The sequence below is a fragment of the Pan troglodytes genome, chromosome 7 (genome assembly GCF_028858775.2).
Source record: "Pan troglodytes isolate AG18354 chromosome 7, NHGRI_mPanTro3-v2.0_pri, whole genome shotgun sequence".
In the NCBI taxonomy this organism is placed as follows: Eukaryota; Metazoa; Chordata; class Mammalia; order Primates; family Hominidae; genus Pan; species Pan troglodytes.
The window spans coordinates 49,519,277-49,662,833 of record NC_072405.2 but is presented as its reverse complement, the minus strand read 5'-3'; the positions used below and the strand labels follow the sequence as shown (position 1 = coordinate 49,662,833).

At 46.7% G+C, this 143,557-nt stretch overlaps 1 protein-coding gene, 1 non-coding gene and 1 pseudogene across 2 annotated transcripts; 1 reads left to right on the top strand and 2 right to left on the bottom strand.

Moving 5' to 3' along the window:
- Nucleotides 1-50,670: 50,670 nt before the first annotated feature.
- On the top strand, nucleotides 50,671-98,672 carry SFRP1 (secreted frizzled related protein 1). The gene is made up of 3 exons (XM_001138037.8): nucleotides 50,671-51,539; nucleotides 56,629-56,706; nucleotides 95,146-98,672. Exons 1-3 carry the CDS (start codon nucleotides 50,996-50,998, stop codon nucleotides 95,466-95,468), a joined length of 945 nt encoding a protein of 314 aa, XP_001138037.1. The 5' UTR covers nucleotides 50,671-50,995; the 3' UTR covers nucleotides 95,469-98,672.
- LOC112204242 (U6 spliceosomal RNA) lies at nucleotides 62,031-62,133 on the bottom strand. The gene has a single exon (XR_002937819.1). It is a non-coding gene; the product is annotated as a U6 spliceosomal RNA (small nuclear RNA).
- On the bottom strand, nucleotides 89,389-89,782 carry LOC454105 (metallothionein 1G pseudogene; annotated as a pseudogene).
- Nucleotides 98,673-143,557: the final 44,885 nt, after the last annotated feature.

Sequence of the window (143,557 nt, the reverse complement as noted above, 5' to 3'; positions counted from 1 at the left end):
CCAAACAAACAAACCAAATACCTGTACAAGGGTGAACACCAGGTAAGCCAGCTCACTTGTAAATCTAGAAAGTGATATTACATACATACATACATACATTAGACATTCACATCAGACCTGTGAGTAAGGCAATCCACTAGTTTTTATTTCCATATTCTATGAATTAATTATTATCTTTGGGCCAGGTGCAGTGGCTCATGCCTGTAATCCCAGCACTTTGGGAGGCCGACATGGGCAGATCACTTGAGGTCAGGAGTTTGAGACCAGCCTGGCCAACATGGTGAAACCCCATCTCTACTAAAACTATAAAAATTAGCCAGGCATGGTGGCATGCACCTGTAATCCCAGCTACTGGAGAGGCTGAAGCAGGAGAATCACTTGAACCTAGGAGACGGAGGTTGCTGTGAGCTGAGATCACACCACTGCACTCCAGCCTGGGTAACAACAAGATTCCATCTCAAAAAAAATTTATTGTATTTAATAACTTGTTATCATTACTAACTTGCCTAAAGACACTTAACTACTTGGAAGCAGACCTAGGACGAGAAGCCAGGCTTTGTGACCTCTGGCTTTTATACCTGGCTGTCCTTTTCTCTGCTCCTGGCTGGGTAACAACCTCCCCAAAAGCTGCACTCACTTTATATGATCATAGATCATTTTTATTTAGTTGGGATATTGATAATAAAAAGCAGATAATTAATTATAAAATGAGTTTTAAAATTCATTGAACTCAGGTAATTCTGACAAAGATTCTTTGGTTGGCCAAACTTTAGTCTGGCTTCGGAACCTTCTCATGGACCCATCTATGCACTTCCCTGTAAAATTCAGGTTTAGCAAAAGAACCCTGCTAAATCAGGTTAGCCAGCAGCCCCCACCCGCAATTTCGGATTAGGTTCCTGATCCCCCACTATCCCCCAGGTGATATCTTCAGCAGGAATCCTGCTAGGTTGGTTACCCAGAATCAGCTTTCTCCCTGTGTTTTTCCTCTTAGTAATTTTCCATCCACTGACCCCTACACTGCTCCTTGTCTATCAGTTCCCACTTGCCCATGCTGTATTGGGAATTGAGCTCCATCTCTGTCCCCCACTGCAAGATCCTATTTCAGTGTTCCCTATACCTATCACCATGGTCCAGAATAAAGTGTTCCTTACTGTACTTTAATAAGCATCATTGAATAATTTCTTCCTTAACAGCTATGGTGTCATAACTTGGATAAGATTAGATTCATTATTCGATGCTTGAACCTCTCACTGAGGACCCTAAGTGTGTGCCTTTGAAACCTTTGTCTTCACTCCTGACAGTACTCCTGGGAGTACAGGCATGTACCACCATGCCTGGCTAATTTTTATATTTTTTTGTAGAGATGGGGTCTCACTATGTTGCCTAGGCTGTTTCCAAGCTTTTGGTCTCAAATGATTTTCCCACTTTGGCCTTCTAAGGTGTTGGGATTCCAAGCATGAGCCACTGCACCAGGCCCCCAGGCTACTTTTGACAGCTACCTCCTGGGCTAGAAGGTCATCTTCCTAGTTCCTTGTTCTGAGGAGGGATTATTCTCTGACTCCCTGGGCTGGAAGTTCTTCCTGACTGTCTGTGAGGCCTCTCTGTTGTCCCTATTCTCTCTGTCGGTTCCTGCTTCTCCCATGGAAGCTTCTCTGCCACCTGAAAACCCTCTTCTTGAACCCCTGCTGCCTGTATGCTCTGCCAACTCTGTCCACACCCTGCCAGACCCTTTCCTTCCCCACTTCAGCCCCTCAGTCACTTGAACTTCAGGCCCCTCTACCCTCCACTGGGGGCTCTCAAGGGACTCGGAGGGCCACCAAAGCAAACACCTGAGGCTAAAAAGAAAAAAGGGAACTACTTGGAAGTTAGGCAAATGAAGAATTGAAGGAGTCTCCTCTACAAGTATTGGTTAAAAGCTTTAGCCCTTATTGAGTAGGTAACCTCAACTTGTCCTGTTTTCATTACAAACACAATTCGAATAAAAATATAAGTGGAGGAGGGAGGTTCCAAGATGGCCAAATAGGAACAGCTCCAGTCTGCAGCTTCCAGCATGAGTGACGCAGAAGACGGTGATTTCTGCATTTCCAACTGAGGTACTGGGTTCATCTCACTGGGGCTTGTCAGACAGTGGGTGCAGAGTGGGGCATTGCCTCACCAGGGAAGCACAGGGGGTCAGGGAATTCCCTTTCCTAGCAAGGGGAAGCCATGACAGATGGTACCTGGAAAATCAGGACACTCCCACCGTAATACTGCGCTTGGGCTTAGCAAATGGCACACCAGGAGATTATATCCCGCGCCTGGCTTGGAGGGTCCCAGGCCCACGGAGCCTTGCTCATTGCTAGCACAGCAGTCTGAGATTGAACTGCAAGGTGGCAGCAAGGCTGGGGGAGGGGTGTCTGCCATTGCTGAGGCTTGAGTAGGTAAACCAAGCGGCCTGGAAGCTTGAACTGGGTGGAGCCCACCACAGCTCAAGGAGGCCTGCCTGCCTCTGTAGACTCCACCTCTGGGGGCAGGGCATAGCTGAACAAAAGGCAGCAGAAACTTCTGCAGACTTAAACGTCCCTGTCTGACAGCTTTGAAGAGAGTAGTGCTTCTCCCAGCATGGAGTTTGAGATCTGAGAACAGACAAACTGCCTCCTCAAGTGGTGCCTGTCCCCCAAGTAGCCTAACTGGAATTCACCTCCCAGTAGGGGACAACTGACATCTCATACAGCCAGGTGCCCCTCTGAGATGAAGCTTCCTGAAGAAGGATCAGACAGCAACATTTGCTGTTCTACAATATTTGCTGTTCTGCAGCCTCTGCTGGTAATGCCCAGGCAAACAGTGTCTGGAGTGGACCTCCAGCAAACTCCAACAGACCTGCAGCTGAGAGAAGGAAAACTAACAAACAGAAAGGACATCCACACCAAAACCCCATCTGTACGTCACCATCATCAAAGACCAAGGGTGGATAAAACCACAAAGATGGGGAGAAACCAGAGCAGAAAAGCTGAAAATTCTAAAAATCAGAGTGCCTCTCCTCCTCCAAAGGAACGCAGCTCCTCGCCAGCAACGGAACAAAGCTGGATGGAGAATGACTTTGATGAGTTGAGAGAAAAAGGCTTCAGACAATAGGTAATAACAAACTTCTCCAAGCTAAAGGAGGATGTTCGAACCCATCGCAAAGAAGCTAAAAACCTTGAAAAAAGATTAGACGAATGGCTAACTAGAATAAACAGTGTAGAGAAGTCCTTAAATGACCTGATGGAGCTGAAAACCATGGCATGAGAACTACATGACGCATGCACGAGCTTCAGTAGCTGATTTGATCAAGTGGAAGAAAGAGTATCAGTGATTGAAGATCAAATGAATGAAATGAAGTGAGAAGAGAAGTTTAGAGAAAAAAGAGTAAAAAGAAATGAACAAAGCCTCCAAGAAATATGGGACTATGTGAAAAGACCAAATCTACATCTCATTGGTGTACCTGAAAGTGACGGGGAGAATGGAACCAAGTTGGAAAACACTCTTCAGGATATTATCCAGGAGAACTTCCACAAACTAGCGAGGCAGGCCAACATTCAAATTCAGGAAATACAGAGAACACCATAAAGATACTCCTCAAGAAGAGCAACTCCAAGACACATAATTGTCAGATTCACCAAAGTTGAAATGAAGGAAAAAATGTTAAGGGCAGCCAGAGAGAAAGGTCAGGTTACCCACAAAGGGAAGCCCATCAGACTAATAGCAGATCTCTCGGCAGAAACTCTACAAGCCAGAAGAGAGTGGGGGCCAATATTCAATATTCTTAAAGAAAAGAATTTTCAACCCGGAATTTCATATCCAGCCAAACTAAGCTTCATAAGTGAAGGAGAAATAAAATGATTTACAGACAAACAAATGCTGAGAGATTTTGTAACCACCAGGCCTGCCTTACAAGAGCTCCTGAAGGAAGCACTAAAAATGGAAAGGAACAATTGGTACCAGCCACTGCAAAAACATGCCAAATTGTAGAGGCCATCAATGCTAGGAAGAAACTGCATCAACTAACGAGCGAAACAACCAGCTAATATCATAATGACAGGATCAAATTCACACATAACAATATTAACCTTAAATGTAAATGGGCTAAATGCTCCAATTAAAAGACACAGACTGCCAAATTGGAAAAAGAGTCAAGACCCATCAGTGTGCTGTATTCAGGAAACCCATCTGACCTGCAGAGACGCACATAGGCTCAAAATAAAGGGATGGAGGAAAATCTACCAAGCAAATGGAAAACAAAAAAAAAGCAGGGGTTGCAATCCTAGTCTCTCATAAAACAGACTTTAAACCAACAATGATCGAAAGAGACAAGGCCATTACATAATGGTAAAGGGATCAATTCAACAAGAAGAGCTAACTATCCTAAATATATATGCACCCAATACAGGAGCACCCAGATTCATAAAGCAAGTCCTTAGAGACCTACAAAGAGACTTAGACTCCCACACAATAATAATGGGAAATTTTAATACCCCACTGTCAGCATTAGACAGATCAACGAGACAGAAAGTTAACAAGTGTATCCAGGAATTAAACTCAGCTCTGCAGCAAGCGGACCTAATAGACATCTACAGAGCTCTCCACCCCAAATCAACAGAATATACATTCTTTTCAGCACCACACCGCATCTATTCCAAAATTGACGACATAATTGGAAGTAAGGCACCCCTCAGCAAATGTAAAAGAACAGAAATTATAACAAACTGTCTCTCAGACCACAGTGCAATCAAACTAGAACTCAGGATTAAGAAACTCACTCAAAACTGCTCAACTACATGGAAACTGAACAACCTGCTCCTGTATGACTATTGGATACATAACGAAATGAAGGCAGAAATAAAGATATTCTTTGAAACCAATGAGAACAAAGACACAACATACCAGAATCTCTGTGGCACATTTAAAGCAGTGTGTAGAGGGAAATTTATAGCACTAAATGCCCACAAGAGAAAGCAGGAAAGAGCTAAAATTGACACCCTAACATCACAATGAAAAGAACTAGAGAAGAAAGAGCAAACACATTCAAAAGCTAGCAGAAGGCAAGAAATAACTAAGATCAGAGCAGAACTGAAAGAGATAGAGACACAAAAAACCCTTCAAAAAATCAATGAATCCAGGAGCTGGTTTTTTGAAAAGATCAACAAAATTGATAGACTGCTAGCAAGACTAATAAAGAAGAAAAGAGAGAAGAATTAAATAGACACAATAGAAAATGATAAAGGGGATATCACCACAGATCCCACAGAAATATAAACTACCATCAGAGAATACTATAAACATCTGTATGTAAATAAACTAGAAAATCAAGAAGAAATGGATAAATTCCTGGACACGTACACCCTCCCAAAACTAAACCAGGAAGAAGTTGAATCACTGGATAGACCAATAATAGGTTATGAAATTAAGGCAATAATTAATAGCCTACCAACCAAAAAAAGTCCAGGACCAGATGGATTCACAGCCGAATTCTACCAGAGGTACAGAGAAGAGCTGGTACCATTCCTTCTGAAACTATTCCAATCAATAGAGAAAGAGGGAATCCTCCCTAACTCATTTTATGAGGCCAACATCATCCTGATACCGAAGCCTGGCAGAGACACAACAAAAAAATAGAATTTTAGACCAATATCCCTGATGAACATCAATGCAAAAATCCTTAATAAAATACTTGCAAACCAAATCCAGCAGCACATCAAAAAGCTTATCCACCACGATCAAATTGGCTTCATCCCTGGGATGCAAGGCTGGTTCAACATAGGCAAATCAATAAACATAATCCATCATATAAACATATCCAAAGACAAAAACCACATGGTTATCTCAATAGATGCAGAAAAGGCCTTCAACAAAATTCAACAGCCCTTCATGCTAAAAACTCTCAATAAACTAGGTATTGATGGAAAGTATCCCAAAATAATAAGAGCGATTTATGACAGACCCACAGCCAATATCATACTGAATGGGCAAAAACTGAAAGCATTCCCTTTGAAAACTGGCACAAGACAGGGATGCCCTCTCTCACCACTCCTATTCAACATAGTGTTGGAAATTCTGGCCAGGGCAATCAGGCAGGAGAAAGAAATAAAGGGTATTCAATTAGGAAAAGAGGAAGTCAAATTGTCCCTGTTTGCAGATAACATGATTATGTATTTAGAAAACCCCATCATCTCAGCCCAAAATCTCCTTAAGCTGATGAGCAACTTTAGCAAAGTCTCAGGATACAAAATCAATGTGCAAAAATCACAAGCATTCCTATACCCCAATAACACACAGACAGCCAAATCATGAGTGAACTCCCATTCACAACTAATTCAAAGAGAATAAAATACCTAGGAATCCGACTTACAAGGGATGTGAAGGACCTCTTCAAGGAGAACTACAAACCACTGCTCAACGAAATAAAAGAGGACACAAATGGAAGAACATTCCATGCTCATGAATAGAAAGAATCAATATTGTGAAAATGGCCATACTGCCCAAGATAATTTATAGATTCAGTGCCATCCCCATCAAGCTACCAGTGACTTTCTTCACAGAATTGGAAAAAACTACTTTAAAGTTCATATGGAACCAAAAAAGAGCCCACATTGCCAAGACAATCCTAAGCCAAAAGAACAAAGCTGGAGGCATCACGCTACCTGACTTCAAACTATACTACAAGGCTACAGTAACCAAAACAGCATGGTACTGGTACCAAAACAGAGATATAGACCAATGGAACAGAATAGAGCCCCTGGAAATAATAGCACACTTCTACAACCATCTGATCTTTGACAAACCTGACAAAAACAAGAAATGAGGAAAGGATTCCCTATCTAATCAATGTTGCTGGGAAAACTGGCTAGCCGTATGTAAAAAGCTGAAACTGGATCCCTTCCTTACATCTTGTACAAAAATTAATTCAAGATGGATTAAAGACTTAAATGTTAGACCTAAAACCATAAAAACCCTAGAAGAAAACATAGGCAGTACCATTCAGGACATAGGCATGGGCAAGGACTTCATGACTAAAACAGCAAAAGCAACGGCGACAAAAGCCAAAATTTACAAATCGGGTCTAATTAAACTAAAGAGCTTCTGCACAGCAAAAGAAACTACCATCAGAGTGAACAGGCAACCTACAGAATGGGAGAAAATTTTCACAATCTACCCATCTGACAAAGGGCTAATATCCAGAATCTACAAAGAACTTAAACAAATTTACAAGAAAAAAATCAAACAACCCCATCAAAAAGTGGGTGAAGGATATGAACAGACACTTCTCAAAAGAAGACATTTATGCAGCCAACAGACACAGAAAAAAATGCTCATCATCACTGGCCATCAGAGAAATGCAAATAAAACCACAATGAGATACCATCTCACACCAGTTAGAATGGCGATCATTAAAAAGTCAGGAAACAACAGGTGCTGGAGAGGATGTGGAGAAATAGGAACACTTTTACACTGTTGGTGGGACTGTAAACCAGTTCAACCATTGTGGAAGACAGTGTGGCGACTCCTCAAGGATCTAGAGCTAGAAATACCATTTGACCCAGCCATCCCATTACTGGGCATATACCCAAAGGATTATAAATCATGCTACTATAAAGACACATGCACACGTATGTTTATTATGGCACTATTCACAATAGCAAAGGCTTGGAACCAACCCAAATGTCCATCAGTGATAGACTAGATTAAGCAAATGTGGCATATGTACACCATGGAATACTATGCAGCCATAAAAAAGGATGAGTTCATGTCCTTTGTAGGGACATGGATGAAGCTGGAAACCATTATTCTCAGCAAACTGTCACAAGGACAGAAAACCAAACACTGCATGTTCTCACTCATAGGTGGGAATTGAACAATTAGAGCACTTGGACACAGGGTGGGGAACGTCACACACCGGGGCCTGTCATAGGGTTGGGGGAAGGAGGAGGGATAGCATTAGGAGATATAGCTAATGTAAATGATGAGTTAACGGGAACAACACACCAACATGGCACATGTATACATATGTAACAAACCTGCACGTTGTGCACATGTACCCTAGAACTTAAAGTATAATAAAAAAAAAGTATAAGTGGCGATAAACCAGTGAGTTTTTATTACTCTGTTTTACTGCTTCATGATAAGAATTTTTAAATGAAAAACAATAGGATTTGGTTGCATCTGTCTGTATGTTTATGTTTGTGTACATGTATGTGTTTAGTTTCTATGTTATGTATACATGGTATTTTTCTACCACCAACTAAATGCCAACTAATTACCAACTAAAATGCCAAGTTGATTTAGGTATAAATGATGCTCAAATAAATTAAATAGTCATAAAAGTCTCAGAAAAATGGAAAGTGCCACCAAGTTTTAAAGTTAATATGATCTGAGATAATCTTTGGTAAATAAAAGTTAGTTTAAAAATTATTGGTAAAATAAAAGTAGGAAACCTGGTACAGTGGTCCAGTTACTTGGGAAGCTAAGGCAGGAGGATTGCTTGAGCCCAGAAGTTCAAGGCCATGGTCATGCCTGTGAATAGCCACTGCACTCCAGCCTGGACCTACTAGAGAAACTCCCATCTCTAAAAAAATTAATTAAATAATTAGTTAAAATAAGAATGTCTTTAGAATTGTCAGCATTAAATATAATACAGACATTCTTGCATGCTTATGCTGGTCAGACAGGTTTGTGTTGTCTCTGCTTAGATGTTTAAAATCATAGACACATTAAACACAATACACAGTACAAATGAGTTGCCTGATGCATGTTAGTTGCAAAAGTTAAAAAAAAGAGGTTGTTAAAGAGCTATGAAAATCTTGTGTAGTCAAAACTGCCAGATAGATTCATTTATAAGGTTTCATTAAAAATTTGTTTTAGTAGTGTACTGATGCAAAATAAACTTTGGTCTTCTCTATTAAAATGACAAAGTTTTTTTTGGAATATTGGTCTGAGAATGTGAAGGGTTTTCCTTATCTTTTATGTAACTGGCCTAGGAAACAAAGATTATGTGTTTTATCAAGATAATTTCTTGTGCTTAATGTTGTATTTTATTGGTTCTTTGATTACTTAAGAAAATTGGGTCTTCTCAATATTAAAAAAGCTAAATTTTTGTTCATAAGTATGTCACCTTCTGTATTTACATTTAAAATCTTTCATTATCAGTTCAATTAAATAGATAACTAATATTTAATCAAGTGTTTTATTTATTTATTTATATATTTTTTGAGACTGAGTCTTGGTCTATTACCCAGCCTTGAGTGCAGTGGTGCCATCTCGGCTCACTGCAACCTCCACCTTCCTGGTTTAAGCGATTCTCCTGCCTCAGCCTCCCCAGTAGCTGGGATTATAGGCACCCACCACCATGCCTGGATAATTTTTGTATTTTTAGTAGAGATGGGGTTTCACCATGTTGGCCAGGCTGTTCTGGAACTCCTGACCTCAGGTGATCCACCTGCCTTGGCTTCCTGAAGTGCTGGGATTACAGGTGCGAGCCACCATGCCTGGCCTAATCAAGTGTTTTAAACCTTTGATATTCTGGACAAACCCAAATCAAGTTCTAAATTAAGTCTTTTTGACTTTGAATTAACTTTGGGATTTTCCAGTTGGGCCTCAGGAAAGCCTTGAAGGATGTATCTTTCACTTTGGAAAATAGAGCTATTAAACTAATTAGGCTTATTTGATATGTTAAATTATATGGGAAGCATTGTCAAATAATAAGTGATGCTAAATGTTCTTTAAGTTATATTTATGGATGTGTTATTGATATGAGTGTTCAAAAATTGCATGAGATTCCTAGAAATCTAGTATTTCTAGGAAATACTAGAAACTCACAAATTCATTGTGAGTTGTGCCATTATTACACTGAACTCACATCAGAACTTTAATCATGGCCATTTGAAGTCTTGTTGTCCACAGTTAAGTGCTTTATTCTGAAAATTTTTTTCTTTGTAAGCAACTACAATCCTAAAATGCTGTATCTTCAAAGAGATTTATAAGAGAAACTCTGACAAATATAGGTTTCTGATAACTTTAAGATCATGCCATTGAACTGGATAAGAATTTCCAGAAATCTAATGAAACCAATGGGTTCATGAAACTGCTGTCCCAAGATCAAGCAGAACAAGAATTAATTACATGGGATTGAATGAACTGATGAGGATAATTTTTAAGTGACTTTTCATTGGAAATATTGTTGATTCTTCAAAAGTTTTGTTTTTCAGATTTAAGGAAGCTTTTAAAAGCTATTGATAGCTTACAGCAATTTGGTAAAGTATACTTTTGTGAACAAAAGTTGAAAGATTTATTTTTTCTCCATACCCAATCCTTCTAGAATTAGGAAACTATTTGTGAGTATTCTTATTTTTATGGCAATGTAGTAATTTGCATCATTTCAATAAGAATCTGTTCTTTTGTAACAGGACACAATTGGAAACACTGGTTATATTACCAAGGCTTTCACTGGAATGTCATATTTCAGCTATGACCAAAGAGCTTTAAGAAACTAAGCCTGACTTTATGGAGTCAATAAAGCTCTCTTTTTGAAAAACTGGCCTGAGAGTTCCTGGCCTTACAGGTGAGTCAGGAATGTCACTTCCTGGCTGGCATAAGAAACAGGATATTTTGGGGATCTTGAGAAGAAAGGAATTCATTCAAAACTATAGGTGTTACAGACATAGCCTTATGGCAAGTCCTTTGTTTGGCTTCCTGTCTTTGAGAGGCTTTTACAAGTCCAATCTGAGATTCCTCATCAAAAGTTCCATCAAAATTAACAGAAGCCAATATAGTCAATCATAATTCTTACACTTATGTATATATGTAAGAATAGTGATGCAGTTATGTAAATAATCAAGTTTAATGAGACCAAAGTTATTTTGCAAACAAATCAGTCTTATTTTGATCATCTTGTTAGAAATGGGGGTGACTGTTAAAAGAAAAATTATCTTTCAGAAGAAAACTATAGTGTACCCAACATTAGAGTCTAGCCCTCTTTATTTTCTCTGAAGTTTTATTATCTGCCTGTAATCTGGACTGCATCCTAAATTCTTCTAGTTTCCTCCAATGTCTAGCTACAATTCTCCAAATTAATATTTCTGATTTTCTCCCACCCTTCTGACTTGAAATCACTGAAGGTAAAACTGCTCTTTTTTGTAGTCCTGCAAGCTGAAGCTTGAGGTCTTGATATAAACTTGAAAGAGATCACCACAACTGTGTATGTACGGACAACCTTTGTGACACTCAAAACTGTAAACCAGGAAAATCTGTCATTTGCCACTTCCTGCCTCTGCCTTACTCCAACTGCAGATGCTTGAAGCCCAGCATCTAGAAATTTTCTTGATTGGCTGCTCTCTGAGTTTGTATAAACCTGAGTTTATAGTTTGTTCCAGGTAGTAATCTTTGTTTTTCTTTTATTTTCATGGAAATTAAGCTCCCCTGATTAAAGGCTCACACCATCCAGGAGATCTTCCTCACTACCAGATCCCAAGAAATGAGCCAGCTGGTCCTTCGTGAGCAAAAGGCAACCAAGAAGGAAAATAGCCTTATATTGATAGAGGAGGTAGAAAGAAGTTATTTAGGCAGACAGTGAGGGCAAAAGACTCCTGACAGAGCTTCTTCCCTCTAGCAAAAAGCATTCCCCAAAAGCATTTCTTTTCTAAAAAAGAGCAGCCTGAAAAATTGAGCTGCAGACATAGATAAGCAAGCTGGAAGCTTGCTTGGAGGAATGCCAGCAGCTGTGCCAATAGAAAAGTGATACCTGGGGGCCAGGCATGTCCACCATGGAGGCTCCATCTTCCCTTTTTTTTTATTACCAGGTGTACAGTAATAAGGAAATGGGCAACATGGGGAAGCTCAGGCAGAGAACCTGCCTGCATAATAAAAGATTGGGATGGGGGCAGCCAGAGATTCACACTCTATGCAAATGGAACACTGGGTCCAACCAGTTTTTCACACCCTATGTAAATCAGACACCATAACACCCCCCCCCCCCACACTCCCAGCATGGCTGCATTTCACTGCAGATCCAGCAACCCATTTTTCTGGGACCCCACTCTATAGCAGAGAGCTATTCTCTTTCTTTTGCCTATTAAGCTTCCACTCTCAACCTTACTCTTTGTGTGTCTGCGTCCTTGTTCTCTGTGGCTGTGAGACAATGAACCTCAGCTGTTATTCCAGACAATAAGGCTGCTTTAATATTATTCAATGAAAAGAAGAATGTTTCTTTTTTCCTTGAACAAGAGTGGGGACTGACAAAGTTTCTTTTGCTTGGCCAAACTTTAGTCCATCTTCTGAACCTCCTCCTAGGCCTGTAAGTGCACTTCCTTATAAAATCCAGCGTTGGCAGAAGAGCCCTGCCAAGTTAGTTTAGCCCAAACCCCCACCCTCAATATATGATCAGATTTCTCATCCTCCACCATCCCCAGGTGATGCCTGAACACCCCAGCCTGTCTTCAGCAAGAATCCTGTTAGGTCAGTGTACCAGGGTCCCTCTTACCTCTGAGTTTCCTCTTAGTAATTTTTCATCTCCTGAAGCCCACACTGCTCGTTGGCTAGCAATTGCCACTCGCCCATGATCTATCGGGAGTTGAACCCCATCTCCCTCCCCCACTGCAAGACCTCACTGCGGTGGTCTGTGTACCTATGGTGGTGGTCCTGAATAAAGTGTCTCACTGTGCTTTAACAAGTGTCACTGGATAATTTTTTCTTTTACCGTGCTTACTACCCTAGATGTAAAAATAGTTTGAAATGGTTTATACTGCCTGAGTTCAATGAAGCACGTATTTAAAAATTTCGCATTGTTGCCTGTCAAGTAATTTTGCTTCACAACCCAAGGAGCTTTATTCACTGTTTCTCAGGAGGGTGTTGGCAAAATTGCATTTGGACTGGTTTCAGCCAACATCTCTGGGTTTCTGGATAAATTGTATAAAAAATATTTACTCTGTGGAGTCACCCAAGAGAAATGGCACACATTCCAATTTTTGGACATTTCGTGATTAAAGCCAGAGAAAGCTAAGTGGAGTGGAGTCTAAGGAAAGAATTAAAACCTCGATTACTCAAATGAATGTAGCACAAAGGGATTTCAGGCTGGTCCCCAAGTCTCTGGGTGTCTCAGACACCAGGATGACCAGAGGAGCCATGGGACACTTGCTCAGAGCTTGAACTTTCTTCCTCTGGGTCCCCCTCTTCTTTTCCTGGAAGGATTTTCTTGACAGTCTGGCTGTGTTCCTTGAATTCACCACAGTAGGTTGTTACCACTCTCCCCAAATACATTTTCTTTTCTTTCTTTCTTTCTTTCTTTTTTTTTTTTTAAAGATGGAGTCTTGCACTGTCACCCAGGCTGGTATGCAGTGGCGCAATCTCGGCTCGCTGTAACCTCTGCCTCCCAGGTTCAAGCGATTCTCCTGCCTCAGCCTCCTGAGTAGCTAGGATTACAAGCACCCACCACCACACCCAGCTAATTTTTTGTATTTTTAATAGAGATGGGGTTTCACTATGTTGGCCAGGCTGGTCTCAAACTCTTGACCTTGTGATCCGCCCACTTTGGCCTCCCAAAGTGCTGGAATTACAGGCGTGAGCCCCCACACCTGGCCTATATTTTCTTCTTTCCTAGGCTTAGAGGTAGATCGGCTGTGTGGAGGAAAGTCGACTATCTAAGGGTAGGATGAGAAAATCAAAACGTCTGCTGGAAAGGCAGCGTTTGTGAGACAGGAAGAATCAGCTGTGGTCTCAAGGGCTCCTTGGGAAAGGCTTCTAAATTGTGCAGGGCTGGAGATGGGATTAGACACAGCTCCCGGCCTGTGTTGCTCATTCAGGCCAGTTCTCTTTCTGCCCCTTTTCTCTGGGGAGTGACCAGGAGACGGGGCAACCATGTCACTCTGTTTCCCAAAGAGCAAACAGTAGATGTCGCTGGAGGTGAAAGGTTAAAAACTGATGTCAACTAAATGAAGGGAATTTGCAGGGGAGGGGGAGTAGGTCAGCATGGAGGTTGGGGAAAGGTTGGTGGGGTGAGAGCCATAGTGTGCCTGTCCCAGAGTTGAGAGAAAACAGACTGACCCCCCTCCCCAGCTTTAGCCCTGATATTCATGTATTAATTTCGATCAGGTCTTTTGCTTCTCTCAGCTGTGGTGTTTGGCCTCTGTGTCAATGCTACAGCTACCTTCCCAGAAGATGCTTCAGTTATCCTGGTCCTGCCTAGACGTTGGCTCCGCTGGGCACATTCTGCCTTTGGAATTGTTTTCAGTATTGCAGTGTCGCTTTTCATGCTGCCCTGATGGTTGCTATGTTTCCTAAACTAAGGGCATGCTATATATATATATTTTTTTTCTATACTGATTTTCCTACACTAAGGGTAGGCTTGATTTTTGGAAAAATCCCCAAGTCAATAAGAATAAAATCTGAAAAAAGGCAGAGAATGATGCTGGAGCTCACGAAATGTGAACCCCTTCTTGAAAACATGGGGTTCTTAGAAAGTAATGTGTCTGATGTTTTTTGTGCTGCTCTTCTATATGTTTTAATTTCCAAAAACATTTCAAATAAGTGTGTGGCTTCTCAAAGTGAGTGCTCATTTTGTAGGGCCAGGTTAACTTTGAGATCATTTAGAAAGAAAGGTGATTTTCTTCCCCCATTGCCACATCCCCCCAGATGGACTCTTCCTTGAGAGCTGAAAAGAGGCTCCACTCACAGCTCAGGAGAAAAACACCCAGTTCCCTCTTGGACCACGTTCATGTTGGCTGCCAGGATGGCGTGTTAGAGGACTTCTGCCACCTAAGTCAAGTGGGGAAAAGCGCGCTCTGTTCTGAGGGTGAGATGGAGGCAGGAACACCCATTACAGGCCTGGCTGGGACTGGGTCTACCTGGTGGTTGCAGATTTCTTTCTTTATTGAGCAATGACTGAATTTAAGAGTCCACACTCCGGCTTATATTCTCTTACCTATAAAATAGGAAGAAAGAGACTGGGCACGGTGGCTCATGCCTGTAATCCCAGCACTTTGGGAGGCTGAAGCGGGCGGATAACCTGAGGTTAGGAGTTTGAGACCAGCCTGGCCAACATGGTGAAACCCCGTCTCTACTAATAGTACAAAAATTAGCCAGATGTGGTGGCACACACCTGTAATCCCAGCTACTTGGGAGGGTGAGGCAGGAGAATCGCTTGAACCCAGGAGGTGGAGGCTGCAGTGAACCAAGATTGTGCCATTGCACTCCAGCCTGGGTGACAAGAGGGAAACTCTGTCTCAAAAAAAAAAAAAAAAAAAAAAGGAAAAAAGAGGGTGGTTTCTCTCTTTGTACAATCCAACACTACAGGGATGGCTGTGAAATTCTTTGGACTCAAAAAGGAAAAAGACAGGAAGAGGCCAAAATCCTAAGGAAGGATAAATGAGGAAACAATATAGAGAAAAGTCTGGCAGGGAAAAGGCAGGAAAGGAAGCAGATGGAAAAAGAAGGAAAGAAAGGAGAAGAAGAGAGGAAGAAAGTGAGGCAGGGGAGAAAGCAGACAGAAAGGGCAGAGTCAAGAATGATTCTGGTGACACAGAGGCCAGGCTGTAGGATGGACACTCTCCAGTGCATCTGTGGACGAGAGAGATTTTGATTTGAACATTTTCAGGGACCTGTTTTCTCAGATGTCCTGGGGACACGATTCTAATACCTTGGAAAACATCAATGTGTGTTCTTTGGTGGTTCTGGGTCCTGGGACTGGAAGGAGGGAAAGGAAACCCTCCCAGAAGCAGGAAGTACTGGATCCCAGCTTTGGGCTTGTGTTGGATGGGGAGGAAACAGGCCCTCATAGAGAGGATCTGTAAATGTCTAAAGTGGGATAAAGCATTTAGCGTATATGAAGTCATGGATGTAAATTTTAAAACATTATAATTTTATTTGTTATAGGTCAATGTATTAAGAAAATCAGTATGGCGTCTGGGTGTAGTGGCTCACACCTGTAATGCCAGCACTGTGGGAAGCTGAGGTGGGAGGATTGCTTGAGGCTAGGAGTTCAAGACCAGTCTGGGCAACATGTTACGAACATAACGTTTGTGGAGACCCTGTCTCTACAAAATAAATGAATACATAAATACATTAAAAATTAAAAAAAATTGAGCTGGGTGTGGTGGTGCACACCTGTTGTCCCAGCTACTTGGCAGGCTGAGGTGGGAGGATTCAGCCCAGGAGTTTGAGGCTGTAGTGAGCTGCGATGGCGCCAATGCACTCCAGCCGGGGGACAGAGCAAGACCCTGTCTCTAAAAAAAACCCAGTTACTGTGGAAACAATTGAGCTATGAAATACCAAACCACTGCCTACCCCCATCTCCCACCTTCAAAGCACACCAGCATCTCTCTGTGCGAGGAGCCCTGTGAGCCGGGAGGGGTCCTCTGGCTTGGGTGCTGGCACCCGGTCTTAGAGCAGCTTCAAATTCTCAACCCCAAATGGAGACATGCAGCTTCGCACATGGTCTGACGGTGGGCTGGAGTATTTAAAGTTAGACCATTCTGGGAAATATCACTGATGTACAGACTTCCCAGGCAGGCCTCAATGATTCAGCCATGGACCTGCTTTGCCCTCACGGGGAGGGCTGTCAGGTCCATTTTCCCTGACAGCGTGGAGGTCCCTGTCCACCCACAGGGAGGAGGCCTCTGCGTCCTGGCAGGAAATAGCCTTAGGTCTGTGTCTAGGAGTGGAAGTCAGGCTCTGCCCAAGGGATGACCCATTTCCTTTTCCTTTATTTCTCCAAGTGGAGAATCCCCAGGACCCTGAAGGGGAGCGCCCTTCCGGAGGGAGCCACATGTCCCGCCTTCCCCTTGGCGGCGGGCATGGAGCTGCCTTCTTCCCACATGAGAGCAGGGAAGGAAAAGGAAAGCAGGGCCGCTGGCAGGGCTGAACTCAGGAACCGCTTGCCTCTCCCAGCCCGGCCCCCACTTCCCTATCCCTCACCACCCCCATCCGCTGGTAACGCAGGGTGTAATCTCGCTTCTAACACAGAATTACAGAAAACGAGGGGGAAATAGCCCCGAAAAGAATAATTAATTTCTGCTTCCTCATGCAAATCCTTCGGCCAGTCATCCGAAGTTCAGAGCAGGACCAATTCAGTTCCTTGTGCGAATTCCAAGCTGAAGGCATTTAGAAAAGGAGAGAGCGAGAGGAGAGAAATTGAATGGATTTACTTTTCTAAGAACCAGAATTAACAAAGGTTCCATTTTCCGTGGTTATGGGTCTGGCTAGACAGCCCTCACTGACAAGCTCTCCAAACACATGTGCTGGCCTGCTGAAAAGGCCTCAGTGTTGACTGACAGATAATTGAAGTGACAAATTGTTTCATTGTATTTGGCAGAGAGAGTGCTGTATTAGATAATTATGGGGAACAGAGGAGCTCTGGGGTCTCAGGTCACAAGACATGCCTGACCCTATTTTCTGAAAACTCTGAATGGAGTTCTGGGTCCCCGAGGACCTGAGTGTTAGGCTGGCTTTTTGTTGTTGTTGAGTTTTTTCTTCCCCTTTCCCTCCTCCTCTGCCTCCATTGCCTGCCCTTCCCCCCTTTTCCGATCTAATGATTAAGAGCTAAAGAATATAGAGACCTCCAGAGCCGAGGGAACGGGCCCTGCCCCCACCATGCCCGCCCCCACTCCAATTCCTCCCTTTTTAGGAAAACAACTTGTGAATTTTCTCCATGGTAGCCCGTTTGCAAACTCTTCTTCTTATCAGCTCCCCACAGTGGCCTGAAAGGAGGCAGCCGGGGACAAATGAGTGGCTTCAAAGGGTTGAGGGGTGAGGGTGTCCCCCTACCCCTCAGAGGGAGGGGAGCAGAGCTGCTTCTCCGCGTGGCCTGGTGAGGTGGGAAAATGGAAGACCCACAGTTAGTGGGTGGTGAAATAGGTCAGACCCCAGCTTGTGAAACTCTCCATCCAGGGCTCTTTTTCCCAAACCTGCTGGGATACAAATTTTTTAAGCTCAGGAGTGCAAAATGCAAATCACAATATCCCCCTCTCTCTTCCTGGCCCTCTTTACAGCTGTATAATCCTATAAGAAACTGGAAGCAGCTTCACACACACCGTCTTTAGCCTCATGCGTGATCGGGCCTGGGCACAGGGTAGGGGCAGATTTCCCTGTGCCACACAGCAAGGAAGGGGCCAGTCGCCGCCCCGCTGTGTCCTCCACCCATTTCCCAGATGCCCCCTACAGAGGTGGACAGGGATTCTTTAGGGGAGAGAGAGACCCTCAGAGCAGAGACATTCCCGGATGGTTCAGGAAGGAGCCCGCAACAGGCTGGAGGAAAACCTACTTACTCCTGCAGGGGACGAGTAGAATGGCTTGGTGCCTCTGCTCTTAGCACCAGTGGGGGAGGGGCAGTCTTCAGATTGGGGATTTAGGATCTTCACTATAAACCCCATTTGCTCTCTACAGGGCTTTGATGCTCTGGAAGATTTACTTTGCTTTCAAACAGAAAGGGTTTTGGAATTATTCAAACTCTCAATGTTCATTTTTTTTTTTTAAGTTGCGTTTTCACTTTTCCTCCATGCCTTTTTCTCCTTTCTTTTGGTTACCTTTTATTCTTAATTATAAGTCCAGAGAAGACCCCCCAGGAAGCAGTTTGATGTTTGGTTTCCAATTCTGTTATCTTAAAAAAAATAAAAATAAATAAAGCACACTGGGGGAGCACCGGGACGTTTCTGAGTATGTGACACAGCTGAGTTCCATAGATTTTCTGGGTTTTTTTTTTTTTTTTTTTTGAGACAGTCTTGCTCTTGTCACTGAGGCTGGAGTGCAGTGGCTTGATCTTGGCTCACCACAACCTCCCCCTCCCGGGCTTGAGCAATTCTCCTGCCTCAGCCTCCTGAGTAGCTGGGATTACAGGTGCCTGCCGCCATTCCTGGTTAATTTTTGTATTTTTTGTTTATTTATTTTTTATTTTTTAGTAGAGATGGGGTTTCACCATGTTGGCCAGGCTAGTCTCGAACTCCTGACCTCAGGTGATCAGCCTGCCTTGGCCTCCCAAAGTGCTGGGATTACAGGCATGAGCCACCCCCTCTTGGGATTTGGCCACCATCATGTGGGAAGTCCAGGCCATCTGGTGAAGCCACATGGAGGTGCTTTGGATAACAGCACAGCTGAGCTGCTGACAGTCAATGTCAACCATCAGCCATGTGCATGATTCATCTTGGAGGTCCAGTCACATTCAGACTCTAGGTGATCCATATCTGGGCTCCATTTATCTGAATATAGCCCATGAGAGACCCTAAACGAGAACTGCCTGGCTGACTTAGTCAACATATACATGAACCATAGTATATTGTTGTCTTAAACGACTTAAGTTTTGGAGTGGTTTGATACACAGCAATAGTTAACTAGAGCAAACCACCAGGACTTTATCCCTAGAGCCCTGTCCTTGGGATGGTGCTGAAAAGAAAAGGGGTTCTCCAGGAGAGGAAGGAGAAATTGGCACACAATCCACTCACAGCAGACAAAGCAAAGACCCAGGAGATGGTGCAGAAAGCCCTGGTGCAGGAAGTGCCACTGGGCCCCACGTGCTTTGAAGTACTAGGGAAAAAGCTTCATTTTTCTCTTCTTTTTACTAAAGGATGCTTTTCCTTATGAAATAGATCTGAAGTATTCACCATGGCAGGCACCCGTCATCCCTCCATCATTTGTGGAGTTGAGTATTAACAGATTTGAAGGTTAGGACAGTGGAGGCTGAGGATGTCTTTATGAACAGAGGACTCTGCTAGAAGGTTCACATCCAGAAGCTGGAAGGGCTGGTAGAAACCCAAGGTCACCAGGAAGACAAGCCGGGAACCCGGCTGACTCTGTCCTTGGGCTTTAGTACCTGGCCTGGCAGAGAGCTGGATGCAAGAGCAAGTGAAATCCAACAACATCAAAGGCCTTTGCCATGGGGTTTTAATTTTTCTGGCCCAATGGGCTTATTATTTTCTATTTTCTTTTCCTGCCACTCCACCCCATCACATCCTCCGGCCTGGGTCCTCCCTCATGATTTAATGACCTCTTTGGGTACTAGTGATCTCAGCTTTTTCTCATTTACTAAACCTCTTTTTTTGGAGTCAGCCTTCTATTTGGGCCCAGATACAATTCTGGCTAACAGGCCTGCCCTCCTGGGGCCTCAGTCCTGGCTTCTATGTCTGAGGAAGGAGATTCCACTGGCAATTGTCTTTTCTGAAAGAAGAACAAAGAAGAGAGAAAGTTTCCTGGAGCAAACCCAATGTGAAAGACTCAGATTGGACAGGTAGGTAAATTAGTGAGTTATTCATGTTTAGAAGATGTTTCTTTAAATGTCCACAAGTGCATTTAAATATAATTTGATTTTTTAAAAATAGCAAAAGTAGCACTTCTTCAGGCCATATTTATCACGTAAAGTGAGAGGGACAGTTGTTTATAAGACGGGAATCTAGCAGAACGTGCCTTAGTCTAAAGACAAAGAGAGCCCTTGATTGATTTCTCACAGGAGGAGACATTTTTCTACCTTCTGAAGTTAAAAACAAACAGCGAAAGAGGTGAACAAATCCAGACTTTCTGCATTCAATTCACTTCACCAAGTCTTTTTAAAGAACCCATGTGTGCCTGGTGGAACTGCCAATAAAGGTATCAGATTAGTAGAAAAGGCTATGGAAAATCCATTTTCAAAGCTGTAAGAGAGTGATACCAATATAAAAGAATGTACAATGAGAGAGCATCTTTCATTCTTTGTTTCACATCACTTCTAGAGTAACAGGCGGATAGTCTTAGGTCTCAGGAATGGAAAATTTTGCCAAATCATCTTGGGAGAAATGTCTAGATCTGGAAAGACCTTTGCATTCTAGGCCAAACTTCTGCCTCAAGCAAATCCGTTCTGAGAGTAAGTCAAAATCAAATCCAAACAACCAAAATAAACAAACTAACGAGAGAAAAAAACCAACAACAAAAACCCAACAACAATAAATGCAAAAGGAAAGAGAAGAAATTTTTTAAAAAAACCCCCAAAGCCTCTGTGGAAGGAAACCACAGTCAGAAGGGAGGGAGTAGGAGACCGATTCAACTTGATTCAAACCAATCCAATCCAACCCAATCCAATCAACATTTATTGAGCACCTACTATGTGCAGACAGAGTGTTAGGTTCCGAGGCTGTGGAGTTGAACAAAACACGGTCTCTGCTCCCAAGAAGCTACATTTGCAAGTCTGCACAGAATCAGATGTGTGTTTGTTCATACATCAGAAAAGGGCCCATGCTTCCCGGACCCTTGGGAAAACTCTGCCCTTTCTGACCTCCACTCTGTGCCGCCAAGTCCTCTTGGCTGCACGCAGGGGGATGCCATCACCCTGTGTGCGGGGTTGGGGGCACACGGGCAGGGGTGGCCAGGCAGGTAGGAACATCTTTCCCAGCACATCTGCGGGAGCCTGAATTTCATGAAGACCCCTTTTTTCTTTCTCCCCACTGTCAGTCTAGCACAAATAATCATTAAAGACCATTGCCCACGATGGAAATAAAATACAGCCTGAGAGCTACAGCACAGCCCCTCCATTGAGAGCCCGCGGAAGCTTGGTAAGGCCAATAATTCAAAACAGATGAACGGCCCGGCAAATACTATGGGCTCAGTATCCCAGCCTGACCCGACCTTTGAAACTTGCTGAAAGTTATCCTTGAAATTCCCCAGAACTCCTTGAAAAACTTCTGTAAAAGGCTTATTTATCACAAAGCCATAAATAATATTTGCTAGGTATTTGCTCCATCTATCTAGAAAATGAATTAGGCTAAAAGATGTAAACTCAATGGCTGAGCCTGGGCGGGGGCGGGGTGGCCAAGGTTGGGGGAGACCACTCAGTTTCAGGTAGGAATAAGGGAGAAGCTGAGAATAGGGGAGAAGCTGCTGTGTGCCATCCTCATGTATCTGGAGGGGGGCTGGGGGATGGGGTGAAGATGGGGCTGCTCAAGGAGTTAGGTTTAATGCAACAGATTTTAATTTCATTGCTTCTACAAAGAGGTGTCTGTAGATTGCTGTCAAGAGACATAGCTCTGGTAAATAATTCGCGTGATACTTTTACACAAAATTGCTTCTGGGCAAGCGTCCCGAGGTGCCTGCTCAGAGAGCTACACATACTCTGTGACTGCCTTCTGTGAAAGCTGGGGGCTTCATTCATTCACTCACTCACTCACTCATGCATTCATTCATTCATTCATTCATTCATTCATTCAACAAATCCATCCAAAGGCTTCATCCTAGTTCTGTGGAAGGTGTAATAATATAAAGGATGTAGTTACATCTCTCAAGGAATCTTTATCAGCAGGGAGAAAGGAAAACACACAGATTCCTAGCACACGATGTAGAAAGGGATACACAGCTTAGGACAGTACAGAGACAGAGCTATAGGAATGCAGAGGACAGTGAGATGACATCCAGCTCCTGGGAGAGGGTTGCTGGGAGGGGGCAAGGTAGGAGATGAGAGGATTCCTAGAGGGGCTGCACTGAGGGGAGGGAACCTTGGAGGCTGGGTCGGCCGTGGCAGGGCAGAGGTGAATCCTTCCAGGCCAAAGGGAGGGTAGGAGGATCAAATATAAGGATGTACAAGCCTTGGCCCCAAATAGGCTATTTATTTAAAAAGGGAGAGGAAATGGTGGAGAAACGAGGGCCCAAAGACTCTGAATGTAGTCCTGAGAAGGTGAAAGGAAAGGTGTTCATGGGTATGAAGAGAAGGAATGGTTCACAAGCTACCATGGAAGATGATAGATAGAAGCTGGCATATGGGGCCGGCAGAGTGGCTCACACCTGTAATCCCAGCACTTTGGGAGGCTGAGGCAGGAGGATTGCTTGAACCCAGGAGTTTGAGGTCAACCTGGGCAACATAGTGAGACCTGAGACCCCATCTCTAAAAATAAAAATAGCCATGCATGGTGGCACATGCCTGTGGCCCAGGTACTTGGGAGGATGAGGTAGGAGGATCGCTTGGTCCCAGGAGCTCAAGGCTGCAGTGATGATGCAGGTATGGCCATTGCACTCCAGCCTGGGCAACAGAGCAAGACCCAATCTCTTTAAAAAAAAAAAAAAAGAAGAAGAAGAAGCTGGCACCTGATTGTGTGGGGGGATGGGGAAGAGAGACGAAGGAATCCTCAAGCAACAATGCTTGAGGCTTTTATCATGGCACGTGATGCTATTAAAGATGAACCTCAGAGTCTGAGCCTGCATGGCTGGGAGTCAGGGAAGGGCAGGGAAGTTAGGAAAAAGTGCCTGCTTGGGAGAGAGTATGAGGAAGGAGAATCAACAGCATCTCATGCTATTGACAAATGGGGACAAGGGAGGGTGCTGGAATGTTTGTAGGCCAGCAGGGAGACAGACTGAAGATAGGGTAAGAAGACAACCCACTTGGATGAAGTGTAATAAAAGACCATATCCAAGCCTGTGGGAGGAAGGAAGGAGGTAAGGGTGAGCAGGTGCCCAGAAAAATTTAGGAGGGAGAGAGGGAAGTTGAGAGAGCGCCTGTCCTCATCCTGATGAAGTCAGTGGGCTGCAAGGGGCACGCCGAGATCTCAGGAGGTGCCTGATGTTTTGGATGTGTTTTTATTCTGCAATGAGGGCCCAGTGGCTCCACTGGGGGCTGCACCGGCCATTTGCTCCCTGAAGTATGGAGTTCTGAGTTAGGTGACTGAGTTGTTCGCCTTTACTCAGGAAGCTGGACTTTGTCATGAGAGGCTGGCAGGATAACAGATCAGGGAAGTTGGGTTTGTGTGTGGTCATGGAGCTTGGTTTGGGGGATGTTCTGAGGATCCTGTCTTGCTGTTCTGTTTTTCTTAGGGGCTTTCCTGTGTGGGCCATCAGTGGATGTCTGCTTTCCCCACAGTGCAGGATTACTGATTGTGACAGAAGGCATCACTCAGGGGCTTGTCATGGTTCCAGTTCTTATCCTAGAACATTAGAGCTAAAAGGGGTCTGAGAGTTCCCATTGGTCTGGGACGCCCTATCCTGTCAATCCAGAAAACCAGCTCTGGCCCCAGTCTCCCATTGCTCCCAGCCCCCAGCCTGAGAGGCCCTCGGGGTTTAGGGAGGGGGTGCAGCAGTGGCAATGCGAGTGGGCCTCTCCTCCTCCCAGTGCAGGTGGGAAGCATGCCTCAAAAGAGGTCTGGGACCCATTCATTTAGAACAGCTTCTAACTGGTAATGTCATGGGTTTAGGGGCCAGTGCCTGGCATGGAGTAGATACTCAATAAATACTTATTGAAACAGAAAAATGAGAAAATTAATGAATCATGTTAGGATTAGAGAAAGAACAAAGTTTGAGGACTTAGGGCTTTTGATTCTTTATTTATTTTGAGATGGAGTTTTGCTCTGTCACCCAGGTTGGAGTGCAGTGGCATGACCTTGGCTCATTGCAACCTCTGCCTCCTGGGTTCAAGCGATTCTCCTGCCTTAGCCTCCCAAGTAGCTGGGACCACAGGCATGCACCACCACGCCCAGCTAGTTTTTGTATTTTTAGTAGAGATGGGATTTTTCCATGTTGGCCAGGCTGGTCTCGAACTCCTGACCTCAAGTGATCCGCCCACCTCAGCCTCCCAAAGTGCTGGAATTACAGGTGTGAGCCACCACACCCGGCCAGGGCTTTTGATTCTTAGTTCAGTTTTTTCTCATTGTTCCCATAGTCTGTTCTCCCCAGACATTTTCTTTAATGCTTCTATATCTTAAAGAGTTGTGTGTTTCTACGTTTCTTCTCCAAATTCCGGAATCTTCCCCCAGGCCTGAGGACCTAAAAATAGACACCCTGAGTGTTAGGACAGTATTCACTCACTCTCTTACTGGCCTCTTGTTAATTCATTCCTTCCTGTCTTTCATGCATTGTGTATTTATTCATTTATGCAGCCCTTCAAATATCTATTGAGATCTATTTTGATAAGTCAGGCACAGTGGAGAAGAGCTGGTCTTGATGTTCTGGTAAGAGGAGTGCAAGAGTAAATGTCAGCCTACCTGCAGGTTCATTCAACCTTGGGATAGACCTCAAAGGTGGCTACAATTTGTCCCTCCTCGGCTTCACATCCTCTTGCTGTGACGTTGACTGCTCTCGCACTTTGAGATGGGGCTCTGTCAGGAGACTTGCTTAGGCTCCTGTGAAACAGGCAGAGGCTGACAAGCACCTGTGCTGTGGGGCCTGTCTGCTATTACTGCTTTGGGAACCCTGTGACTGCCACTACGTGCAGCAGCCCGGGCTGCTTCTGGTGATGAGGGGCCTCTGTCATCCCAGCCAATAACCTGCCACTCATGGACATGTGAGTAAAGCCATTAAGTTTTGGAGTTGTTTTACAGCAGTAGCTGACTGACACAGTACTCCTCATTGTCCTTGAGAGGCTATGAGAAGTGAGACTCTAATGTCTTTCCAACCAAAAATCTCCCTTGCACCATGATGCGCCTTAGTTAAAGCCCAAAAGTACTTCTGCAGAGACCAGCTGCAGATCCTGTATATCATGTACACACTTTCCTGGGAGCCATAAGCTCTCTTACAATCTCTGGGCATTAAATCAACAATAAATACCTATTGATTCCCAGTTGCAGATAAGACTGTCTGTAGGGTGTGGGCAGTCACCAGGTTTCCAGGTCTGATAGGAGCATAGGAGCGGGTCAGGCAGAAACACTAGAGGCATAAGTGAGTATCTGAGGTCAGCACTTCCAGAAGTACCCCCCACCACACACACATACTCAGGGAGCACAGGAGCGAGGATGCAGCCACCTGTGCTGGCCAGCTCAGGGCTCTCTAGTCATCTGCAACCCTGGAGGATCAACTGTCCTTCATGGGCCAGAGGTGGTTCTCCTGCTACAGGTCCCCAAGGGGTGACATCTCTGTTCACCCTCCAGGGATCTCCCTCGTAAGGGTAGGGTCTCAGATTCCAGGGCAGGAAGGTTCAGCCCAGGAGGCTTTGCTCTGTGTATGCTGTCAGGCTGGAGTCTGCAGTGTTCACTGTGACTCAGTGGTTGCTGCCTTAGTGAAGGAGAGAGTTAGAGTGATGCAGGACATGTGAGCCCAAACTGGGGCTTAGCCTGAGAGGGTGCCTGGCTTCGCCCAGGGAAAATTTCAAGGGTGAGCTGGTGGTAGAAGAAAATGGCTTTATGGAGGCGGCAGTGTTGCAGCTCTGTGCCTGCTCCTGCAGAGTGGGGCTGCCCCACAGGCATGTGCTGAGAGTAGCAGCTCAGGGCAGTGCTGCAGTCAGATTTATACTCACTTTTTATTACATGCAAATTAAAGTGCGAATTATGCCAATATTTCTAGAAGGGGTTGGAACTTCCGGGATGCCAGATTGTTGTCATGGAAAGGGGCAGTAATATCCAGGTGTTGCCATGGCAACGATAAACTGACATGGGACACTGGTGGGGGTGTCTTATGGAAAGGTGCTTCCACCCCATCCCTGTTTTAGCTAGTCCTCAATTTGGTTCAGTGTCTGAGCCCTGCCTCCAGGGTTGAGTCCCACCTCCTACCTGGAGGGGTAGGGAGGTACCAAATTGCACTGAGTACCATGGAGAGTACAGAGAAGATAAATGAGTGATGCTGATCAATCAATCAATTGATCAATTGATAACACATAATTATCTTAATACAATGCTAATAGCAGCTCTTGTTTATTGAGTGCCAGCTGTTTTGCAGTCACTGCATGGTAAACACTTCACGTATATTTCCACTCATGTTCCCTGCTCCCAGTGCTTGCCTTCTTGACGAGCAGGGCATCATAAGTGTCCTGCATGGGCAACAGTCCTAAGTGCTGCAGCTAGAACAGGGCAGTAACAGCTCTGCAGCATGAGTAACGGAGCTCGAGACATGCAAACCTGGGTCTGCACAGGAAAGCGTAGCATGCACATTCAGCTGCCTTCTCTCTGGGCTCTCCCACATCCATCCTTCAGGCTTCCCTCACCCCATTACCCTGACAGCTTCCTGAACATCCACTCCTCACCCCCCAGTCAAAGTGTCCCCATCCTCTGTCATAATCCATTTGGGCTCTGTTCTTTGCAACAGACAGTTAAGCCCAGATAAAGGCAGCTAATCTGTCTGTTAGCTCATGTGTTCCCGTGACAGATAACATAACTCATTACCACGGATACTTTGCAGGGCTCTTGAAGAAGGTCCTTGAACAGTAACTCTCAGGCTGGAATTTGGTTGGTACCATGGGAGTCATGGAGGAGTGCTTGGACAGATGGGGGTTCATCACCTCTCAAAACTGTCATGAAGGTGGCTGTGCCACCCTCCTAGGTGTGCCTGATGCCAACCTCTAGGAGCCAGGCATTCCGACTGGGCAGTGGAAAATGGAAGTCTCAGGCTTCAGGATCAGATGAATCTGAATTTGCCTCTTATAAACATGGTCATGTAACAGTTTTACTTAATATCTTGAGACCTTGGTATTTCTGATCTGCAAAAATGGGAAAATTATACCCATCATGCAGGCTCACTGTGAGGATTAGAAATAATATAATGGGCTGGACATGGTGACTTCCACCTGTGGCCCCAGCTACTTGGGAGGCTGAGGCAGGATGATCGCTTGAGATGAGGAATTCGAGGCCGCAGTGAGCTATGATCCCACCACTGCACTCCAGCCTGGGCAACACCCTATCTCAGAAAAAAATAAATAAACAAAAGGAAGAACATAGCCACCGTGGGTCCCTGACTCCTCTTGCCTGAAGCCTCTGGGTGTGGAGACACAGAGATCCCAAGGTTTAGGGGTGCAGGCCTTGACTCCAGAGCCAAGCCTCATGGGCTCAAATGCTGGTTCTGCTCCTTATTAGATATGTGACCTTGAGAGTTACTTTCCTGGGCCCCAGTTTCATTATCTGTCTGGGACAGTAACAGTTCCTACATCAGAGAGTTGTTATGAGGATTAAATGAGATAGTTCAGGTATGTGATGGAACTGGCACTGTGCCCAGGTAAAAAGTGGTCAGCGTGAACAGGCATTAGCGGGTGGGGGTGAGGACATCACTGGCTGAGTGTTAACTCCCTGGGGCAGCTCGGCCTTCCTAAGTTATTGCTGAGCTGCTGCTCTCAGCAAAAGCATGGAAGGAGTGTGTGTGCGGAGACCGAGTGGCTCAGTGAGGGCAGGAGCTTGCCTGGATCTTCTTCAGCTCCTGAGGGCAACATCTGGGGGGTGTCTCAGAGTCTGATGATTCCAAACAGCTCATCTCAGGAGCCAGAGCAAGCACCTGAGGCCTGGAGGGCTTCCAAGAGGAGGCTCCAGGAGTGATTGCCAAGGACCTGGGGTGGGCAAGAGTGGAAGGAGGAAGAGGAAACTCCATGTTTGTGTAGTTCCAACTGCATCCTGCAGCCTGCTCCAGGTACTTTCTTAGAGACCTCATCTCTATAAAAAATTTAAAAATTAGCTGGGCATGGTGGCGCACGCCTGTGGTCTCAGCTACTTGGGAGGCTGAGGCAAGAGGATCGCTTGAGATCAGAAGTTTGAGGCTACAGTGAGGTATGATCACACCACAGCACTCCAGACTTGGCGACAGACCCTGTCTTCCAAAAAGTAAATAAACGAAAGAAAGAACATAACCACTGTGGGTCCCTGACAGGGCGCTGGTGTGAAGTGCCCTCTTTGAGTCCTCAAGCAACCTGAGAGGGGTGTGGTATCATCCTCTCCACTTCACGGAGGGGACCCTGAGGCTGTGTCATTCAGGGACTTGCCAAGGTCCCAGGAGAGGAAATGCCTGTCTGCTGGACGCCAGTGCTCATGCTCAGTGTGCCGCAGTAGGCAAGCGATGACCAGCAGATGGCTTTAGGCACGACACTCTCCGCATTTTTCAGTTACCAGGAAAAGGAAAGTAAGCAACAGAAGACAGACCACCAGGGATTGTTTGGTGTGGGGTTAGGGAACTGGGTCAATCAATCCACAAACACAGGCAACCTCCAACTTGTAGACACAGGCTTAGGGCAGCCTGGACATGCAAATAGCTGTGTTCGCTAATTTGGGAGAGAATTACTTGTGCTGCTTTTGCTAAAATTGTCACCGAAACTCCAGATGCTAAAGGCTCCCCCAGTTTTTTTTTTTTTTTTTTTTCTTCTGGAACTCTTCTTGACTGCATTTTAATGTCAGCTTGTTTTCTGGATGGTTTCTCTTTTTCTTCCAGAGAGGGCACTGAGATGGAAAGCAGAACAAACAAAAACAAACAAAAACCTCAATGAAGTGAAGATTCCGTCGGCCGGAGTTCTGGTTAACTGAAGCCTCCTTGTTGAATGTGGCTTTTGTTCTTGTTTCCGGCATCGGCTTGCGGCTGGACATTTGTGTGTCTGTGCAGTATGGAGGATTTGTTGACGCTGGTGCTAACCAGAGACCCCCTGGCGGAGGGGATTGTGTGTGTCTCCTGCTGTGTGTGGTCGCAGTTAGCTTCCGGGGTGTTGGGGCCAGGGAATAAAGGGGCCCAGCAGGTTGGTCCTTTCCTCACTGATTTCCTCTGGGGACAGCGGCCCTTGAACAAGAGGATTTCACGGGGCAGGGCCACCCCTGCTCTGCCTTTGCATGTTTTTTCCTCAATGAGCACAGGCCTGTGTGACGAATGCTGCTGAAGGCAGGCCCCAGGGAAGGGAGCAGGGGAGGAGGAAGCCATTCAGAGATGGTGTGCGCTTTTATCACCTCGTCTCCAGGGAGCCTGGCCTCTCTGGCTACTCATGAGGAGCTGACAGAGCACCACAATCAGGGGCCTTCTGTTTTTTCGCTCATTTTTGTTTATTCCTTCATTTCTCCCTCTTCCTTTCCCTTTCTCCCTTCTTCCATCCATCCTTCTGTTCATCCATCCATCCATCCATCCATCCATCCATCCACCCATCCATCCATCCACCCACCCATCCACCCATCCATGCATCCATGCATCCATCCATCCATCCATCCATCCATCCATCCATCCATCCACCCATCCACCCATTCACCCATCCACCCATCCACCCATCCATCCATCCATCCACCTACCCATCAACCCATCCACGCATCCACCCATCCATCCATCCATCCATCCACCCACCCATCCACCCATCCACCCATCCATCCATCCATCCATCCATCCATCCATCCATCCATCCATCCATCTTTCCAATCAACCAGCACATTGTGCAAGTGCTGTGGGGGGAAATATACAAGACCAGCTCCTTGCTCTTTCAGAATTTCCAATCCAGGAAGGGAAAGAAGACAAATGCATGTATGAAACAAAGTAGAAAACCAGCAGGCCACACAACAGACCACACACAGTTATGGGTAGACAGAAGGGGTCCTGCCAATGTTGATCAGGCAGAGGGGGCCATTGATTTGAACCTGGAGGGACAAGCGAGGGGATTTCAAATGATGGAGGTGACAGGATTTGCCTTCCAAGAAAGAGAAACAGCAAGGGGAAAGGTGGGAAGGTGGGAAGTCTTGTGGCTGTTTAGGGCAAGGTGAGTTGTTTGATTTGGCCATGGAGCAGGAATGAGTGGGAAGGGAAGCTGGAGGGACCATTGGAGCCAAGCCGCAGAGGGCCCCGAAGTCAGGATGTGGTGCAGGAGGCATCAGGACCCACTCAAGCCTTCTGGGTAAGCATGTGGCACACCCAGAGCTGAGCTTTGGGATGGCTATGTTGGCAGAGACCACAGCATGGGACCTTCATGGCCTTATCAGATGCCCCATGGGGAATGTACACCCACTCTTGTCCCCGACCCAGGAACCTGGAGTCCTTGCTGGCCAGGCAGGGCCAGCCTCTCACTCCCCTTCCCGGTGGCACCCTCCCCTTTCTGCTATGTGCTTTTGACAGCGTGGCCTCCCAGTACCACACACATCAAGGTGTGAATCCAATGCTTGCAGCACCTGGCGTGGCCAGGTGACCCAGGGACATTGGGTTTTAAGCAAGAAAAACATTGGCCAGAAGAAAGTTCCAGAGCCTCTGGGAGGCAAAGTTGGAGATAATTAAACTTTGCCAGCGACACTGAGCGGCACAGCCTGGCAAATGTAAATGTCCCAGTCATGGCTGTCATGTGGGACCCCGGGCTAGCTTACTTCTAAGGGTACTTTCATGAGTACCAATAGGTATTTTTTCCACAATAATTATTCTACCCTACTCCCACTACCCCAATGCCTTAAATGGTCACTACGAAACATTCTTTTGGTTTAGATTACAAAGCCCCAGCATGCAAATGTATCAACGTTGGGAACTGTTGAGACCACAGTGTCTCAGTGCAAATGAATTCCTTAGGTTAGCAAACCCTGTTGCTGCCAGCTTTTGAGGGATTAGCACCCAGAACTGAATGGATATGGAGGACTTCTAACAAACAATTATCAAGCATCTGTGCAAAGGTCCAAGCTGCAGCTGGGGCTGCAGGAATAAAGGTAAACACACCTCAGTTACTGCAATCCAGCAAGAAGCGTTCTGCAATCCAGCAAGAAGAACAAGCACAGCTACCATTTTGCAGTTGAGGGGTATTGTTGTCAGGCGTCGTTATGTTTTTCAACGCATAATCTTATTTAAATGCATTAAAACCTACTTATATGTTACTAGGATTATTGCCATTTTAGGCTGTGGAAACCTGCTCTGAAACATATGTAAATAGTATTAAGAATCAAATGAAGGAGGATTTAGGGAGATGGGCAGGAATTGGAGAGGGGTTGAGTGCGGACTCAGCCAGCCTTCACTTTCCCTGTTGTGATTATGACAAGGTTATGAGGTGGAAATGACATTTATTTATTTATTTTTAATTAATTAATTTCTTTTTTTGAGACTGAGTCTCGCTCTGTCACCCAGACTGGAGTGCAGTGGCATGATCTCGGCTCACTACAACCTCTGCCTCCTGGGTTCAAGCGATTCTCCTGCCTCAGTCTCCCAAGTAGCTGGGACTATAGGTGTGTGCCACCATATCTGGCTAATTTTTGTAATTTTAGTAGAGATGGGGTTTCACCATGTTGGCCAGGCTGGTCTAGAACTCCTGGCCTCAGGTGACCTGCCCGCCTTGGCCTCCCAAAGTGCTGGGATTACAGGTGTGAGCCACTGTGCATGGCCGGAAATACCATTTAACATGCTACCCAAGTGGTGGGATTGGAGTGAAAAAAGCCAATCAGACCCGGAGGCGGGAGAGCAAAGTGGAGTGGCACCAGGAAAGGCTGTGAGCCCAGGCCAAGGTGGGGCAGCTGGCTGTAAAAGGAGCAGTGCCCCATCCACTGCTGCACCCATGCCCAGCGAGGTGCTTGGTGCAAGTCAGGCACACTGTACAAGGCTGTCAAATTCATTCTTCTTTCTCATCAGTAAATTTAGGGACTAGAACCAAAAGAAGTGCTGTGGAGGGCAACTACCTTTGTAGGGTTCACTCATTCACATTGTGCCCAGGTCTCCTCAAGATGAGACCTGCTGCCTCTCAGGTATAACAGAGGATCCATCTAATTTCTCCACATGGGTGCCATGGTAAATTTTGCTGTGGCCCTAAAACTGAATTGAGAATACAAGCCTCCCCTGGTGGGTCCCAGGAGGGGTGGGGGTGTGTGTGTGCACATGAGCACACGTGTGCATGTATGTGTGTGCCTGTGTGTCTGTGTGTCTGTGTGCCTGTGTGCATGTGTGTGTGCATGTGTGTGTATGTGTGTCTGTGCATGTCGGCGTGCATGTGTATGCATGCATGTGTATGTGTGTGTGTATATGTGTGCATGTGTGTGCATGTGTGTATCTGTATGCATATGCATGTGTGCATGTGTGTGTGCATGTGTGTGTATGTGTGTCTGTGTGCATGTGTGTGTATGTGTCTCTGTGTGCATATGTGTGTGTGTGCACATGCACGCTTGGGGTCAGCCACGCTTTCCCATCCCATGCAAACAAAGTTGGCTTTCGCTGCAAGGTCGGTGACAGCCCAGCCTCCCCTTCACAGGTTGGAGCAAGGCATTAATCTTCTTGACATGGCAGCAGTGGGGGAGGGGGATTTGGGGTGGAAATCCCTCAAACAGGGGCATCCCATGAGCAGAGAGGTCCTTGTCTCATCTGGCTGTATGAATAGGCTTTAGTTTACAAACCCAGGGCATAAAGTCAGGTTGGCTTCAAGAAGATCAAGTAGCATTATAGAAAGTATCTCTCTCTTTTCATTATGTTCATTTTTGGGGAAGCGGGGCAGGCAGAGGCAGATGAGACTCTGTGCCCGTTGAAGAACCTGGGAGTGTATTCTGGGAACAGGCACCCATCTTCTCTGCAAGAGGTGGCGGAGTGGGAGGGTGCGGGAGCCCATGCTGGAGAGAGGGCAGGCCTGGAGAAGTCTAAACTTGCAAACAGAACATGATTTATACAGCCAAAATCTTTCACAAACTACTGGCAAGTTGGTGGGGCCTCCACCCCTCTCTTAGGAAGTCCTCCTTTGTCTGATGTTCCTACCTATGTTACTTGTCTCTGTTAACCTGGGCTCTGTGGTTACAGGTTGGGACTGATTGAGAAAAGCCAGGATCCAGAGGCCAGACAGACCCACAAGGTGCCCTCATTTGAGAACTCTTCTCTGACTACCCCCTGCACCCCAGATTAGGTCCCATTTATCTGGAAAGAGAACTGTAGGATTGGGGTGAAAAGAGTTACTATAGTGCCTAGACACATCAGTTAGGGACTTAGGACAAAGAGGCAAAGAGTTGCTGGGCATGGTGGCTCAAACCTGTAATCTCAGTGCTTTGGGGGGCCAAGGTAGGAACATCATTTGAGTCCCAGAGTTGGAGACCAGCCTAGGCAACATGGTGAGACCTCGTCCCTACAAAAACCTTAAAAATTAGTTGGGCGTGTTGGTGTGCACCTGTAGTCCTAGCTACTCAGGAGGCTGAGGTGGGAGAATCACTTGAGTCCAGGAGTCCCAGGAGGTCGAGGCTCCAGTGAGCTATGATCATTCCACTGCACTCCAGTCTGGGCAACAGAGGAGATCTTGTCTCTTAAAAAAAAAAAGAAAGAAAAAAGAAAAAAAGAGGCAAGCAGTTGTCACATACTGTGCTGGGACCCTTGTCCTGGCTGTAGCCGTTGCCCCATAGGGAACACCCAGCAACCTTTTCTTTGACAAGCCAGATGTAACCCATCTTAGGTTCTGCCTTTTTCTGAAACTTCCAGCCAAGTCCAGCTATGCATCAGACCCACACAACTTAATGCCTACTCTTTCCCCAATTGTTCCCCTCAAGATATTCCAGCTCTCAAGGACTTTAGGCTCTCCTTGGGGAGCTGGAATTGTCTCAGACTCCTCCTTCAGGTCTCAAGCTAAATGTCACGTCTTCAGGGAGGCCATCCCTGATCTAAGCCCTCTAGGCGTAATCATGCTGTTTGACTTCTTTCCCGCTTTCTTAGAAATTCTTGTGTCCGTGTTTCTGTGTTTGTGTGTTTTTTCTTGTCTGACTGTATTGGAAAGTGAATGCCGAGAGAGAGCACACTTGCCCACCTTGCTCTCTGCTGCTGCCCCAGTGCCTGAAATGGCATCTGCCACATGGTAGACCCTCAAAAATATGTGTTGAATAAAGCAAATGAATGAATGAAGTCTCTTTTGCCCTAGCATGCAAACCAATGCACATGAGTGAATGGGTTGGCAAAGTAGCCACAGGAAAACACTTTAGTTGTGCTGCCTTTAGGCTGTGTTTGGAGGACAGTGAGAAGGGCAAAGGATGGAGCACTGGAGAGAGGGGCTGTGGGTAGACCCAGGACCAGGACCTGGGTTTCTTGACTCTATCCTGTGGGTGACCTTAGGCAGGTGCATCAGTCTCCTTCTGGTTGGATGACACAATCTCTGGTCACTTCTAGTCTTTCCTTCTGTGGCTCACTAGGTCTGCAGCTGAGAGCGCCGAGACTGTCTCCCTGGGCGGGATGCTCTGGCTGGGCCGGACCTGGCTTGGCAGCAGTGCCTGAGCAGCACAGAGGTGCTCTGCTTAGCTCGGGGGCTGCCGGGCTCTCTATGGAGCCTCTGGGGCAGGATTGTTAGCGAGGAGAGGAAAGAGGAACAAAGGGGCACCTTCCCAATTATTAATAAGGCAGCAACCCCATCCATCTTAATGAGACAGGGCGGAAAAACCAGTGGCCAGGCATCGAACACACAATAGGCTACAATAGAGACCTTGCTTTCTTTTTAAAGAGGGGGAATGAAAGACAGACAGAAAGGGAGGAGACTTGGAAAGTAGAAAGCAGTTCCCAAATGTCCTCTGTGCCCCTCATGCAGAGTCAGCCTGCTGTGTGGCCACAGCTGTTTAAAAAATGCAGAGGGCACCGTGGTCCTTTGCTGGGCCAGGGGATGGGATGGGGTGGGGTGGGGCGACTTTCCTGGCAGAGTGGTTGAGCGACACCCATCCTAACAAGAGCCTTTGTTTCCTGGGCATGGGGTGGTCCAGTGGGACTGTGAAGAGCTCCTGCCTGGTGACGCAGGACCTGGTACATTACATGGGGCTCAAAAAGCCCTGTCATCCTTTCGACCCAGCATCTCCCCTCCTCCACCCACCCCACCACTGCTACCATGTCCCATCAAAGGTCTTCTGAGTCCTGGCACTCGGTTTTTCTATTTCTTAGCCTTTGGGCAAATTGCTTAATGTCTTACCTTCAGTTTCTTTAGAACTGACTTCCCTGACAGACTTGCTGAGAAGATGACATTGTGCCAGTGTGTGTATAAACCGTGCCCGGGCATCTGACACAAAGCAGACATTCAACAAATCTTAATCGTCAGAATCGGATCTTGCTTCCACTTGAGGACAGCCCAGTGAGGTCTCCTCCAGGAGCTGGGGCTATCTTGAGAATGGATCTGTCTCTGTCTGCTTTGATTCCCTGGGGCCCAGCACTTAGGAGCTGAATGAGTGACTAAAAGGCTGGAAATGTAATAATTTTGTTAAGACAGCATGTTCTGCAAGGGTTGGCTGTCTCTGGGAGGTGGGGCATTGTGCTTCCTTTTGGGGAATGTTGCACCCTCCCCACAACTGTAGGTTCCCCTGCTGCTGGGCTCAGCTGGGAGCTCGGGGGCCGTGCTACTGTACTTCTGGTTAATATTCTCCTGCTCCCTGGGAAGTGTGGAGGGAGAGAGATGGGAAGCACCACGCATGGTTGGAGGGCTCCTCATCAGAACCCCAGGAGATGGGCTGCACAGAGATTCGCTGGTGTAAAGACCTGAAGCACACAGGTGGGGCTGCAAAGAAGGAAAGACACTGGTCTCTTCTGGCCATCTCTGCTTAGGCTGACGTTTCCTGGGGATGGTGCTGATGGGGACATCAAAAGGATTTTGACACAGGGGAAGAGGAAGGAAGAGGAGCTAGAAGCAGAACCACAGGGCCTGGGATGGGACAGAGAAGTCTCTGTGGAACTAGGCTCAACACTCGCATGATGATGCCCTCCTGGTGAGCTGAGGCTGCATTCGACTTGGAGCCAGGACTCCTGCTCCCAGTTGCTGCACTTCTGCCCTGTTAGCTTTGCAGAAAATCCAGCCCTGCTGGATCCTGCCTCATGTCCCCACACACTCCCCGATGTCTGAACCACCCAGCTCTCTGTCTCTCCTCTCTTATCAGGTGACACACAGCTTGACCAGCATTTCCTGAGAACAAACACCTCTAGGCATCTCCAGGGAGGAGGTCGGGTGCTATCTGCAGCACCCAAGGCAGCCCTCCACCTCCCTCCTGTCCTGGGACAGCGTCCAGTCCAAACGGGAAAGGTGTGTCTTGTGTGGCAAGTTATTGCAGGATGAATTCCTGCAGGCTGGAAGGAGCAGCTGCCAAGCACTCTCCCAGAATGACAGGTATATGAACTTCCAAGCTCTCCTCCCGGCCTGGCTGCCTCAGGCAGTGCTTGTTCTATGCTCAGGAGGGCCAGGAGGGTGGAGGAGCCCAGAGAGCCAGCTGGGAGGAGGTCTGGAGGCCTGGTGTCCACCTGTGACTTGCTGTAAGACCTGGGGCAGGCTGTTCAACCTCTCTATGCCAGTTTCAACCCTCCTATGCATCCCTGTCCAGAGGTAGGGCAGGTGGAAAAGGCTCTGATTCTCTTCTCTTTGGTGGGGCATGTGGTTCAATGAATAGATGCTCAGGGGGTGTGTGCAGGAGGCCCAGGGAAAGCTGACTGTGATGGTGAGAGGAAGATGGAGCATAGAGGAGGGCGTGTGTATGAGCCAGCTGGTGAGAGCGAGGGAGAGCAGGAGAGGACACGCTCTGAGCACAGAACCTTGCACATAGTAGGAGCTCATTAAACATTTACTGATTGATTGTTGGGCTGAAAGTTCTCACTCCCTTGTTGGTGTCTGTGTGGTCTGGAAGAAAGATAGAGAATATGACTCCACATGCATCACAAGCTGGACAATGGGGGCAATTATCCAGAAAATGTGAGCCATCCTGCACCCCCCACCCCAAGTCTTTTGCAATCATTACCTGACACATCAGATGAAGTAGGATTTTTAAGAACCTGCGTCACAGAGGTTAACACCAGAGACACACATTTTTTCTTCTACCCAAGAGAATACTGATGCTGTTCTATGTATCTGTCTCTTTTTCTTTAAAATTAATAATCTTTATTTCTTTGCAAAGGTGATATATGGTCATTGTGGAAATTTCTGAAAATGAAGAAAAGCAGAAAGAAGACAGTGTAAGGCACCTATAATCTCAAAACCCAGAGGTGGCTAACATTTCAGTGTACCTATTTCCAGGATTTTTAGCTTTTTTTCTTCTTTCCTTCCTTCCCTTCCTCCCTCCTTTCTCTTTCTTATCCTTCTGTTCTGTCTGCAAAATTGGATTCATACTATATATTTCTATCCCATATTCTCCATAAACATTCCCTCCTCTCTCTCTCCCCTCCCCTCCCCCTCCCTCCCTCCCTTCCTTCCTTCCTTCCTCCCTTCCTTCCTTCCTTCCAAAAGCCTTTATTTTTTGAATGCTTAGCAATGTACTATGAGACACATAGGAAGCATGGTCTGACTTTTCTTTTTACATAAAACATCAAAGTTACAAAGGACCTGAGCCTATCTAGCCCAATCCCTTCCCATGTTTAGGACCTGTGACTCAGAGAGGAGAAGAGATTGTGGAAGGCCACTGAGGCTAGAAAACCAGACTCCTAGCCCTGTGCTCTTTCCCTGATTGCAGGTGCCTCACATAGGTTGACATGAGCATCTTTCCCTTCCAGCAGCCAAGTTGGTTTTTCCTAAGTGAACCTCCAAATAATAAAGACTGTTCTGTAGTCAACCACTGCACCAAGGCTCTCTTGTATTGAAAACGAAGAGTGTGCTTCCCGTTTTCAGTGGCAGCTTCACCCCCACGCCCCGGGACAGATGGCCTGAGTGGCTGGTGTCAGCTTCAGGCCCTTTCCTGGGCACTGGGATGCTCTGGTTGCTGGTCCTGGGAAGTAGCCCAGTGCCCCAGTGCCGACCAGCCAGCCCCTCTTGAAGCCCTGAATATGGACTTTGTCTGGTGGGCTCCACTCTACTCCCAATGGACGGAAGCCAGTCATTTGGCAAAAATTAGCTCAGTTGCCACCATTGTTCTTAAAGAGGCAGGGCTGAATGGCTCTGGGGACTAATGTATTCTATTATGCCCTTTGGGCTGGCCCCTGAGTGTGGGCAGAGGTCTGCATTCCATAGACCACTGCGACCCCCGGCCCTGCCCCCGCCGCCCCACCAAGCCCTCTGCTCTCCAGCCCCACTGGTCCCCACCCCAGAGGGGAGAAGAGTTCCTGAAGCCAGCCATGGGAAGGCACCCCATCTGGCACCCGATGTGGATGGGAGAGGAGTTGAGGGTGACCAAGAGTCTGGGGAGAGGGCCAGCAGTGGAAATGGGGCATGAGGACCACAGTGACGAGGGCAGCCTGGAGGCTAGGGGAAGGCCAGAGGTGGTCGGTGACTTCTCTGTGACGGGGACCGCTGCCCCTGCCTCCTGCATTGATTGTGCCACATATGTCTGCAGCTCCTTCTCCTCTGCAGCCCCTTCCTGGCAGGAACAGTCTCCTCCAGAGGACGGAGAGTCATGGGGCTTGTTTTGAGCAGCCTGCAGATCTCTCATTCTAGGGTCAGTGATGCCCGAACCTTGAGAAATATGATGTGTGAGAGACAAGTGGGAGAGGGTCTTGCAGACAGAGAGGCTGCATGCAGGCATTCATTATCAGTGCCCTTTTAAGTAGGGAGCAGGGGTTTGTGTGAGTCTCTGGGTCCCTACTTCTCGCTCCTGTGTTTTGCAAAGCAAGGGCTGCATCCAGGACTGCCCTTCACCTTAGAAAGGCTGAAGGTGAGGAAGGAGGGAAGGCAGGGTGTAGCTGTCCTGGCTCAGGTGTCTTTTCTAACAAGACAGAGGTTTGCAAGTATGACTGCCCTGGTCACAGGCTGCGTGAGCTCATTCTTCAGAGTGCTCTCTCCTTTCTTGGGTGTTAGGGCTGCCTGGCTCCACCGCTTATTGATTACAAGTGTGCTTCCTCTCATTAACAACCCCCACCCAGACTTGGGGAGAAATATCAGAAGGCTCAAAGCCTGCTTGTTCAGAATAGTTTGTGGGGCATGAACAAAAATGATAGAGGTGGGGGAGGGGGGAGAAAAGGAGAGAGGAAGAGAGAGAGGGAGAGAGAGAGGAAGAGAGAAGGAGGTAAGAGGGAGGGGGAGAGAAGGAGATGGGGGAGAGAGGGAGAGAGAGAAAGAGAGGGAGGTGGGGGAGAGAGGAAGAGAGGGAGGTAGGGAAAAGAAGGAGGGAAAGAATGAGGGAGAGAAGGAGAGGGGGGTAGAAAGGGAGAGAACAAGGAGGGAGAGGGAGAGAACAAGGAGGGAGAGGAAGAGAAAGAAGGAGGGGGGGGGAAGAGAGAGGGAGGGAGGAAAGAGAGGGAGGAAGAGAAAGGGAGAGGGAGAGAGAGTGAGCGCTGTCACCCACTCTGTCCTGTGGGGTATGGGCATCATACTCCACAGAGGGATTGAGGTGGGGTCCTAGTGGGTTGGTTCTGGGGCCATGTCCCTCTCATGTCTGTTGGTTTCTCTGGGTTGCCAGACAAAGGGTGGGCAGATAGATCTACTAAGAAGAAGCATGCTGTCCTGACTGGCTGTGACATCCCCTCAGTCCAAACTCTTCCCACCTCCACTCTCCCCAGCCATGGGCTCTGTTATCTTCCCTGCTATCCTTTATGTTCTCTTTCCTTCCCACCTTTGTGCTTCTTGGGGTTGGGAATCTATCTTTGATGTCCTCTTTTCCTCACGTGACCCAGCACAGAACCTGCACACAGCAGTTGATTGATAGACACCTGTTGATTCATTGACTTCTGGAATTGGGAGAACACAGCTCAGACAGTGCCTGCCACCAGCCAAGGCTGTGTCAGCAGCAGAGAGAGGATGCAATTAAACTCCAATCTGAAATCCCCATTAATTGTGAAGAGTTGATTTCCTTGGGGTGGGGACAGAAATAAAACCAAAAAGAATCTGGATGAGTTAAAATGTGCAGGATGTAGAACATTTCATCTTCCAGAAAGAATATTTTATTCTCCTGTCAAGAGGCCAATGATAACGGCAATAAAAGAAAACATAAGTGATGGTGGTAAGGATTATGCAGCAATTTAGGAAGCAGCCGGTTATATATATTTATGGACCTAAATGGCTGGAAAACCCTTCACACCAGAGGACTTAATGCAGAACTTGGAAAGCACTCCGAGGCTAAGTGGATCTCCATGGGAAGTTGTTATTTATGGACCTTCTTACCGTGTATTAAGCAATTCAGTGGCCTAGACTGCTGTTAAAAAATAAAGAACAAATGGGTTCGATGGACAAATTGTGCTTTTCTGGGTGGGGGAGCCATGGCTGTCTTATAATGCTGTGTTAGAAGAATTTGATAAAAGGCAATGTTTTTATAGGGACAGATATTAAATATGATTGAATGAGAAACTGCTGGAAGATTACAGAAGCCTCCAGATATACAGCTGCTGGTGCCACCACGTGTGGGGAAGAAAGCAAAGTCTGTTCTGCTGCTGCCGTCAGCCTCTGAGGGGCCAAGAGGCAGCGCTTCCTCTCTGCCTGCACTTTTACTTTGTGACCTGCCCCCACCCTCCTGGCGCCTGTGTCCTTAAGAGAGTTGCTTTGTCCACTCTTTCTGCCTGAGAACTTTATTTCATTTGATTGTCTCAATGCTCTGTCCTTGGGGCATCTGAGGAACCTCTTTGTGACTTGGTCTCCTCTTCTGAAAAGTGGGGGCTTATAGGACCCTTCCAGTGGGAGGCTAAACAGAGGGCTACAGAGCAATGCAGGTTCATGGGTGAGACAGAACACAAATAGGGACAACAGAAAAAAGGGTGCTCCACAGCCATAGGAATCGGAACAGGAGGAAGATGTGCAAACTTCCAGGCTCATGGAGGAGTTTCTGAAGATGGGGTTTCTCAGTCTTAAACAGGCATCGGATTCACCTAGGAGTCTTGTTAAAATGCAAACACTAATTGTTATGCCTGGGGTGGGCGGCGGGTGGGCTGAGTGTCTGCATTTCTGTCAAGGTCCTAGAAGATGCTGATGCTGCTGGTCTGGGGAACACATTTTGAGTAGCAAAGTCTTAGGAGACAGTAAAAATTAGAACCTGCAGTCTTTGAGCTTCCTGCCTATTGTGAGAATTACATACCTGTGCCAGTGAGGTTTGGTTTTAGCTGCGTGAAAGAGAAAATCAAAATGACTTTGGATTTAAGCAAGTGAGGGAGACAGATTGTAGGTCTCCCCAGTGAGACTCCCCAGGTGGGCAGTGCAGGGCTGGTGCAGGGACTCCCTGAGGCCCAGGTTCTTTCCTTCTGCTCCACCATCCTGGTCTGCTGGCATTCATCCTCATGGTTGCCAGAGAGCTGCTGTACCTCAGGCATCACAGCTAAATTCCAGGTGGGAAGCAGAGGGAAGAGGCAAAATCTCTAAGGCTATCTGTCTTATGATGTGCTCCAGGGTGCCACACTTACCAACTTCCACCTCCTTCTCACTGGCCAGAGCTGGCTTGAGATTTGCATTTCTAACAAGTTCCCAGAAGATGCTTGTGCTGCTGGTCTGCGGACCACACTTGGAGGAGCAAAGTTGTAGGAGACAGTAAAAATTAGAATCATCTGTCATGGAGGTTCTAATTTTTAGTAGCCCCCCTCGGACCTACTCAATCATAATTTGCATTTTAACAAGATTCCTAGGTGAATCCGATGCCTATTTAAGACTGAGGAAACCCATCTTGAGCAACTCTTCCACATACCGGGAAGTTTGACACCTTCCTCCTGTTCCAGTTCCTAGGTTGCAGGACACCCTTTCTCCAGGAGGCCCCAGTTTGTCTCATCCATGCACCCACATTGCTCTGCATCCCTCTGTTTAGCCTCCTACTGGAAGGGTCCTATGAACCCCCACTTTTTCCATTTATTTTTATTTATTTAATTTTTGTTTTAGAAGGAGTCTTGCTCTGTTGCCCAGGCTGGAGTGCAGTGGTGCGATCTCGGCTCATTGCAACCTCTGTCTCCCAGGTTCAGGTGATTCTCCTGCCTCAGCCTCCCGAGTAGCCGGGATTACAGGCGCCTGCCACCACACCTGGATAATTTTTGTATTTTTAGTAGAGACGGGGTTTTGCCATGTTGCCCAGGCTGGTCTTGAACTCCTGACCTTGGGTGATCCACCTGCCTCAGCCTCCCAAAGTGCTGGGATTACAGGTGTGAGCCACCGCGCCTGGCAGAACCCCTACTTTTCAGAAGAGGAGACAAGTCACAGAGTGGTTCCTCAGGTGCCCTAAGTACAGAGTATTGAGACAATCAAATGAAAAAGATGAGTCTTGAGACGGTGATTTGCTCAGCAATCACATGACTACTGCACACCTACCATGTGGCAGGCACTAGAGATACAAATACAAAAAAGATACAGATTCTGTCTTCAAGAAGCTTCTAGAACTCCGGACATGCAAACATGCAAAACAAGAAGAGTGGTGCTCTGACAGCCATGATGTACAGGGAGACTGGGGAGAGACCAGGCAGATGAAGCCCATTAGCCAAACCTGAGATGTGTGCTGGGAAGACGGCCCAGCTTGTGGGGGCAGCGTGAGCTCTGCACAGAGGCTGGAGGCTATGAATTCCACCACACTGGGACCCCACTGGCATGCACCTGTCAGGCTGCAAAGGAGGTTTTTTTTGTCTGCATGTGATCTGATTGGTTGGTGCCATGCCATATTGGGTTTTCTATATACACATATATATTATGTTATAAATATATATAATATAAAATACATATATATTTTATATTAAACAATCTTTATTTGGAAAATAGTACCTTACAGTCCTAATGCTATCTATCAAACATCAATGACAGCAATTTCAGCAGGAACTAATGAACAGTAGCTAAACTAATGGGGGATCCATCAAAAGTGCTTTAAAGGGAGGAGCACCGGCTGACGTTGTGCCGAGTCTCTGGGCATTCAGGACTTGGTTACGGGAAAACAGAATCAAACTGGCAGGTGCTCTGGACCCAAACCCTGGCATTGTGACCCGCCTCCCTCCTGGGAGCCCTGAAGGCTCACAGTCCCCCTGGCACTTCCAGGCCCCTGTGGGCTGTGGGTGGAGCCCTAGGGGCCAAAGCACCACTCAGGAAAGGCTGAAACGGCCTTGGAGTCAGCCAGCTTCTGCCTGTTGTGGTCATTTTCTTTCTGGAGCACCTGCAGCGCTCTCTCAGTGGGCTCAGTGGCCATCCAGCCTTCCTGGGACATTTTCTTATAGAAAAGGATCTCTCTCTCTCTGAAAACTGAAAGTGTCTTTCTTCAATTCCTGGGCCACGTCTCAGGCTATCTTCTTGTAGCGGTCACGGGGTCTGACATGCGTGGCTCACGTTTTTGTGCACCTTGCACAGTCTCTGGTGGAGGTCCAGGAAGAGAGCCTGGTAAATGAATGGACAATCAGATGTTGCTGGCTGCAAGGGCTCTCCAGGTTTCTCTCCCCAGGGACTGGCCTTCAGCAAAGCCAGGTCTACTGCAAAGCCAGCAGGATTTGGAGTCCAAAGATCTATGCTTCCTGACCTGTGACTGGCCTCCACCACAGTGCTTTGGTGGCTGGACTGCTAGTCAGGGTCCCACTACCCTGAGCTTCTGTATCTTCTTCTGTCAAATGAAAGTAATGAACTTCTCAGACAGCTCAGAGGCTTTTGGTGAGGCCCAAATGCCATAATGCATGCAGAGAGCAAATCGGAAAAGACTGCAGCAAGGCATCTTACTATGCGACAGGGGATTCTGCCTTCGCCCAGGTGAGTAATGCCCCTTAAATGGCAGATGGCAGATGTGTTATTCAGGCTGAGAGAGACTGTGGGGAGGAGGCTTCCCTGGATGGAGACTTGGAGGCGAGGCTTCCCCAGCTGAGGTTACCAGTTCTTGGGAGCAGGGAAGGCTTTCCTGCCAGGCAGGAGTGTGATGATGGGCACTCCCCCGTTCCTCTCTCCAGCACCTCATTTATATCCGGCTTGCTCCAGGCTCAATCCCCCGACGAAGGCAATGCACCGTCTGGCTCCACTGCCTTGAAGGGTTAGGTAAATAAGCACATGGCTCCTTGGGGAATGTGTCCCGGCGCTGGGCCGTTGCCCTCCCCGCAGCCATCCCAGCAGATTTATGGGCTTCAGGTCACTGAAGCATGTGCCACTTCACTTTCACTTCCCTGGGATTCCCAGAGGGGCAGGGGTTTCCTAAAGACCTGTGTCTGGTGCTCTGTGATGTCCCAGCCAAGCCTTGAGCCCCGTCGCCAGGATCCAACTCCAGGTGTCACACTGTGGAGCCCCCTTCTACCTTCTCTTGCTCCCCAGTCCCCAACCCCACTTGGCATACAAGGCTCCCAGAAACTCTAGCCTCCCAGATGCCAGCTCCTGTTTTTATACAGCATTGTGTGAGGATTTGTGGGAATGGGCCACTGCATTGACCAACCCACCCTCCATGGAGCCACCTGCTCGGTGCAAGCCCTGGGGAGAGAGGAGTGAATCGGATGTGGCATCTGTCCACAGGGTCAGCTCTGGGATGGGAAGAGATCCAATAAAGAAGTCCCACACTCTGTTTGCTGTCCTTGTATAAGGCACTGATGATCAGTTCCCTTAGGATTCAGATCTAGAAAAGATTTTCCTTTTCCAAAGACAAAGAGAAATATGGGAGCTATTCATGCTGGCGTATTACCTTTGTTCTCAGAAAACACGGCACAAAATCAATGTGCAAGGGTAGCATCCCTAAGAACCTGGGTATTTCACATGTCTGTCTCTCCTTTATTTGTTTGTTGGGGTGGGGGTAATTATTGAGCACTCAGTATATGCATGGCATTGTACTAGATGCTGGAGATGTGGAATGGGTGAGACAAAATAAGACAAGGTCCTGGCCTCTAAGAGCTCACTGCACTGTACGATGTACATGGAAGGGACCAGTTATAAATGTAGACGGAGTGTCTGCAGGCACAGAGTGGGTGAATCTGACTAGGGATGGAGGAGGTCAGGCCTGGCTTCCTGGAGGAGACAACACTGTTAGGATAAGTGGGTGGATTTGCCAGATAAAATATATGATGCCCAGTAAACTGAATTTCAGTTCAACAATGAATAATTTATAGTATATGTATGTCTCAGGTAATATTTGAGACACACTTAATAAGTTTTTTCTTGTTGATCTGGAATTCAAATTTTACTGGATGTTCTATTTTTTAATATTTAAATTTAATTTTTATTTTTAAAGACAGGGTGCCATTCTGTCACCCAAGCTGGAGTGCAGTGGTGTGATCATAGCTCACTGCAGCCTCCAACTCCTGGGCTCAAGCGATCCTCCTGCCTCAGCCTCCTAAGTAGCTGGGACTACCAGCACGTACCACTGTGCCTGTAGCTAATTCTTAATCAGCTAATTCTTAAAATTCTTAAAATTGTGCCTAATCAGATAATTCTTAAAAATTATTATTATGTGTAGAAACAGGGTCTTGCTATGTTTCCCGGGCTGGTCTCAAACTCCTGGCCTCAAGCAATCCTCCTGCCTTACTTTCCCTAAGTGCTGGGATTACAGGTATGAGCCACTGTGCCTGGCCATGGGTGTCCTGTATTTTTATTTGTAAATCTGGAAACCCTATGAGTAGTAGTTTGTACAAAAGTAGTGAAAGGCATTACAGATAGAGAAAACAGCATGTGCACACAGCATGAGCCCAGGATGAGAGGCAAGCGAGAAGCCATTGGGTGGGAAAGTGCAAGTACTTCTGGAGACTGGAAACTAGGCTGGTGGGGGGTGCTGGGGAGGTGAAGCTGGAGAGGTCATGGGGGTCAGGGCTGGGTCTTGATACTATCCTGGAGGTTGGGCTTTTTCCTGTGGACAAAGAGTGTGTGAGAATTTTAATCAGAGAAATAGTCCATTTGATATTTTTATTTCTATTTAAAAAGTCACCTTAAAATATGCCTTTTATTTTTAGTTCTCTTCTTTCTAAGAGGTGGTATACAAGTCTTCATTTATTTATATAAAAATTATATTTATAGGCATGAATATATTTATAATATAAATTATAAATTAATTAATGTAGTAATAAATGAACAAAAATTGTCAAGCCCAGTTTGACAGAACCTCGCCTGGAGAGCGGGCAGGTGTGACTGTCTGAGTGGAGGGGTGGGGACGGTGACCTTGGCCTCCCAGTTTGGGGCTCCGCTGAGGGTGTCTTCCTGGCTGCTTACGATAGGAACTGATCCTAGGATGGCCTAGTAAGAAATTACAGGAAGCAGAGTTTCCCTTCAAGGAAGGAAGAACATTCTAGTGGATTGTCTGAACTTGGTGACTATATCCCAAACAAATAAAAGGGATGCTCCGTTAGCTTCTGTCAAGAATGGTGCGGAGGACCGGGTGTGGTGGCTCACCCCTGTAATCCCAACACTCTGGGAGGCTGAGGCAGGAGGATTTCTTGGGGCTAGGAGTTCAAAACCAGCCTGGATAACACAGCAAAATCCCATTGCTCCAAAAAAAAAAAAAAAAAAAAAAAAAAAAAAAAAGCTAGGTGTGGTGGCCTGCATCTGGAGTCGCAGCTACTTGGGAGGCTGAGGTGGCAGGATTGCCTGAGCCCAGGAGGTCAAGGCTGCAGTGAGCCAAGGTCCTGCCACTGCGCTCCAGCCTGGGGAACAGAGTGAGACTCTGTATCAAAAAAAAAAAAAAAGATGAAGAGGTAGGGGTGCTTACTCTAAGAAGAGATGAAGAGATGGGGCTGGAATTTGCCTTCAACTCCGAAGTTTTAAGATGCTTCCCAGACATTCCCAGACTTCAGTTAGCAGGTCAGGCCAGTTCTTTAAAGAGTTAGAAAGGATCAGGATTACACATCTACAGAGGCAGAATGCAGAAGAAGCTTGTCCAAGTAAGGGCATGACCAGGTTTCATGGCATCTGACAACGAATACCACTTTGGCCCTTTCAGACTTGCCTGAAAGTCTAAGGATGTGCCTCGAGTGACCCTACATGCTGAGAATTCACACTTATGAGCTAGCAGGGCAGCCGGGCAGGCATTAATAGCTCTGTTTCACAGATGAGAACACTAAGACCAGAGAGAGGAAGTGCGATTCCCATGAGTCGCCCAGCCAGTTAGGAGCAGAGCTGAGGCTGTAGCCTGTGTCCACTGACTGTGGGCCAGCATGCTTTCCTTGGCATTGCCCCTGACCCACAGACACCCAGCTTCAGGCGGGAGCTCCCTCCCTAGTGCTGCTGGCTGAGGGAGAGCGAGCTGAATGTATCTTTGGAGAGGATGGCAGACATCACTGATGATATGATAGTGGAACACAATGGGAGCTGTGGCTGGGAAGGCTCCCCTCCCAGTTTTTCCAGGAGAAGCCAGGAAAAAGCTCTGCGTGTGGGAAGAGGCCACCTGGGAGGCACCTGGGGGGGGGGGCCCTCTGTGACCCTCTGTGGAGGCTGAAGAACTGAGAATGCCTCCTCAAGCTGGTGTTTTGAAGCAACAGAGGACGAACTTTCAGGCTTCATGCATGGGCATCTAGCAGTGTGGGAAAAGCAGAACTTTTGGGAAATGAGAAACATAAGTTAAAGCTGCATTTTGCCTCTGTTTATTTAAGCCATTCAAAAAGGAGGGAGGATATGTCTCCTGGCCCACAGTTCTCATACTCAGGAACTCTCATATCTGGGAGCTCTGTCATGTCAGTTGCATGTTTAAAGGGCCTTTGTTCTAGAACCTTCTGCTGTACACACAGGAGTGCATGCACACACAAACACACACACACTTGCCATTCGGAAAAGGGGGACTGGATTTTGAAGTGCAAAGAGTTGACAATAAGTAAAAGGACAAAAGTACTGTATGTACCTCTGCAATACAAAGTCTTCAGGCTGTTCTGCCTGGTGCTGTTATGCAGCATGTGAATTGCCCGAGAGGACGGGGGGCGGGTGGTCCCTCTCCCACATCCCAGGAATGGATTAAAGTCTCTCGGTGGGACTGAGGTCTTAGGGTCCTTCCTTTCCAGCTGGGTCTGGGAGGAGTCAGGAGTGCACTGGATTTAGGATTTGGGGTCTTCTCCCATCACTCCCTGTTCCACCGAGAGACAACTGTGTTCCCAGCAGGGGTCAGTAAAGCAGTAGGACCACTAGGGGTGAGTGGGGGAAGTGGCGACTGGAGGTGATCAAAGTCTACTCGGAGTGACCAGACATAGGCGAGGTCTTCCCCTGAATGGATTTGTGAGATTTACTCCTGACTTGGGACTTCCAGGGCAGTCACCTGGACGAATTTCCAGCATTTAACCGTGGACAGAAACAAGTCCTCCTGCCATTCGGGAAAACTGAAAACGTGAGTGAGCGGTCAGCTAAGCCTGGGTTCAGAGGTGAGAGGATGTTATCTGCAAACATCCATCTTTGCAGTGAGCAAACAGACGCATTTGGCTTGAGGCAGAGGGCCTGGCCCTAGGAGACAAAAAGACCCCCTACCAAACAGCATTTTTCTCTAAATGCCCCTTGAATTGAGACACGGTTGCCGGGTATCCTGCGGTCTATTCTCTGTGAGGAATGTCTTCCTCAGCTCCACAGGCCGGCCTCACCAATTGTCTTGGGATTAACCCTTGGCCATCCCGATCTTGCTCTCTCTTCTCTGTGTTTTCCTTCCAGCCTCCATGTCACCTTTTGAGTGTCAAGGCATCTTCCATTGGCCACGAAATGACAGAGAAGTCATCCATCTGCAGAAGCCTCCTGTGTGCACCGTGGAATCACCGTGTCTGTACGGGCACGATTGCTTTAAGAAAACAGCCCTGCTTCTTCACAAAGTCTAGTCATTTCACTTGGAATCTGTCCATCAAGAAATTAGGTTTGCAGAGTCCAAAGCAAGCTCCCTAGAGCTTTACAAACAAGCTGGCGGGCAAGGCAGCGTGCCCTACAGTGTCTCTGTGGAGCGCTAAGATCTGTGACCCCTTTGCCACATGGGGTGTGCGCTCAGACTGGGCTATGAATATATCAGCCTCTCTCCACCCGCACTTAGGGACAGAAGATGTGGAGACTCCAGGAACTTCATGAACTATTTGCTGTGGTCTTCTGTCCCGGGATAGTCCGGGTCTCACTCCCAGCTCTCCAGAGCTTAACCCTCCCTCTCAGGGGAATGTTTGAAACCTACGAAGAATTCTCAGGAATTCGAGGTAGAAGGTGGCAGAGAGACTTCTGTTCCTGGGGGCCGAGCTGTTGTGCTGATACCGTCCTCTTGGCGTCTGCCCTAGTGGGGACCCTTGATTTTAACTTGAAGTTCCTGGACTGGGTCTGACCTTAGCATGTGTGCCTGAGTGATGGACTTGGTATTTACACCAGCCACGCTGATAAGTGCACATATGTTTTTAATGTTTTGGCTTTCCACACCACAAACACACAGATGTGCTGTCGCCCGGGCTAGGACTTGAGTAGGGTTTTTCTATTGAAATATATATTATATATTTTAAAAAGTGCTCTCCCAGAGCTAATACCGTTGCTAGCAGCTCTTCCTGCCGCCACACCGGGCAAAGTCCACCCACTGCCCCAGTGTTGAGGGCCACCACGGGCGGCCCCACCTGGAGAGGTGTTGCTCACAGCAAACAGCTCCAACTGCGCCTTCGCCTCGCCTTCCAGGGAGCCCAGCCAGGCCCACTAGGGATTTACAAGCAGACCTCCCTCGCTTCAGCCTTCCTGACCCCCTGTTAGTTGGGAAACCACCTGTCTGCACCGCAGCTAGAGAACCGAGGAGAGGAGCCGCTAGTCTAAAGGGCTGTTGGTTGAAATTAGGAAGCAGTGTAAAGAAAAAGAAAAAAAAAGTTTGGGAGGCCAAGGCAGGAGCATCACCTGAGGTCAGGAGTTCGAGACCAGCCTGGCTAACATGGTGAAACCCCGTCTCTACTAAAAATACAAAAAATTAGCGGGGGCGTGGTGGCACGCGGCTGTAATCCCAGCTACTCCGGAGGCTGAGGCAGGAGAATCGCTTGAACCCGGGAAGCGGAGGTTGCAGTGAGCGGAGATAGCGCCATTGCACTCCAGCTTAGGCAACAAGAGCGAAACTTTGTCTCAAAAAAAAAAAAAGTCTTCATAATTTCATGGGTTTGCAAGTATGATCCAGGCTCCCGCTTCTCTGCAAGCCAATGCGAGTTAATTACAGCGTCCGCCCTGGTCTCTCTCCACCCCACGCCGTGATCCATTCCCCTTCTTTTTTTCCCCTTGTCTCTTTCCTCCTCCCCCTTTTATTTATGTATTTTTGGTTTTGTTTTTTAAGGGGTGTTGAGCCGCGTCTGGTTCTAGTAAACCGAACCCGCTCGCGAGGGAGGCGATTGGCTCCCGCGCCGGTGACGGACGTGGTAACGAGTGCGGCTCGCCCCGCCGGGAGCTGATTGGCTGCGCGGGGCGGCTCCGAGGGCTCGGCCGTAGGAGCCCCGCGCACTCCAGCCCTGCAGCCTCCGGAGTCTGTGCCGCGCGCCCGCCGCCCCGCGCCTTCCTGCTCGCCGCACCTCCCGGAGCCGGGGCGCACCCAGCCCGCAGCGCCGGCTCCCCGCCCGCGCCGCCTCCGACCGCAGGCCGAGGGCCGCCACCGGCGGGGGGTACCGGGCAGCAGCTTGCGGCCGCGGAGCCGGGCAGCGCTGGGGACGGCGCCTTTTGTCCCCGGAGGTCCCTGGAAGTTTGCGGCAGGACGCGCGCGGGGAGGCGGCGGAGGCAGCCCCGACGTCGCGGTGAACAGGGCGCAGAGCGGGCATGGGCAGCGGGCGCAGCGTGGGGGGCCGCCGCGGGGCAGCCCTCGGCGTGCTGCTGGCGCTGGGCGCGGCGCTTCTGGCCGTGGGCTCGGCCAGCGAGTACGACTACGTGAGCTTCCAGTCGGACATCGGCCCGTACCAGAGCGGGCGCTTCTACACCAAGCCGCCGCAGTGCGTGGACATCCCCGCGGACCTGCGGCTGTGCCACAACGTGGGCTACAAGAAGATGGTGCTGCCCAACCTGCTGGAGCACGAGACCATGGCGGAGGTGAAGCAGCAGGCCAGCAGCTGGGTGCCCCTGCTCAACAAGAACTGCCACGCCGGCACCCAGGTCTTCCTCTGCTCGCTCTTCGCGCCCGTCTGCCTGGACCGGCCCATCTACCCGTGCCGCTGGCTCTGCGAGGCCGTGCGCGACTCGTGTGAGCCGGTCATGCAGTTCTTCGGCTTCTACTGGCCCGAGATGCTTAAGTGTGACAAGTTCCCCGAGGGGGACGTCTGCATCGCCATGACGCCGCCCAATGCCACCGAAGCCTCCAAGCCCCAAGGTAAGGCTGCCTCCTCCCACGTGCGCGAGCCGCCCCCTCCATCCCCCGGCCGGAGCTGCAGGAGAACCCGCGCCACCCTACGCCCGCCCGCCGCTGGGTCCCGCTGCTGGGGACTGAGGGCCGGAGGTTGCTCGCATGCTGTGCACGTGATTCCTAAGCGCGTCTGGTCTGTCCCAGGTATCGCTCAGCGCCCCTCGCGACCCAGGTGCACGGCGGGGCTGGCCCGGGAGCGGCAGCTCTGCGCCTCGGCCTCGCAGGGACTCGCTGTGGTCCCCGGAGCCGCTCTTCCTGGGATCCAACTTCGCCTTTCGCATACCTGAAACTAAGCCTTGCGCTTTAAATAACAGGGGAGCTTCCCTCTCCTCTAGGAGGACTCCGAGTCCCTATCGAAGTTTTTAACCTCTGAGACGGAAGGAAAAAAACAAAAACCCAAAGCGTAGAAAGTTCAGAAAGGCCGAGAGAATGCTTGGAGCAGCTTTTGTTTATTTTCATAGGTTCGACAAAGATTTAAAAAATAAAACCAAGCCCTTTCCTTCACTGGTCATTCAGTCAAGTAGCCTTGGGATTGCTGCAGAACTGGCTGAGAAAGTTTAGGAACCGTGGGGACTTCTGTTTCTCCACCCCTTCCAGGTACCAGCTCTGCCCTCGGAGGGCTGGGGGTGGAAAGTCTTTTCTCCCTCCCTCTAGCGTACCCCCTGCTTTTCTCATTTACACAAATCCTCAGCTCATTAGAAAGATAAAAATGTAATTAGCTCATTGTTCATCTCCTCCCGGGGAGAGCGGCTCTGCAAATTGGAGACTTTCCTAACAGCCTGAGGGACCGGCCCGAGGTTCCTCTCAAAACCCCCTTATGTTTAAAGAGCAATTCTTGAGGGGGAAGAAAAAAAAATCCTGGGAAGTCAAATAAAATGAAATAAATATAAAGATAAAATATACACATCACAGACCTGACTTCTGTAGAAGTAAATTCAACCCAGAATTCTTTAGAAGCGAAGTTTAGGCTCTGAGGTGTGGAGAGGGTCAGGGATTGGGGAGCTGTACCTCAGCTGCGCTTAGCACAGACGCAGGCTTCCTGAGGGCTTTTTGAGGAGGGCCTTTAGGGTGGGGGAGAAAGACTGCCTACACTTAGCTCACCTTAAAGTGTCTTTAACCTCTGTTATTGATGCTAAAAGAGGGGCTTGCAGTCACCTGGCTCCTCAGAGGGAGGATTCGGGCAGGTTGGGGAAAGGGATACCCCAAATTTTAGATGCTTTTGCTTATTCTAGGGAGGGTGGAGATGGGTCCACAGTGACTGACGTTGGATGGCTGGATGGGAATGGCACTGATTGCCCGCAGTGGCCAGGTCTGGGCCCCGCTGCTCTCAGGGTCAACTCTGGTGGTGGGAGTGGAGTGAGGGTAGCGGATGCAACTGCACTTTGCGAGCGAGAACTGAGCAGTTACCTGGAGCAAACAAAGCGCCTTGTGTTCTGTTGGCGTGCACCCATCCCCTTCAGCCTGCGGGAATTTCCTTCTCCCCTTCCTCAGCCAGCGGGGATTAGCCCGGCCCTGCCCTGAGAGGCTGTGCCCGGCCCTGCCCTGAGAGGCTGTGCCCGGCCCTGACCTGGAGTCCATTCCCAATGGCCTCCGATGGTCTCTTTCTGGGACCGTCTGCAGACATGAGTGGACACCTTAGGGGGCTCGGCTGCGGAAAAGGTGCTGCAGTCCACAGGGAACATGGGGGGATTGGACGGGTTGCCTGAAGAAGAGAGGAAAGAATCCCTCACCCCAGCCCCCAAAAGGCTGTGATGGGATGGGGAAACCCCATAATCGCTGTCTTCCGGACACCTTTTGCCCCTTGGCTGCAGTTCCACTGGTCGGCGCCCTTCTCAGCCTGGCTTGGAACCGTCCTGACTCACCTCCACTCCTCCCAGCAGCGCTCAGGTAGTCACCCTCCCAAGACAGGTCTTTGAGGAACAAAGAGAAAAGTGGGGAGAGGGCCGGTCGGGCGTGGAGCTTGGGACTGGTTTTCCCCTCAGTGGTTTTGGTGGGGGGCTCTGCCCTGAGATGGCACACCACCCTCCCCAGGACTGCAATCCCTGGTGTAAGGGAGCCCCACGTGATTTCCTGCGAGGTCCCTGTGGAGGGGAGGGTGGGGCGTGTGTGTGTGTGTAGGTGTGTAGAGGGCAGGTCAAGACAAACCAGACTACTGATCCCCATAACCTTATGGCTTGTGGCTGTGGGATAGTAACTGGCACTTTCCAATGAGAATAAGTATGCATGCACTACTCTTTTATTCGTTTATTCTTTATGCTTTTATTCTTTAAAATTAAAATGCATTTTCAAAGCAGTGTCATATCTTTGCATACTGGTTTCTGTTCACACACTTGGGCATATTCAGTTTTGGGTTATTGGCCAGCTGTCCGTGGTCATGTGTTATTAAGGAGAAACCTGATAATGAGAAATGACTTGACATTTTTCCCCTGCAAAGGCTGATACCCAAGCCATAGAAGCTCCTGTTAGGGAAGAGGCAATTGCTCTTTTTCTAGGGAAGTCATTTCTGAATTTGGCACTTCCATTAGAACTGTGAACTCCCAGGCTGATGCATTGTTGTTTCCCTCTCTGCCTGGTTTTACTGGTTGAAGTTGTATGAGCCAGCACATTGGGTTTGATTTTGTTGTTGCTTGGGCATGTTGTGCATTTAGTCAGCATGGCAGAGGCCACAGAGCCCTCTGTTCCCCAGAAAGCCTTCCTTAGGGCTCCCTTTTGGTCCCCGCAGGAACTGGCCAGGGAAGATTGTGGGGGCTGTGTGTGAGAAAGGGAAAGAGAGAAGAGAGAGAGAGACTGAGAAAGCACTTGTGTGTGTGTGGATTGATATATCACAAAAATCACTTAATCCTGATTCAGCTGTTGGGCTGTCTCCTCCACACACCCTTAAATATTAATAAACACAAAACCTTTGCTTTTTTTGTTCATTTGCTTTAAACATTATTTTAAATACAACTGAAAACAGCGATTTAGTTCCACCTCTCAGAAGGATGACTGGGTGGATTTCTCCTGCAGAGGCAGCCTGTAGAGCCCCAAGACGCACCAATGAGGCGCAGGTTAATACCGCATCACACATTTCTCTTTCTCTCTCTGGATCAGGCTGCTCCAGAGTCAGCCGTTAGAAAAGCTGAGATAGGGGAAAGCCGTGGTAAAAACACACAGAGCCCACCCCAACGAGCTCCTGCCACTCTGAGAGGCACTGAAGTCCAAATGTAATTGACGGGACTGAGGAAAATGTCCCTGAGAAGTGCAGAGCCCTCCTTGGCCGATTGGTTCAGGCAAACTTCAAGTGTCCAGAGGAGATGCAGTGAGTGTGTGGAGCGGGCAGAGATGTGCCCTTTATGTTTGGATCACCCTGACTTCACTATTTGGTCAAGATTGTATTCACAGAACGTTGCAATGTGTGTTTGTGTAACTCCCACTTTTCCTTTTTCAAAATAACCTAAACAAGGAAAACCCAAAAGCACAGTTCACTCTCCTTGTGCAAGTAACCTGGTCCTTTCCATATTGTCACACTTCCTTTTCCCCATGTGGAAGCAAAAACCATAATGCAAAATTTGTGGTAAGTTGTCTCCTTTGTGAGGATTACCACCTCTAGAACCCAGTCTCAAGTTCTGGGTGCAAAGCAAATTTCCAGCATCTGGGCTAAGGACAGTCATGCTATCGTCTGCTGGGAGCGTGGTTCTTAACTGCACTGAGAATCTGGAAGGTGTTTGCTCCTGGGTGCAGAGTAAAGGTGGGAGAGGAATGTGTCAATAAAAACTAAGGATGGGGTCTCTGCTGGGCCCTGCAGGGACCCTGCTTGGAAGTAGGGAGTGGTCTATGGGCCACTTGTGTCCTGAGGGCAGCCTTGATCTGGGGGTGCTCTGCAGGTCCCCTCTTCTCTTCCACTTAGGGAGCCTTTGCCTATTTCAATGTCTGAGCCATAAGGGGGGCTGATGGGGAGGGAGATGCTGCCACGGAAGCCATGGTGGAGGAGGATGAAGAGCAGTGGGCTTCAAGCACACCAAGCCCCACCTGCACTCCCTGAGTGCAGGGTCAGCGGTGACTTTCCTGTGCTCTTCAGCTCCAGCCTGGCTTGGCCTCCTGTGCTGTGCCCGGGGGTGGGGTGCCCCTAGAATGTGCTCGTGATGTTTTCCTAGACAGTCGATAAGCTCCAGGCTGCTTGATAGGTGAAGGTGATGACAATGATGATAAGCCACTTCAGCTCTTGGAGGAAAGCGCCGTCCCGCTCTCCCTCTGTCCTGGGAAGCCGGAGTCCTTTACCTCCACTGGATTTTCTGACTTCAGCAGTATATTGGCTTGGAGGAGGCTTCTGCCCTGGCCTCAGACATCTCCTCCCAGGCAGTGGAGCTGCCTTCCAGCGTTATGCACGTCTGCCCCCACACACCTCCTCTTCAAAGCACTTCACAGTTGCCCAGGAAAGAGCCTCTGAAGGACCCCTTCCTATCCAGCCCTGTCCTCCCATTTGGCAGCGCCTGTTAGTGCCCCACCCCGCCCGCCTGCCCTGGCCTCCTGCTGCGGTGGCCCTTTTGGAGAGGAGGTGTTCAGGGGCCGAGGGCTGGAGTTTGTGAGTCTGGCTGAGTTTCTTTCTCTCTTGACTCCTGGAGACCTGGTCAGAGGGATCAGCAGGCTAGCTGGGAGTGTGGAAATGGGAAGGGGGCAGGAATCGGAGGATGGTATTGAAAGGAGAAGGGAGAGGATGGGAAACAAACACCAGGAAGAGATCTCTGTGGGTTTGTAAGCCAGCTTTTCCCGGCACTCACAGCGCCCCACAAGTCATCATTCACGTGACCTGCACCCACCCAGCCTCAGGTTATGCTGGCTTAAATAACTGTGTCACATTTAGCAGCTCTGGGCCAAAATGTTTCAAGAAACCTGCGCCTGCTCTGGTTGTGGACCCTGGGCTCAAGGCTTCTTGTTTTCAATTCTCAGGTCCCCTTCAGAAGTTCCAGAAGACCTTTAGCCACTTTCAGCCTGGACCCAGGGCCTATCTTTTCCCCAGGGGCTGCTCCCTTCCTGCTCTGTAACTTACAGTTCCGTTTCTCCCTACTTCCTTTCCCAGGCACAACGGTGTGTCCTCCCTGTGACAACGAGTTGAAATCTGAGGCCATCATTGAACATCTCTGCGCCAGTGAGTTTGGTAAGAAAGCGTTTCTAGCTGCCTCTGGAAGGCTTGGAACCTCCTGGTCTGTGCCTCTGCCGGACGGAGGCCCTGCTGATGTATCTCGTTGCAGCTTTCCATATTCTCTACCTCATTCCTCTCCAAATGGCTGCTTTTCTCAGGCAGATGGGAGACTAGACAGGGTCCAGAACCGGCCAGTTTTGATGAAGGCCATACTTTGCCCTCCTTTGTGGGGGATCGCTGGACAGATTTTTGGGCATCTTCTCTAGGCATGCAGGGAGGCTGATTTGGGGACAGGTCGAGAGGAGCAGGGAAGGACAGCAGCTCCTTCTCAGAAGCTGCAGGGAGTACAAGTTGCCACCTGCTACTGTGTCTGGTTGGGCCCGGTTTTTTCCGGACTGGCTCTTTTTTTTTTTTTTTTTTTTTAACATCTACCCCTAGGTGTCAGCATGACTCTGTCCAGGATTTAAATGGCTGCCCTCTGGGTGCCTTCCCAGGGAGGGGAGATTTCAATGCTTAGGGGATTCAGAGTGGGGGTCCTCATCAGGTTCCGTGAGGCAAAGAAAAATGGACATCCCCACAGTAGTGTGGTTTTTCTCTCTTCTTCCCAAGTCACTCTCCATCAAAAGAGAATTCTGAACCAGCACTCGCAGCTCCAGGAGAAGGAGGAGCTGGTGGGGGCCAGGGGGAGGTGGGGGAGATGCCAGGGGCCTTGGGGCCTTTCAGGGATGGTCTGTTATAGTCTGACCTGCAGAATACCTGAATTCACCACACCCTGAGTCTCTCCTCTGAGAAAAGTAAATGTAAACGGCACCCCTTTGGAGGGCCAGCTCCCTCTCTCTCACCTCTATCTGACATGGATGCAGAGAAGTGGCTCCGGCCAAGCCACACTTTCAGAAGAATCAGTGTGATGCTGAACAATGTGTTTCTCATAATTCCTGCCTTGTGTCCCTGAGATCGGATTTCTTACAGAATTCTTATCTGGAAAAGCGTAAAGATAGGTGATGTGAGTCCATTCGGAGGCATCCCAGTCCATGTTTTCATTAATCGAACATGGTAAAGTACACGGAAGGGTCTTGTTCCTGCCCTGTCAAAGTAAGCTGCACACATGTGGGAGGACACATGCAAGTCGGAGGGAATCATGCCTCACGACAGGGTCATTCTCAGGGTATTGCAATTGTGGATGAAGATGGAAGCTGGATGTAGATGGCCACCAGAGCTAAACTGGAGAGCGCGTATCCTGTTTCCATGCATGGGGAAGATTAATGTGTTCTCTGTGATGCAGCAGTGAGAGTTACTTGTCTGTTTCTGCATTAACTCAAATTCATCAGTGAGGATTCCCTGTATACCTAGTGCTTTCTGAGTTCTATAGATACAGATTGAGGGTGGAACTCTTCCTCTAAATAAATGTAATACATGAGTATTATTTTTTAAAAAAGACAGAAGTTGGAGGATTCAGACCCTTTGCCACATAGGCTGAAGAGGCAAGCCTGGGAAAGAATTTGAATCTGGCAAGGTTCACCTTAAGGCGTAGGGCAGGGGTCTAGAGGGCACTCAGGTAACTCATCTGGGACGGACATCTTCTTCCCACGGCAGCAGGCACCTGCCAAATCAGCCAGCGTTCTGTACACAGAAGAGGACAGAGGATCTCATGTCGATAACCAGTCACGGTTTGTGGAATCTGAGTGATTAGCTGTTTGGGATTGGGTTCCTTTAGCCCTGACAATATTTTCCTCTTGGGTTCACAGAACTTTTGGGTTCCTCCTGGACCTCAGAGGTCATCTTATCCAGTCCTCTTATTTGATAAAGAAGGAATTTGACTTTCTCAACTGGAGTCCTTTTACACTCTGCCACCTGCCCTCCTCACTTAAGAGTCGATGCACAGCCGCTGGGCTCCGCCACGGAGGCGCTGACCTCCTTAGTGTGCATATGGTGTATGGCAGGCTTCTTTGAGCTGGTTGCAGGAGAAACCTTTTTGTTTTTTTGTCTGTAATGTTCTCATAAAACAATATATAGGGATTTTTTTTTCTCTCTCTCTGTAGGGGCTGAGCTTAGCTCTGCCCTTCTTAGCACCTTAGAGAATGCAGCCTTGTCGAGAAACGTGTTTCCTAGCTCAGCTCACTTCAAGTAAGTGAGGCAGTCAGCCACACTGATGGGATTCAGTTAGGAAACAAAGAAATTGAACAATGCAAGCTGACACACAGCAGAGAAGAAAGAGAATGCTTGACTCCCTCCTCCAGGGATCAAACTTTGCATTAAGTGGCCCTGACATCCCCAGTGGGAAGACATCAGGTTGCTGGAAGGCTCTCTGTGAGCTCCGGGAACAAGGGGTGCATTTCCCTGGGTAAGCAGCACCCTCGTCCCCCTGCCACTGCATCTGTGGTCTCCGGCAGCCTCTGTGGAGCTGGGCATGTCTGACCCCTGACCTTCTCGGCATGCAGTGTGCTTTAACCCCTTGGCAGATCTGCTTAGTCACTCATGTCTCCAGCCCTGCACTGTACCCGCTCAGTTCAGGGCACATTTTTTCCCCAACAGGAAAAAAACATGAGCAGAAAAGCTTGTGTGCTGATGCTCAGGAATGCAGCTGATCAGCCTGGATCAAGCACCAGATGTGGTAGCCAAGACTTAGATGGGGCAAAGTCACCGCATCGAACCTGGCGACCAGCCTGCCTGCTGGCTTCCATCAGCTTGCAGGGCTCTGCTTTTTGTTCTCTCTCTGCTTTTCCTGCTCTGTGACAACAGGGTGCCACTCTCGCCTCTTAAATAGCCCAATATAGTATTCGCGAGCCGCCACACTAATCATCCTGCTGTTAACAGCTCAGTACCCACAGCCGTCTTTCCTTTGGGTTGGTTTATCCCAGGGATATGAGGATCTGATTTATTTATAATTGTGGTGAGGTTAATTCCTGCCTCTGGCCACTTTCTCTAGCTTCTTCTGCAGTATCTGTAAACACCCGTAAGCTTTCCTGGGGGAAATTTGCATGGTGATATACTTCTGCTAGGAGAGTTCAGAGCTTCCACTTGTACTGCCTTCTTCAGTGTTTTGAGCTTGAGAGTTCAGGTGGCAATTTCTTCAGCCCAGTATTTTCTCCCTATGGAAAAGGATTTCTTTGCCCCTAGAAACTTTCCTTGCCTTCTGGAAGGATTCTTTTTTCCATTTATATATTTCCTCATAAAGAGAAGAGCTGTACTATGCAACACTAAGGTTAGTCAAATAGGAAGGAAAAGAACATCAGGTTTCACAGTTAGCATTAGGGAGTATTTCCTAGTAGAAATATTTTCAGTTTCCCGCACCTCCGTACCTCCACTAATCTGTTCTCACTCTGCCTCCAACTTCTTTCAGGGTGTCTTGGCTGTGCTGCTGTTTGGGGGACAGTGTTTTACTCTGACGGGCAGTTTGAGTTCTTGCAGAAAGTAGGCTCAGCCTTTCCAAACTAAACCTTGGGTTTCCTCCCAAAGATGAAGCAAGATGGCTGCTAGCACAGTCACTGCAGCACCTGCAGGCTGCCTGAGAGCAGGCTCTGTATCTAATGCCGTGTTTTACCTGGTGGGAGATGCCTGTTAATTGTGAGACACACTGTTCAGTTTGTACTACTGACAAAACAAAAAACAAAAAACAAAAAAACCATACTTCTTGCAGAAATGTGCAGAAAATCTGTGTCTTGGAATGAACAAAGTAAGGCCTATTTGCACTCAAATAGTCCCTGGCACAGTGTCTTATACATGGTAGGCATAAAATGAAAGTTTGTCAGCTGACTATATGAATGACAGGGGATGTGGGACGTGGATGTTGGATTTTTTTTTTTTTTTTGAGACTAAGTCTTGCTCTACCCGGGCTGGAGCACAGGGGCATGATCTCAGTTCACTGCAATCTCCGCCCCCCAGGCTCAAGCGATTCTTCTGCCTCAGCCTCCCAAGTAGCTGGGACTACAGGTGCCCACCACCACACCTGGCTAATTTTTGTATTTTTAGTAGAGATGGGGTTTCACCATGTTGGCCAGGCTGGTCTTGAACTCCTGACCTCAGGTGATCCCCCTACCTTGGCCTCCTAAAATGCTGGGATTGCAGGCATGATGGACTTCTTTTTTTTATTTTTATTTTTATTTTTATAAAGGAGAAGGCTCTTTTCAAGGTGGATGTTGGCAACTTGTGTATTAAGTTCAAGGAAAACTACATGCCCTGTTTTGGGTGACTTGAGCATATACATGTATACATGTTTAAAAGAAGCCCCAACATCCAGAATCTCATTCAGTCAAAGTAAAATTAGACATGGAAGGAATTGTTACCCTGGGGATGGAATTGATAGGTGGAAAACAACTGGGTTTTATTGTTGCTGAAGATACATATCCTATCCACAGATCTGTACAAAATGGAGCTAATTGTTAGGATATTTTATGTGCGTAAAAACCTGAGATTGGCCCATTGCTTAGTGCACTAGAGGTGTGAGTCCCAGCTGAGAGCCTGTGTCTCTTTCTGAGCAGCCTTCTTGTGCATGGGAGGTGGGGGGTTGGGGGGGTAGGCGGTGAAGAGATGGAGGCCGAGCCAGTGTTTGTCCTTTTGCATCTGGCTTATGTGTTATGCATCATGTCCTCATCTTTGGATATGACTATAGACTCTCATAAGAAGGGGAGTGGAGAGAAGGATTTGCCCTCAAGTTCACCTTTATTTTCTGAGGTTTTTCTGGAGGTGGGTAGAGAAAGAGGGAAAAGGGACGAGTGGGATGAGGGGCTGTTCACAGCTCATGTGAACTGCCCATGTCTTTGGGTGCTGCGTTGCTCACCTGTACCACTTACAATTTTTTTAATGGATACAAAATAGTTGCACATATTTATGGGGTATGTTTGATATTTTGATAAAAGCATCCAATGTGTAATGATCAAACTGGGTAATTGGGGCTGGGCATGCTGTCTCACATCTGTAATCTCAATGCTTTGGGAGGGTGGGGCAGGAGGATTACTTGAGGTCAGGAGTTTGAGACCAGCCTCAAGACCCCAGGCAACATAGTGAAACCCCATCCCCATTAAAAATTAAATATTAACTGGGCATGGTGTCATGCACCTGTAGTCCCAGCTACTTGGGAGGCTGTGGTGGGAGGATCGCTTGAACCCAGGAATTTGAGGCTACAGTGAGCCATGATCACACCACCGTACTCCACCCTGGGCAACAGAGCAAGACTGTCTCAAAAAAAAATTGTGTGTAATTGGGATATCTACCACCTGAAACACTGATCTTTGTGTTGGAAATGTTCCAAATCTACTCTTCTAGTTAATTTGAAATATACAAAAAATTATTGTTAACTATAATTGCCTAGCTGTGCTACTGAAGACTGTATCTTATTCTTTAAAAATATGGAACACTTCACGAACTCACGTGTTATCCTTGCATGGTGGCCATGTGAATCTTCTCTGTATTGTTCCAGTTTTACCATGTGTGCTACTGAAGCAAGCCCCTGTACCACTTTGCCATTGTAAAGCTGTGTTGAGTTGGATAGGACCTCAAAGATCAGCCAGTCCGTGCCCTCACGTTACTGACTGAAGGAAATAAGACAAAAAAATAAAGGAGTTAGGCATTCAGTGACCCAAGAGCACTCTACCTGGATCCCTGTTACTGCCCACCAGCACTTCCCTGGCATCCAGGCCAGATTGCACACCCTTGCTCCTTCCCATCCTCTCACACCCATCACGCAGGAAGGTAGTTGAGGAGCTTCCTGGGAAGGGGCATCGGGTGCTCCTTTACTCTTAGGGTTTGTAGAATTTAAATGGACTGATGTCTGTGCCCAGCACACAGAAGGAGCTCAGCAATCATTGGCTCCCTTCTTGGTGGGAAAGCCGGCAGTGTAGCAGAATGGAAAGAACACAGGCTCTGGGCGAGACAGACTTGGATTAAATCCCTACCCTATAAGCTAAGCGACCACCAGAAAGTCTCTTAACCTCCCTGAGCCTGGCTCCTCATCAGCAAACTATGGATGAGAATTCCTACATGACTGTGTTGGGAGAATTGGATTTAATCAAGCGTGGACAGTTCCTGGAATATGGTGGCTATTCAATCTGTAATAATTATTATGTCTTCTTATTGGAAAAAATTGTTTTAGGATGAAATTTAGCCTAGGAAGGAAAATTCTAGCACCAGTGAAATCAGCTTGTTGGGCGGAAAGTTTTTTAGGAAGAAGAATGGAATATGCTAGTTAATTCTCTGGTTAACGGAGGATTAAACTGAAGAAGTCTTTTAAAAACCCCATTCGGAAGACCTTTAAAAGCTTTAGGCTGCTGGGCACGGTGACTCACACCTGTAATCCCAGCACTTTGGGAGGCCGAGGTGGGTGGATCACCTGAGGTCAGAAGTTCAAGACCAGCCTGGCCAAAATGGCAAAACCCCATCTCTACTAAAAATACAAAAATTAGCCGGGCATGGTGGCAGGCACTTGTAATCCCAGCTACTTCAGAGGCCGAGGCAGGAGAATCACTTGAACCTAGAGGCCAAGGTTGCAGTGAGCTGAGATTGCACTGCTGCACTCCAGCCTGGGCGATAGAGCGAAACTCCGTCTCAAAAACAAAACAAAACCCACAAAGAGAACTGCTTTATGCAGCTTCAAGGTGCTGTAATTCACAATAACAATAACAAACAACTCCCCCTCGGAAAGCCAAACCCTAACTAGAAGTTAGGAGATCTGGGTTTTAGTGAGATGACATCCTTATGTCAACGTAAACCTGGAAGCCTCCAGACAGTGATGAGGGCTGAATGCGGGAGCTGTGACTGCCTGGTGTTCCAGGATAGGACCACTGAAGTTTTCATTTGTGTGTTTTTTAGAAACACTCTACCTAACGTGTTCTCCTTCTAATTTAGCAGGGCCTATGTTTGAGGGACTTCAGAGCCCCTTTGTGCTGTTTTACTTCACTTTGTCCTCCGTTTTTCTCCAGCGATATCTCTGGGGCACTTTTCCCTTCCCCTACCCCAACCCCAACACCTGCCTTGTGATAGTCACTTCCTTTAACCAAAAAATAGGCTATGCATTATAATGCGAATGAGTGTTTAAATGTTGGTAAGTTTCATCCAGTTTTGCAGAAATGTGCTGGAAGCCCCAATCTGGTTTTTTTTTTTTTTTTTCCAGAAGAACAAATGGCCAAAGAAATGTCAGATCATTGCCCTGCCCCGACCTTAGGGCAGCCAATTAAACATGCCTTCGCTTTGGAAGGCTTCTCAAAGGCCTATAGATTGTGCTTGAAATCTTTGTTTAGTCTTTCAGGAACACTGTCACACGGATGATTTATCAAAGAAAGTTGTTTATCTGGCAGTAAAATAAACTCTGGGCCTGTTCAGACTAAGATTTCCCGTGAATTTTTACCAAGGTAAACACTACTAACTGGCAGGTTGCAAACTCCGTGTGAAAGCCAGACACATATAATACATATTTGAACTACAGCTTTGCTGTGTATGGGGTCTGGCCTGCCGCTAGTGCTGTCACTCCCACTGTGCCCAGAGGACCTGGCACTGCAGTCTGTCTGGCTGGGTGACCAAGAAGAGGGACTTGCCCCATAGTCAGTGTGTGCAGGAGCCACCCCTGTAGCGTGAGCCTCCCTGGGTTGGAGTGCCTCTTACTGCTGGCACCTGGGGACTTCCTAATTCAGAGGGGGCAGGCTCAGGATGGTTGCCCTCCGCATCCCACAAATAGTTGGTGATGAGTTATGAGGAAAGTGAACCAGAAGCAGCCAGCTTAGGTTTCTTTGAAAATAGACATTTGTTGAACCACATTGGCAGGGGGCTGGACGTATTGACTGATCTGGGAGCTGGGGCCAGGGCATGGTGGCAGGGGTGAAGTCATCTTCTGGATTCTGCTGAGTGTTAATGACAGTGGCAAAAAAAAAAAAAATGCTGCAGATACTCCCCCAGTGTCTCTGGCTTTGCTAGTGGGTGGCTGTGAGAGACCCATTTGGGAATTAGGTAAGTTGAGTTCTGTGAGTGCCGCAGCCCATACTTAAGTGAGAGGGTGGATGGACACATGAATGGTGATGATGGGGACGAGATGAAATACAGCCTTCCAGGTCTTTCCAGGGAAGGTACTGTAGTGAATTTTTTTTTTTTTTTTTTTTTTTTTTTTTGAGACAGCCTCTTGCTCTTGTTGCTGAGGCTGGTGTGCAGTGGTGTGATCTTAGCTCATTGCGACCTCTGCCTACTGGGTTCAAGGAATTTTTCTGCCTCGGCCTCCCGAGTACCTGGGATTATAGGCGCCCACCACCATGCTCGGCTAATTTTTTTTTCTTTTTTTTGAGACGGAGTCTCCCTCTGTTGCGCAGGCTGGAATGCAGTTGCGTGATCTCGGCTCACTGCAACCTCTGCCTCCTGGGTTCAAGCAATTCTCCTGCCTCAGCCTCCTGAGTAGCTGGGATTACAGGCACGCACCACCACGCCTGGCTAATTTTTGTATTTTTAGTAGAGATGGGGTTTCACCATGTTGGCCAGGCTGGTCTCGAACTCCTGACCTCGTGATCCGCCCTCCTTGGCCTCCCAAAGTGCTGGGATTCCAGGCGTGAGCCACTGCACTGGCCTGTAGTGATTGTTGATAGTGGTTTTTTCAGGGAGACTGCTGGATTATAAACTGCTTGTTCTTACAGTCCCAGCCAGCTCCAGATGCTGGAGTTTCCATATCACACTAGCCTTGGGGTTCTTCCTGCAGGGCTGAGTTTAAAGATGATTGTGGGTAGCTCCCATAACTCATGCTGCACGCTGGGTCCTTCTCATCCTAACTCCTCAAAGCGGCAGGAGCAGGAACTGGGAACTCCTGAGAGAAGGTGACATTTGTGTCTGTGTGGGCTTTTGGGGTTGGGATCTCGGTGCATGTGCAGAGCTTCCATATACATGTTTGAGTCTTGAATGTAAAAGGTGTTGGTCTGTTAGGTTTGGGGGGCTGTAAGCATGAGAGCTGAGGCTATTTGACAGCGCTTAGGGATTGATGTGCAGGTAATAGATGCTTACTGGCTTGGCAGATATTTGGAGGCATAAAAGAGGTATTTTCTGTAGGGCAGGAATTAAGGGACATCATTTACAAATTCTGAAAGGATGTCTGTGAGTTGTAAAGAGATGCCAAAATAGTACTTTGGCAGTGGGGAGAAAATGAGAAACCAGCTTCCCTAAATGATGTTCTTTCTCATTCAGGCAGGATTACGAGGGGGATTTTCTCTCTCTTGTTTTCTCTAGCCCTTCCATCAGCTTTCTCCACAGGACATTTCCTTTTGGGACTACCTCAGATGTGTTCTCTTCTCTTTGTGAGCTCTTTGAAAATTATTCCACGCCGGTGTCTTCCGCAATGGATGCATTCAGCTTTGGGGAATGGCTTATGGCTGAAGGAAATCCCCAACTATATGTCGGTGGCACCAGAGCTAGAAACGAGCCTGGATAAGCACTTTAAACCCTGAGAGCAGCTGGTGCCTAGAGAGCGCATTCCCTCCTGCGGTACTCCATAGGGCGGCTGTGCCAGCCCGCTGTGCTCACCTCTCAGGCTCATAGACAGCCTGGGTGCCTTCCACTTTTCCTTTGGTCTCAGCCCCATATGGAGGACCCTGTTCCTGCCCTTGACACATTTAAGAATCTGGTGGCCAAGTATGGTGGCTCATGCCTGTAATCCCAGTGCTTCGAGAGGCTGAGGCAGGAAGATTGCTTGAGCCCAGGAGTTCCAGACCCTGTCTCTAAAAAAAAAAAAAAGCGTAGCCAGGTATGGTGGCACACTGTGGTCCCAGCTACTTGGTGGGATGTGCGTCTGAGCCCGCGAGGTCGAGGCTGCAGTGAGCTGTGTTCAGGCCACTGCACTCCAGCCTGGGTCTGAGACAGGGCGAGACCTTGTCTCAAAACAGAAACAAAAACAAAAACAAAACGCCCCACAAAACCCCCAAGAATCTGGTGGGCGAGACAGGCCTTTGCCATGCTTTTTTGTCTCTGCTCTTTGGTGACTTCAGATGCCTTTGTGCATAGTTCTAGCACTCAGGACTGAAGGAGGGAGGGGTCTTCGGTGGGGCCTGGAGAAATTCAGGGAAGTTTCCTGGAGAAGATGAGGATCTAACTGTCAGGCTGAAGATTAATGGAGAAAGTAGAGGAGGGCATTCCTGGTGTCAGGAGATGAGGACAGGGAAAGGGAGTAAAGACTCAAAACAAGTAGTAATTCTTCAATTGACGAAACCTAAGCTGGTAAATAAATACAGAGGAGAATGTTGGTTTGTCATTTGTCAGTTATAACAACTCGTTTCGCATTCTATGTTCTGCTTAGCCCTGGCCCACAGCGTGGGGACTCAAAGGCTGGATCAAGGCATGGGAGGGGGAGCTGCTCCTTCCAATTCGCAGCTGTCTGTGTACCCAGCTCAAAGGGTGACGAGGTCCCAGCAAGGCTGTACCTGTTCTTGTGGTGCAGCAGTTGGAATGAATGGCCCATGTGTTTCAGGGGTCCCTCATGTGGTTGTGGCCATGGGCCTCAGTCAGATATGACACCCAGGGAGTGCATAGCTGCGAGGGGAAGGAGTTCAGTCAGGTAAGTACTTGTTGTCAGCCCTGGGCAAGGAAGGTGCTGAGAAGTGCACAGGCAAGACTTGAGTCTTGAGAGCAGCCTCTCACCTCCACGTAACCCGCAGCTGCTGCTTCCACTCATAGGATGCAGGGCTGGCTAGAAGGAGTCTCGACCTTTATTCTGAGATGTAGAGGCACTAAGAGCTGAGATGTCTGCACAGTGCCAAATGCCAGCCGGCACCCAGCCTCTCTGGTTACAGGGTCTTTACTCTTAACACACATTCATTTAAAAACAGGCTCATGATGTGTGTTTGTGCATGTGTTTTCTTTTGAAAATCTAACCACCTGCAGAAGGCGTGCACTCTTGCAGAGATGATTCAACAATCGTTGGGCTTCTACTGAGCCCTGCTTAGTCTGTACCACATCTGTTGACTAGAATCAACATCCAAAGAGATTTTAGCTGTGTAGACAGAAGTGTTGATATCATTTCTTCCCAGGGCCGGGGAAGAGGGAAGTCTCCACAATTGTATTAGTTTGTTCTCACACTGCTATAAAGACACTACACAAGACTGAATACTTTATAAAGAAAAGAGGTTTAATTGTCTCACAGGTCCACGTGGCTGGGGAGATCTCAGGAAACTTACAGTCATGGCATAAGGGGAAGCAGGCACGTCTTATATGGTGGCAGGTGAGAGTATGTGAAGGAAGTGAAGGGGGAAGATCCCCTTATAAAACCATCAGCTCTTGTGAGAACTCACTCACTATCGTGAGAACAGCATGGGGGAAACTGCCTCTATAATCCAGTCATCTCCCACCAGGTCTCTCCCTCAACACCTGGGGATTACAGTTCAAAGAGAGATTTGGGTGGGGACACAAAGCCAAAATGGGCTGCTATGGGATCTTCGCTGCAAAGAATTCTGCAGCCGTCTCCTCCCTCCAAGTGCTCTGAACCCGAGTTAAGCCCTGGGTAAGGAAGGTGAAAACTCTGTTGGCTATAGATAGCTCTTACCTGCACACCTGAGTCCAGGAGTGGAAGTTTTTAGTGGTGTAATTCTGCCTGGGGTGTGTTGCTTTTGAAGTTGCGTTATGAGTGAGAAGCCCTGCAGTGAGCCTCGGGCTGGCCACATAGGAGCTGGTGAGTTTTGGAGGAGAGGGTGAGGGTGTCTGTACTGGGGGGCCCCTGGCCACACTAGGGTACCTCACTGTCCCCACTCCTGGGGCCTGTTTGAGGCAGAAGCTTTGGGTTTGTCACAGGCTTCTCCAAGGTGCCTCTGCCCATGCTCCAGCCCTGGATCACAGTGCCTTTGTGCTGCTCCTCATGGTGTTTCCTGCCTCGGGAAGGAAACACCTGGATTAACCTAATTTCATGTTAGTGTCAGAGACCCAGTCAAGACTGACTGCGTGGTGTGTGTGCTGGGCTCCGTGCTGGTGAGTGTCCAGAAAATGGTCATGGGGTGTGATTGGGAAGTGGTTCTGCTCTACCAGGCCTTACCATCTAGAGGAGGTCAGGGGATGCAGAGATGCCCGTGATAGAGAAGAGCTGGGAGCCACGGGAGCATACAGAAGGGAGCTGGTCTCCAAGGAAATGGTCAAGGGGAGCTGCAGAGATGAGAGACCCTGTGCTGTCCTCCATGGAGCTGGTAGGCATTTGTCAGGCAGCAAAGGTGGGCCTAGGAAGATAATCCCAGTGGAGATCAGACCAGGAGCTGCGACGCCACACTGGGGAGTGGCGAATCTCTTTGTGGTTAGCTAGCTTATCAGGGTGTGGTGGTGAGTATCTAGAAATGATGACAAAACAGGCAAAAGCCAGCTTGTGCGGCAACCTGACTGCTTTCTTACAGAATGGAGATTTGGCCTTGTTGGTAACACAGAGACACTGGGAACTTATTTTAAAACATGACTGTCTTATATCTTTAAAAAAGACCTCAAAAAAGGCCGGGCGTGGTGACTCATGCCTGTAATCCCAGCACTTTGGGAGGCTGAGGTGGGCAGATCATGAGGTCCGGAGATCGAGACCATCCTGGCTAACATGGTGAAACCCCGTCTCCACTAAAAATACAAAACAAATAGCGGGGCTTGGTGGCGGGCGCCTGTAGTCCCAGCTACTCAGGAGGCTGAGGCAGGAGAATGGTATGAACCTGGGAGGTGGAGCTTGCAGTGAGCCGAGATCACGCCACTGCACTCTAGCCTGGGTGACAGAACAAGACTCCATCTCAAAAAAAAAAAAAAAAAAAAAGGACGAGGAAGAGGAGGAGAAGAAGACAAAGACCTCATTAATCAAATAATGAAGTCCTAATGGCAGAACTGCAGACATCAGTGGTGAGACATTTTGGACAGGGAGTCTCTGAGTGAGGGTGGGAGGGAGAGAGGAGCCCTGGAGCCGCGTCCCTTATGAGAGGGCTCAGGGTGGTGCCTGTTGGGTCTGGGCCTGCTCAGGGCCACCCACTTGAAGGAGCCCTCGGGAGGTGGCTGATGAGGTCAGCACAGCTGTCCTGGCCGTCAGGGAAGGGGCCATCTGCTGCGGTCAGTGCCCCCGGGACACCTGTGTTCTGCGTGTGCAGAGCGGGAGCCAGAGCCTGTAATCAGCTCATACTTAGGTCACCGCAGAGCTGGCCATTACCAAGAGCAGTTGTCATTAGGACCCATCATAAATGGTCCTGACTTTTCTCTCCAGACTTTGTTATTGACCAGGGGCAGCAGGAGCAGTGCCTCCGGAGCCAGCCCCAAAGCATTGCACTGGGAATGGCATTTGTGAGGGCCTTCAGGGCTGGGTTAGCCCAGGTGTCTGGAGCTTCTCTGAAAGAGGGAGGCAGGAGAGGCTGCAGTGACAATAAGGGACAAGGGGAGGTGCATGTGTGGTTTGTGTGTTTATGCCTCTGTGCACGTGGGGTTATATCTGCGAGATATGGGTGTCTGTCGATGCCTGTGTGTAGTTGGGGGACACAAGGGACCACCTGCTGTGCACACATGTGTGTTTGTGTCTGTGTTTGCCTGTGTATGGGTCAGTCTGTGAGGTGTGGGTGTAGACAGATGTGGGTAGTGTGTGGTGTGATGAGCTGTGTACATGTGCCCTCCTGTGCGTCTGTCTGTGTGTGCATAGCACATCTGCCTGGTGAGCCTGGCTGTGCTGGGCAGCTGCCTTTTCCAGCTGGCCTGGCCTTCCCAGGGACTTGGTCTCCACTGGTGAGGCCCGAGGGTCACTTCCTCCCCCAGCACTTGAGAGAGACACTGTCTAGAGCATGCTGCTAATCCACTATCCTCCAGAGGAGCTTCTGAGAAGCCCAGGAGGGATTTCTCTGCATTGATGCCATTATATAAACTGAGTGCCATCTTTGTAAGTTTGGGGAACACTCCTATGGTCTTGGTATTTTGTTTATTACTTTGAGTGCCAAATAGACCTCTTTTGTTTAGGTTTCAGTGTTTGCAGCAAGTCCATTTAGAACTGCTGGTTCTCTGGGCAGGAGTCACTTCCTTAGAGGATTCCAGCGGTTAGCAGGGATTGGCATAAAGGCGGTGCTGTAATCTCTAGGATTTAAAGAGTGCATTGGAAAGAACACGTGTAGCCTTAGGAGCTGTACAGGCGTGAGCCCAGCGCCTGGTTCTACCACCTACTGTGTCAGCGCCTGCAAGTCACTGAAGCACTCGGTGGCTCAGTTTACCCACCTGTTAAAAAACAAAAACAAAGACTTCTGCGTTAGAAGATAAAATATGGAGTAAGAAAAAAATAACACAGATTCTGGAGTCCTGGCATCTAATTTCTGCACTGCTACTGAACTGTTTGTGACTTTGGCCAGTCAGTTCAAATCTCTGAGCTTGTTTCTTTAAGCGAGTTGAAGGGGTCACCATAGATAATCTGTGAGTGTCCTCCAGCTCTGCAGTTAGGTGGTTTTGGTCTGTGGCAAAAACTCTGTGACTTGCTCTCTAGGTGTGATATCTTGGTTGGCACCTCCTGCTCCCCAGGCAAGGCCCCTGGGAACACTGGCCTTCACCTTGGGTGCATGGGGAAGAGAAGCTGCTATGTACCTGAGAGGGTGGAGCAGATGAAAACTGAGTTGGACGCATTCATTGAAGGGTTGAGTTGGGGGTGCATTGGAGGGCGTAGGACCACTGCAAAGGGCAGTGCATTGCATAAACTGTGGATCAGTGGTCTCTGACCAGGGCTGGGCACTGCTGGACGTCCTGGCCCCAGCGCCATCTTCTTGGGCTGATCCCCGCATTTGCAGCCCCTCTCCTGAATGTGTCTCTGAGCTGCTGCTTCTTCCCTTCTGTTCTCAGAAACCCAGAGATGGATGGCATAGGAGCCCCTTCCGCTGCATAGGGTAGGAGAGAGCCTGCTATGGGGAAGCAGTTTGGAAGCAGTTACTTTTTAAAACTCAGAACTGAGTTTTCATTCCTGCCCCACAATTTACTAGTCGCATGGCTTTGGCCAAGGGCAATGCTTGGAACCACAGTTTTCTCATTTGCCAAATGATGGCCATCATGCATCCCCCACAGAGCTGGTGTGTAGACATGAGAGTGTATGGAAGAGTCCTGGAAACTACAAAGTGCATTGTAGTTTTTTTTTTTTTTTTTTTTTGGACAGGGTCTCTGTTGCCCAGGCTGGACTGCGGTGGCACCATCATGGCTCAGTGCAGCCTCGAACTCCTGGGCTCAAGCGATCCTTCTGCCTCAGTCTCCGAAGTACAGGGACTGCAGGTGCATAGCATCACACCTAGCTAATTTTTATTTTTATTTTTATTTTATTTTATTTTTTTGGAGATGGAGTCTCACTCTGTCATCCAGGCTGGAGTGCAATGGCACGATTTTGGCTCACTGCAACCTCTGCCTCCTGGGTTCAAGTGATTCTCTGCCTCAGCCTCCTGAGTAGCTGGGATTACAGGCACGTCCCACCACACCTGGCTAATTTTTTTATTTTTAGTAGAGACAGGGTTTTGCCATGTTGGCCAGGCTGATGTTGAACTCCTGACCTCAGGTGATCTGCCTGCCTCGGCCTCCCAAAGTGCGGAGATTTACAGGCGCGAGCCACTGTACCTGGCCAAATTTAAATTTTTTTTTTAATAGAAACGGGGTCTCGCTATGTGGCCCAGGCTGGTCTTGAACTCCTGGCCTCAAGTTATCCTTCTGCCTATAGGCATGAGCTGCCATGTCCAGCATACAAAGTGCAGTTCTCCTCTAACTTGTCATTCACCCTGTGGCGGCCAGTCCCAGCTGCTCTCTCACAGCTCCATGTGGCATCCCTGGAAGGGCTTCCTGTTTATGTGGAGGCTGTCAGCATCCCTTGTGGTCCCTTCCCTCAAAGCATTTGTGACACATGCTGCACTTTCCTTAAACTGTAACAGGTGAATGCATTTTATAGATATACCAAATTGAAGCCAGGATAGTAATGGTAATGTATTTCTCAGAGAAGCTTAAAAAGAACTTCAGAGGTTATTATAATACACACCAATCTATTCCCTCACCTTCTTTGTGGACTCACAGGGAGAGCAAATATTAGCTGAAGACCCTGAGATCGAAAGCATCAAATCAGAAAGGATGCTTGAAAAATCCAGGCTTGAGATGTAGAGCCAGGCTCACCCCTAAAGAGGGAACAGAGCCCACAGCAGGCCTTGGTGCAGGTGGGATGGATGCATCGGGGCCACCAGCCTGCAGTGGCACATGACCTGGTGCTCTTACCCACTCTCCATGACCTTCCTCCGAGCCGGTGCCAGCATTTAGAATGAGCGCTCAGCATCGCTTCGGCCATGGTGGCCAATGGCAGAGATTTTGTGTAAGAGGAGCTGTGAGGTGAGAGAAAACAAGCTGGCACGCCTGTCATTCCTAGGCATTTCCCACTTTCCTGGGGCCTGGCCATTCTCTTCCCTATATTACCCCTTCAAGTGGACAAGCCTGTGTGTTTCAGGATGTCCACCTTTTAGGACTGCAGGTGTCAGGAAGAAAACAGATGTGAGGGCCAAGGCTGTGCAGTCCAGCAAAGGGAAGACTCCTGTGTGGCACTGGAGAAACTGGGCTTGAGGAAATGAAACCTTGTTCAGCAGAGGGGCGGGCTGCCTTGTTCCGTGGTAGGGTCCCACTGTAGACGTTATTCAGAGACCTGGCAGCCTCTTAGCTGCGATACCTGGAGGCCTGCACTGGGCAGGAAGCCAGAGGCATGACCCACAGGACTCTTTTTCAGCCCTTCAGATGCCACACTTGGGGCACTCACTGTGTGCTTTCTGGCCGCTGGCTTCTCTCCAGAAGTTGGCTGTGTTGGTGGGTGAACCTTCCTTCTGGTGGAGATGTAAGATGATCTTTCTGAAGAAAGTGGAGGAGCCAGCTAGGGCCCCCATCTCTTTAGGTCACCAGCAGCGTATGAATCCTGCCCTTGAAATGAGTTCCTAGCTGCCCCCGACCTCGTGTGTGGACCCCCTCTTCAGTGAAGAAAGGGATGATGCCAGGGTGTGTAAAGACAGAATCCTGGATTCGTTCCATGTTGCGTGTCTTGGAGAGGAAGGCCAGATGGCCTGGAGCATTCTAGTGGCTGTGACTCTTTGGGAACGGACCTGCAGTTGGCAGCAAGGAGGCCCCATGGACATGGAATGAAGTCCAGGCCCAGGGCTGAACCCCCTCCCCCCGCCCCGCTTCCTTTATCCAAGGAGGAGCCACTGGCCCCACACTCCCCCTGCCTCCCTTGGTGTTGATTTTCCTGGTGACTTTGAAAAACAAATCCTTTTTTGCCTTCACAGTTGTGTCCCTGTGTTTGTGCGGTGGGGGAGGCGGTGGGAAGGTTGGGCGGGAACCGCCCCTGCCTCGGAACAGGAGTAGAATCCATGTATTGTGTTGGGTTTTCCCTGTGACTGACAGCTCTTTGCCTGGAGCCTTCTTCGCTTACAGACTTAATGTATCTCCTGGCAGGTTTCCTTGTTTTGGATGATTACTCGAAGTCGGGAATAGGCAAGCCCAGGGAGGAACACAGAGTGTTTCTCTCTGTTGGGTTCATCGTCCCCATCCCTGTCCCCCCATTCCCGATGCTCTTTGGAAGTGGGGTGATGCCAGGAATCGGGTCTGGGCCGGCTGGCAACTATGAGCTTCTGCTTTACCCACCCACCCCCTCCCCCCGCCCAGTTCCATAGAATGAGGACCCTGGGTTGGAGTGGAAACGTTGCCTGTTCCTCCCATGGAGCCCTCAGCCTGAGAGTTCCTGGGGACCCATACCCCAAAACTCCGCAGAGGACACCAAAGGGTGGCCACTTCTGAGGCGGCTGGGAGGGATCATTGGCATCCCCGACCCTAGCCTGAGCCTGGCCATCCCATCCGGTGGAGCCTCCATCCCGCTCGAGCTAACTGAGCACGCCTGTCTGTCCTAGGTCCCTGCCTCACCCCAGAATGCTCTTCAGAGGAGGCATGGCAGGGGCACTCCCTGACACTCACGGGGGCTCAGCGTTTCCTGAGTTGGAAGGGTTGGGGGGCTGGGCCACAGCCCTGCTGTTGTATCTGACTGTGGTCCTGGGAAAAGTGAGGCCAGGTGGGCTGGCCTCAGGGTCCCTGGCTCCCGGCTTTCCTGCCTTACTGCAGCCGCATTTCTTTTAGGAAACGACTTATCTGATAGTAAGCTGGGGCTGCACTTCTTCAGCCTGGAGTGGGGCTTAGTTCTCTGGTTTTTGGCATTTTATTCTGGCAGGGAAGTAGGGAGTGGCTTGCTTGCATTTGTGGAAGAAATGAGGGAGGCTGATTGAGCCCATGGGGGTGGAACCCGAGGGGCTGGGGCGTCACCCTTCCGGAAATGTGTGTGTGAAGGGAATAGTGCGTGGGGAACGAGGGGCGGAGGACAGCAGTGGCTCCAGGAAGTCGGGAATCCTGGTTCTGGTGCCAGCTCAGATGCTGACGGCTGAGGGGCTGGGGGCTTCATTTTCTCTCTGGGCCTCAGTTTTCTGATCGGTAAAATGAGACTTTGGTTAGATGGCCTCTTAAATCCCATTGTGCTTTAATATTCTGTGCATCTATATGTGAAGTTCGTGTTTGTTAAACACTCATGTGCCACGAAGCACAATTTTTCTTTAGAGGAAATCTCACCCGGAACTCCATTGTGGAAAACCAGGCAGCACAGGCCACCAGGTCGGAAGCGGAGGGGACTGAGTGTCGGGCTGGCTTGGCCTCCACTTACTCTTGGGGTGCATCTGTGGGGCGTAGGGAAGAGTGAGTGTCTGACCTGAGGGAAGAAGGGCAGAGTGAACTCAATGAGTCACTGACTCTGTACTTTCTCCCTGGACTGGAGCATCGGCCTTGGCCTTGCAGCCTGGGGGTACCCATGATGGCAGGCCATGTTAGCCTGCCAGCCTGCACTTGCCTGCGCTTACCAGCTGCTCCCAGAGGCTTTGCCTCTGCCTCACCTAAGAATGCTCTTCAGAGGAGGCAGGGGAGACCCCTCCCCCTACGCCACCTTCCCTGGGCTCTGTAGAGCGAGCAGGTGTGGGCCCTGCAGGCTGGGCTCTGTGGAGTGAGCAGGTGTGGTCCCTGCAGGTCACTTCATTTGCTGCTGTCCTGGCTGTTGTCAGCCATGCTGGAGGTCCGTGGGTATTTGCAGCCCAGCATCTCCTGAGTGGCAGCTCCACTGCCAGACTGAGGGTCCCTGCTGACGCTCTCAGCCATCACAGAGCCACCAGAGCACTGTGCCCAGTGCATGAGTGGGGTTCGCTGTGGGAGGGGCCCTCCAGCAATGTGGGAGGGGCCCTCCAGCAATGTTGGCCGGGCCCTGGTGTGTCCCAGCCTCTAGTGAAAGAGCTCTTCAGGGTGTTTACCTGGCACTTTCTTCCCACAGTGTGGCCGGTTTCCATAATAGCCACTGTGCTGCACCTGGAGCTGCCGTTCTCCTTCTCCTCTTCCATCTGAGTCTGGGCTAATGAACCAGACTCTTATTATTCTTGGATTCTCCAGCTTCCCATCTTCACTCAGTGATGAGGCTCCTGTCAGCCACTCTAGATGTGCAGGCCTAGGTTTGGATCCTACTTGCTGACAATCTTAAAGTTTGCCATGGCAAACAGGTAATGCTGGTGGGAGCTGTAGGCAATCCCCCAGAGAGTCCCCTGGCCCAGCTAGGACACCCTGTGTACAGCAGTAGGTTGGATGGAACAGTCAGGCTGAGCAAAGTAACAAGCTCTAATCAACTCTTTGTGTTAGCCCAACTCATCAATAGATACAAGAAAATTGGAGGAGTTTGGCCGGGCGTGGTGGCTCACACCTGTAATCCAGCACTTTGGGAGGCCGAGGTGGGTGCATCACCTGAGGTCAGGAGTTCGAGACCAGCCTGACCAACATGGCGAAACCCCGTCTCTACTAAAAATACAAAAATAAGATGGGCATGGTGGTGGGTGCCTGTAATCCCAGCTACTCTCGGGAGGCTGAGGCAGGAGAATCACTTGAACCTGGGAGGCAGGTTGTGCCACTGCACTCCAGCCTGGGTGACAGAGAGAAACTGTCTCAAAAAAAAAAAAAAAAAGTTGGAGGAGTTTAATTTTTTTTTTAGTTTCTATAAAAATAGCGTTGATCTGAATGATTTTTACAAGTTCAGCCGCTGACTTTGGCCTGATCTTCTGATCACTTCATTGGATTGTCTTTAAGTAAATCTTGAGCGTGGCTGAAACAGCAATCGGGGGCCTGCACGTTTTCTGTCTAGATGGTCTCACGGGGGTTTCCTATCTGGCCACCAGCTCTGTCTAATGCAGAGAATGTGACCTATTCGCAGGACAAGGCCTAAAGATCATCCTACTCCCATTCTATGGGAGACACACACACTCTGAAAGGGACTTGGAGGAGGAGATAGATGTGACGCCTACCTGGTGGTCTAATTCTGACACTTGTCAGGGAAAAGTACTTTTTATTGTAGCAAAGGGAAGGAGAAACAAGGACATGACTGACCTGAAACTTAATAAAGATATTGAAATCTACATCTAGAAAGAGAAGAAGAAACAGGATGGAGACTCATGTTGTCCAAGGTCATGTAATAAAAGCAAGAATCTAAATTCAGCAGTGTTCTTATCTGTGAGATACGTTGGAATCTTCATTCTTTTGGAGTGGAATGAAGAAGAATGTGATCGCAGATAGCCACAGAGAGCTTCTTGAAAGAACATAGGGAAATGAATCAAAATTTCTAAAGCTGGAGTTATTTTGGCCCGATCAGTGCAAAAAAACTTTATTTGCTTGTCTCTGGCTTTTCTTGAAGGCAGGGCAGTACTTTAAAATTGTACAGAAAGCCAGGAAAATAAAATAAATGAACGGATGAATAAAACCTAAACATGTATATAACTCTGTACATATATTTGTGTATATAATATTTTTGAATATGTAGTTTCAAAAAGGCAATGTGTTCACAATGTATAAAATAAAAAATGTCCAAATAATACAGAATTAAAAGTAAGAGGAACAGGTTGCCATGTTCAAAATGCTTTCCCATGCTTGAGCTTATTTTTATTTTATTTAAAAATTTATTTTATTTATTTATTTTTTTCTATTTCAGATTTCCAAACAAGCATTTTTTGTGTGTTTTTGGAGGCAGGGTCTTTCTCTGTCACCCAGGCTGGAGTGCAGTGACACAATATTAGCTCACTGTGGCTTTGACCTCCTGGGCTCAAGTAATTCTCCCACCTCAGCCTTCTGAGTAGCTGGGACTACAGGCCCACACGACCAAGCCCGACTAGTTAAAAAAAAAAAATGTAGAGTTGGAGTCTTGCTATGTTGCCCAGGCTGGTCTCAAACTCCTGGGCTCCAGCCATCCCCCAACCTTGGCCTCCCAGAGTGTTGGGATTATAGGCCTGAGTCACCCTGCATGGCCAAAACCTAATTTCTAACATTACAAAACACAGAGCTACAAGGTGCACACATCTGAACACCTTGGGTGAGAGGCCCTTTGCCATGCAGGCAAACCAGGGACAGTGAGAGGCAGATGTGGGAGGCAACCAAACAGCTACCCAAAAGGCCCTTAGCAACCCAGTCCTATAGGGTGACGAGAGGAATGGAGGGGCCGCCTTTTGCGCCCTTGGCCCTGAGTGCTCTGAAGGTCTCCAGCTGTCTCGTGAATTGTCCTAGCAGCTCATTTCAGGCTCTTCAGACAAATGAGGACCCTTTGAAACTTGTTTATTTGTTGACCATGAGGCACGACATATGCATTCGCCAGAGGTGCTCTGGACAAATCACGATCAGGGTAGGCGAGAACACCAGAGAGTGGTCAGCAAGGTTGGGAGGGGATCCTAGATCTTGAGACTGTGCCTTTCCCAGTTGGCCATGTATATGAAATTCATCACCCTGTAGGGTGTGGGGGTTTCCCCTGCACACAGCATTGCAGCTCCTCAGGTTACTGATCTTGCTTAGCCAGGGTGTGTGCAGTATATGAGGGATGGCTTCACAGTGAACCCTCAGTCAATGACAGATTGACCCTGTGACTGTTGTTTATATTATGCCCCTGTATACACATCCATTCACAAGAGATAGGAGCCACAAGGGTGCTTGGATAGCACCTGAGGACAGACTAGCTACCTCCACATCCTCAATGTATCTGAACTCTTTGGATGGCAGCCATGGGCTTAACCCTTCTGTGCTCTGAAGGGACTTTGCCTCTAGCTATGGGTGAGTACAAGCTGACATTTGTCTTTCATTTTCCCCTGTCTGTGGCTGCAACATCAATCTCCCCACGCTGAGGGAGTGAGGGGCACTGCACTCCCACTCCACTGGCAAATCCTTGAAGGGCCTGCCTGGCCCCTGAATTTGTCCAGCTGTGTAACAGGGCAAAGCTTGCTGGTGAAGGCTGGTGAGGTGGGGCTGTGATCAGCACCCCTGATGCAAACTGGAGGCCTTGGGGAGGAGGTGCAGGAGAGAGGACTCCCACTCCCTCCCTGCACGGAGTGGAAGGCCATGAACAAGGTAGGAGCACTTGGCAGGTGGCAGGAGAGGCAGGAAAAGGAAATAGAGGAGAGGGAGCTGCAAACATTAGAGGTGGTCATGGCTGCTAGGAGCTCACGGGCCTGTCCCACAGGACTCAGCCTTGGCCCCCAAACCTGGATGTTGATTATCTTCAGTAGGAAGAGAAGCACGGTCCCTGGAGAGTACTTGGAACATTAAAAGAATCTGTCTGTTGTGGAGCCACTTGGTAGAGATACTTAGAAAGCACTTGCCTTCTGCATGCTAGGAGAGCTTCTGGGAGTTGGGGCAGGCGCTCCAGAATGTGGGCCGAGCACCCGTTCCTGCAAAGCTCTGTCTATGTGTGCCCTGAGTCTTTGCCCATCCAGCAGCCTTCTGTGGTCTCCTCTAGGGCTGGGGCTGTTTGTCCCTCTGCAGGTGCTAATTTGGCCCCATGGGTCAGCAGCTCCTGCAGCCACAGGGAAGCTTTTTGTTTGTTTCTTCTCAAGAAATGGCTTCCTGAAGAAGTAGAAAGGGCGTGCAGAGTTGGGGTCGTATGGGTTTTTATTGCCGCTTGCTCCCTTCAGCTCTCAGAACCTCTGCCCCGTGACTTGTGTGTAGGCTCCAGATGGCTTGAGAGAAAGGAAAGACCCAGGGAGGGTCCGAAGACCTGGAAGCTGGAGTCAGGGCATTCAGCTTGAGGCCGGTGCCACCTGGCTGCCTTGAATGCGTGCCAGTGGAGTAGGGCAGGGAGTGCGAATTCTAGAAAATAGAGGTAAGGCCAGCTTTGACATAGGACTGGGTGCTGATTCCTCTTAGCTTTTTAGATTCTTGGCTTTGGCCAGACCTGTCTCAGGTCAAGACACTTTTCAGCTTTGAGAGGCCAGCGTTCCTCTGCATCCTGTTTGGTGTACGTTGTCATCTCACTGGATGATTGTGTGCCTCGGGCAGGGCTTTGCCGCACCACCCCCCGACCCTGCACCCCACAAAGGAAAACTGTATGAGCTCCGTCAGCCCTCCCCCTGCACCCCCCTGGACTTGGGAGGGAAGCCCAGCGCTGCCCATCTTATGCCGGGGAAGGTGTGTGGCTTCGGCCCAGGCTCAGACTGGACCTCGTGCCCGCCAAGGGCCGGAGTCAGAGCAGGCCACCAGGGCGCCTCTGTCTTCAAGCCTTCCTGCTATTGACATAAAGCCTAGAAAGCTGAAAAAAAGAAAGAGACTATTCAGGTGTAGAAAGTTGGATAAATAGGTAGGGTCAGAAATGGGCATAAGCAAGAACCTTGAACTGTGCTTGTGACACTATCAGGTCCAGAGAGATGAGGCCTCTATTTTTGCTTTGGAGAGAATCATGTGATGGTAAGGATGAAGGATTTTGGACATAGGTTTTTTTTTTTTTTTTTGCTTTCTTAGCTTTGTACTTTGGAACTGTCTATGATGGATCAGAGAGATGCTTCCCTCTCTAAATCCCTTTATACCTAGAAAGCTCTTGGAGGGAAAGGGGGCCAGTGAGACCCTTCTCTGCCCCCAGGCCTGAAAAGCAGCTATCCCCAGTAGAAAGGGAACCCCCAAGACAGAGGCCTCCTGTTCTGCTTATGTGGTTCGTTTTGCTTCTGGTAGTGTTTATATGTTGTGAGCCAGGCTTCTTGGATCAAAGTCCAGCTCTGCCATGGACTAGTTGTGGGACTTGAACCTTTCTGGGACAGAAAGGTTCTGCTCCCAGACATCTAGAAACTGGGTGTCATTATTGGAGTATCTGCCTTCTAGGCTGTTAGAGGTGTCCCGGAGTGCATCTGCTGATAGGTGGGTAGACCAGACCCCGGCCTGGGCAAGCACTTGGTGACCACTGGCTCTTGCTGTTGTTGTTAGTGCTGAAGCGGAGGTCTGTGCAGAGTTCCAGTCTGGCGAGTGAGTCTTTGAACATCCGGGCAGTGGCTGAGCTCTTTCCATCTCTCTGTTGATTTGTGTGCCCCACATGTGTTTAGCTGAGCCCCCTGATGTCAGGCATTGCAGTAGTCATTGAACAGAGATTGGATGAGTTTTGGGCCAAGTCCTACATGAGCTCACAGAGGGGAGGAGGAGAGGTAGGAACACTCGTGGGTCATTCTCATGCAGAGCTCTGCTGCATCAATGTTGAGGCAAGGAGAGCCAGGAAGGCCAAGGCTAGACTGGGCTGGGGAGGCATCAAGGAGAAGATGGTCTGTAGCTCGGCCTGAAGCACAGGTGACCTGCACCCCCTTCCTTCAGAGAGGACAAACTGAGAACATGATAAAGGGAGAAGAGTGAGGTGCACCTGCTGCGATTTTGCAGAGGCATTGGACTAACTTTGTCAGGGGTCTCTCAGTGAAGGGGCCAGCAGCCCCCTAGGCCTCTGCTCCCCATCTGTCACATGGGATGGCATGAAGATCTGCTGATTATTATGTGTGGAGTGTGTCAGGTGTTTTTCCGGGGCTGTCTTTGAGCTTAGACAACTTTGTGACCAAGATGGTGCTCTTGTGCTACCGTCTGCCCTGCAGGGCTGGCCTCGGGCACATGCAAGCAAGGCCCCTGGGGGTGGAGCGGCTTGGGCAGCATTGCCATCTGAGAGGTGGGATGTTCCCATTGTGCGGTCTGGGCTTCTCTACTGGATTTCAAAGACAGGGAAAGGAAATAGGAAGATGCAGATGTAGATCGCCATTGCAGGCAGGGAGACTGAAATGAACGGATCCATCTCAATGAATGAACACATTCATTTTGCAAATGGCTACGCTGGGAGCCAGAGAAGTAAAATGATTTTACCCAAGTTTATGCTAAAGGTTAATGGTGGAGTCTAATCCACTAAAATGTGAGTGGTGGCATTGGTCAGCTGGGGTCTGCTGACTCTCCACTTGGGGTCCTTTCCTCTGAAATGTGCTGCCTCTTGCTATCCAAGCTTTTGTTTTCTTGACTTTGCAAGCACCCACAGCTCTGGAAGAGACCTCAGCAATTCCGTAAGTAGTGCTGACCACCTTGCCCTACTCCGCTGTGTCTTGGACAGGCCTGTGCCAATTTTGCTGGCTTCCACCTGAGCTCCAGTGGGTTTGGGGGGCTGCCCTGGGCCTCTAGGATGTTTAGACATCATCCAAGAAAGAGTCCTTAAAATGTACCACTGTGAATAACCAAGGTGACAAATCAAACAACCCACCCTGTCCCAACCCTCAGGCTCTTTAAACCAGTGGTTCTCAAGTGTGATCCCCAGGCCAGCAGCATTAACATAACTTGGGGACTTGTTAGAAATGCACATTTCTGGCCAGGCACAGTGGCTCGTGCTTATAATTCTGGCACTTTGAGAGGCCAAGGTGGGAGGATCTCTTGAGGCCAGAAGTTTGAGACCAGCCTTGGAAACATAGTGAGACACCATCTGTACAAAACTAAAAAACATTTTTTTAATTAGGTGGTGTGGTGGCTCGTGCCTATAGTCCCAGTTACTCAGGAAGATCCTTTGAGCCCTGGAGTTCAAGGCTGCAGTGAGCTGTGATTGCACCACTGTACTCTGACCTGGGCGACAGAGTGAGACCCGGTCTCTAAAAATAAAAACCAATGCAGATTTCTGGGCCCCATCTCATGGCTGCTGACTCAGAAGCTTCAGGGGTGGAGCCCAGCAGTCTGCATTTTTAACAATCCTCCAGGTGATTCTGATGATGCTCACTCTAGCATCTCTCAGAGCGAGGGATAGTTTTTGCCTTTTCTGTAGCCCACTCCCCATCTTTTCCCTCCCAGGAGACCATCCCACATTTCAACTTGCCATTTGGGCAAACACCAGGGGGTAGATTGGAGAGGAATGAAAAACCAGTGACCCCATGGTAGGAAAAGCTGTTTGCCTTGGCTGGTTTGCCTGGACTCAGAGCCAAGATTCAATCAATCCTAGTGATGGACTTTATTTAAGTGATTCTCCTATTCTTCTTTCTCCCCCTCCAGTGCAGGGTGGTGGCGGGGGTGGGGGGCTGGGGGTGGAAGAGGCTAAGGTGCACACTGGGAAGGGGAGGGGCCACAGTTCTTCTCTGATCCACTCTGAGGCCCAAGCCCTTGCTCCCCAAGACGCGTGGCTTCCCAGATGAAATCACACCAGGCAGCACTTTGCTCTCAGAGCGGGGTTTTCATTTTGCACCATTAGCTTAACTCAGTGGGGATTTAACACAATCCAGGAAATCAAGCAGTTAGCAGCAGGATTCTGGATGGCTGACACCGATGCTGCTGGTGTGTATGCATTGATGATGCTGGTGAGTGTGTGTGCATGTGTACACGAGCTTGCGTGTGTGCGTTCATATGTGAGTATTGGGGAGAGGGCTCTGCAAAGTTGCAATCTCTACTCTCCTGCCTGGCCACCTTCCTGAGGTGTCTGGGGTCCAGAAAACAGGACAACTTCAATTAAATAATTTGTCCCAAATGAGCCACTCAGGAGCATTTTCCACATCTGCTGTTTTTTGTTTTGTTTTGTTTGTTTTGCTTTGTTTTGTTTTTGGAGATGAGAGAAAAAGAAATCTGCTTTGGATCTTGTTCTTTTAGTTTAGTTTTTTTTGTTCTTGTGTGTAACGTATGTCTTGTAGTCAGCAAATGCATCCAAGTATGCAGCATGTGGCTTGTGGTCAGGGGAGAGACGCTGAGTTATTGTGACAAAGCACAAGCCCCTTTCTCTGCTAAACGAATTAATGATGCCAGACATTGGCTCCTGCTGGGAACAGTGGGGTCTGTTAAGCTGCCATTGCAAGGCCATTGTCAGTAGGACTTATCTGGGCCCTAGTGCCGCAAAGCCAGCTTGCCATGGTGCCCAGAACTCTGCTGAGTGTTGGAAGGAGGTTGTGGTTGCTTGCAGCCAAATGCTGTACCCAGTGCTGTTACTGAATCTCATTTGCACAGTTGGACTTGGGGAGGGTGCTTTCTGCCTCAGACCTCAGGGTTACCCAAGACATGTGTGATCTGGGGCTGGGAGGCAGGAAACCAATGCTCTGTCTTCATGGCTTAGTGAGGCTTTGGTATCTGAGCAGACTTTTCCACCTGGAGGCTCTGTGGGGTAGGAGGGGTGGAGCAGGCCCATGCGACTGGTGCATTGGGGTGCCCGTCTGTGGGCCTTTCCTGATCAACCAAGCTGGGCTAAGCCACTTTGTAGAGTTTACAGACTGGTGTGGTGGCTCACATCTTTGAGAGCACTTTGAGAGGCTGAGGTGGGAGGATCACTTGAGCTCAGGAGTTCGAGACCAACCTGGGAAAGATGCCAAGACCCTGTTTCTACACAAAAATTAAAAAATCAGCCAGATGTGATGCTGAATGCTTGTAGTCACAGCTCCTCAGGAGGCTGACACTGAAGGATCACTTGCGCCCAGAAGATCAAGGCTGCAGTGAGCTGTGATGGCGCCACTGCACTCCAGCCTGGGCGACAAAGTGAGACCCTGTCTCTTAAAGAGTTTGCCAGTCTCGGATCACGAGGTCAGGAGATCGAGACCATCCTAGCTAACATGGTGAAACCCCGTCTCTACTAAAAATACAAAAAATTAGCCGGGCGTGGTGGTGTGTGCCTGTAGTCCCAGCTACTCGGGAGGCTGAGGCAGGAGAATTGCTTGAACCCAGGAGGCAGAGGTTGCAGTGAGCCGAGATTCCGCCACTGCACTCCAGCCTGGGCAAAAGAGCAAAACTCTGTCTAAAAAAAAAAAAAAAAAAAAGAGTTTGCCAGTCTCACTGTGACTAGCTTGCCCTCTACTTCTCATGTTATCTCTTTGGGAACTTTAGGCCCCTCTGAAAAAGAAAGCAATTTAGGGAAAAAGCAAGTCTCTTAGGAATCAGAGTGTGTGGTCTGTTATCTGCCTCTGGGTGATTTTTTTTTTTTTTAACAGCACCATTTGGAAAAAATGGATCCAACTGCTTGCCCCGTTGTCCCAGATGGCTAGGCCCCCATTCATCCCCTCTCGCTCTCCTACTGGAGGAACTGCTCTATGAAACATAAAGCTCTGGGTAGGGAAGCAGGGAGCAGGTTCCAGGCAGAGCTGACAAGTGACTTCACTTTTGAGCATCGGTTGAACCAGATTTAACGTCTCTTCCCGTTCTAAGTAAATAATTTGCATTCTAATCCAATTGATTTTGTTATCTGAAAAATGATGGGGATTGACTAAATCAGTGGACTGCCTCCCTCCTCCTCCTCAAAAAAGAAAAAAAAAAGGAAACAACAAAAAGCTGGTTGAGAAAGCAGAATTCTTAATCAAAACTCTTAAGAAGTCCTAACTATATGGCCAAGTTGCTCCAGCTGAATGGAGGGTGAAGGGTCTGGAGATGTGAAATCTCTGTATTTCCTTCATGATCTGACATTTTGTGGTTCATTTATATTTTATATATACTGACATTCTTTATTAGACTAAGTTTTTTAAATTTAAAATTTTTGATTCAACATAAATATAGTTTAAAAAGTTAAATTGGAATGAAAGGTTTTTAACAAAAACTGCAGTTCCCTTCCCACCTCTAGTTCCTATGACCTAGAAGTAATAATTTTCAAGTATTTTAGTGATTTCTTCATATTCAGCAAACCGGAGCAAATAAATAGCATGGTTATAATTGGATTTCTTATTTTTAATATTTAGATGTTCTTTATTGATTTTCTGTTATTGAAGTTAAAGATTTATCTCTCTTACACTGTCTTTCCAGTACAGGTATATCACATTTTTGGTTAATATTCAGTGTTTAATTTATTATAATTATGTAAATATTATTTGCAGCTGAGCCATGTAGTGTACTGCATATTTATTTCCTTTCTTTTACATCATTTTGTTTTTCCTGGAGATAGTAACTGCCCCATTTTATTAACCCAGTTACTTATGTTCATATTATGAATTCAGCCCTAAGCTTTCTGGCAGATATGCATCAGGAAATCTGCCTGAGTTCTCTTTCCTGCCATTGGTCTGGGCTGATGGAGCTTTAGGCTTTTTTGTTAGACAGGGTTCTTCAGAGAAACAGAACCAACAGGAGATGGGAGAGGGAGTTAATTAGGGGCATTGGTTCACAGGATTGGAGAAGTCTCACGATAGGCTGTCTGCAAGCTGGAGAACCAAAGAAGCCTTGGAACAATGCAGCCCCCAGTCTGAGGCTGAAAGCCTGAAAGCCCCCAGGAGGCCACTGGTGCAAGCCCCAAAGTCCCAGAGCTGAAAAACGTGGAGTCTGATGTGTAAGGGCAGGAGAAGAGAAACAGCCATTATTGGGAAGGGAGGGAGAGCAGAAACTCCACAAGCTGAATACCCGCCTTCTTCTCCTTGCTTTATTCTGACTGCCCTCGCAGCTGATTGGGTGGTGCCAGCCCACATTGAGGTCTGAATCTTCCTCTCCCAGCCCACTGACTCACATGTCAGTCTCCTCTGAAACACCCTCTTGGACACACACACGTTTCCAGCCTTCTCAGCATCCGTCAATCCAAGCTGACACCTAAAATTAACCATCACAGCCTGCGACACAGTTGTTCTGGAAAAACCATCCTAAGCCTTCCTTTTCCTTTCTTAGGTTAGACCTTTGGTTTCCTGAATCCTGTGTCTTGTTTAATTCTGCATTTTTTTAAATAGGTAAGTGAGATGATGTACATGGTAATTAGCTTGATTTAATCATTCTGTCTCATATACAAAACATCACATTGTAACCCGTAAGTTTATACAATTATTACTTTTCAATCAAAAATAACATTAATAATGCCTTTTTTTTTTTTGAGACAGAGGCCCAGGCTGGAGTGCAGTGGCATGATCTTGGCTCACTGCAGCCTCTGCCTCCCGAGTTCAAGCAATTCTCCTGCCTCAGCCTCCTGAGTAGATCGGCCCACAGGTGCGCATCACCATGCCTGGCTAAGTGTTTGTATTTTTAGTAGAGACAGAGTTTTGCCATGTTGCCTAGGCTGGTCTCGAACTCCTGAGCCCAGGCAATCTGCCTACCTCGGCCTCCCAAAGTGCTAGGATTACAGGTGTGAGCCACTGTGCCTGGCTGATAATACATTTTATAAATTAAAAAAATTCTGCATTTTTGTAGAGCACATCATTGAGTAGTTTCCTAAGAAAAGATACATGGGAGATGATGTTTTAAAACCTGTTAATGCCTGAAGATGTTTTCATTCTACTCTTGCATGCTGATTGATAGCTTGCCTCAGTATCAAATTTGGCAATTTTAAAGGCATTGATTCATTATCCTCCAGTTTCCAGTGTCTGTATTGATAAATCCAGTGCAACTGGGATACTGATCCTTTGTATGAGATGTCTACTCTTTTCTCTTGAAGATTTTAAAAGTTCTTTTTGTCTTTCATATTTGTAAATGTCATGATTCTTTGAGCTGGGTGTTGTTTAACCTGAGGACTCATGTTCTTCATTTCTGGAAAGTTTTCTTGTATTATTTCTTTGGTATTTTCTCCCGTTTGTTTTCTTGGTTCTCTCTTGCTATAATACCCTTTTATCAGATGTTGAAACTCTTGGATTGATTCTCTTTTTCTTTCCTCTGTTTCCCATCTGTTTGTCATTTTGTTCATCTTTTCAGGAAATTTCTTCAACCTTATCTTTTAAAAAAAATTTAAAAAATATTCTTGAAAAAATTTTTTGAGACAGTCTGGCTCTGTCACCTAGGCTGGAGTGCAGTGGTGTAATCTCAGTTCACTGCAACCTCTGCCTCCTGAGTTCAAGCAATTCTCCTACCTCAGCCTCCCAATTAGCAGGAATTATAGGCACATGCCACCACACAGGCTAATTTTTGTATTTTCAGTAGAGACAGGGTTTCGCCACATTGGCCAGGCTGGTCGGGTCTTGGACTCTTGGCCCCAAGTGATCCACCTGCCTTGGCCTCCCAAAGTGCTGGGATTACAGGTGTGAGCCACTGTGCCTGGCCTCTTCAACCTTATCTTAAAACCATTATTTATTGATTTTCTGTTATTGAAGTTAAAGATTTATCTCTTTTACACTATCTTTCCAATATAATTATATCACACTTTTGGTTAATATTGAATGTTTATTAGAATTATGTAAATATTATTTGCAGCTGAGCCATGTAGTGTACTGCATATTTGTTTCCTTTCTTTCACATCTTTTTACTTGTCTTGCATTTTATATTTCTTCTCTTATATTTTAAATTTCCAAGTAATCTTTCCTAGTCTCTGAACATTCCTTTTAATAGCTTTCTGTTCTTGTTTTAGGAATACAAAAGTCTTATCTAATTTATTATCATTTCAAACAATTTTTTTTGAGGCAGGGTCTCACTCTGTCACCCAGGCTGGAGTGCAGGGGTGCAGTCATAGCTCACTGCAGCCTCAATCTCCCCAGACTCAGCTGATCTTCTCATCTCAGCTTCCTGAGTAGCTGGGACTACAGGCATGCACAACCATGCCTGGCTAATTTTTTTTTTTTTTGGTAGAGATGGGGTCTCACTGTATTGCCCAGGCTGGTCTCTAACTCTTGGGTTCAAGTGATCTGCTTGCCTCAGCCTCCCAAAGTGCTGAGATTACAGGTGCGGGCCACCACTCCTGGCCATATTATCATTTTTTAAAGTTTTTTTTTTTAATTTTATTTTATGTACAGAGAGCTAGCATGGTTTCTTTCACTTGGTGGATGCCTTGGATAATCCATTCAGGGAAGCTCACTTAGTCTAACCTAATGAAGCCTACCTCCTCTGCATACTGATGGAAACACTGGCAGCACATATTGAGGCCATAATGACAAGAATGAGAACCCTGGCCGAATTTTTTTGGATGGCTCCAGGAGAGCTGCTGGTGACCCATCTTGCTTTTAGGAGTGCAACAAGGCAAAAAGTGAAAAGTTTTTTTTTTTTTTAATACTCCCTGCATTGTCTCTGTTATCTCTGAACTCCTTTTCTTCCTTTTCTGTTTTGTATGTTACGGTCTCTGCCATTCACATTTGGAGGCTTTCCTTAAATATTTGCCAGCCCTTGACTGTCCATTTGAATTTAACAGCGAGACATGAGGTTGGAAGCTCTTTGTGTACATGCAGGGCCTGTGATTTGTTGGGCCTCACTTGAGAATTTTGCAGAGGGCCCATAGGTCTTTTCTTTTGAACTGTTCTTAGGTTGATGCAGAAGTAACTACGGTTTTTGCAGTTGAAAGTAATGGCAAAGACCGCGACTACTTTTGCAACAGCCTAATAGTTTCTTTAGAGAAAAACCACTCAATCCTCTGACACAGGCATATAAATGTAGTGTTCTAAGACCCGAGTGTCTCATTCTTCACTTTGCAGACTTTCATGTAACCCTTTGGTGTTCACGCAGCAGCACCTGTCCGGTCCTCCTCTGTGTCTAGTATACCCCAGCGGCAGGCTGTGTGCAGGTTCAGGCCTTCTTTTTTTCCCCCTTTTCTTTTCTTTTTCTTTTTTTTTTTCAGAATCAAGTCAGTGTTTAATTATTATGCACATGTTTCACAGAAAAAGGAATGTAGCAAATGGGTCAAGATTGTATCAAAAAACAAAAAATCCTGGATTTTACGGGTCACTCTATTTGTACTTGGGAGCAGGGCTGTCCCGACATCAGGCGCAGCAGCTGCACTTCTCCGATGCCCCTTTGCAGATGCAGCCCTGGGCACACTTGGCACAGCCCACAGGGCAGCAGGAGCAGCAGCTCTTCTTGCAGGAGGTGCATTTGCACTCTTTGCACTTGCGGGAGCTGGCGCAGGCGCAGGAGACACCAGCGGCGCAGGAGCAGTTGGGGTCCATTGCAACCCGAGGCGAGACTAGAGTTCCCAAGCGAGAAAAGAAGAGGCAGTGGTGCACGTGGAAGGCGGAGTCTTCTTTTTCTTTTTTCTTTTTTTGAGATGGAGTCTTGCTCTGTCACCCAGGCTGGAGTGCAGTGTGCGATCTCGGCTCACTGCAACCTCCACCTCCCGGGTTCAAGCGATTCTCCTACCTCCAGCCTCCCGAGTAGCTGGGACTACAGGCCTTCTGTATGGAGTGAAGCCCATGGCTACTGCTGGAGTTGGTGAGGGCATCCACCTGGACTCATGGCCCAGGGGAGTAGGTTTGAGTGTCCATATGTAAACTTGCTGCCAATCCCAACATTGACAGCCTCTGTGATGGAGTTCAGGAGTGTCCGGGGGCCCCAATCAGGAGCATTTGTGGGACCTGGAGTGCAAATGGGCTTGTTTCTTACTGGCATCCCTGTCTGTCCCTCTTTTTCTTCTTTTCTCTGCACTTTACTGGCATCCCTATCTGCATTTTAGCTTTTCTTCTCCCTTTTAAGCCAGATTCTCCCATCCATTTGCTTTCTATCATACAAAATGTTGATATGTTCTTTTTTCCTTTACCACTTTCTTGCATGTGTTTATAACTTGTTTTTTTGACTATAATTTTAAACTGACTTCAAGAAGAGTGGGAATGATTGCACGGGCTCAGTCTAATCCATGTGGCTAGCGTGCCTGCGAGTGCTCCTTCGCACTCAGTCCAGAAGCTTGGTGATATGGCTTCTCTCTTCTTTTCCCTTCCCATTGGATTTTTGCTCTCTGGAATTTGCCCTCACCACTCCAGATCCTGGCCTCCTATGGGTTGGCGTGGCCCCCTAATCACCCAGTGAAGTGCTCTAGTTTCAGACTCATTCTTAAGCTCTTCGGCACTTAGGGTTGAGGGGTGTTTCCTCCATTTAAATGGACCCTGTGGTCTTCATTGACACTGGGCTGCCTGGTTTCCCAGCGGGGCCTCCCGTGGCATTTACAGTAACTCTTCTTCCTTTCACCTGACGAAGGCGCTCCCTAGTGTGTCCCTCTTTCTCTCTGTACTTTACCCTTCATTGCTACTATCATCTGCAATCAGAGGAGTTATAAGATTGATTCCTAATGCAACCCCATGCCACCTTTCCCCACAGACCCTTCCTGGATTCCTACAGCCATTCCACAGGACTGGTTATGAAATGACTGGCTCTGGGCCAATGGTTGCCTTACGTTCAAAGTCATGGGTAGGATGTCTCGGGCTTGGGAGGGTTGGAGGCACCACTCATAGAAGCAGGGAGTCAGGAGGAAGAGACGGCTTTGAAGAATGTGAGGTTTTGGGATGGTGTGTGATGACTTCCTCATTCTCATTTCAGCTTCCCAAATAAGGCCAGGCTTCTTGAGGGAGGCTACCAAGGAAGTATAATTTGTGAGCAAAAATGGTTTGGGTGACTGCAAGTAGAATGAAAGCTTAATGGCCTACTCAAATATAATGGATTATTTCAAGATTTCCCGAGAAAGACCCAGGCAGGCCCTTGTTGCAGCCTCAAATTTTGAGTTTTCAAAGTTTCTGGGTCTCTGAATTCTTGCTGGCAGCTATGCCTAGGTGGGAGTCATGTCCTACCCTTGGAGGATGTTAAAATTGTTGCTTAAGAAAAAAAACACATAATTTTTAAAATTTTTTTGTTTGGTTTTAGATTAGGGTCTAGCTGTTACAGGGAGCTGAGATCCAGGGTCCAAGGTGGTAGTTTAGTTTTAGCCCTATCCTCCAGGCATAGCAGGGTGCCCAATGAGGGAAGCATGGAGTGAGCACAGGGTGGAGATAGTGCTGGAGATAAACTTTGCTGTCTCCCAGAAGTACCCAGCAGGGGCTCCTCAGATGGTCGATCCACCAGGCCTGCAGTCGGATGGTGCCCTGCACTTTACAGACAGAGTACTGAGACTCAGAGAAGAACCCAGGACCTGGGACTGTATCCACCTGTTGCCCCAGCTGCTACCTTCTGGGCTTCTGTTTGTTCACCACCACCATTTGCATTGCAAATTCAGGCCATGGGCAACATCGCTGGGACCCAGGCCCTGTGAGCATGATGGGATGGGGTGGTGGTGATCAGTTCCGGGCTGCTCTTGGGCCAGCACCTGCCCTCGCCCCAGCAGCCCCGGGATGCAGCATGGTGGGGTCTGCACACACACCCACAAGGAAAAATCCACCCGGGACAGCTCATGATCTTTTCAACATTGCTGGTAGTCTGCACTCCTAAAACAAACCCTTGAAAGATGGAAAGATGTTAGTAATTTCTGGCCATACGTGCCTTCTTTCCTGCTCTCCCCACCTCAAAAAAAGAAAGGGGCTGAGTGGCAAGACAAGAAGTAAAGTCTAATGTGTAACACATTCCCATACTCTGATTTCTCCTCCCTGGCTGCTCCCCCACCTACGTAAACTACATTCCTTTACACGGTCATGGCAAAGGAACATTAATTTTTGATTTGAATTGTGATTGAAAGCAACACAATCAGAAGAGTGAAATAGTTTCCACTGAAGCAATATCACTTCTAACCGGGTCGTGGTGTGTATGGCAGGAAAGAGTGGTTTTGGGGTTAGGTGTGGGTTCTGATCCTGATTCTGTCTCTTACAAACTGTGGCCTCATGCTGTTGTTACTTAACCTGAGTCCTTCTCCTTGATTATAATAAAGTACTATTGATGCCTTCTTAACATGGTTGCTGCGAGTATTAAACAAGGAGTCGTAGATAGACATATCCCATTCTCATCTGCAGAGCCCAGCGTGTGGTGGGTACTGTCTTACAATGGCTCACTTCTCTGCAGACAAGAGGGCGCTCGCCTTGTCAGCTGGTGCGTGCATTAGTTTCTCCCATCTCTAATAAATAAAATAAATTAAAATATTAAATAATAAAGCTTTCACAAATGCAGTTTCTCCTTTGCCAGAGAAGTCTCTTTCAACCAGGAGGCACTCTTTTGCCATTTCATAAGTGAAGTCATTTTGAAATGTAGGTGAAACTGGGAAGAGGGTCTGAGCTCCTCCCTGTGATCTTCTTGGTCCATTTAATCAGTACTCCAAGTTTGGGGTCCATTCTAAAGAATTTTGGAACCATAGAGTCAGCATGGACAACATGCAGATTAAAAGTGCACATTGAGACATGGGTTTCAACTTAGGATTAGTGACTTTAGGCAAGCCAACTTAACCCCCTATGCCTCAGTTTTCTCATCTATTAGATGGGAAAATAATTATGCCTTCCTCCTGGAGTTGTTAGAATTAACTGAGGAAATGCACGGAAAATACTTAGCACATGTTCTGGCAGGTCACATGCTTTCATAATTGTTAGCCACTGTGATTTAGTTCAGGTTCAAGACTTTCCTCAGGGTGTGTGGGTGGAAGCCTTGCATCATTAAAAAGAGGGGGCTTGGTAATTTTCTATTAAAAAGAATTCAGAGGATATGCAAATTATCTGGTGACTGGCACCTAGAAAGTGATTTCCAACTCCTTTGGGAATATCTCGGGCTGACCAGTCTTAAAGGGGAGTTGATTGTACCAGCGACACTGTGTGTTCAGTCTGCTTCGTTTATAGAGCATGTCCACGTTCATTTATCTTCATCAGCAGCCCCTGTGGAGCCATTGCTACAGGATGTGGCTCACAGGTTAACACTGTTAATTCAGTGTCCATTGGGACAGAGAAAAGAGAAAGCAGAGTTGGTGAATGGGCTGGTTTTCCCACTCTCCTGGGAGTTGAGAACAGAAGCAGCCCTGGTACCATATTGGATTTGAAGAGAGCTCATCACCTGGATTTATCAATTAGGACTTCACCAGGACTTGCTCTAATCTGCCAGGAAGTCAAAGTAGATTTGGATTTTGTGTAGGTCTTCTCAGTTGGCAGAACATTAGTGCTGCCTGTCAGTGGGGATTAGTGGTTGATTAGCGATTGACTGATACTAGCAGTACCTGCTGTCTTACCGCCATAGAGACCCAGTAGTAGAAACTGATTTCTCCCATGCTGTGGTTGGACGTTGATGTTTAATGCAGGAAGCATGACCATTTGAAACAACCTTTAGCTTTCCCTTGCTGAGTGCATGCACATAGTTCTGCCTGTCATTTTATAGGACTCAATTTTCAAGGAATTGTAGGTCTTTCAATGTTAAAATACTAAACCAATAACTTGCTCTTCAAAACAAAACCAAACAAAAAGAAACCCTCATGGTCAGGTGTGGTGACTCATGCCTGTAATCCCAACACTTTGGGAGGCTGAGGAGGGAGGATTTCTTGAGTCCAGGAGTTCTGGGCAACATAGTAAGATCCGTCTCTTAAAAAAAAAAATCAGCCAGGCATGATGGTGCATGCCTGCAATCCCAGGTACTTGGGAGGCTGAGGTGGGAGAATTGCTTGAGCCTGGGAGTTTGAGGCTGCAGTGAGCCGAGATCGAGACACTGCACTCCAGCCTGGGCAATAGAGTGAGACCCTGCCTCCACAAAGACAACAATAAAAAACAAAAACACTCAGGATTTTTTGTCTTTGAATGCTGAGATCAATAGCATCAGATCATGTGGAGTAAATTGGGTTATAGGACCCTTTTTTCTCTTAAAGCAGTGCATGATAACTGGATTTTTAAAAAGAGCAATGTGATTTAGCTTTGAAATTTATTTGAGGATCTCCTGGCACCGATGGCCATTACAGAGAGATACCACTGGACACCACAGAATAGGGGGCGGAGGCGGTGGCAGAATGGGTAACTGAGACCTTGATTTTTTTTTTTTTTTTTGAGATGGAGTCTTGCTCTGTCGCTCAGGCTGGAGTGCAGTGGCGTGATCTTGGCTCACTGCAACCTCCACCTCCCGGGTTCAAGCAATTCTCCTGCCTCAGCCTCCTTAGTAGCTGGGATTATGGGCGCCTGCCACCATGTGTGGCTAATTTTTGTATTTTTAGTAGAGATGGGGTTTCACCATGCTGGCCAGGCTGGTCTCGAACTCCTGACCTCAGAGGATCTACCCACTTTGGCCTCCCAAAGTGCTGGGATTAACAGACCTTGGTTTTTATGGATAAAACTGCCTGTTTCTTGACTTGTTACTTGCCTTTCATTTTCTTCTCCACCTCAGCTGTACACTTGGGTTATTGTTCTAGATGAAAAGCTTTGTTCCACAGTAAACACTGGAGATTCCAAAAGACATGAGGGAGGATGGCCGACACTGTAATTGCTGCTTGGGCGATGGGGTTATTAGAAGCCCAAACCTCAGCATCATGCAGTATACCCATGAAACCAACTCTGCACCTGTGCCCCTGAATCTAAAATTAAAAACATATATATTTACAAGAAGAAAGTATAAGCCAAAAAATAAAATAATAAAATGCAATCACTTTGAGGATCAAAAAAAGAAAAGCTGTGTTCTAAATGCTTTCTCTTACCCTCTTTTCTATTCTTCTGTCCTCTCCATCTCTAGCACTGAGGATGAAAATAAAAGAAGTGAAAAAAGAAAATGGCGACAAGAAGATTGTCCCCAAGAAGAAGAAGCCCCTGAAGTTGGGGCCCATCAAGAAGAAGGACCTGAAGAAGCTTGTGCTGTACCTGAAGAATGGGGCTGACTGTCCCTGCCACCAGCTGGACAACCTCAGCCACCACTTCCTCATCATGGGCCGCAAGGTGAAGAGCCAGTACTTGCTGACGGCCATCCACAAGTGGGACAAGAAAAACAAGGAGTTCAAAAACTTCATGAAGAAAATGAAAAACCACGAGTGCCCCACCTTTCAGTCCGTGTTTAAGTGATTCTCCCGGGGACAGGGTGGGGAGGGAGCCTTGGGTGGGGTGGGGGCGGGGGGACAGTGCCCCGGGAACCCGGTGGGTCACACACACGCACTGCGCCTGTCAGTAGTGGACATTGTAATCCAGTCGGCTTGTTCTTGCAGCATTCCCGCTCCCTTCCCTCCATAGCCGTGCTCCAAACCCCAGGGTAGCCATGGCCGGGTAAGGCAAGGGCCATTTAGATTAGGAAGGTTTTTAAGATCCGCAATGTGGAGCAGCAACCACTGCACAGGAGGAGGTGACAAACCATTTCCAACAGCAACACAGCCACTAAAACACAAAAAGGGGGATTGGGCGGAAAGTGAGAGCCAGCAGCAAAAACTACATTTTGCAACTTGTTGGTGTGGATCTATTGGCTGATCTATGCCTTTCAACTAGAAAATTCTAATAATTGGCAAGTCACGTTGTTTTCAGGTCCAGAGTAGTTTCTTTCTGTCTGCTTTAAATGGAAACAGACCCATACCACACTTACAATTAAGGTCAAACCCAGAAAGTGATAAGTGCAGGGAGGAAAAGTGCAAGTCCATTATGTAATAGTGACAGCAAAGGGACCAGGGGAGAGGCATTGCCTTCTCTGCCCACAGTCTTTCTGTGTGATTGTCTTTGAATCTGAATCAGCCAGTCTCAGATGCCCCAAAGTTTCGGTTCCTATGAGCCCGGGGCATGATCTGATCCCCAAGACATGTGGAGGGGCAGCCTGTGCCTGCCTTTGTGTCAGAAAAAGGAAACCACAGTGAGCCTGAGAGAGACGGTGATTTTCGGGCTGAGAAGGCAGTAGTTTTCAAAACACATAGTTAAAAAAGAAACAAATGAAAAAAATTTTAGAACAGTCCAGCAAATTGCTAGTCAGGGTGAATTGTGAAATTGGGTGAAGAGCTTAGGATTCTAATCTCATGTTTTTTCATTTTCACATTTTTAAAAGAACAATGACAAACACCCATTTATTTTTCAAGGTTTTGAAACAGTCTACATTGAGCATTTGAAAGGTGTGCTAGAACAAGGTCTCCTGATCCGTCCGAGGCTGCTTCCCAGAGGAGCAGCTCTCCCCAGGCATTTGCCAAGGGAGGCGGATTTCCCTGGTAGCGTAGTTGTGTGGCTTTCCTTCCTGAAGAGTCCTTGGTTGCCCTAGAACCTAACACTCCCTAGCAAAACTCACAGAGCTTTCCGTTTTTTTCTTTCCTATAAAGAAACAATTCCTTTGAACTTGTTTGCCTATAGATCAAAGAAATTCAGAACAGCCTGCCTGTCCCCCTGCACTTTTTACATATATTTGTTTCATTTCTGCAGATGGAAAGTTGACATGGGTGGGGTGTCCCCATCCAGCGAGAGAGTTTCAAAAGCAAAACATCTAAGCAGTTTTTCCCAAGTGCCCTGAGATACTTCCCAAAGCCCTTATGTTTAATCAGCGATGTATATAAGCCAGTTCACTTAGACAACTTTACCCTTCTTGTCCAATGTACAGGAAGTGGTTCTAAAAAATGCATATTAATTTCTTCCCCCAAAGCCGGATTCTTAATTCTCTGCAACACTTTGAGGACCTTTATGATTGTCCCTCTGGGCCAATGCATATACCCAGTGAGGATGCTGCAGTGAGGCTGTAAAGTGGCCCCCTGCGGCCCTAGCCTGACCCGGAGGAAAGGACGGTAGGTTCTGTTAACTCTTGAAGACTCCAGTATGAAAATCAGCATGCCCGCCTAGTTACCTACCTGAGAGTTATCCTGATAAATTAACCTCTCACAGTTAGTGATCCTATCCTTTTAACACCTTTTTTGTGGGGTTCTCTCTGACCTTTTGTCGTAAAGTGCTGGGGACCTTAAGTGATTTGCCTGTAATTTTGGATGATTAAAAATGTGTATATATATTAGCTAATTAGAAATATTCTACTTTTCTGTTGTCAAACTGAAATTCAGAGCAAGTTCCTGAGTGCATGGATCTGGGTCTTAGTTCTGGTTGATTCACTCAAGAGTTCAGTGCTCATACGTATCTGCTCATTTTGACAAAGTGCCTCATGCAACCGGGCCCTCTCTCTGCGGCAGAGTCCTTAGTGGAGGGGTTTACCTGGAACATTAGTAGTTACCACAGAATACGGAAGAGCAGGTGACTGTGCTGTGCAGCTCTCTAAATGGGAATTCTCAGGTAGGAAGCAACAGCTTCAGAAAGAGCTCAAAATGAATTGGAAATGTGAATCGCAGCTGTGGGTTTTACCACCGTCTGTCTCAGAGTCCCAGGACCTTGAGTGTCATTAGTTACTTTATTGAAGGTTTTAGACCCATAGCAGCTTTGTCTCTGTCACATCAGCAATTTCAGAACCAAAAGGGAGGCTCTCTGTAGGCACAGAGCTGCACTATCACGAACCTTTGTTTTTCTCCACAAAGTATCTAACAAAACCAATGTGCAGACTGATTGGCCTGGTCATTGGTCTCCGAGAGAGGAGGTTTGCCTGTGATTTCCTAATTATCGCTAGGGCCAAGGTGGGATTTGTAAAGCTTTACAGTAATCATTCTGGATACAGTCCTGGGAGGTCCTTGGCAGAACTCAGTTAAATCTTTGAAGAATATTTGTAGTTATCTTAGAAGATAGCATGGGAGGTGAGGATTCCAAAAACATTTTATTTTTAAAATATCCTGTGTAACACTTGGCTCTTGGTACCTGTGGGTTAGCATCAAGTTCTCCCCAGGGTAGAATTCAATCAGAGCTCCAGTTTGCATTTGGATGTGTAAATTACAGTAATCCCATTTCCCAAACCTAAAATCTGTTTTTCTCATCAGACTCTTAGTAACTGGTTGCTGTGTCATAACTTCATAGATGCAGGAGGCTCAGGTGATCTGTTTGAGGAGAGCACCCTAGGCAGCCTGCAGGGAATAACATACTGGCCGTTCTGACCTGTTGCCAGCAGATACACAGGACATGGATGAAATTCCTGTTTCCTCTAGTTTCTTCCTGTAGTACTCCTCTTTTAGATCCTAAGTCTCTTACGAAAGCTTTGAATACTGTGAAAATGTTTTACATTCCATTTCATTTGTGTTGTTTTTTTAACTGCATTTTACCAGATGTTTTGATGTTATCGCTTATGTTAATAGTAATTCCCGTACGTGTTCATTTTATTTTCATGCTTTTTCAGCCATGTATCAATATTCACTTGACTAAAATCACTCAATTAATCAATGATACTGTGAGCTGTGACTTTTTTTTCCCACTCAGTCATACACTTCTCACCCTTTCCAGTGAAGCACATGTATCTTTCTCCTCTTGAGTTTCTTCAGTGATGCTTTCTGGTCCCAGTTCAACAGCTTGCAAATGGTAACTGGGTGTGGGTGGGCTGAAGGAGAACTTGGGAGGCATCACAGGCTACCCGTGGCCCCCACCCTCCCATTTACCATCTGCTCCTATAAATAACTTCCAGAAGTGTTTCTCCTGGCTGTGTGTGTTTCAGATCAGAGAGAAGGTTAAATGCTTGCTCTACAAGAATGTAGCTTTCGGCCCTGCCTGAATTTCTTTTCCATGTTTCTCATGGAAACATTCTCTTTCCCCTCCGGCTCAACTCAATGTTAGAATTACCAACTAGAATTGGAAAACTTGTCCTTATCTGGAGTCTTAGACACATAGGAGGCCTTGGAGAGGAACATATCCACTCTTTTAACGTAAGATGGGGATATAGCTGGGATTTCCCAACTAGTCTGGGACTCCCAGGTCACTCGCCTGGTTGGAATTAGAACCCAGGGCTCCTGCATCCCACTTGCGTAGGCGTGATGTCTGCGCTCCCTGCCGAGCTTCCCTTTGGACTCAAAGTGCTGCACCATACCCAGCCCAAGCTGTTTCATATTAGGTTATGTGCTTCTTGCCTCAGGAATTCTTCCATGTGACTTCTAATTCTGCAAGCAATTACAGTGACAACTTCAGTGGACGTAGTTCCCTGATCAGTAAGTCACCTCCAAACCGCAGACAACTGGCAGTTTTACCCAGAAGTGATAAAATATTCCCAAGTTACCCAAATCCACGCCCAAGCACAGAGACACAACTTTTTTTTTTAAGGTGTGGTATGAGGACTTGTAAACATTCTATCAAAGTCATGCTGTAGTCCAGAAAGATTCTCACATGCTAATGTACCTGACTGGTAAAATAGTGAGATACTAGTCCAGCCAAGGAGAATGTCCATATTTCCTTTTAGCTCCCTGTGGTTAATAAGAAAGAAAATTTATCTAGGCTGGGTGGAGATGTCATTGCCACCCCCTACTGAAGCTCACCACCATGACCCACCATTTCCATTTTTTTTTAAGTCTGCAAAAGGATGATGAAGTGTGTGCAAAGGTATCTCAGTTCCAGCTGCTGGAGTCACCGTGGTGGAGTTTGGGGTGCCCAAGGGTCAGGACTGCTTGACGCTTGTGCCTCAGAGATGCTGGCAGCACTTGGAACCACAGGCTTGTCCTCAAGCTGCATGGCATCTGCACCTCCTTAATGAACAATTTCGGCACTTCCCTAGGCAGGAGGTATAAAAGACCAAGGGACACAGAGGTAGGCTGGTCTTAACTTCAAAGGCTGTCTTCCCTCCTTGGGTCCAGAAGTGCTAGCAATTCACTTTTGCTCCTGAGGGTGGGACATTGTACTAATCATCCAATAGCAATTGAAGGGCAGAGGGAGAATCGTTCTTAAATTTCAGCCTATGTGAGTATCACCAAGGGGAGCTTACTAATATGTGGGTCTTGGCTCCCTCCCCCAGACATTCTGATTGGGAAAGTTTGGGAAGGTTGGCAAAGGGGCTCTAGAACCAAGGTGCTAGGTTTCTCTGATGCCAGCAGTTCACGGGATCTTACTTTGCAAAACATTCTCATAGGACCTGCGTGGCCCGGGGATGAGAGGCAGGAAGTTATTTTGTCATCTCCCTCTCCCCACATCCACACTTCATATTGCCGCAGTCCCTTCTGAAGCTCTGTGAGTTCATCTTACCCGGCATCAGCTAATAGAGGCAAGTTAAATGCAAGGGGGAATGAGCCCTCTTTCCTTAAGACTGAGTACATTTGGCTGTCCAAGGAGTGTTTCTCACATTTTAATATGTATATGACTCACTTGAGGACCAGTGTTAAAATGCCGATTCTGAAGGGTAGGTCTGAGATGGGCTTGAATTCTGCATTTCTTTTCTTTTTTTTCCTCATTTTTTTCCAGTTTTATTTGTATAAAGATATGCATGGCCTATCCAATGGAGCTTTGTGAAATAATCCATAAGTACCTAAAGCACACATGACTCATAATGCTTTTAATATCAAAAGAGGTTATTTTTCTTAATCCAAAGATTGCTTTATATAATTTTTTTTTGCAAACTACTAGTGGGCCATATTAACATTTGAATAATCTTTTAAAAATTTAAATATAAATTTTGGATTTGGGGGCACATGTGCAGCTTTGTTACAAGGGTATATTGTGTGATGCTGAGGTTTGGGCTTCTATTGACTCTATTACTCAGATAGTGAACATAGTACCCAATAGGAAATTTCCCAATTCTTGCCCCCACCCCTTCCTCCTTTTGGAGTCCCCAGAATTGATTCTGTCTATCTTGATGTCCATGTGGACCCATTGTTTAGCTCCCACTTATAAGTAAGAACATGTGGCATTTGGATGTGACTGCAAAGCATAGGATTTTGTTACTTTTTATGGCTGCGTAGTATTCCATAGTGTATATGTACCACGTTTCCTTGGGTACCTGGGTGAGGCTGAAGCTGTGAAGCTGTCAGTGTGCAGAATGTACTTTGGGTAGGGAAGCTCTAACAGGCTGATGGTTTCAGGCGCGTCCTCACCCCCTGTTACAGTATCACCATCTCTATGATCAGCACAGCCCATCTCCTAGGGACTCAAAATATTGACCACGCTTTGGAATGGGAAGAAAATCAAACCGGAGAGTCATGCTTATAAACCCAAAGCTGGGGCTGATCTTCTCAACCCACTCATTAGATTTCATTCTTGTCCTAGACCTTAAGGTTAATTCTTTTCCCTCAGACCCTGCTCATTATGGAAACTCACAGGTTCCTTCCTATTTTTCCTATCTATTAACATTCTGGACTGTGCCCTTTACCAAACTTCCCAGTCCTCAGCCCCCATCCCCAGACCCACCAGGGGTTGGTGGTGTTAACCAACTGGTGGTATGTACCTGGACAACTAAAGTTACATAGGAATTTGACAACAAAATTGGGACTTTCCCTGTTCCATTTGCTCATGTCTGGGCAGTTTCAACCTCAGGTTATGGGAGGAGCCAAGAAAGAGAGGGGAAATTGAAGTCTTTGGAGGGAAAATCCCACCCCTGATACATTGAGGACAGCCTGCCCCCTGGGCTGACTTACTAGGGGAGCAGGCAGTAGGGATTGCTGTCAGCAAGTTCCAAGGGAGGCCACTTGTTGTAGGTTTGGAGAAGATGGGCACCAGAACAAGCTCCGAATAGGAGCAGAAAGTGCCTGCGTCTTCATGCATCTGCAGACTATTTAGATAAGAAGGGGCTGTACCTAATCATGGAGAGTTGTTTGCTTAAATAAAGGATGGGAAAGCTGCATGTGTGTGTGCTTAAGGGGAGAAGGAGGGGGTGGGAAGAAAGAGAAAGGGGCCAGGAATTTTCCACAGCTGAAACCCACCACGTGGTTATCATTAGGATGACCTTCCTATCACCTGAGCAAAAGGACTGGTTGATGGGGGCTGGTGAGGAAGGATTTGGGATCCGATCCCTCGGATTTCAGCTAAGTTCTGATGTGGCAGTTGCAAGCACTAAGGAGAAGTTCTTATTTCCCGCTTCCCTGGAGTGCCTGAGTCCACAGTCCTACAGCTGTGTACCCTCAGGAAGCCTGCCCATTGGCTGGCCAGGTGGGATCCAGGGATCCAGCTTCTCTGAGATCCCCGGGTGTCAGGGCTTAAATATAAATAAAGCAATCAGAACCCAGAGTTTGTTGGCATGGATGCAGTGAAAAGGGAATGCTTATACACTGTTGATGGGAATGAAAGTTAGTATAACCTCTATGGAAAACAATATGGAGATTTCTCAAATAACTAAAAATAGAGCTACCATTCGATCTATCACTCTTACTGCTGGGTACCTACCTAAAGGAAAAAAGCCATTATATCAAAAAACACCTACACCTGTATGTTTATTACAGCACAATTCACAGTTGCAAAGATGTGGAATCAACCTAAGTACCCATCATCCAATGAGTGAATATAGGAAATGTGGTATACATACACCATGGAATACTACTCAGCCATAAAAAATGAAATAATGTCTTTTGCAGCAACTTGCATGGAGCTAGAGGCCACTATCCTAAGTGAAGTAACTCAGGACTGGAAAACCAAATACTGACATATTCTAATTATAAGTGGAAGCTATGCTGTGGGTACACAGGTCCACCAGAGTGGTATAATGGACACTGGAGACTCAGAAGAGCAGAGGGTGGGAGTGGGGTGAGGAATGAGAAATTACCTATTGGGTACAGTGTACACTGTTTGGGTGATGGTTACACTAAAAGCCCAGACTTCACTATATAATTCATCCATGTAACCAAAAACAATCTGTACCCCTAAATCTATTGAAATGGAAAAAAAAAAACCCAGAACTGCACAATAAATTTCCTTCCAAGGAAGGGAATTAGAAAGAAAACAGGAGATTCTGCTAAAATGCTTTGCACATGATCCCCATCTCTACTGCACTTTTTATTTTATTTTAGTTTTATTTATTTATTTTGAGACAGGGTTTTGCTCTGTTGCCCATGCTGGAGTTCAGTGGTGTGATCTTGGCTTACTGCAGCCTTAACCTTCCAGGCTCAGACAATCCTTCCACCTCAGCCTTCTGATTAACTGGTACTACAGGCATAAGCCACCAAGCCATGCTAATTTTAAAATTTTTTTGTAGAGACAAGTCTCACTATGTTGCTCAGGCCGGTCTTGAACTCCTGGGTTCAAGCAATCCTCCTGCCTCCACCTCCCAAACTGTTGGGATTACAGGCATGAGCCACCGTGCTCAGCCATCTATTGCACTTTTTAATGATCTATACACTAGCATCTGCTGTTATTGTTTGTACTTGGCAATGGATTGAGGGTGGAAGGGTGGTTTAGGGGCCTCAGTTTCCATTTTTGCTGCATAGTTCTCTGGGGGGCTTATGCAGATCTGGGTAATCTTGCCCCATCAACTAGATGAGTAGGCCCATCATCTGAAGGAATAAAGAGATCACATGCCACAACCCAACCCACAACCCAAGTGCATATTTCACAATGTGGCCCAAGGACAACCAGGGTGGGTTCCACAGATTTAGCTGGATTCCTCTGGGGTCAGTGCTCCCTCCCAAGGCCAGCAGCTGAGGCCATAGGAATCCAAACTTGGCTGCTAGTCTTGGCAGGTTGCTCAATGACTCCTAGCCGCACAAATCAGGCCCCGAGCTGGGCCAGGCTTGAGGGAGGCCCCAAGGCCCCTACAGAAGAGGAGGAGCAGGAGGCAGCCAGTAATTGCCTAGAGAAAAAAATAAGCACCAGCCTGTAAATTGCAATGTATATCAGTGTGAAGCCTTGCTAGCTCTGCTCCCCACTTGCCAACCACTGCCACGCAGAAACTCCCTGCATCCTCTCCAGACTTCCCCAGGCTGCCGCCTTATTTTCAGATGCCTCCTCCCTGCGGTGCCAGAATTGACAGCTATGAATGAGAAACACAGGCTGGAGCTGGATAAGGAAGGCATCCCATAATGGAGACTGAGTAGATGTGCATGAGAGCCAGAGGACTGATTTTCACTCAACCGATGGAAGGAAATAATTTACCTTTCAAACCCTAGAACCAGCTTCACTGTTCTGTGGATCTTGATGAAGAAAACAAGGAAAGCTGGTATGTCCTGGTACGTTTGGCTCCCTGCAAAACATTTCTTTCCTAGGCCCTCTTCATTAGAAACCTGCCTCTGCCCTGAGTTGGAGAAGACAGGCCTTTTCCCCTGCTGTGCACATTTTCCCACAGTCCTGAGACTGAACCTATAGCAGGGCCAGAGAAAATCCTCTCCAGTTTTCCCACTGTTTCCTCCCTGCCTGGTGGATGGAAACCAGTTTGCTCAGGAGAAGTGGTTTCTACCGCAGGGATAAGAGATCCAGCCTCTAAGACAAGTCAAATAAAATTCATGTGTTACACACACACAGACACACACACACAGAGTCACACAGTTGCCCAGGGAGAGGGTTGCAGCTCTGCACCAGGAGGACAATTTGTTTTAAGGTGCATGCTGCCCTGGCTCTCAATTTGTTGCTTTCATTTTTATAATCACTGTTGTGTTCCAATTGTTGTAAGTGGCACTGGGAATGTTTGTTCTTGTGTAATTGCTTGTTTCCTACTGAAATTTCCATGTCCAGAGCCCTCCATTGTTCTCAGTATCGCTCGCCTCCTATTCTGTGGGGTTGGCATGGATTATCCTAGTGGCGGCCGGCAGGGCATGTGAGCACCATTCCGCTCAGTCCTGACGCAGCTGAGGACGGCTGGGGGAAACGGTCCCGGCTGCTGGGCCAAACATTGGGATGAGAGAATCTTGACAAGGGCCTGGCCTCCCTCCTGATTCTGGACTAGGCCAAATTCGGAGTGCATTTTGCACCCCCACCCCCAAGTATTTCAGAGGAAATGTGACCCTGTGTTTCTGATTCATGTGCACTTAACTCGTTAAAATGTTGATTTACAAAGGGTGGGTGGTGTCCAAATAAACCTCTGGAGCCTCAATTCCAAGCCAGCCTTTTTTTTTTTCCTGGTGACTTTTTGTTGGGAGGGTAGGTGGGAAGAAGGAATCAAAGATTTTGTCTTTGATCTGGAAGTTACATTCCAACAGGAATGAAACTTGGACCCAGCAGGCAGGAACAGGGACCCAGACCTTTGCAATTGATTGGGTTCTCTATTGGATGAGTTATGTGCTTCCAGACCTAATCAGAACCACCTGGACTTCCTCAAGGCTCATCACTGTCCATGCCGCATGAAGCATTTGAACTTGACCTGTGCTGAAATTGAGCCAGGGTACATAAAACGAAAGCCCAGCATCCACTTACAGGAATAAATGTACATCTGCAGAGAGGACTTGGAATTCTGCAAAAAACACTCAGAGCTTGGTGCTTCTCTTCTTCACCTGGAACTCTAGCAACTACCACCCATGAACATTAATCTACTCCTTTAAAAACCCCACCCCTTCCAGGAACTTGGGGTGTACTTTTTATAAGGTGCATATGAAACCTGTCTAGAATGGGGCAAAGGATGGTGATATGTTATAAATTCAGCCAGGCTGTCTTCTTGGGCCTCCAAACTGCTTTAGGAAGCCCTGGGTTTTTGTCCATTTATCATTTCTTATTTATTTATTTACTTATTTTAGAGACAGGGTCTTGCTCTGTTGCCCCAGGCTGGAGTGCAATGTCGTGATCATAGCTCACTGCAGGCTCAAACTCCTGGGCTCAAGCAGTCCTCCCAGTTCAGCCTCCTGAGCAGCTGGGGCTACAGGAGTGCATCAGCATGCCTGGCTAATTTTTGTATTTTTTGTAGAGATGGCATCTTGCTAGGTTGCCCAGGCTGGTCTCCAACTCAAGCAATCTTCCTGCCTTGGCCTCCCAAAGCACTGGAATTTCAGTTATGAGCCACCATGCCCAACTTATTTATCATTTCTTTTAGGAGAGGAATGTTTTAAAAAAAATGTATCCTGGCACTGATGTGGGAAGAGCACATCCCTTTTTTAGGGTGTGTGTGTATATGTATGGGTATCTGTGAATGTGTGTGGGTGCATATCAGTGTCAGCGTGTGTGGGTGCTGGCATTGAGATGTGTGCTTGTGTTTGTGTTGGTGTCTGTGTGTACAATGTACCTCCAATGCCAGGTCACTGGGACTTCCCCTCCTCACTGGCCCCTCTGCTGGAAGCCCCTACATACCTGGGGTCGAGTGGAATGTTAAATTGTGGTACCAAGTCTGCTTTGTATTGATCACCTTTTTTTTTTTTTTTTTTTTTTTTCTGGGATGGAGTCTCACTCTGTTGCCCAGGCTAGAGTGCAGTCGCATGATCTCGGCTCATGCAACCTCTGCCTCCCAGGTTCAAGTGATTCTCCTGCCTCAGCCTCCTGAGACTAGTAGCTGGTACTGCAGGTGCCAGCCACCACACCTGTCTAATTTTTTTGTATTTTTAGTAGAGATGGGGTTTCACCATGTTGGCCAGGCTGGTCTCGAACTCCTGACCTCAGGTGATCTGCCTACCTCGGCCTCCCAAAGTGCCGGGATTACAGGTGTGAACCACCCCGCCCGGCCTGTATTGATCACTCTTTTTCTTGATTGTCCCTTCATCACTTCCACTGGTCTGTCAGCACCATGAGGACAGCTGCCGTGTATAATATGAGCTCTGCGTCTCCCTCCCCACCGCCATTGCCCTCAGTACAGTGCCTTGCACATGCCTTAAATTCAAGAAACTTGTACGGGGTGGTTAAGAAAGAAGAGGAATGAATTGAACCAATTGGAGTTCAGAGTGTGGCAGAGCATGGCCTGGTGGGGCTCCCTGGGGAAAGGCAAGTGACTCTAAAGTGGGGAGAGTTGGGCAGCACTCCAGGACCTTTCCTGTCCCTGCCTGCGAGCCTCTCCCCCACCCACTATTGGCACTATTGGGTTGACGTCGTCGTCCATTAAACTAGCTTTGCTTTTCCATTGCGAAAAGAAAATGATGCACTCATTCCAGTATATTTGGATGTTTTAAAGGTTGGTCTGGCTTCACAGACGATGTCCATCAGTGGCTGACATACCAATGAAATTGAAGAAAAGCTGGTTTTCCAGTATTTCTTTGGCAGAGAATCCAGCGGCTGACACTGGATCAGAATTAGGGCTCATAAAACTTAGAGCCAGGACCTTGAATGCTGAGTGCTCACTTATAAGATGCTTTCAAGTCCTTATCTTGCAGAACAGTTAAATGTCTGCATCTGGCTCACTCCCCTTGGGATCACTTTTTAGAATGATCCCTCCTGGTGCAAAATGTGGAGAGCTGAACTGGCCAGCAAACCTGGGATGTTTTCTTCCGAATAAGTGGTTCATTTGAATCCTTTATGTGAAGTTAATTCTGCAAGATTCCTTGCTGCAGGACTTGAAAAACCATAGTCAGAAGGCAGAGATACAAACCAAAACACCACCAACATCAAAACAAAACCCAACCAGACAACGAAACAACAAAAAAGCCCAAACACAAAACCTTCTATTTAGCATAGGTCTGCAAAGAAAGGATTTCTGGGAACCTCATATACAGACTCTGATAGGCAAGGTAATGGAAGAGGTGGGTTATGTCCTAACTTGGTCAACAGTTCTGGTGAGGCTAGGCTGAAATACTGGTGGATGGGGGTGCACACACTTTGCAGTCATCAGGGTAGGGTTTTATCTTGTTCTTTCTCACTTTTTTTGTTTGTTTGTTTGAGACTGAGTCTCGCTCTGTCGTCAGGCTGGAGTGCAGTGGCACGATCTCAGCTCACTGCAACCTCCGCCTCCTGGGTTCAAGTGATTCTCCTGCCTCAGCCTCCCCAGTAGCTGGGACTACAGGCACACACCACCACATCCAGCTAATTTTTGTATTTTTAGTAGAGATGGGGTTTCACCATGTTGGCCAGGATGATCTTGATCTCTTGACCTTGTGATCCACCTGCCTTGGCCTCCCAAAATGCTGGGATTACAGGCATTAGCTACCACACCTGGCCTCTTTCTCACATTTAGTGACATCTCGAGAAGTGCCATAGTATTGCAGTTGACTTAAAATTCTGCTTCTTTGCATCAAAGGACACAATCAACAGAGTGAAAAGGCAACCCACAGCATGGGAGAAAATATTTGAAAATCATACATTTCATAAGGGATTAATACCCAGACTATATAAAGAACTCCTACAATTCTACAACAACAACAAAAACCAAATGGCCTAATTAAAAAATTCACAAAGGACCCGAATAGACAGTTCTCTAAAGAAGGTATACAAATGGCAGATAAACAAGTAAAAGATGTTCAACATTACTAATCAGTAGAGAAATGCAAATCAAAACCAAAATGGGATATTACTTCCTGCCCATTCGAATGGCTACTATCAAAAACAGAAATTATCTGGATGTGGTGGCATGTGCCTATAATCCCAGCTATTAAGGAGGCTGAGGGAGGAGGATCACTTGAGCCCAGAAATTCGAGGCCAGTCTGGGCAGCATAGCGAAACCCAATCTCTTAAATAAACAACAGAAAATAACAGGTGTTGGCAAGGATGTGGAGAAAGTGATTGGAACACTTGTGCAATGTTGGTGGGAATGTAAAACATTGCAGCTACTGTGGAAAATGGTATAGCAGTTTCTCAAAAGCTTCAAAATAGAATTACCATGAGATCTAGCAATTCCACTTCTGAGTGTATACCTAAAATAACTGAAATCAGGGACTCAAAGAGATATTTGTACATCTATGTTCATAGCAGCATTAATCATAATAGCCAAAAGGTAGGCGAGTAGAAAAACGAAATGTGCTGTATACGTACTACACAATAGCATTTGCTTTTTCTAAGAATGAAGGAAATTCTGACATTCTACAATGTGGATGCACCTTGAGGACATGATGTTAAGTGAAATAAGCCAGTCTCAAAAAGACAAATACTACATAATTCCACTTATGTGAGGTATCTGCAGTAGTCAAAGTCAAAGAGATAGAAAATAGGTTGAAGGTTGCCAGGGGCTGGGGGAAGGAGAAATGAGTTATTGTTTAATGGGTAGAGAGTGTCAGTTTGGCAAGAATTCTGTGGAGGGACGGTGGTGATGGTTGCACAATAACATGAATGTACTTAATGCCACAGAACCGTACACTTGAAGTGGTTAAGATGGTAAATTTTATGTTATGTGTATTTTACCACAATTAAAAACTAAAAATAATTTAAAAGTGTTGTTCCTTCTCTCATTTCTGGGACAAAAGATGTCCAAAGTCCAGGAATATGTAAGTTGAAAGCTATGTGTGCAGCAGAACCTTATTTCTGAGTTACGCAGTTTAGTGACCTTCTAATGGAAAAAAACTTCACGGAGTGTGTTTTCCACTGCCTTCTGCTCACCACACTGAGGATTACAAGAGGAAAACAGCTACACCAGAGTCAAAAGTGATCAGACCTCTGATTTCCCAACTCTGGCAGAGAAGCTGCAAGCGCGCGCGCACACACACACACACACACACACACACACACACACACACACTTACACACTTTCCAGCCAGCTCAGCCGACTTCCTCTGAGAGATGACACCACTTTGCAGCCTCCCTGTGGGACAGAGTGGAACTTGGAACTCACTTTCTTGGGCCTCCCAGGACTTTGGCTGCCTAGAAGGAAGAGAAGGGAGTGCTAGGCTTCTCTGAGAAACTCAGAGCTTCCTCTGCAGCCCTGCTCCTGGCCAGCATGAGAGGAGGGAGCTTGAACCAAGAGTGCTCTCCTGGAGGGGAAACCTATCTAAGAAATATTTTCTATCAATCAGTAAGGCTTTCAAAAGCCGTTACTGCCAACATCATTTCTTATTTGCCATCTCTTCTCCCCCCTTTAAAAATGTCCTTACTTTTTCCCTATTTTTCCTGTCTTTTCTTTCTTGTCCATTCCCTTTTTTTTTTCTGACGGTTTTGTAAAGGGGAGGTACCCTGCACACACTCTCTTTGTTGTTTTTTTTTTAAATTTTACTTTAAGTTCTGGGATACATGTGCAGAACGTGCAGGTTTGTTATATAGGTATACATGTGCGATGGTGGTTTGCTGCGTCCGTTCTTTTTTTTTTTATTTTTTAAAATCCTCTTCCTTCATTTCTCCCCTTCTGCCTCCTTCTATCCCCCTGTCCTCAATCTTTCTGTTTTTCTTGCTTTCTCCTCATTTTTCTCTCTTTCTTGACTCCCCTTCATAGCTAAAGTTACCGTCCTTGGCACAGGACTCGGGTTCTGAGGAGTGACACAGCAGGAGTTCATCCTGGGGACCCTCTTGCAGGCGGCGCTGCACATAGGGAACCTGTCCCGGCTGTGGGAGGCCAGGCAGCCTCCCCCTCCAAGGCAGAGCCAGATGAGGCTGTCCATCCTCCTTGCATTTCTCTGTCACCTTGTTCAGACAGCCTTTGACTTGGGGGGAGCCACGCTGATTTACAGCAGGCGCATTGCGGCTGGATTGCAGGAAGAGCCACCTCTCGCGGTGGGGGGATGTGGATTGGCGCCTGTAGGATGAAATGTGGCACATTGGGCCTCGTCGCTGCCATCAGTCCAGGGGCATTCTCAGATGCAAGAACAAAAACAAAGCACGATTGTGTTCCAGCCCTGTGGTGCATTCCTTCCACAGCTCATCACCCTGTCATCAAGCCTCGTGCCTGCCACACACACCGGGGGCTGAAACAAAAGCCGTTTCCCTTCACACAGCACTGAGCTATCTTCCATCTGTCGGGGCCGCTTCCCCATCTTGGGACAACTGGCAGTGGGCTCTGACACCCTGCTAGGGAGTAAGAGGCCCAGGAGAAATGAAAGGAGACGTCCTGCTCAATTGAGACAGGGGACAGCTGGTGTCCTCGTTTTCTGAAGGGCTCAGAGAGGCACAGAGCGCATCAAACTGTCCACTTAGTGACCGACCTTTTTCCCCAGTGCTGAGGGAACTTCCCAGACTGGGGGCCTTCAGGGCCTGGGACTTACTGGCACTCAAGGTAGGAAGAACAGACAAACAGCTGCTTATCTCTGCCCAAATGACTCCATCCAGACTCAGGGAGAGAGTTCTATTTTTTTTTTTTTCAATTTGAGACAGGGTCTCACTCTGTCACCCAGGCTGGAGTGCAGTGGTGTGATCTCAGCTCACTGTAGCCTCTGCCTCCTGGGTTCAAGTGATTCTCCTGCCTCAGCCTCCCGAGTAGCTGGAAGTACAGGCACACACCACCACATCTGGCTAATTGCTGTATTTTTTGGTAGAGATGGGGTTTCACTGTGTTGGCCAGGCTGGTCTCAAATGCCTGACGTCAAGTGATCCTCCCGCCTTGGCCTCCCAAAGTATTGAGATTACAGGCGTGAGCCACTGCGACTGGCCTTAGTGTTTTCAATCATTAATAAAAGTCAGTGGTTTGGGGGTAGCCACTGTACCAGCTCTTATGAAGGATGCAAAGATAAGTCAGAAATGAATCCTGCCCCCAAGGATTTTACAATCTCGGTATAAGGTCGGTATAAGAACCCCAGTGCTGAGTAGGAAGTGAAATGAGAAATAAGAGAAGTGTGGACGAACTCCCCTGAAAATCCTCAGAGTGATGGTATTGGGAGGACTCACAAGGTGGGGCAGTGAAGTGGAGCCTGAGAGCGGTCAGGACTGGATACGCGAGGTCAGGAAGAGGGCACAGCAGTCAGAGAAGGAGGACGTGGATCCACGCTGGGGGGTCTGCTGAAGGCTGATGCCAGGGGAACTGACCTAATCAGAAGTGGCTTTAAGGAGGCTGGAGAGGCCAGCAGGGAGACACGAAAGGCATGGCCTAGGTCTACCAAATGGCCTGCAAGTTTTAATGACCAGCTTCCTGGGCAGTGCAGTGGCCAGGGCTGGCTGCCATGAACAGTTCCTGGCTGGGCTGGGGCTGCTCACAGCATGGTCCGTGGACTGGCTGTGGCTGGCCCATGAAGAAATAAGTACAGAAATTGCAATTTGATGGAGTAATTTTATGTCCGTCCAATCTAATAATACAAATTTTCAGCTTGTATTTTGAGTGCTTTGTTTTTATTCAATTTTTCCTAATAAATCATTTGTACTGCATTTTACAAAATATAGATCTGTGACAGATTGGACAGAAAAAACAACAACTGGTCTTTCCTGACAGCCTTTCTCAAACCATGGCTGGTTTGAGAAGATGTTCTTCCTGGAAGAGGCTCCATTTTCCTAGGGTGACGCGTGCTCTAGCCTCATATGGTTTGCTGAGGGCTGCTGACTGACGCCTGATCTATTTCCTCTCTCCAGCTGGAGTGCAGGTGGCCTGTCATATCTACATACCTGTGCTGGGGTCCCACATGGTTAGGCAGGGACACAGGTCTTCAGGTGTGTGTGGGAGCTAGGGCCGGTGTTTCTGGCTCCACCCTGAGAGTACCCTTGGGTCGTGGGGAAGGTCTGGAGCTGAGGACTGCCACCAGCCTACAGGCGAGGCCGTGGGGTGGGGGACTCAGGAAAGACAGAACAGCCTGCAGGAGAAGCCATGGGGTGGGGTAGGGGGGGACCCAGGGTGACCTGCAGGGGAAGCCGCAGGGTTGGGGGACTCAGGGTGGCCTGCAGGGGAAGCCGTGGGGTGGCGGGGCACTGAGGGAAAATAGAGCAGCTGCCTGCTCTTTGTCTGGGACTCTGGGCTCCCATCTCTTTTCCTATGAAGATTTTCATGCATCTAATATTTGTAACTGGTTTACTGAAGGAGCTAGGCTGGGGCTGAAATAATGAAATCATTTTCTATTTTCCACCTGACTGCCTTTCCCGCCTGCTCCATTGGATCCCTGTCCTGGGGGCGTCATTTAGATTCCATTGCTTTCTGGTCTTTTGCAGGTACTAAGACACTGTCTCATCTTCCTGTACCAAATAGTCCAGACTAATCTAAAGGAGTTTTTAAAGGTTTTTATCTTATTTTATTTTAGTTTTTGTTTGAGACAGAGTCTCACTCTGTTGCCCAGGCTGGAGTACAGTGGCACCATCTCGGCTCACTGCAACCTTCTCCTGGGTTCAAGTGATTCTGCTGCCTCAGCCTCCTGAGCAGCTGGGACCACAGGCATGCACCACCATGCCTGGTTTATTTTTGTATTTTTAGTAGAGACAGAGTTTCACCATGTTGGTCATGTCTGGTCTTGAACTCCTGGCCTAAAGTGATCTATGCGCCTCAGCCTCCCAAAGTGCTGGGATTCCAGGTGTGAGCCACCGCGCCCGGCCTTAACGTTCTTATTGAAGTTAAACTTTCCACTCTCCCTGCCCCACAGCCTCCTAAACCTGCAGTAGAGGAAGGGGCGTATCTTTTCCCTCTCCGTGTGTCTTCCTCCTCTGTGATAAAAGAAAAACCTTAAACAACATTAAATCTTTTTAAAAAAACATTAAATTTAACAGGCTTAATTGAACAAAGAATGATTCGTACATTGGGCAGACCCGGGAGCAGAATAGGTTCCGAGAGGCTCCAACATAGCCACGTGGTGGAAGAAGGTTTATGGACAAAAAAGGGAAAGTGAGGAACAGAACACAGAAGTGAGGTGCAGAAGCAGCAGGGTGATTGCAGCTGGGCACTTGCCTTATGTGAACAGAGTTTGAACAGTTGGCCGCTTTCGATTGCCAGAAACTCGGTGATTGGCACAAGAGTAGGCTGCAGTCTGTTCAGTCTCCAGGTAGCTTACAGCTCACTATGCATGGAAAGAACTTTAGGCCAAACTTAAAATAGTCAAAGAGGCAGCTTCAGATCAGACTTAGTTCAACGGCCCCTGCTGGCTCTCCTGCTTGTTGGGAGGTGAGTGAGAGGGAGGTGGGGAGCCATAAAGGGGTGAAGCAGTCATCCCTGGCTGGTGATAGGAACTGAGTAGGTACCTTCTAACTGGGCCGGTTGGTGCCCAAGGTGAGGCTTTCTCTCTGGGGACTTTTAGGAATTATTGGACACCCTCTCCCTTCTCCTTGGGGACCTCCCATCTTCCATGTGACACAGTTCCCTCAGTTCCTGCTCCTGGAGGCCCAGCCTGCACCTGTCTGCTGGGGCTATCTGGTCCTAGAGGGTGTGCTTGTGAACACGGCCTTTATTTTTCATTTTATTTTATTTTATTTTATTTTATTTTATTTTATTTTATTTTATTTTTGAGACAGGGTCTCACTCTGTCACCCAGGCTAGAGTGCAGTGGTGAGATAATTGTTCACTGCAGCCTTGATCTCCTTGGTTCAAGTGATCCTTCTGCCTCAGCCTCCTGAGTAGCTGGGACCAGAGGTGGGCACCGTTAGGCCCAGCTAATTTATTTTTATGTTTTGTAGAGACGGAGTCTTGCTATATGGCCCAGGCTGGTCTCAAACTCCTGGCCTCAACTGATCCTCCTGACTTGGCCTCCCAAAGTGCTGGGATTGCAGGCATGAGCCACTGTGCCTGGCTAGCATGGCCTAGCCAGAGGAAGCACCTGGCTCCGTGGCCCTGCCAGTCCCCGAGAGGCACTCCAGGACAACCCTCTCATTGCTGGCCCTTCCACATAGCAACCCATGCTCTGGCCATCTGGCTCTCCTGTAAAGCTCGGACACCTGACCTGGGGCCTCTCGACTCCAGGGAACACCCTGTGGGCTCCCCTGGGAACTCTTCCTAGGCCTCCCCTCTAGTTATAGGCCCCCTTTTCTTTAGGCAGAAAAAGGTGACCATCCGTATCACCTGTCACCATGCCACTAGCCCTCTGCTCCATCTCTCGCTTTTACCCTGAAGGAAGGTGGGCGGTCCTGATGGGAGATGGAAACACATATTACTCCCATGGAGAGAGCGCAGTGTAAATCCCTGTTAGCAACACAGCTTTCTGGTTGTATTGGAGAACTGAAAAGGCTCAACTGACTGCTAAGGTATTACAAGGCAGGGACTATAGCAAGCAGTTACTCCTTTCAGGGAATAGAGGGCTGAGGAGAACTATGGAAACTTCAGCTACTCGGGAGGCTGAGGTAGGGGAATCGCTTGAACCCAGGAGGCAGAGGTTGCAGTGAGCCAAGATTGCACCATTGCACACTCCAGCCTGGGCAACAAGAGCGAAACTCTGTCGAAAGAAGAAAGAAAGAAAGAAAGAGAGAGAAAAGAAAAAAGAGAAAGGAAGGAAGGAGAAGGAAGGAGAAGGAAGGAAGGAAGGAGAAAGAAAGAAAGAAAGAGAGAAAGAGAACTTAGAAGCACTCCTGCCTTGAGTGGTAACAGCATCGACAGTTGTCTCCCTGTCACCCACAGCTGAAAAACTGGATAAGAAAGACATGTGCAATGACAGTTGTCAGACACTGGGTAGTGGGTAGACTGAGACTGTGATTGCTGGGAGAAGGAAAATGAAGCAAGAAAGCCCTACAATTTCCCTGGCTCTCTGCTTGTGGGGGATTTCTGAACCAGGGTGCAGGAAGAGTGAACCCCAACAGAACCCAGTGGTCCTGTTGAGGCAGAGATTGGAGTTCCGGAGGCTGAGGGAGCTGGGACTTTTAAGGCAGAGAATAGAGATGAATAAACTACTCAGAAAATGACTCCAGAAATGTGCAGAGGGGTTCTCTTGAGTCTGGGGCTGAGCAGGATGGCATCCTTGAGATTGGGCAAAGAACAACCACTAGGGAAAGAACAATTGCTGAGAGGCTGCTGGCCAAGAGATCTCCAGAGCTTACACAGGACTGGGACACATTCAATTCCACTAGGTAGCTTGGAGAAACCTAGTTTAATACTTGAGCAGCCGCAGAAAGTACACATCTTGGCAGTGGTACTTAACTAATCTAGAGTAACACTTCTCTAGATCTCCTGCCTGATAAAAAGGTTTTCTTTTTTTTTTAAAGCCCAAACTATTCAACTGATGTCTGAATAACTCACCTGAAAGCCAGAATAAAGTGCAACACTCTTGAAAGAAATGCAACAAAATCTAACACTCAAGAATGTAACATTCACAAAATTACTAGATTTGCAAAGAAGCAGGAAAATGTAACCCATAGCCAGGAGAGAAAAAATTACTCAAAAGAAATAAGCCCAGAAATGACAGACATGTGGAATTAGCAGAAAAGTAATTTAATTTTCCCTATTTCCATCTGCTTGAGTGTGACTGGACTTAGTGACTCACTTGCAAAGAATAGAGGATGGAAGGGGAAAAATGGTAACTTCACAGCCAGAGATCTGACAGATACGATCTTCACCAATTGATCAAGGTTTATATCCCTGCTGATATATCTGGCTAATATCATTTATCCCCTATATGATGTTATGAGAGGGCGCTTCACCTGTCTGGTATTTAAAAAAAAAAAAAAAGAACAACCCCATATATCTCTAGCCTAATACGAGGAAAAATATCAAAGAAACTCTAACTGGGAAACACGTACAAAATGCTGACCAGTACTTTTAAGATCATGGAAAACAAAGTTTGGAAAGTGTCCCAGTCCAGAGGAGACAGGAGAAATGCAGTGTCTAAATGCAACACTGTCTCCTGGATTGGATTCCAGAACAGAAAAAGGACATTAGGGGGAAAAGTGGTGAAAGCTGAACAAAGTTTGGAGTTTGGTGTATAGTAATGTACCAATGTTAGTATCTTCCTTGTATTAGTTTTCTAGGACCGTGTAACAAAGTATCACAAACAGGGTGCCTTAAAATAATAGAATTTCATTTCTCACAGTTCTGGAGCCTTGAGTCTGATAGGAAGATGTTGGCAGGGAGGTGCTTTTTCTGAAGGGCTTTAGGGAGAAACCATTCCCGCCTCTCTCTGCCTTCTGGTGGTCACTGGCAAACCCTGGGATTCCTTGGCTTGTAGATGCATCACTCCAGTCTCCACCTCCTTCATAACACGGCCTTCTCCTTGTGTGTCTCTTCTTATAAGGATTCCAGTCATACTGGAGTTAGGGTCCACTGTACTCTAGTATGACCTCATCTTAACCTAACTAACTACATCTGCAAAAACCCTATTTGCAAGTAAGGTCACATTCACAGGTACCAGGGGTTAGGACTTCAATACCTTTTTTGGGGAGTTCAGTTTAACTCACAACACATACTTTTTTTTTTTTCTTTTTTTTTCTAGACAGGGTCTCACTCTATCGCCCAGGCTAGAGTGCAGTGGCGAGTCACTGCAACCTCTACCTCCTGGGTTCAAGCGATTCTCCCACCTCAGCCTCCCAAGTAGCTGGGACTACAGATGTGTGCCACCACGTCCAGCTAATTTTTGTATTTTTAATAGAGATGGGGTTTCACAATGTTGGCCAGGCTGATCTTGAACTCCTGACCTCAAGTGATCTGCCCGCCTTGGCCTCCCAAAGTGCTGGGATTACAGGCGTGAGCCACTGTGCTCAGCCACAACACATACTTTTAACAGATGTACCAGAGTTATGCAAGATATTAACATTAAGGGAATCTAAGGAAGGGTGTACAGTAATTTTATACTGCCTTTGCAACTTTCCTACAAATCTAAAATTATTCTAAAATAAAAATTTATTTAAAAAACATCCATTATAAATATGCTCAAAAATCTAGTGGAAAATATGAAGATAATGGAGAGAGAAATGGAAGATATAAAAAAACCAAACAGAAATTCTAGAGTGGAAAAATATAATATCTGAAATGAAAAATGCAACTCCTGGCTTTCTGTCCTCCATATAAGGAACTTAGAAGTTGCCACTGTGTCCTAACAATAAGAGCTGAACAAACTGAAAAATCAACCACTCTTCTTAGATGCATAAGAGAAATGATGTCATAGGGCAAACTACTGCCCCCTAAATTAAACAGACAGACAAGCAAATACAGAGAATCATAGTACATTAGAGCAGCAACCTCTGCAGGAACCACTGCTGCCTGGGAGAACCGGAACTGTAACTGACAAGCTGATGGAGTCTAGGCGTGGACAAATCGGAGAGTTAAAAGCTCTAGGGAGACCCAGTCTTAGGAGGCCCCCAACACTTATGTGAGTTTTGTCTTCAGGATATCAACCAGGTTCTTACAGTAAATACTGGAGAAAAATCTCCTCATGCTTTCAGCAGGATGGGAGAGAGAAAGGAGCCATTTTGAAATATGCCAGAACACTCTGTCTTAACAAGGTCTGCTGTCGGGAGAAATTAGTTAACTAGAGTCTAAACTGCTGGAATTTTATCAGAGCCTAATGACCTGGGAGGGAAGGAGGAAATGCCCAAATCCAGCCAGCTCTATCCTTCTATGTAGGAGAGGGGAAATAACCCAAGTTCAGCTACTCTAGCCATCCTGCCCAACCTAAGGTGGAGAAAAATTGAGAAGTTCACCGTCCAGAGGCACAGAGTCACTAAGAGACCGAAACCTCATCATAGAAATATGGAATGCTTATTCCCCTCATACACTTTACCACCACATTACTAAGGGTCTATTTACTGCATTTCCTTTAACCCACTACATCATGTCTAGCTGTGAAGAAAAAATTACAAGGCATACTAAAGAACAAAAGACACAGTTTGAAGAGACAGAGCAAGCATTAGAATCAGACATGGCAGGGATATTAGAATTAGGACAGGAGATTTAAAACAACTCCTATTAATATGCTAAGGGCCATAATGGATAGAGTAGACAGCATGCCGGAACAGATAGGTAATACAAGCAGAGAGATGGAAATCCTAAGGGGAAAACCAAAAGCAAATGCTAGAGATCAATAATACTGTGAGAGAAAGGAAGAATGGACAAGTCCTTTGATAGAATTCTTAGTGGACTGGACATGGCTGAGGAAAGAATCTCTGAGCTTGTGGATAGATCAATAGAAACCTCTAAAACTGAAAAGCAAAGAGAACAGAGACTGAAAAAAGAAACAGAACTGTGAGACACTTACAAAAGGTGTAACATACATGTAACGGAATACCAGAAGGAGAATAAAAAGAGAAAGGAAACAGAAGAAATGTTTGAAATAATAATGACCAATAATTTTCCAAAATTAATGTCAAACACCAAACCACAGATCCAGGAAGCTCAGAGAATATCAAGCAGGATAAATGCCAAAACAACTACACCTAGACGTGTCATTTTCAAATTACAGAAAGCCAAAGATAAAGAAAAATATCCTGAAAGAAGACAGAAGGAAAAACCAGCTAAGCTAGAGAGATGCAAAGCTAAGAATTGCATCCAACTTCTCCTCAGAAACCATGCAAGCAAGATGGGAATGTAGTGAAATAGTTAAAGGTTTGGGAGAAAAACCCCTGCCAGCCTAGAATGCTGTACCCTGTGAAATTATCCTTCAAAAGTGAAGAAAAAAAAGACATTCTCAATCAAACAAAAACTGAGGGAATTTCTTTGCCAGTAGATCCTCCTTGTAAGAAATGTTAAAAGAAGTTCTTTAGAGAGAAGGAAAATAGTATAGGTCAGAAATTTAGATCTGCATAAAGAAAGGAAGAACATCAATATAAAAATGTTTATTTTTCTTATCATTAATTTTTTTCTTTTTTAGATTATTATTATTCTAAAAATAGAGGTGGGTTCTCATTATGTTGCCCAGGCTGGTCTCAAACTCCTGGGCTCAAGCAATTCTCCTGCCTCAGCCTCCCAAAATATTAGGATTACAGATGTGAGCCACCATACCTGGCCTATTTTTCTTATTCTTAGTTGATCTAACACATAACAGTTTGTTCAAAATAATAATAGCAACTGCACCTTCAATTATGTACATAAGATATATACATAAGATTTATAACTGAATACGTATATATTAATATATGCTTGTGACAAATATACTTATATATTCACACTTACATATGCTTACATATAAATGAAATGAATGACAGCAATGACACAAGGAATAAAAAGAGGATTTTGGGTTATTTTGTTATTATAATGTACTCACACTACCCATGAGGCTGTATATTGTTATTTGAAAGTGGGCTTGGGTTAGTTCTAAACGTATATTGCACATTCTAGGTCAATGACTGAAAAAAGGTAGGAGAGGTATAACTGATACGCCAAGAAAGGAAAGAAGATAGAATCATAGAAATGCTCAATTAAGATAAAAAATTTACCAGGTGTGGTGGCTCATGCTTGTAATCCCAGCACTTTTGGAGGCTGAGGTGGGCGGATCACCTGAGGTCAGGAGTTCGAGACCAGCCTGGCCAGCATGGTGAAATCCCTTCTCTACTAAATATACAAAAATTAGCTAGGCATGGTGGCAGGTGCCTGTAATACTAGCTACTAGGGAGGCTGAAGCAGGAGAATCGCTTGAACCTGGGAGGTGGAGGTTGCAGTGAGCTGAGACTGCACTACTGCACTCCAGCCTGGGCAACAGAGCAAGACTTCGTCTCAGAAAAAAAAAAAAAAAAAAGGTGAATTGCTAGGAAAAAATGAACAGAGTTTTGTGACACATTGGACAATATCAGTTGGTCAATATACATGTAATTAGAGTCCCAGAAAAGGGGGCAGAATAAATATTTGAAGAAATGATGGCTAAAGACTGCTCAAATTTATAAAAACTGGAAAGGCACCAATTCAAAAAGCTCTGAGAATTTCAAGTAGGAAAATACAAAGAAAAGCACCCGAGGGCACATCATAACCAAATTGCTGCAAACGTGATCAAATGAAAATTTAAAAAAGCAACCCAGCCAGCAAAAAAAAAGAGACACATTATGTATTGGGGAGCAAATATAAAATTTGAGGCTGTTTTCTTGTTGGAAACTATGCAAGTCAGACACAATGAAGTGATGTCTTTGAAGAGCAGGGAGGGAAGAAAAGAAGCTTGTCGACCAAAAATTCTATTCCAAGCAAAAGTGTCTTCCAAAACTAAGAAAAGTGACGTGAAGACTTTTTAGACAAACAAAAGCTGAGAGAATTTTTATCCAAGAGGCCTACCTTACTAGAAATGCTAAAAGAAGTTCTTAACACAGAATTAAGATGATACCAGATAGAGAGACATTAGATACACAAAGGAATGAAAAGTGCCAGAAACAGAAAATATTTGATTAAATATAAAAGATACTTTCCTTCATTTTTGAATTTCTTTAAAAGATTGTTGACTCTTTTATAATAATACTTTGTGAGATTTACAATATCATCACAGATCAAATAACATTTCAGTCAGTGACAGATCACATGTATGACAGTGGTCATGCTTCACTGAACAACAGGTTACATTCTGAGAAATGTGTCATTAGGTGATTTTATCATTGTGCAAACATCACGGAGTGCACATACGCAAACCTAGATGGTACAGCCTACTACACACTTAGGCTATATGGTAGATCCTATTATAACACAGTAGTTTTTGTATGTCTATACATAGAAAGGATAAAGTAAAACTACAGTGCAAAAAACCAAAAGTGGTAGACCTGTACAGGACACTTACTGTGAACGGAGCTTGTGAGACGGAAAGTTGCTCTGGTGAATCAGCGAGTAAGTGGTGAGTGAATGTGAAGGTGACATGGTTTGGATTTGTGTCTCCACACAAATCTTATGTCCAATTCCCAGTACTGGAAGTGGGGCCTGGTGGGAGGTGATTGGAACATGGGGGAGGTTTCTAATGGTTTAGCACCATCCCCCGGTGCTGTTCTCATCATAGTATTCTTAAGAGGCCTGGTTGTTTAAAAGTGTGTGGCACCTGCCCCCACCTCTGTTTTCCTCCTGCCTCTGCCATGTGAGGTGGGTGTTTCCCCTTCTGCCATGATTGTAAGTTTCCTGAGGACTCCCCAGAAGCAAAAGCTGCTATGCTTCCTCTGCAGGCTGTGGAACTGTGAGCCAATTCAACCTCTTTTATTTATAAATTATGAAGTCTCAGGTATTTCTTTACAGCAGTGTGAGAATGGACTATTCAGAAGGCCGAGGACATTACTGTACACTTCCATAGATTTTATAAATACTGTAAACCTAGGCTACACTAAATTTATTAAAAAATAAAGTAATTGCATTACAATGTTATGATGGCTACAACTTCACTAGGTGATCAGAATTCTTCAGCTCCATTTTACTCTTATGGGATTATCATTGCATATGCAGTCCATTGTTGACTAAAACTTTATGTGGTACATGGCTGTGCCATATGTTTACTGTATCTAGGACATCATAAGGATCCTAAAGGCATTAATAAAATACTATTTTGAAAAAATTATATGCCAATAAATTTGATACCCTAGATGAAAAGAACAAGTCCACTAAAATGACCCGTTTATCAAAACTGACTCAGGAAGAAGTGAAAATATGGAATTGACTGGCATCAATGAAAGAGATTGAATTAATAATCTAAAACCTTCCCACAAAGAGTACTGCAGGCCCAGGTGGCTTCATTAAGAGTATTACCAGATGTTTAAGGAAGAAATTATGCTGCTCCCATGAGAATATAGGAAATAGAGATGGGAGGAGCGTTTCTCAGTTCATCTTTCAAGGCTGTATTTACTCAGGCTACTCTGGTCACTGTCCCTTACACGACTGAACTTTTGTTCCTCTGCTCTCAAGTGACCTTTGTGAGCACAAATCTCCCAATTACTTTACAGCACTCAAATGCTTCTTTTTCTTTTTTTTCTTTGTTTTTGTGGGGACGGAGTCTCGCTCTGCTGCCCAGGCTAGAGTGCAGTGGTGTGATCTCGGCTCACTGCCATCTCTGCCTCCCAGGTTCAAATAATTCTCCTGCCTCAGCCTCCTGAGTAGATGGGATTACAGGTGCATGCAACCACACCCAGCTAATTTTTGTATTTTTAGTAGAGATGGGGTTTCACCATGTTGGCCAGGCTGGTCTTGAACTCCTGACCGTGTGATCCACCCACCTTGGCCTCCCCAAGTGCTGAGATTACAGGCATGAGCCACCGCGCCCGGCTGAATACCTTCTTTTCCGAACTTTGATTGCACTAAGGAGCCCAGTTCCTCTCCACTGAGCATAAGGATGCCCTCTAATCATTCACGTGAATCAGTGTCCCCCAGGATGGATTAAACGCTCTGTGTAGATAGATGCAGGGCTTCTCCATGCATCCTATAGTCCCACATACACTGTGCATGTCCCACCCGGGCTTGCAGCCATACTCACACATCAGGAAGCACTACTGCTTGAAAATGGTGACTTTTCTCCAACTAAACTCCAGGTGCCACATGCCAGCACCAGCCTCTTCGTGTCCCTTGGCGCTTCCCCAGGCACTGTCTCTCCCCTCACTCCGTCCGTTCTCATTTTGAGAGATGATGTAGTTTTCCTCTGGGTCACACCATGACCCCGTGGGTGGTGGAAGCAGCCCTGGGCCCTGCAACCACCCTCGTGTTTGGCCCCGGTAGATCCCCCAGGCCCCTGAGGGGACCAGCATACCTGCTCACCTGGGCCAGTCCCCAGTGACACCTGTCGTTTGCCACAATTGTTAGTAGTTCCCCTTTTCATTCTCAAAATCCCCTGTTTGAATGATAAATGTTACAGTCACCCTACAGATTCCTGGGAGGAGGAATTAAAAGGTCAGGATGGTCATTATGGGTTAAATTGTGCCCCCCTACAAAATATGTGTGTTGATCTCCTAACACACAGTACCTCAGAATATGACCTTATTTGGAAATAGGTGTAGGTATAATGAGTTAGGATTAGGTCATACTGGAGTAGGTAGGGTGGGCCCCGATCCAATAAGGCTGATATCCTATAAGAAGAACGCCAGGCTGGGTATGGTGGCTCACTCCTGTAATCCCAGCACTTTCGGAGGTCAAGGCAAGTGAATCACTTGAGGCCAGGAGTTGGGGACTGGCCTGGGCAACATGTTGAAACCCCATCTCTACTAAAAAAACCCACAAAAATTAGCTGGGCATGGTGGTGCACACCTGTGGTCCCAGCTACTCAGGAGGCTGAGATGGGAGAATCGCTTGGACCTGGGAGGTGGAGGTTGCAGTGAGCCGAGATCAAGCTACTGCATGCACTCCAGCCTGGGTGACAGAGCAAGACTGTCTCAAAAAAACCCAAAAAAGTTAGAGACACCACCCCCGCCTTCCACGCACATACAACACACATACATACAGGGAGAACATGATGTGGACATCAAGACAGAAATCCGGGTGATGTGTCCCTAAGCCAGGAAACACCAAAGTATGCCAGCAAACCAGGAGAAGCCAGGACAGAAACAAGAAACAGATTCTCCCACACAATCCTGAGAAGGAATTAGCTTTGCTGTCATCTTTCTCTTAGGCTATTCACTTCCAGAGCGATTACACAAAACGTATTTCTTGCTCTAAGCATCCCGGCTCATGGTACTTTGTTACAGCAGCCCTCAAAAACGAAACACAATCGTCATAGCAGGAGTGGCCCCAAGAGATCTAAGTGTGCCTTCATACCAATGAAGAAGCGGAGGCCCAGAGAGGGGAAGCGGTTGCACAAGGTCCCCCAGCTTTTAGTGCAGAGCTGAGACTGAAACCCAGGTCTCTGACTCACTGACAGATGTTTTCTGCTTCGCCAGACTGACATTCAGCCCACAGGAGCGGTCAGCTGCCTCAGGCGGCCTTTCTGACCCTCCTTCCCAGAGAAAGTCCTTCCATAAGCGGAGATTTATCTCCCCTGAGTGGATGTTTTGAGTTTGGAGAGTTATGGCTGTGGTCTGCGGGTCTGGAGGCTGAGCCAGTGAGGGACCAGGACCTGGGAATGAACAGTGTTTAAGGAGGAGAGGAGCAGGTTCTTGAACTGGGTGAGAGACAAGTGCACATCGTAACTGTCTCACTCTCCTTCCTGCCTGGAGTCAGGGCACCTCTCACCTTTGCACCAGACCCCCCCAAACCACAGCCACATTCTGCTGTGGGGCCATGGATCACATTCTTGCTAGGTTGCTAGGATGACAGTTACCCAGTACAGATTTCCGCACACTTATTCAGAAAGTATTTGCTGAATGAACTGCTGAATGAATGGTTGTCAGAAATAATTTGAGCTGCTTCGGGGCAGGGAACATGACATCCACCTCCGCAGTGCTTGGGCCCTGCTGCAGGGCTGGGCACATAACAAGTGCTCATTCTGTCTCACTTCCATGTTCCTGGTTTCACCCAGGGACACCCATTCTTCAGGCCACCGAGATGCCAAACCTCATTTTCATACCTGATGCAGTGCCTTGCATATTTGAGCAGGCTGTGCCTTCTACCTGGGTAGTCTATCCTCCTCATTTCCAATCCTGAGGCTCTAGGCCCTCAATAGATGCAGCTGTGAAACAGGCTTTATTGCCTTAGGGCTAGAAAGCAGAAAGAATGCAACCGAGGGCAGGGGTTTCTATCGGTTCGCAAGTGCCTGTAACAGTGTTTGACACATCATGGATTTTTCTGTTTCTTTCTTTTTTTTTGAGATGGTGTCTCACTCTGTCGCCCAGGCTGGAGTGCAGTATGCAGTGGCGTGATCATCGCTCACTGCAGCCTTGAACTCTTCGGCTCAAGCAATCCTCCTCTTTCAGCTTCCTGAGTGGCTAGGACCACAGGTACATGCTAGCATGCCTGGCTAATTTTTTAATTTTTTTATAGAGATGGAGTCTCACCATTTGTCCAGGCTGGTCTCAATCTCCTGGCTCAATTGATCCTCCTGCCTTAGCCTCCCAAAGCATTGGGATTACAGGTGTGAGTCACTGCAACTGGCTGATGATAGACTCTTGATAAATATTGAATGAATCAACTTTTCCTCCATTTCTCTTGTAAGATTTACCTTCCTAAACTGCAACTCTGATCAAGTCAGTTGTGGCTCCAAAACTTTCAGTTATTCTTCACAAATAATTTATCTACATAATTTGGTCCCAACTTAGATAACCTTCCTCCTGAATTTGGTGTTTATCACTCTCACGCTATTTTATATACGTTTTTGTACTATTTCTACATAGTATGTATTCATAACTAGGTATCATAGTAATAATAGCAACATTTTGCATTTTTCAAATTTTATTTAAATGGTATCACATATATGTATGCATGAATCACTCTCCAAATTTTAAGAACTGAACTTTGCATGATTTATGCATGTTGATAAGTGCACGGATAGAGTCCATGGATAAGTGTGTGTTAGATTTTGCATTTTCACTATATACTCTATTATATGCATAGCCATAATTATAAATGATAAGTACTCCTGTTGGTGGATTAATAGTTTGCTTCTATTTTCCAAAGAAATCTAAAAAGCATCTCTGAGCTCTGTTCTTCTTTTCAACCCTTTTCTGATCTTTTCAATAAAAGCCCAGAAACTGAACTATGAGAGAAGGCAGAAATCTCCTCTGAGGGTGAGAGGAAGGGATAGGCATTGAATGCTTATACATAAATGTATTTTTGCCTTATCCATCGACAATGCTTACTGAAGGCCTGACTAATGATGTGCCTGGGCCCCATGCATGAAGTTTTCTTAGACTCTGCCCTTATGGAGCTTCTCATCCAGTGGGAAAGATTGGCATGGAGGAAGGGCAGAAGTAGGTGATATTCTAGAAGGAATTAGGAAGTACTGTCAACCCTCCATATTCATGGCTTTTGCATCCATGGATTCCACCAACCGAGGACTGAAATATTTGGGAAAGAACATTTCACAGTTGCAAAAGGCAAAACTTGAATTTTTGTTGCATGCTGAGAAGTATGTGGATTTCATGCACACTAAATGATGTGTAGGCTTTGTATTAGGTATTTTTACAGTTTACAGGAGGATGTGCCTAGGTTGCAGGCCATTTGATATCCAAAACTTGAGGCTTGAGCATCCATGGATTTGGGTAATCTTGGGGTTCTGGAACCAATCCCCCATGGATTCCGAGGGACAACTGCACTCAGGTTTGGAAAGGTGCTCTGCCATCCAGTCCTAGCAGTACTACACCAGGGTGCAAATGCATTCCTTCCGAAGACCTGCCTGCAGACGGACTGCAAGCTGGGACATCAGGGATTAACCACAGCCAATGGAGTCCTGTGCGATTTGGTTAGCCCCTAAGGAGGAGAGGTAGAGCAGTGTGTGGGATCCTGCTCAGGTGTTAAGGAGTATTTAAAAGCTGTGAGTCCTCAGGGACTGGCTGGGGCCACCTTCTGATCAAGAGAGCTGTGTATGCTGAACCCCACAAGGACAAGTACAAGACCTGGAGAATGAGCACTGCAGAGGCAGCAGGGGCACTTGAGGCAGCACACTGGAGCACTGGGACAGTTATGGCAGGCCCAGCTGACTTTGTGGGAAGGGATAGCATTCTGCCGCAAGCAGTCTTAAAGGGTGGCCCCTCCATCACAGGGAGGCCTTTCCTGGTTACTTTCAAGAGAACCATTCTCTGAGTCCAGTATCTGACAGACTAAATGTAGAGACATTCTTCATAATAATAATAAACCAACCACTTGCAAGATCTCATTCTGAGGGCTTTATCTGTATTAACTCTTTTAATTTTCACAACAACCCCTGGGAGGTGGAGTGGGGCGGTGGTGCCGATGAGGAAACCAGGCACTGAGAGGTTAAGGAACTTGCCAAAGTGTTCACAGCAAGGACAGGGTATAGCTGGGATTTAAACTTGATCTCTCAGTGCTTGGGTCTGTGAGGGACAGTGTGTCCAGTGGCTTAGGGCATGGTCTCTAGGGTCAGATAGTAAACCTTAGCCCTACTTTGTTATAAAGTTAAACATGCATCCATTCAGTGCCCCAGCAATTTCACTCCCAAGTGAAATGAAATCACATGTCCAGAAAATACTTATTCATATAAACCTTTTTCATAATAGCCCCAAACTGGAAACAACCAAGTGTTCCTAAACAGGGGGATGGATAAACATATTATATTATGTTCGTATATATAGTACATTCATAGTATAGTAGATTCATACAAATCCTACGCAGGAATAAAAAACGAATTAGCTGCTGATGGACACAACAGCATGGTTGAATCTCAAACATATTATGCTAAGTGAATGAAGACATTCACTAAAAAGTACTTTATGATTCCGTTTTTATAAAATCCAAATCTAGGCAAAATACCCTATAGCGAAAGATCTCAGATAGTGGTTGCTGATGGTGGTGGAAATATTCTGTATCTTGATTTGGGTGGTGATTACAAGAGCGTCAGCAATTATCAAAACCCATCAAACTGATGACTTGAGATGGTGTGCATCTTATTGTGTGCTAATTATACCTCAATCGAAAGGAAAATCTTGGCTTTTCCACTTAATGGCTGCGTGATCTGGTTTTTGAGTTACTTTACCCCTTAAGCCTAAGTTTCATCATCTATGAAATGAAGGACTTCGCCAACTCTTCCAACACTAATGGGTTGTGATTTCATATCTTTTCTTAATTATCTAGAAGAAAATAAGAGCATGTGTAACTGATCTTGGGATGGAGAGAGCTTTATAAGCATGAGATCATGGGAGGAATCACAAAGGTAACTCTTGTTAGATTTAACCATGTAAAACAAAGAAAAGTCCCCAAACCAGCTATATTTACAAAATCCCTGTATAATACAAGTTAAAAGTAAAATGACACCCACTGCTAAATTTGACTGGACTTTAAAAATAAAAAATTGTAAAAAATTGTAAAAAGTAAAATGAAAACAGGCAAAAATATTTGCAATGAGCATGACAAATAAGCAGCTCCTAATTATATCCAGTCAATAAAAAATACTAACATACCAACTTAAAAATTATCAAAGAAAATGAACAAGCAGTTCTTAAAAGAAGAAATCCAAATGGTCAACAAATTAAGAATTGGTCAATAGAACCATTAATCAAAGAAATAGGAGTCAAAAAAAATGAAATACCATTTCCTCCTGCTACTCTGAAAAGCATTTAAAATACTGACTTGTTTTTGCAATGTGTCTGCACTGACAGATGCAGATAGAACTGTAAATAGGTCAATTTCTGGAAACTATTTGGCAATAAAAATTTTCATTAAAATATTTATATCATTTGTCCCAGTAATTCTACTTTTAAGTATCTTCTAAAGGAAGTAATCAGAAATGTGATCAAAGACTTCTGTTTAAGGCTCTTCATCCCAGCACCATATATCAGAGTGAAAAATTATAAACAGCCTGAATGTCCAAAAAATATTGTTCAGCTATAAATAATGTGTTTTGGAAGCATTCTTAATGGCAATAAAATATTTATCATAAAATGTTAAGAGAACAAAGCAGAGTAATAAAACACTTGTATCATCAACTCCATTTTATTTAAAAATGCAGTTTATATTTATATGTCTACAAAGAAAGGCCTGGAAAGGAATACACCAAAATGTTAGTGTGGTTATCTTGGGGAGAAGAGAGATTTTAGGTGATAATAGTTCTCTTCTTCAAACTTTTTTTTAAAAACTATTTTAACCATTTTAATTGTACAATTCAGTGGCAGTAAATACATTCACAGTGTTGTATAACCATGCCATTATCTGTTTCCAGAAACTTTTCATGATTCTAAACAAAAGCTTTGTGCTCATTAGACAATAATTTTCCACCTGCCTTTCCTCCTAGCCTGTCATATTATCTTTTTTTTCTAATTTCTTTTTTTATATTTCAAGTTCTAGGGTACATGTGCACAACGTGCAGTTTTGATACATAGGTATACATGTGCCATGTTGGTTTGCTGCACCCATCAACTCATCATTTACATTAGGTATTTCTCCTAATGTTATCCCTCCCCCAGCCCCCCACCCCCTGACAGGCCCTGGTGTGTGATGTTCTCCGCCCTGTGTCCAAGTGATCTCATTGTTCAATTCCCACCTATGAGTGAGAACATGCGGTGTTTGGTTTTCTGTCCTTGTGATAGTTTGCTGAGAATGATGGTTTCCAGCTTCATCCATGTCCCTGCAAAGGACAGGAACTCATTCTTTTTTATGGCTGCATAGTATTCTGTGGTGTATATGTGCCACATTTTCTTAATCCATTCTATCACTGATGGACATTTGGGTTGGTTCCAAGTCTTTGCTATTATGAATAGTGCCGCAATAGACATATGTGTGCATGTGTCTTTATAGTAGCATGATTTATAATCCTTTGGGTATATACGCGGTAATGGGATTGGAGGGGCAAATAGTAATTCTAGTTCTAGATCCTTGAGGAATCGCTACACTGTCTTCCACAATGATTGAACTAGTTTACACTCCCACCAACAGTGTAAAAGTGTTCCCATTTCTCCACATCCTCTCCAGCATCTGTTGTTTCCCGACTTTTTAGTGATTGCCATTCCAACTGGTGTGAGATGGTATCTCATTGTGGTTTTGATTTGCATTTCTCTGATGACCATTAATGATAAGCATTTTTTCATGTGTCTGTTGGCTGCATAGATGTCTTCTTTTGAGAAGTGTCTGTTCATTTGCTTTGCCCACTTTTTGATGGGGTTGTTTGTTTTTTTCTTGTAGATTTGTTTGAGTTCTTTGTAGATTCTGGATATTAGCCCTTTGTCAGATGGGTAGATTGCAAAAATTTTTTCCCATTCTGTGGGTTGCCTGTTCACTCTGATGGTAGTTTCTTTTGCCGTGCAGAAGCTCTTTAGTTTAATTAGATCCCATTTGTCAATTTTGGCTTTTGTGGCCATTGCTTTTGGTGTTTTAGACATGAAGTCCTTGCCCATGCCTATGTCCTGAATGGTATTGCCTAGGTTTTCTTCTAGGGTTTTTATGGTTTTAGGTCTAACATTTAAGTCTTTAATCTATCTTGAATTAATTTTTGAATAAGGTGTAAGGAAGGGATCCAGTTTCAGCTTTCTACTTATGGCTAGCCAGTTTTCCCAGCACCATTGATTAAATAGGGAATCCTTTCCCCATTTCTTGTTTTTGTCAGGTTTGTCAAAGATCAGATGGTTGTAAATGTGTGGTGTTATTTCTGAGGGCTCTGTTCTGTTCCATTGGTCTATATATCTGTTTTGGTACCAGTACCATGCTGTTTTGGTTACTGTAGCCTTGTAATATAGTTTGAAGTCAGGTAGCATGATGCCTCCAGCTTTTTTCTTTTTTCTTAGAATTGTCTTGGCAATACGGGCTCTTTTTTGGTTCCATATGAACTTTAAAGTAGTTTTTTCCAATTCTGTGAAGAAAGTCATTGGTAGCTTGATGGGGATGGCATTGAATCTATAAATTATTTTGGGCAGTATGGCCATTTTCATATTGATTCTTCCTATCCATGAGCATGGAATGTTCTTCCCTTTGTTTGTGTCCTGTTTTATTTCATTGAGCAGTGGTTTGTAGCTCTCCTTGAAGAGGTCCTTCACATCCCTTGTAAGTTGGATTCCTAGGTATTTTATTCTCTTTGCAGCAATTGTGAATGTGAGTTCACTCATGATTTGGCTCTCTGTCTGTTATTGGTGTATAGGAATGCTTGTGATTTTTGCACATTGATTTTGTATCCTGAGACTTTGCTGAAGTTGCTTATCAGCTTAAGGAGATTTTGGGCTGAGATGATGGAGTTTTGTAAATATACAATCCTGTCATCTGCAAACAGAGACAATTTGACTTCCTCATTTCCTAATTGAATACCCTTTATTTCTTTCTCTTGCCTGATTGCCCTGGCCAGAACTTCCAACACTATGTTGAATAGGAGTGGTGAGAGAGGGCATCCTTGTCTTGTGCCTGTTTTCAAACGGAAGGCTTCCAGTTTTTGCCCTTTCATTATAATATTGGCTGTGGGTTTGTCATAAACAGCTCTTATTATTTTGAGATGCGTTCCATCAATACCTAGTTTATTGAGAGTTTTTAGCATGAAGGGCTGTCGAATTTTGTCAAAGGCCTTTTCTGTATCTATTGAGATAATCATGTGGTTTTTGTCATTGGTTCTGTTTATGTGATGGATTACGTTTATTGATTTGCATATGTTGAACCAGCCTTGCATCCCAGGGATGAAGTTGACTTGATCGTGGTGGATGAGCTCTTTTATGTGCTGCTGAATTCAGTTTGCCAGTATTTTACTGAGGATTTTCTCAGCAATGTTCATCAGGAATATTGGTCTAAAATTCTCTTTTTTTGTTGTGTCTCTGCCAGGCTTTGGTATCAGGATGACGTTGGCCTCATAAAATGAGTTAGGGAGGATTCCCTCTTTTTCTATTGATTGGAATAGTTTCAGAAGGAATGGTGCCAGCTCCCCTCTGTACCTCTGGTAGAATTCTGCTGTGAATCCACCTGGTCCTGGACTGTTTTTGGTTGGTAGACTATTAATTATTGCCTCAATTTCAGAACCTGCTATTGGTCTATTCAGAGATTCAGCTTCTTCCTGGTTTAGTCTTGGGAGGGTGTATGTGTCCAGGAATTTATCCATTTCTTCTAGATTTTCTAGTTTATTTACATAGAGGTGTTTATAGTATTCTCTGATGGTAGTTTGTATTTCTGTGGGATCATTTTTTATTGAGTGTATTTGATTCTTCTCTCTTTTCTCCTTTATTAGTTTTGCTAGTGGTCTATCAATTTTGTTGATCTTTTCAAAAAACCATCTCCTGGATTCATTGGTTTTTTGAAGGGTTTTTTTTTGTGTGTCTCTATCTCTTTCAGTTCTGCTCTGATCTTAGTTATTTCTTGCCTTCTGCTAGCTTTTGAATGTGTTTGCTCTTGCTTCTCTAGTTCTTTTAATTGTGATGTTAGGGTGTCAATTTTAGATCTATCCTGCTTTCTCTGGTGGGACTTAGTGCTATAAATTTCCCTCTACACACTGCTTTAAATGTGCCCCAGAGATTCTGGTACATTGTGTCTTTGTTCTCACTGGTCTCAAAGAACATCTTTGTTTCTGCCTTCATTTCATTATTTAACCAGTAGTCACTCAGGAGCAAGTTGTTCAGTTTCCATGTAGTTGTGTGGTTTTGAGTGAGTTTCTTAATCCTGAGTTCTAGTTTGATTGCACTGTGATCTGAGAGACAGTTTGTTGTGATTTCTGTTCTTTTACATTTGCCGAGGAGTGCTTTACTTCCAATTATGTTGTCAATTTTAGAATAAGTGCAATGTGGTGCTGAGAAGAATGTATATTCTGTTGATTTGGGGTGGAGAGTTCTGTAGATGTCTATTAGGTCTGCTTGTTGCAGAGCTGAGTTCAAGTCCTGGATATCCTTTTTAGCCTTCTGTCTCATTGATCTGTCTAATATTGACAGTGGGGTGTTAAAGTCTCCCATTATTATTGTGTGGGAGCCTAAGTCTCTTTGTAGGTCTTTAAGGACTTGCTTTATGAATCTGGATACTCCTGTATTGGGTGCATATATATTTATGATAGTTAGCTCTTCTTGTTGAATTGATCCCTTTACCATTATGTAATGGCCTTCTTTGTCTCTGTTGATCTTTGTTGGTTTAAAGTCTGTTTTATCAGAGACTAGGATTGCAACCCCTGCTTTTTTTTTTTTTTTTTCCATTTGCTTGGTAGATCTTCCTCCATCCCTTTATTTTGAGCCTATGTGCATCTTTGCTCCTGAGACGGGTCTCCTGAATACAGCGCACTGATGGGTCTTGACTCTTTATCCAATTTGCCAATCTGTGTCTTTTAATTGGGGCATTTAGCCCATTTACATTTAAGGTTAATATTGTTATGTGTGAATTTGATCCTGTCATTATGATGTTCACTGGTTATTTTGCCCATTAATTGATGCAGTTTCTTCCTAGCATCGATGGTCTTTACAATTTGTCATGTTTTTGCAGTGGCTGGTACTGGTTGTTTCCTTTCATGTTTAGTGCTTCCTTCAGGAGCTCTTGTAAGGCAGGCCTGGTGGTTACAAAATCTCTCAGCATTTTTTTGTCTGTAAATGATTTTATTTCTCCTTCACTTATGAAGCTTAGTTTGGCTGGATATGAAATTCTGGGTTGAAAATTCTTTTCTTTAAGAATATTGAATATTGGCCCCCACTCTCTTCTGACTTGTCAGGTTTCTGCCGAGAGATCTGCTGTTAGTCTGATGGGCTTCCCTTTGTGGGTAACTCGACCTTTCTCTCTGGCTGCCCTTAAGACTTTTTCCTTCATTTCAACCTTGGTGAATCTGACAATTATGTATCTTGGGGTTGCTCTTCTCGAGGAGTATCTTTGTGATGTTCTCTGTATTTCTTCAATTTGAATATTGGCCTGCCTTGCTAGATTGGAGAAATTCTCCTGGATAATATCCTGAAGAGTGTTTTCCAACTTGGTTCTATTCTCCCCATCAAACAGATTTGGTCTTTTCACATAGTCCCGTATTTCTTGGAGGCTTTGTTCATTTCTTTTTACTCTTTTATCTCTAACCTTGTCTTCTCACTTTATTTCATTAATTTGATCTTCAATCATTGGTACCGTTTCTTCCACTTGATTGAATCGGCTATTGAAGCTTGTGATGGTTTTCAGCTCCATCAGGTCATTTAAGGACTTCTCTACACTGTTTATTCTAGTTAGCCATTCATCTAATCTTTTTTCAAGGTTTTTAGCTTCCTCGCAATGGGTTTGAACATCCTCCTTTAGCTCGGAGAAGTTTGTTATTACCGACCTACTGAAGCCTACTTCTGTCAACTTGTCAAAGTCATTCTCCGTCCAGCTTTGTTCCGTTGCTGGCAAGGAGCTGCAATCCTTTGGAGAAGAGGCACTTTGATTTTTAGAATTTTCAGCTTTTCTGCTCTGGTGTCTCCCCATCTTTGTGGTTTTATCTACCTTTGGTCTTTGAGATTGGTGACCTACAGATGGGGTTTTTGTGTAGATGAACTTTTTGTTGATGTTGATGCTATTCCTTTCTGTTTGTTAGTTTTCCTTCTAACTATCAGTTCCCTCAGCTGCAGATCTGTTGGAATTTGCTGGAGGTCCACTCCAGACACTGTTTGCCTGGGTATCACAAGTGGAGGCTGCAGAACAGCAAATATTGCAGAACAGTAAATATTGCTGCCTGATCCTTCCTCTGGAAGCTTCGTCCCTAAGGGGCAGCCCCCTATATGAGGTGTCTGTCGGCCCCTACTGGGAGGTGTCTCCCAGTTAGGCTACACGGAGGTCAGGGACCCACTTGAGGAGGCAGTCTGTCTGTTCTCAGAGCTTAAACGCTGTGCTGGGGGAACCACTGCTCTCTTCAGAGCTGTCAGACAGGGACGTTTAAGTCTGAAGAAGTTGTCTGCTGCCTTTTGTTCAGCTATGCCCTGCCCACAGAGGTGAAGTCTAGAGGCAGTGGGCCTTGTTGAGCTGCAGCGGGCTCTGCCTAGTTTGAGCTTCAGAGCCGCTTTGTTTACCTACTCAAGCCTCAGCAATGACAGATGCCCCTCCCCCAGCCAGGCATGGGAGATCGATCGCAGACTGCTACGCTAGCAGTGAGCAAGGCTCCATGAGCGTGGGACCCGCTGAGCCAGGCATGGGAGAGAATTGCCTTGTCTGCCCATTGCTAAGACCTTGGGAAAAGTGCAGTATTTGGGTAGGAGTGCCCCGTTTTTCCAGGTAGTCTATCATGGCTTCCATTGGCTATGAAAGGGAAATCCCCTGACCCCTTGTGCTTCCCAGGTGAGGTGATTCCCCGCCCTGCTTGGCTTGCCCTCTGTGGGCTGCACCCACTGTCCAAACAGTCCCAGTGAGATGAACCAGGTACGTCAGTTGGAAATGCAGAAATCACCCATCTTCTGCATCAATCATGCCAGGAGCTGCAGACTGGAGCTGTTCCTATTTGGCCATCTTGGAAGCCCAGAGTTTCTTTCCTTTAAGTTTTCATTCCTCTCTCACCCTGGGAAGAGACCATTTCTAGGCATCTCAGGGGACATGACGTCTAGCTGGGGATCTCCCAATACCTGCAGGTCACAGGGCCACAGAGGCTGGGTCTCTAGGAGCAGAGGACATAGACCAGGGAAGATGAGCTCTTCAAACTTCTAAGTGTATTTATACCTCCAATTTTTCTACAACGGTATAAATCACTTTTAATGGAGAAGTATTTACTTGTATAATCAAAGAACTAAGCTTTTTCTTTTTTTCTTTTTTTTTTTTTTTTGAGAAGGAGTCTTGCCCTGTCCCCCAGGCTGGAGTGCAGTGGGGCAATCTTCGCTCAATTCAACCTCTGCCTCCCAGGTTCAAGTAATTCTCCTGCCTCAGCCTCCTAAGTAGCTGGGATTATGGGTGCCTGCCACCATGCCTGGCTAATTTTTATATTTTTAGTAGAGATGGGGTTTCACCATGTTGGCCAGGTTGGTCTTGAACTCCTGACCTCAAGTGATCCACCCACCTCAGCCTCCCCAAAGTGCTGGGATTACAGGCATAAGCCATTGTGCCTGGCCTTTGTGTGTGTGTGTGTGTGTGTTTGTGTGTGTCGGATTTGAAAACACAAGCCTGACTAGGAGCTCCTTGAAGGACCCTTGCTTGGTGGGGGCAGCAGCATTTTTCTCCCCTGGTGAGCATGGCTGGGTGCAACTAGATGCATCGTTAACATCTTCAATCATCTAGCCAGAGGGAGTTCCCTGGGGAAGTGTCTCATCCACCCCAGACCTGGAAGCTCCACATGCTGGCAGTCCTGAGCAGAAAGCTGCAGCTTCCCTGTACTTGGGTCGTTTCTTCCTCCAAGACAGGCATTGGCTGTAGACTGGAACAGAACATATGTGTGGATTTGTGTAAGCCTGTTCCCACCAGGAGCTAACTAGCTCACAATGCATGCCTCCCTGTGGTTGGTCAGGAATGGGAACCACGTCTTTCACACAAGGAGAGAAAGACTAGCCCCATGACATCATAGGCTTGTAACATACCCTACTTTGCCCGACTGCATGCTTTTTCGAGTTCGCCTGTCTCTTGTGCCAGCCTCAGAGGTGGCGACCAGCTCTGCACAGACTCCCACTGACTCCAGCAGTCAGCCTGGCCGTGCCCTGCCTCAGGCTCACTTGGGCTCCTCTTATCTTCTGCCCTGGGGCTTCCTGGGGACCCTACTCAGCGCTCATACCCAGGCATCCTCCTGCCCCAGACTCATAGTCATTAGTCACACCTTAAGAAGCTTCTAGGCGGACAGTCTGACGAGGTCAAGAAGCTGCATTTAGTGATAACCAGCTTGGGGCGGATCCCACCCTCCCTTCCTCCCTCCTGGCTCTCTGGAGAATCCAGGCTAAGGATATGCATTGTTGGAGAAATTACTTAACTTTTCCGAATTTCATCATCTTGAAAATAGGGAGGATATAACTTGATATAACTTGTAGGGTGGTTGGATGAGTCAATGAGTCAATAGATTCAAGATGGTGGAACAGTGCTTGGTCTGTGGTAGATGTTCAGTAAGTGTGAGCCTCGCTCTGTCACCCAGGCTGGAGTGCAGTGGTACAGTCATAGCTCACTTCAGCCTTCTACTCCTGGGCTCTAGTGATCCTCTCGCCTTGGTCTCCCAAAGTGTTGGGATTATAGGCATGCACCATCATGCCCGGCCTTCCCTTATCTTTACAACAACTTTACATGATTGACATGGCCTATTGTTCCCTGTTTATTATCCAAGAAATGGTCCTGAGGGAAATTAAACAATTCCTTAAAATCACGGAGGCAGTCCCAGGTAGGCCCACGATGACACCCAGAGCCCTGTGGTATGAATGCTGGCACCACCCTATTTCTTGCACTCAAACCTAATCCAAGACCCTGCTCCTGCCTCCTGGCTCTGCTGCTTGTCAATGACTTTGGGGAACAATTTCAGCATTTTAGCTTCAGGTTTTTATTTGCAAAATGAGAAAAATATCTGACTTATTTCCCATGGTTGTCATTCTCTAGGTCAAGTTAAGTTAAAAATATTAACAAGAAAGTATTTGTAAATTGTTAGTCATAAACTTGAAGCTTAAAGCCTGCTTTGATGGAGAGACCTTAGAATGTCACTAGTTGAACATAATGAGGGGCTATTTCTCATTCATATCAAGTCCTGTTCTGCGCTCACTCTGTACGGGTGTTTGGGGACACAGGCTGAAGGATGGGGGCTCTGGGCATGTGGTTTCCAAGGTTGCTGTGGATTCCAACATCCTGCCAGGACATAGAAGAGAGTTTGGAAAAGATGCATCTGTTTTTTGTCCCTTTTGGTCTGGAAGTCCTCCAATTACTCCCGCTCATCATTCCATTGCTGAACGGATCACAGGGGGGTCTGGGAAGTGTAGTCTCTGGCTGGGCAGCAGCTAGCCCACAGAGGGGAAGGGGCATGCAGACCTCAATGGGCATCCGCATCTTTGCCAAGGACACCCTATGCTTCAGCATTCTTCTTTTACAAGATGCAAACTAAGCCAAGAATGGTGACACTGTAGACTCAGAATTACAAACTCAATTAACAACAGAGTAAAATCAGGCATGGAAGTCTCTTGCTTCACGCCGATGCCCCCATTGTTATCATCATCTTTGTCATTATTCCTAGGAGGTGAGCCATGGGATAAACTCTTTTTTGTTCACTTCCCACTATAGATTCCTGACCAGCTAAGGCTGGGGTGACTGTCTTCTGTAGGTTTTCTGTAACGTTGCCCAAACTTTGCTGATGACACCAACTGGACAGAGGATGGCAGGACCTATCCCTGATGTCACTTAACCCAAAGCTTTCTAGGGCAGCTCTCTTCTCTGTTGAGTTGTGTGCAGTTCTTCATTCACGTTGTTTCAGGAAGGATCAGACTCAGAATGCCACACGACGTCCCCTAGTACCCACGAAGGCGAGTCCATGTGCTCCCCACCTCTCCATCTATTCTTTCCTCTCTTCCTTGCATCCCTGGCTCTGCTGAAGACTGGGTTGCAATCCCATTGGTAGCATTGCTGGAACTGTTTGTCATGGCTCTCCCATCTGCAGACTGCAACCCCCTCCCCACTTCCCACAGGCTTTTCTGAGGCAAATTGAAAGATGTGACACTTTCCCTTTGCTGTGGCCTTTGAAGAGCTGACCACATGTCAAGTTTCTTTCCTTTGGCTGGAATTATATCAGTGCAGGAGAGGAATGTTGGCTTTCCTGGGCTGATGAGCAGATTTCATTACCTGTGAGTCATAAAATATGAGAACACAATTTAATTGGTGGTTAATAAACACATTTTTGGATAGATGGCATTTAAAAGAAGATATCCACAGGGTAAACATTAATCAATGGGCCCGTGAACCGCACACTGTGAGTCACAATGATCCAGGATCTTCAGGCACTCAGCTGGCAGGATGTCTTGCAGGTCTGACCCCATGGAAAGCTTCTAGCAGGACCGCTGGCTAAGGCAGCCTGTCAGTGTCTAGTAAGGCTGGTAGATCAAGGGTCTGCAGTGGCATTGACTTTGCCATGGTTCAATCAGAGAAGCAGGACCAGTAGGATACATAATAAAGAATTTGTTACAGGAACTTGACTTCACACAACTTTGGGAGTTAGTTAAAAGATTTATGACAGATGGCCAGGTGTGATGGCTCATGCCTGTAGTCCCAGCTCCTCGGGAGGCCAGGATGGGAGGATTGCTTGAGCCCAGGAGTTTAAGGCCACAGTGAGGCATGATCATGCCACTGCACCCCAGCCTGGGGGACAGAGTGAGGCCCTGTCTCTAAAAAAAAAATAAAAGTGGTTTATGTGTGGGGTTACTGCTTCTTCCTCTGGTGTGGGAGTATGAAGTCAGCAGGCAGGCAGGTGGGAGGCAAGGATGTACCTAAATGGGGGAAGAGAGGACTGGCATCTACACAGGCAACACAGATGCTGTGAGCATGGATGAGAACCTGCACCGACCTCTCATCCTCTCCACGCCTCAACTTTGAAGACAGGTGGTGAAGGGTGGGAGAAGTTGGCAGCCGCTGGCACGGAGCTCAAACTCCTAGGAGATGGATGAGTTTAGGGGGAAATGGGTGAGGTTGGAGGTGAAGTCACCACGCTGACAAGGTGAGCTCACAGAGCTGGGGGCCGCGAGGCAAGCAGCAGCAGGGCCTGGTACCCTGCACCAACTTTCTGAATATAAAAAGGACGTGGCTTTGGCTTCACTTTTGCTGTCCAGATCTCACACTAAATGTGTCTTGTGGCTGATAGTACTACCCAGGGCTTCTGGGAACCACAGTTCTAGTTTAGCTAGAACTGGTCTTACCATGATTCCACAGTCAAGCTAAGTTAAGCTAAGTTGACTTGATACATATTTACCACTATCTACCCCTTGTAACCTTCTTATCCACATACAACTATTTTAACATACTTAATTGCCTGAAAAAGACAATATCAAAATTGTACTTTCACCTAAAATAATGCAACTGTCCATACAACTGAAAACACCCTAACCTTCTCCCTAAAAGATGCAAAGTTCCCTTACCCATCTGTGGATGACAGTCATTCCATCTTGAGCTGCGATACATTCTCCCATTGACATTATCTGGCTCAAACACTGAGATATAAGGTTAACTACTATTGACACAGCTTATATTAGATGGTTGGAAATAAGAAGAAGGCAAGAGAGAAAATAACTTAATATATACACAAATGTGTTCTTATCAAAATGAAAAGATACTCCTATCTATTACAGTTCTCTCCATTATTAAGTACCTTCTTGCACTTTTCATTCCATATTTATTTCTTTTGCTTTTGGCAATCACTTTGGATCATTGTAGTTCCCTGCCTGATGGGGTGACCCAAGCCTGCAGTCCTGAGTGTGGTTTTCCATTAACTTATTCCATTATAATTAAAATTCTATTATAATTAATTCTACTAATGTAATCACAGGGCATGGGAGTACTAGGAGGTACCATATTACTGGTTGAATTGTGTCCTCCCAAAAGATATGTTCTAACCCCTGGTACTTGTGAGTGTGACATTCATTATTTGGAAATGGTATCTTTGCCGATAGCATCAAGTTAAGATGAGGTCATTAGGATGGGCTTTAATCCGAGATGACTGGTGGCCTTATAAGAAGAGGGAAATTTGGACACAGACACACACACAGAGGTGAACACCATGGATGATGCGGACACAGAGAGAAGATAGCCAGGTGGTGATGGAGGCAGAGGTTGGAGGGATGCTGCCTCCAGCCAAGGAATTCCTCGGGCTACCAGAAGACAGAAGAGGCAAGGGAGAACCCTTCACCAGAGATTTTGGGGAGAGAACCTTGCTTTTGGACTGCCAGCCTCCAGAACTGTGAGAGAATACATTTCTGCTGTTTCAAGCCACTCAGTTTATGGTGATTTGCTAGGGCAGCACTAGGGGGCAAATTCACAACCCAAGGGATCTCTTGTAGGAGATCCACTATAATCCTCATATTTTATAATCTTTATTCCATTACCACAGTTCTTACCTTCATTGTGTAATAATAACCCAACTTTCCCTTGAGAATCAGGATCAGTCACCCCAGCCAGTACAGTTACCCACTCCTTGGCCTCTTGATTTACTGACATGAGGAGCCCAAAGTGTGGCAGTGTTAACTTGCATCTTAATGGTACCAACACTTTGTCCTCTGGTGGAAATATTCCTCCTATGGGGATTAAGCCTTCTAGACCAGCAGCAGAGCCCAAATTTGCAGTGACAGACTGCAAAAATTTTCTTAGTGGGTCATCGATTGTAACAGAGAGAGGATCTGCTTTTATTTCCACTCCTTCGTTTCTAAGCCTTTGCCTACAGACTCTGGAGAAACAGTACCATGTATGGAGGGGATACCTTTTACTTTGGAGGACATTGCTCCAGCTCTACAAGGTGTTGCCCTCCAGCTGGTGCCATGATGGAAGATTCAAAAAGCCACTCCATTGTTATATCAGGCCAGCTGCTTCAGGACTATAGGATCATGGTGAGACCAGCAAGTTTTGTGGGCACGAGCCCACTGCCATACTTCATTTGCTGTAAAATGAGTTCCTCAGTAAGAAACAATGCTGCATGGCATGAATATGGCAAAGTTCATTGGTGGTGCTGACAGAGCTGTGGGCAAGAAATGCAAATCATGTCCAGAGTAAGGGATTATTTTGGTGAGATCAAATTGCTGCCCCTTCCATGACTAAAGTGATGATTGGCTGATTCTCCCAGGGAATGGCACCATAACAAGCATCCCATGTTGGTGTCCACTGTTGGCAGATTGGGCTCTCAGCTGTGGCTGCAGTCAGATTAGCCATGGTGAGAAGTCTATGCTGAGCCCATGCAAGACTTCCATCCATGTTGCCCTAGCCCAGTAAGCAAGGACAGCTGTGGTGGGAAATGACGTTGACTCATATTTTTCATAGGACAGGTCATTTTATCCATATGATTGTTCCATTCCTTCTCTGCTGAGCTTGCTCTTCTAAGAGCTTTCACAAGGGCCGCATACCTTCACACGTGGTGCCCATTCAGGAGATCTATCACCTGCATCTTCTCTAGATTACATTGCTACCAATTTTCCAATCATGTTACTGACAAATCCCCAGCTACCCCGCCAAATCATGAGTATGTGTTCCTATCTCTGGTTAATCCTCTTACAGGCAAAGTGAACAACATGTGCTCTCTTTACGGTTCTGCCCTCTGTGAAGATGCTGCTTCATGACTGTTCTTTCAGCCATCCCTAGTTGGGCTATAGTGCTACAGCCATTCATTTGCAGGTAGTGTTGGAATTTTTTAGAGGAACACCCCTGAATGAGGCCCAAAGGTTTTGTTTCTCAGACAGCGTGTCTTAGGGATCTCTGGATGAGATTCTCAGTGCAGGATAAGAGGAAGGAGGCAATGGAGCAGGAGAAGGGGCTGTGGGCCTCTGCCCCACTGCTCATGCCACTTGCTGTGCCTTCAGGATATGCTCAAGTCCAATAGCTTGACTGTAACTGCCAGCTGATGATGGAGTGCCTCTGTGCACACCCAGATTTATGGGGCTTGGTGGATCAGACAACACACAGTTCATGACAGACAGTTCAAGTTCCACAATAACTTAGTGGTGCATGGTCAAGCATCCAATCTATGAAGGCCATGTAGCACCCCAGGAGCTGCTCCTCAAAGAGACAATGGCTCACCACAGAGGATGGCATTGCTTTGCTCCCAGATGCCAGCAGTCTGTGCCATGATTTCTCCAGAGGGACCTGTGAAAGTTTCCATCATATGGCATTTATATCTGCCACAAGTGCTTCAAGCACCATTCATGTCCTCAGCCGTGTAGCCCACATAGTCTGGACCTGTTGCCAAGACTTCTCTTGTTTTGCTGGTAGCTTTTTGGGCTTCTCAGTAAATATGTCAGAGTACTCAGATGAGGTGTATGCTGCCCTAAAATCCAAAGAAGCCTGCTAGGCACTGTGTCTCTTTCTTAGTGGTAGGAAGAATCAGATACAGCAACTTGCCCTTCAATTTGGAAGGGATATTTCAACATGTCCAAGACCACTGGATCCCAAGACAGTTCACCCAGTTGGAAGGCCTCTGAATTTTTGTGGGAAATTAATCTATCACAGTCTGGCATTTGTGTGTCTTACCAATGTGTCTAATGTAGTTGCTACTTCCTTTTCACCAGGACCAATTAATATATTATCCATGTAATAGTCAGTATGCTATCCTGCAGGATGGAGAGACTTACCAAGGTCCTTATGGAGTAGATGATGACATAGGGCTGGAGGGTGGATTAGCTCTGAGATAGGACAGTGAAGGTGTATTTCTGGTCCTATGAGCTAAAAGCAACCCGATCCTGACGTCCTTAGCAACAGGTGTTATGCTGGGCTGAATATTGCCTCCTTCTCCCTCACCCTCTGCCAAGTTTATGTCTATCTAAACTTCAGAATGAAAACTTATTTGCAAATTGGG

What these genes read in the sequence shown, in the direction of transcription:
- SFRP1 (XM_001138037.8), top strand. Translation starts at nt 50,996, where the DNA reads ATGGGCAGCGGGCGCAGCGTGGGGGGCCGCCGCGGGGCAGCCCTCGGC. An exon ending in CGAAGCCTCCAAGCCCCAAG is followed by an intron (nt 51,540 to 56,628) that starts GTAAGGCTGCCT and finishes TTCCTTTCCCAG; the next exon opens with GCACAACGGTGTGTCCTCCC. An exon ending in TCTCTGCGCCAGTGAGTTTG is followed by an intron (nt 56,707 to 95,145) that starts GTAAGAAAGCGT and finishes CTCCATCTCTAG; the next exon opens with CACTGAGGATGAAAATAAAA.